Source organism: Thermobia domestica, chromosome 5 (assembly GCF_964235325.1).
Source record: "Thermobia domestica chromosome 5, izTheDome1.hap1.1, whole genome shotgun sequence".
NCBI lineage: Eukaryota > Metazoa > Arthropoda > Insecta > Zygentoma > Lepismatidae > Thermobia > Thermobia domestica.
This window is the reverse complement of record NC_137458.1, coordinates 171,642,036-171,786,214: the sequence shown is the minus strand read 5'-3', so window position 1 is coordinate 171,786,214 and position 144,179 is coordinate 171,642,036. Positions and strand designations below refer to the sequence as shown.

General features: G+C 36.3%; 2 protein-coding genes across 3 annotated transcripts in view; both read right to left on the bottom strand.

Annotated features, from left to right (window-relative positions):
* Positions 1-61,649, bottom strand: part of LOC145686279 (FRAS1-related extracellular matrix protein 1-like) — a gene marked incomplete at its 3' end in the record, with an annotated part of 157,231 nt that extends 95,582 nt beyond the window's left edge. The window contains 10 exon segments of the mRNA XM_081759410.1: positions 11,671-11,846; positions 23,493-24,209; positions 34,918-35,055; positions 38,511-38,677; positions 39,340-39,555; positions 39,990-40,134; positions 40,706-40,870; positions 44,426-44,587; positions 52,356-52,475; positions 61,600-61,649. Of these exon segments, the coding sequence (XP_081615536.1) occupies positions 11,671-11,846; positions 23,493-24,209; positions 34,918-35,055; positions 38,511-38,677; positions 39,340-39,555; positions 39,990-40,134; positions 40,706-40,870; positions 44,426-44,587; positions 52,356-52,460 (1,991 nt within the window).
* Positions 61,650-75,261: 13,612 nt separating this feature from the next.
* LOC145686278 (leukocyte elastase inhibitor-like) lies at positions 75,262-137,677 on the bottom strand. 2 transcript variants are annotated; one of them, XM_081759408.1, is made up of 2 exons: positions 137,446-137,677; positions 75,262-81,108 (listed from the first exon to the last, which is right to left on the bottom strand). In XM_081759408.1, exon 2 carries the CDS (start codon positions 81,106-81,108, stop codon positions 79,642-79,644), a length of 1,467 nt encoding a protein of 488 aa, XP_081615534.1. In that variant the 5' UTR covers positions 137,446-137,677; the 3' UTR covers positions 75,262-79,641. The 2 variants fall into 2 exon arrangements, with proteins under 2 accessions (XP_081615534.1, XP_081615535.1); XM_081759409.1 differs by lacking the exon at positions 137,446-137,677 and adding an exon at positions 117,164-117,382.
* Between the last annotated feature and the right edge of the window lie 6,502 nt (positions 137,678-144,179).

The window sequence follows — 144,179 nt, the reverse complement described above, 5'->3', positions numbered from 1 at the left end:
GTATATTTGTCATTGAAACTTAGTATGTAATCTCATGCGTAGAATATGAAACTTTACACTTATAATCAATATTAAATTTCTTTTTAAATGTTAATCTTAGATTTTCGTTTTCATTTTTGTAGTAACTCGTGACTAAGTATGCGTATTCTTAGGTTAGATTTTTTGAGTATATTTGTCTAGTAATATTCTAGTGAATATTTTAGCGTTTATGAATCGTAACTATAATGTGCATTTGTATGCTAATGTGTTGTAATGTTTTTTATTAATTTTGAGAAAGTTATATTTTAGTCACAGTATGTCCCAAAACTATTTGGAATTTAGTAGTAAAATTGTTATTGTTATGGAGGATTTTTAAAAAAAATCAACATGGCCAAAGGTTTTGGAATATAAATCTTTAGGTTTCAGCCATAACAAACAGTATGGAGGATTTCCTTCAGAAATCAACATGGCCAAAGATTTTGAAATACAAATCTTTAGGTTTCAGCCATACTACCATTGACGGATGATTTTCTTCAAAAATCGACATGGCCCATTATTTATGAGGTTTCAGCCGTCTCAGAAATATTGATATAGATCCCGAAAAATAAACTTATTTTCTTTCCAACAGCATGAAGCCATAATGATTTATGAAAATTATTTTCTGTCAATTATTTCGTATGCTCGATGACTTTGAATTTTAATGCGTTAATAATACCAGTTTAAATATTTTGTAGCGAAGATGCCTAAGGAAGTTTAACTGTCGTGGAGCGACATAACTGTTTTGTAGGGAATTTAATCTTGATGTTTCAGACCGACCAGAAAGTTGTAATGTCGTTGACTATATTCTTGTTTGTATCTCATGTTTTTCTTTTAATAGATCTCACGTGTTTTGTCTTATAGAGACATATCTTTACGATGCTACGAGAGCATTTGTATTTTGTGTGTTTACACATTTTTTCTAGGTGGAAGACGTATGTTATGTTCCAGGGAACATACGCGTAGTTTACTGAATATTAATGTTTATATTTCAGTTTTGTACAGAAACATTTTGTAAGTGCCTATGGTTACAGGCCTTCCCTCGTTTCTAATTTTTGCCTCGCAGGTGTCGATGGCATATTTCGTGTGTAAGTACGTGTAGTATTACACATTTTTTCCCACCTATGGTTTTGGTCAATTCATGGCGTAATGACCATTTATTTTCAGGTATGTTTGGACTAGTGAGTCAACTTCCTTGATTCAGACCTTCGAAAAACTTGAATCAATATTGAATAGTTTTCAACACTTTATTAATAAAATTTTTTGCAGATAGTAGCCACATTTTCTGGTAACCCTACAATGTTTACGTTTTTGGAAGTGAACAACGACCATTATTCTAGGCCTACGCTAATAATAACTTTGTTTCAGAACGAAACCATTTGTTGTAATGAGCATTATTGAATTAAAGTCTCGATTTTCACGATGAGCAGATGGCATTTGATCTTATGGCGTGCCGAATTTTCTTCATACATGTCAACGAAATCACAATCTTTTCTTTGATATGCAGAATCATGCTTGTTTCTTGGAATCACTATGAACGTCATTTTTGACACTTAAGTTTATTTTTTTATTTATTTATTTATTTATTTATTTATTTATTTATTTATTTTATTTTATTTTATTTTTTTTTTTTTTTTGAAAAACGATTTTTCGTTCTTTTCTGCCAAACAACACGAGGCACAATTAAAAAAAAAAAGGACATACAGGTGAAAATCTTATTTTGTTTGCATATTGTTAGTTTATTACGTGTTTACATTTTCATTCATTTTACTTTTCAATGATTTTCGTATTTTTCAAACATATTATAGTGATATCGAAACTTTAACAATAATTTTAATATTTTAGTACCTTTAACATGTTTTGCTATTTGCTTATTCATTCACATTTTAATATTTTAAATACAGATATCAGTATATTTACTAATTTTTATTGAGATATCTGATAATTCTTTAAGTCGATGTTTTCTTGAATAGTTATTGAGTGTGCATATTTACTTCATATTATACAAAATGTAGTGATCGAAACGGAACACTTAAAACATTTTACGAAAAGTATTTATGTGTAAAAAAAAAAAAAAAAAAGTAAGAATTAAATAGCCCTATAATATATTCACTCCATATTACACGAAATATAGTGATCGAAACGGAACACTTAAACATTGTACGAAAAGTATTTGTGTTTAAAAAAAAAATATTACTGTTTTAAAAAAAAAATAAGAATTTTAATAGCCCTACAAACGCTTTTTGCGCATTTTTAGTGAAGTTACCATACAGGTGTTTCAACCATACCTCGCTTCTCACACCAGTGTTAAAAAAAAAAAAAAAACTTCCCTTTTTCCCTCATCAACTCATCGTTGGAGAACCATGGAGGATACTCACACAGGAAGACAGCATGGTTTCAACATGTGAAGAAACGGAAGATAAGGAAACCCAACTGCACCAATTGTTCAAGAGGATCTTATTACTTCATGGAACACTTGGATTGGACATTTGCTCATGCAGGAACCTCATCACTTTGTAGTGAGTGGACAAGTTCTTTAACTATTTTAAATAGCCCTTTTTCAGGTGAAAAACCATTCATCGTTTATACACGTAAATCTCACACCATATGACAGTGTTGCCATCTAACTAATTTTAAATCTCAGGCGAAAAACCTAATTTTATTCATATTTCGCCATACGGCCAAGGGTTCTCAACCTGTCTACGTGTGCACTCGACAGGTCGTTCCACTTTCAGACACCATATATAACCGCTACCAGGTTATAGAAGGATTTTTGTGGACACACTGTATATTTCGTAAAGACAGTGATTATTATTTTCGATTTATACTTTATTCTACAACGCACATAAGTTCTTTATTTGGTGGGAATTGCTTCTTTCCCACACAATTGGACAAAGAAGTCTTTCATCGTTTTCTCATATATATATTTAAAACATTGCTTTTGCTGAGAACATTTCAGTTAGTGACTAACCATTTCAGTGTTTCTCCCTGACTTATTATATGCACAGTATATATTCTGCAGTTATTTGGAACTGAATTAAGTGCTTTCTTTAATCGCTTATGGAAACATTACAATAGATTAGAGAAATACGGGCTGACCAGATGTCCCAGTGGCCAAACTGGCACCAACTGCGTTGTTCTGCAGTCCGTTATCTGTACTTTCTCACGCCAGTGTTATCGCCGTGTCTAGTGCATTATAGGCAGTTGACTAAAATTAACATAAATTGTTTTCCGTATTCTGGTTGTATGTGCGTACAGGTGAGTTAACAGAGTGATTTTTGAAATGAACTGCCAACACTTTTCAGTTGACCATCGCAACCCGTACCTTGAGCTTGGGTGCTCGAGGAGTTTGACTCCAGGTCTGGAAGCCGTAACCCGCGCATGTCATGTCGAGCTTCAGATACGACTTTTTGTGAAGGGGTACAAGCTATTTAGCCGGTGAAGGACGATTTCTTACGGCTAGCCCCAACTAGTGAAATCCCAGGTCCGCAGACCTTGTGCGTTCAAAAAGTTATATACGCGCTCTCCAATATCAATATTCCACTGTGGAGATTTTCTTTTTTTAACTTGCTGAAGATTCACCTTTACGCTGCATGACTGTTCAGCGTAACAACTGGATTCATCGTGGGACGATCCCGACAACTTTTCCCCAGTGCTAATCCCCCAAGTGTGTCAATGGTGTGAGAGAAGAATTTGTAGTGATATCTGAATCATAATCATATATATATAAAGGGCTATATTGCCCGAAAAGGGCAAAGCGTGATTTCAGCGACTAAAATTGTTATACATCCTCAGTGTTCAGTGTTGTGTTCATTTCTCTTCGTTATTTTTTTTATTATTTTTTTTTATATACTAGTGCTCTAATAAATAAGTATAGTGTTATTTAATCCAGTGTGTTTTCGTTGCTTGTATGAGTGATGTTTGTGTGTGTTATGGTCTGGATGACCGTCTGATCGTCCGTGAGGTTTTCGAGACGAGACACCCGAACCTCTCGGCGCCTAATGCTCATCTCATTATTGAGACCGACGAGCTTTTTGGAAACAGTTTGTAACCTTTCTTGGAGAGGTCCTTCATCGTCCTGTCCAGGTAAGTTAAAGTATCAGGAGTATACTTATTGGTAGTACCACGAGCCACGGACAGCGAACAGAATACGGAGTGGTTACAAATAAATGTTCGCCCGAACTCAGGGCGATTACAAATAAATATTCGCCCGAACAGCGACTTGACACCCAGGCCGGTTACAATAGCATCATTCGGTCTAAGGCTTCAGTGTGATGGTATTTAAGAAGTTTTCTTACGAAGTTTTTACAGACAATAGGTCAACAAGACGTGAAAAGACTATTTACGAGCTTTGATGGATTGGAGTTTATTCTTTTGTTCATCGTTAAAGAAAAGGATGTCAGTCAGTCAGGAGTATCACGTGCTGTTAGCTGTGAGAGGTGAGTATTGTAATCTTTTTGTAGGTGCGGAATAAAGAAGTTAACTGTTCGTCTAAGGATTAATGTTCAAAATTCTTCTTGTAGGTAACCAGTAACAGAATCTGGACTTCCGTTCAGAAGAAAGCACTCGCATCTTAACTATAAGGTGATACTGTAGGCGCTCTTTGGACCTCGTCAATGGTTGCTGTTATGGCAGATCCAGTTCCAAGTAGTTTACATTTGTCTCGTTATCTCAAATACGCAATGAGTACTCCTGATCTCTGTCAAGCATGGTGTTGTACTGGTCAATGGACACTGTTACAGAAAATCTGAGTGTTTAACTGGCATTTCATTATTATCTTAGCCGCGGCAAGGAAAGGTTGGGTCTGGATCTTAATAAAATATCAAACTCGGCATACCACTTTGCCTACTAGCTGCGAACTGCCAATGTTGAGTTCAAAACACAGTAATAGTAATGTTTACACTCGAGACCAAATATACAGTGGTAGAAAAATTACAGTCAGAGCAGTGTTCCAAACTGAAATCAGAAAAGCACCAATAATCTTTACATCAGCTCTGAAGGGAACAAAATTGGACTTACCAAAAGTTGTAATTCATAAAATATTGCCGAGAACAATCACCTGAAGTGTGAAAAGAGATTTTACAAGGCAAGTACCTGGAATCCACATCCTACTACCAAGAGCTATTACCTCAACAGTGCAAAAAAGGAAAGAAGTTGGAAATCCCAGTCCATTACTTCAAACGTGAGTAAACGCGAGAGGTAAAAGACATCTGCAACTGAGTCTTAGGTATCATGTTCAATAAAGTATTCAAAGTAGCGGTTTATGACTATCATGTAGCAGGACGATGTCGAATATTGTGCGAAAGTATAAGCCGTATTAGTACATACTCAATTAAATGGTTAACTGGATTGGAATTTAAGGTTCTTTTTAGCATCGATACTGTATGTGACGTGGACTCATAGCTTAACGTGGAATCCAAACCTCATAAGTGTAGGTGGTATAAATAAACAATAAGTGTGTCGAAAATGTGCAATGGCAAAAAAGACTTGTTTAGAGTGCCACTGAATTTGTAAAAAAAGATAAATGAATAATTATTGATTTTATGGTTTGTTGTTTAATGGTTATGAAGTTGTGATATAAGATTATATAGTAAGTTGAATGTTTTTGTGGAAGAATCGAATATAGAAAGTGCCTAAAAGAATGTTAGAGTTCCATGCGTAAGTTGGTGTAAAGAATTGTACGAAAAGAGTATTGAATAAATGAGTGTAAATGAAATGAAATCTTTGAGTTTTACGTCCCACGATTATGCCGGTTAGGATAAAGGAGACGGTGATTATGAGAAATGAATGAAATGGTGGAATGAAGAGAGTGGGAGGAAACGGGAGAACCCCGAGAAAACCCACGCACACGGTGTTTGTCCACCACAAAGTTCACTTGGCGTGGGCTGGGATCGAACCCGGAACCCCAAGCACGAGAGGTGAACGCTCTACCACTGAGCCACCGCGCCCCCCCCCCCCCCAATAAATAAATGAGTGTGATTTAAAATAGTGTTTATTCTATAAATAAATGGTAACGGCGATACGTATGGAAGCCGTACACAACGTGTTGTAAGAGTTAAGGATATGAGATTAATTTCAGAAGTATAATCTGAACTAGAGTTTTTTCGGAAACGTAACGTAACCCATGTAAGTTGCATCAATAAGCATTCACTGGGAATCATGTTTAATGCAGTGTATGCTCGGCGGGAGTAACTTGCATTTTTGGATAGTTTTTGTTGATAAGTGTAAAGAGGACAAACAAGCCTCGCACCATGTGGTAGGTGAGGATGTCTATGCATCCCTTGTGCGTATCTAAAGGTCTCTGTGTGTATTGGCTCTCATACAAGAGAGAGAGAAAAAAGCTGGTTGGTTGTTTTGGAGTCTAATGTTCCGTCCGCACCGACGCTACATGAGATGTGGATTTACAGTTTAACATAGAACCCAAACCACATGAGCTCTCACTAGGAACTGACTCCAGCATGCCAACATTCGTATGTTATCACATAACAACAACAGAAGTCCACAATTTATATATACGAAATATAATTACGGAACAAACAAAAATTACGTATTATCAAAATACGAAATTATATGCTACATCTTACGTGTAAAGAATGTTTGTTTCTCGGCTTGTATCTTTTTTCTTTACACAAATCCACATCGTTGACCTAGAATGTTTCTAATTTGGCATACTTTTAGGTAATTGTATGGAAGAGCTCGTGGGCTATTTAGAATTTTTAAAATGCGCATTCCAAGGAGGAAGGGAGCAAAATTTATGCAAAAATAACAGTATCTGATGAACACTTCACGCAAGAAAGATGAAACTTGGCATATAAACTCATTATTAAAAATAAATGGACAAGTGTTTCAGAAAATTTGGTTTCTAAGGGAGGAAAGGGGTTAATTTTTATAATTTTTTTCCTAAATATATGAAAATAACATCAACCGTTTCTCTCCTCATTATCACGGGTAAATTGCTAAACCGTTTGAAATAAATTTTCGAGCATAGTTAGCACTGGGCTCAAGCCAGAATTTTATCATGATCTTTTATGAAAATGTGTATCCTAAGATGGAGGGAGTTTAAAATGTATGCTAAAAAATACAGTATTTCATGTGCCTCTTATATCTAAAGAATAAAACTTGGTTTATATAAACTCCTTATTAAAAAGCAGGTGGACGCGTGTTCCAGCGTTCTAGAAAATTCCGCTTCTGAGGGGAAAAGGGAGGAGTCTTTTTTAATATATAAAAGAAATCGATGAAATCTGTCTATCTTCATGGAAAAATAGATGAATCATTTGAAATTAATTTTTGAACATAGCACTTGGCTCGAGTTGGAATTTGATCATGTTATTTTCATTAAAATGCGCATTTCTAAGGAAGGGCTGGGTAGAAACTTTATGCCAAAAATAAATTATCTCACAAGCCATCCAGATCGGTGGCTCCTCTTGGGGTGGCAGTTTTCATATATATATATATATATATATATATATATATATATATATATCCTCATTCAAATCTATGTTATTTGTCTTATCATCACGGGTAAACAGCATAACCGTTTCAAATGAATTTTGGAATATAGCTAGCACTCGGCTTAGCTGTGTCTCTAAAGAAATTTTAAACATAGTTAGCACTTAGTTCGAGGCTGATTTTCATCATGTCCTTTTCATTAAAATTCGTATCCTAAGGAGAGAAGTAGGTTCAATATTTCACAAAAGAATAACGACTACTTCGGTACATGTAAATTGTTGAGCATAGTTAACTTTTGAAAGAGCTGGATTTTTATCATTTCATTTTCATTAAAAATATGTTTCCTTATGAGCAAAAGTGGGTTCAAATATACTTTTCAAGTGTTTTCTATAAACCTAACCTTCCCTGCAACGCCAGTACTGCAGCTAGTATACCTATAATGTAAGTTTATTGTTCCTTTGTCAATAAAACAAAACTTCATCAGAAAGAAAACATTAGAGAAAGGAACCCTCTTTCTTTCTTTCTTTCTTTCTTTCTTTCTCTCTCTCTCTCTCTCTCTCTCTCTATATATATATATATATATATATATATATATATATATATGGTGAGTCAAAAGTCCCTCACCACCCCTTATAAAATGAAAGTGAATGTAGATAGCCCTAATTGGTAATTGTATGGACACGTTAGGCCGAGTAGGAACCATTTTGGTGTGTGTCAGGTGAACGGTTGCCACCCTTGAATGGGAAGGGAATCATATAATATATGAAACAGGGCTAGAATTTTCAGAGAAACTCTGGTGTAATCAGATTTCACATAATTGTAATAACTTTGAAGTTATGCGTACATAAAACTTAGATTATCTCTTATAAAATGTGTTCAATGTGTTGGACGTGTCGCGCTATGGATGTGTGCCGACGTGTCTCCGAACCTGTACGAACACGGTGCAATGTCTCAGGTGTGATTTGTACACATACATTCTATGTATCTGTTGCTTCAAAAGACCCAGATTCCTAATTTTTTCGCCATATTCCATTGTTTTTAGGCGACTACATAGGTAAATGTCCAATGGTGATAAATCAGATGATTTGGCAGGCCATTCCACTGGCCCATGTTGCCCAATCATTCCATCGACAGATACTGACACTGAGGGAAAAGTAAGTTGTTTTAACATGTCCAGGTAACAGTCTGCAGTTAAGATGACAGGGATAACAAATGGGCCAATGATACATATCCCTCAGATCCCTGCCCACACCATAATTTTCCCTGCACCAATCTTTTACACGGAGCTATGCATCTGGAGTTTTCTGAAGACTAGTTCCAAAGATTTTGTTTGTTTACTTCTCCTGTAACGAAAAAGAAAATTGCTTCATCGTTATGTAAAATTTTCATTTCAAAGTTAGGGTCCTACTGCAATTGTTCCACTGCCCACTTACAAAATTGCACTTTCCGATGTGGCTCATCCTCAGAAAGATGATTCTGTAGCTGCAGCTTGTAAGGATGCCAGTTATGCATCTATAACACCCTGCAAATGAACGTTTGGTTGACGTTGCATTCCACAGTGTGTGATGCGCTGTGGAGACTTAACAACGATGAACAACGATGCGAGCACTGAAGTAGCGATAAATTTGAGTTTCATGTGCTTGTAATTTCGAAGTTATTACAATTGTGTTAAATCTGCTAATATCATTGAGTTTCTCTAAAAATTCTAGCTCCGTTTCATATATCATATTGCTCAATTCCCATTGAAAAGTTTTGAGCGAGATTCAAATGGCAGCCAGCAAGAAGGCGGCCGTTCATCTGACACGCACCATAAAGGTTCCTCTTCAGCCTAACGTGTCCCTGCAATTACCAATTCCGGCTATCTACACTCACTTTCATTTTATAAGGGCTGGTAAGGGCCTTCTGACTCACTCTGGATAAAAGAGAAGAAACATTTCCTTTAGAATTTATTTTTAGAAACCATTTGTAAATTTTTATCTTAACAGAGCTTGAAAATATAAGAGAAATAAAATCATTTCCTTATCTCTCTTTTCGTTACCAACAAAATAAATTCTACAGAAAGGTGTGTGAAATTTCACTTCAGACAATATAGAAAGCCATTTCAGAGAAAACATGCAGATTCCGCAACAAAAGAAAAAGAAAAAAGAAGAGTATGAATTTTCTGAACCTTAAACTTTATTATGTTTTTATTTTTATTTTGTTTACTTTCGTTTTAATTATTTATTTATTTAATTTTCTGAACTCTTGAACATAACGGCATGAAAACTAACTCAAGTCCTTTTGATACACAAAATAAGAATATATCATTCACATGTACGAATTTTCTAAATTCGAAATTCCACCCCACAGAGGAGGCGTTAAAGGGGAAAGTTTACAATTAGTAGTTTTTTTCTGAACTGCTGTACATAAAAGTACGGAATTTTGTATATGGGGCATTTTCCTTTAAGCCAGCGTTTCCCAACCGGTGTGCCGCGGCACACTGGTATGCCGCGAGGAAATCGAAACAAAGTTGTTAATTCTATAGGAATCAAATTGCAAGACAGGGAAAAATGTATATTTGTATTTCACATTACTGTAAACCTCTACTATACATCTACAAAAGTTTCATACTATGTTACTTTTCAGTACATTTTTAATATTAAGAAAAGTATTTGTTATCATTGTCATGACCATTATTGCTTCATTGTTGTTGCAGATTGTTTCGTAACTTGAAAGTTTAAAATATCATTCAATCCTTTTGACAAAGCAAACATGCATACAAATTACCTACATTTGTGTTTTAAAAGTACAAGAGATTTGTTTATTCGTTCGTTATTTAGTGATCTTCCTTTTTAATGAAAGGTTGGATATAGTTTTCGAAAGAGAAAGTGAATTTTTAAAGATCCGAGTCCTATATTTCAATGCAATTGTTTACTATTTTTAAATTAGAATGAAAAATAAGCATAATGATTTACCACAAAGGAAAACCAGTCATCGAGCTTTCTTCTCTGTGAGATCAGTAGGCCTAATCATAGAAAAAAATATCACGGTATTTCATATTTACAAATAATAATAATAATATATATGTATATATATATGAATGTGCCGCGAGAATTCAAGTTACACCTGTAGTGTGCCGCAAGTTGAAAAAGGTTGGGAAACGCTGCTTTAAGCAATACTAGTCATTCTTTTATATTCATAAACTAAATAAGGAAGATGGAATAGAAAGGAGCGCAACGGAAGGATAGGACGAAAAATGTATGCGGTATATGAAATTTGATGTATGAAGAATTTTTGCTTCAGAACAATCGATTATTTGCACAAATTTAATATAGAGAGAAGAGTTGTACGTAGTAACATGAGGGGCATTAGCTAATATTAATACAAAATACTTAAATGAGAGAGTATTAAATACCTAAACTAAAGTAGTCCAGTAATAATTATATATATATATTTAGGTCTCCACGTATGCAATGGTTAACACGGTTTTTTGGTAATCGAGGTCGTAGTAGTGCAGACACAGAATTTTCATTTTTAACCCAGCACCGCCAACTATTTAAATTATAAGAAAGAATTCCAGAAATAGTGACGATAATAAGTGATAAATCATCTACGTAGAAAGCTATTTGGGTGGCTAGGGCCATTCCCAAATTTTAAGCACGTGTACTTTATTTATAAATAAAATTTATTGACAAGTAGAAAATATTCCAGTGCACATAACTGATAGTGTATGTCGCTCCGCATTTAATTCCCAGTGCTTACACACAACTTTCGGTTTGAGCCTGTATTAGAAACTAGTTGTGGAACACTTAAATTAAGAGGTAGTAAAGCCAGAATTTATGGCTATAGAATCCGATGTGCTGATAACACATTTCCAACTAAGAGCCATCCAGCTTGCCACAATCCTTTGTAAAGAGACAGCAACGTAACTTTTTCTTTCTCTTTTTTCTTTTCTTTTTTTACAAACAAGAATTTATATACTACACATAAAAATATTCTTTTGATCATCTTGATCTAGTAATAAAATACGTTACATAGAAAATGAGTACATACATAAACGCTGAAGTTAAGATGTGAACGGTATGTAATGATGCAAAATATTGAAAAGTGATTGAAAAAAATAAGGTAATTCTTGATCATGGATAAATTTAGTCTAATTTTATACAATAAGACATGAATCTGAAAGAAATGAAAGCAATCTCTAAAGTAAATTACACTATGCTTTACCTAGGGGGCGACGTTACACTGTATATAAGGTCACTGTCCAAAGAATCAGAGTCAGTATAGTGAAGCATTTCTGGTGTGATAACAGCCATTTCATTTTCCTTCACTGTTAATGACAGAAGGCTTTCGAAATTTAAATGAGGAATTCCATCTCGCACAGGTTCAATATGAATCACTAGCTGAAATGAAATGTAAAATAAATTCATAAAACTTCCGTGTATTTGAGCAATTATTGCAAGAAGAAAATATATCAAATACATTATTTTAAAAATGATAATTTCAATACTCACCTTCCTACAGAGCACAACTAATTGATCAATTGCGTTCGATATTCACGAGTGCCTTGATACTCACGAGGTCAAAAGAATGAAGAGAAACTTTTTGGGAAAGGTAATTAAATGTATATGCCAACGTTCTAGCCGTATTGGAATACCGTTCCCTAAGAGATCAGTGAAGTCAAGCAATGCCAGGTCTGCCCAGAGGAAAGGTGGATGACAGTTCGTACCTACCGAATGGTGTTGGCATTCTGGTTTTCATCCGTTATGGTGAGGAAGATTGGGACGCTATATTTGAAAGGAAGAATTAGCGAACTCCAGTCTAGAAAGCCAACATAAACGGCGAGGGAAGCCTATGTTCTAACCACACACATCGTGAGTGTCACAAGCCGGCTAGCAACCTCCAAGGGCTGTTGCGCTATGAATTTAATATTAGTTTAATTAAATATATTTTGAACAATCCAAAGAAGGAAAGTGTCACTTTCTTCATGACTTCTTCTAATGAGCAGACATGTTTCCGAGATTTTCTTATGCTGTTAAACTGTATTTAAATTTTCGACGTGCTCACCTCATTCTTTTATTGCATTTTAATTAATATTGATAGGAAGAAAGAAATGTTTTACTACTCACGATGGAACATGTGAAGTCCTATATAGTATATTATTAAATGACATCGTATTCTTGTTGATTCTGTGTAATGTTTATTAACTCTGGAATATAAATTAATCGTGTAATGAATTATTTATTATTGTCGAATGAGTTTAGCTCTTCCTGATATTTATTGCTCTAAATTACTCTGCCTGTTACTTAATGACGTGATATGTTGCATTCAATTCTTTAAAAAAAAAAAAAAAAAAAAAAAAAAAAAAAAAAAAAAACTATTCACTAAAGCACTCTGTTGGCAGGTTGGCAAGAAGTGCCACAAAAGAGTGTACATACTGTAGTCTAAGGTTTATGTTAGATACTGTGATTGTCAAGATAAACAAGATTAGCAAGAAACAAGATGTAATGAAGATAAAATATATGTCGTAAGGACAAAGATTAAAAAGAATATAATAAATATGAATTTGTAAGATTCAAAGGATACTATTGTTAAGATGATTTAAAAACAAGGGTACGATTAAATTAAGAATAAAGAATCCAGATTTATGTAAGAGTGAATACATGAGTTTTGATTACTGTCGCAGTACAATTTCAGATAGTCTAAAATAATTATTATTTTAAAGTACCAACATTAGCCAAATATCCTTTAAGAAAGTAGCATCATTTCATTTTATAAAGTAACAAAGGGCACAAAGTGCTTGTTAAATGGACATTGACTGTTGCTAAGGAAAGTAGGTGATATTATGTGCAAAGATGATGGAAGATAAGATTTAGTTTTGACTGACGGATTCGATTTGTATTTCCAGATTGTAATATGAGTTGAGATGCTGAGATCCGGATTTTGTTGTGATTCGATAAATAATGATTAACGGATGTTCTATTTTAAGGAGTAAAGTTATCTTTGTCAGTGCAGATTAAGAATAAAGTGGCAAAATAAGATACAAGGTTTTGGTCTTAAGAAGTACGTAGTTACCTTTGATTTAGGATCTTACAGAATAGGTTAACATTTTTGGCGCAGTCTGTTTTTTATAAGTACCTATAGGCTTACATAATGTCTACGATTCCTAATTTTCCACCGTTTAATGCAGAAAGAGATCGGCTACAATTCTATTTGGATCGATTCGAACATTTGTGTATAGCGTCACAAATTTCAGAAGGAAGGAAAGTTTCTACATTACACCCTCCATTCCAAAAGAAACCGAACTTTTGAAAACAAATAGTACGTACCACTAGTGCCATCTGTTGTAATATTTTACCGGTAGATGGCGTAGTCCCTCATTGACAACTGGTATAAATGTCATGACATTTGGATGCACGGCAACAAAGTTATTGCGTTTCAACTGTCAGTGTGTTGTGTACATCGGTCGGAAAATGAGTTTCAAACAACGAGCTGCAATTGAGTTTTGTGTTAAACTGGGTAAAACTTTTAGTGAAACGCACCAAATGCTACAAAATGCATATGGTGATGAGTGTCTATCCCGTACGCAAGTTTACGAGTGGTTCAGGCGATTCAAATCGGGTAGAGAGACGCTGGATGATGACGAAAGTTCAGGCCGTCCCAGAACCGGATTATCGGAAGAAAACATCGAAAAAGTGCGTGAATTCATCAAACATAACAAAAAATCGTCGGTGTAAGTTATTGAAATAGAATTAGGCGTTCCTCAAACAACCGCATACCGCATTTTGACCGAAGTTTTGGGCCTTAAGAAGGTTAATTCGCGGTTTGTACCACACAAACTCACCGAAGACCAAAAAGTTGATCGAATTGCGCATTGCAAAGACATCGTTAAAAGTGTTCGGCAGGATCGAAACTTCTTGAAATCGATTGTAACTGGTGACGAGACGTGGTGTTTTGAATATGAGCCCGAAACAAAGCGGCAAAGTGCTGAATGGAGAGCGCCGGATGAAGGAACACCCAAAAAAAAGTCGCTTGGTGAAGTCAAAAGTTAAGGTGATGCTGATTTATTTTTACGATTCAAAAGGAATTATCCACAAAGAATTTGTTCAGCCCGGCCAGACAGTCACTGGAGAGTTTTACTTGGGCGTCATGAAGCGTTTACTGGCAAGAATTCGTCGTATTTGGCCCGAATATCGCGAAATCGGCAGTTGGACTCTTTTGGACGATAATGCACCATCACATCGTTTGCGACTTGTAACTGAATTTTTGGTCAAAAATCACATTATTCGGTTGCATCATCCGCCCTATTCACCAGATCTCGCTCCGTGCGACTTCTATCTGTTCCCGAAACTGCATTTGGCGATGAAAGGAAAGTGGCACGCATCGATTGATGCCATTGAGAAGGCGACGACCGCCGTCCTAAAGACCATTCCAATAAAGGACATGGAGAAGTCGTTTGACAACTTGTTGGAGCGTGCAAATATGTGTATCGATGCAGAAGGGGAATACATTGATTAATAAAAATGATTTGTTCCAAAATGTACATTGCTTTTTTGTTTTTTTAAAACGTTCGGTTTCTTTTGGAATGGAGGGTGTATTTACAATTATTGGTGCAGAAGCGTATGGACAATTATGTAACATCTGTTGGCCGGTCTCGCCCGCAGAAAAGTCATATGCTGAGATTAAAGAGGAAATGAAAAAATAGTATGATTTCTGAAAGGTATCAATTTCGTACGTTAAAGCAAAAACCATATCATTCTGTTACGAGTTTTCTTCTGGATTTAAAAAAAAAAAAAAAATCGTCCTTTTGTGATTAAAAGTGCTGTTTAGATGAACATTTCAGGGACCAGTTCGTTTTTGGAATTACTGATGAGTCAATTCGGAGGAAATTGTTAAATACCAAAGACTTAACTTTTCATAAAGCAATACAAATTGCGGTCAACATGGAATCAACAGAAAATCAATTAAGATTATACAAGCATAGTCAAGATAATGTAGTAAGTACAGTGCATCAGAATAGGAAACGATTCTCTACTGGTAAAGAAAGGAAGGTTTCAAGTGTAAGTACAAGTTCAGGTTCTCCACAAACAACACCACCGACTTCACCAAGTCGCAGTCTTTACTGTAACTTACATCACAGCGAAGGAGTTTGCCCAGCATGGGGAAAGCAATGTTTAAAGTGTGGTAGATTGAATCATTTTGCCTTAGCATGCTGATATGATAAAATACGCGCACTGGTTGTAGAAGATCAGACACAGAAGCAGAGAGATAATTCAGCACAACAGGAGCAGGAAGTTGTTCAATATGGTCAGCTTAATGAATTTGGATATGGGCGTTGATAGCATGGATAATAACCGGTCGTTCTCTGCCAAGGAATCTGAAGATGGATTTTCAGATATATTATATTATGATCAGCGGGACGATAAAAAACCTCACGATGCAGAAATTAACGATGAAGATTCAAATAAGATACCAGAATAAAACCAACAAGCATTCGGGTATTCTTATCCGGAATAGCAGTTTGGTAATTCCATGGGTATAGGCATAATAGAGGAAAGGAGAATGACTTCCCCGAAGAAAGTCAAAACTAGCTGGACGAATTGGTTTAATAGAAGAACAGATCGAGATTATACTCAAACTGGTATGAGGCGAAGGAAGTACAGAGATGGGGAGCAGACAAGTAGGGAGAAGACACAACAATTAGAGAAGCAAGATGAATTCATTCAGCGGCTGATTAGACAAGCATACATGCAAGAGCAAATTGACTTTCTGATGAATAGTTGGTACCGGATTAAACATCACAAAAAGCATAAGATTGGGAAGGAAAAGGAATTTAATTCCATCATTAGTTGGGTTCGGTTAATTTTTAAAGAGATTGATGTTCGTTTCGTTTTTTAGTTCGGATTGCATTACAGGTTCTGTTTTTGTACCGGGGGGGAATGTTGAAATATAAAAGGGCACAAAGTGCTTGTTAAATGGACACTGGCTGTTGCTAAGGAAAGTAGGTGATATTATGTGCAAAGATGATGGAAGATAAGATTTAGTTTTGACTGACGGATTCAATTTGTATTTCCAGATTGTAATATGAGTTGTAGATGCTGAGATCCGGATTTTGTTGTGATTCGATAAATAATGATTAACGGATGTTCTATTTTAAGGAGTAAAGTTATTTGTGTCAGTGCAGATTAAGAATAAAGTGGCAAAATAAGATACAAGGTTTTGGTGTTAAGAAGTACTTGGCTACCTTTGATTTAGGATCTTACAGAATAAGGTTAACACACTCATATAAGAATTCGATGCATACGGTTCAATGATTAATTGCTGTCATCCTCAGTGCTGCCTATATAACTACATATTCTGATCAGTTTCCTCCATTTGTAGAAACAGTGTCAATCGATCTTGAATTAATACCTTTAAATTTCCTTGTTCGGTAAAAGATGCGTGTGAATTATATATATATATATATATATATATATATATATATATATATATGTGCAATGTAACCGGTTCACTTTATATGAAAAACTGATATGGATATCTCACCGAATCAATGCTGGTTATTTCTTAAACCTGTACTGTTTGCCCATCTTACCTGAATTCAAAATTTCTTGTCACTTTAATGGAAGCCTTAACTTATATTTGTGGCCAGGATACTTGAAAATTTAATTAACTTCCTATGAAAAACCGGTACAAATATCCCATTGAATTACTTTAACGAAACTTTTAAAATCTGTATAATCCTTCATCTTACCTCCATCCTACTAAATTCTTTGAGCGTACCCCATATATAAACACGGTCTAGAAATAATATGCATTCAATCATAAGCGAACTACTTTGCAACGGATCGGCATCATTTTCTACGTAGTAAAGCACTTCTGGTGATAATCAGTGGTTTGGAAATTGAAATCCAACCGAAGATCTTTATACTATGCAACTTGCGTCGGACTGTCATAGCCGAAATGAGCTGTTCAAGGTGTTGATTGAGTCCCGCAATCATATTTGCTGCATTCACTCTATGGTCTTTGGTGACAATTCTCTTCAAGGCTAGGCCACTCCTGTCACTGAGAAGCGAACTCTTATTTTTTTTCTGTAAACTATTATTCCCATTGATGTTATGTTGTTTTGCCAAGAGTTCTGAAGGTCACCATCACCTTGGAAACTGTTCCTTGCGACATACCTAATACAGTAGTCACCAATAGATATACTTGTGCCAAATAACTGTGCGCCCCCATAATTTTGTCTCTTTGAAACTCGAAGTTTCCATTTTGCATCACTACAGTTTGCCCGCTTCAACACACTTCCGTTCTATCCAGTCTGAAGTACAACAGACGATCTTCTAACACAACACTAACGGCCAAAAGCTGCATACGCATCCTCAGTTTTACTTCCACATATATCTTGCGTGTTGTGACATACATGTTTCCATCCTATTTGTAATACAAAAACATGTCTGGGAGTCATGCTGACTCAGTGTTTGAGCACTTACCTCTATACTGGGTGTTTCAAAACAACACCGACAACGTTTGGTAGGTGATTCCTGACACCAAGATAAGGTGAAAATTACAGACCCATCTGGGTGCACAAATGTTTCTTTCGGAGTTACAAGCTGCCGAAAACATAAAAAAATGAAATTTAAAGGCCCACAGCTCCAATACTATAGGGCCTACAGAAGTCGGGTTAGACTTTATTTAGGAACTAATATGTGCCCTATCCAAATATTCATGTTTCAGAATCCTGAGGTACCTTCGCGAGAGTTTTTGTAGAGGTAGTTGGTGAGTACCTCAAATTATATGCCCATAGCCAAACTGTCTCTATAAAAATTGTTGCGTGAGCACTTTGGGATTCTGAAACATATATTTTTGGATAGCGCACATATTAGTTCCTAAGTGAAGTCTTGACCCGACTACGGTAGGTCCCATAGTATTGGAGTTATGGACCTTTAAAGTTCAGTTTTTCATGTTTTCGGCAGCCTATAACTCCGAAAGGAAGCATTTGTGGACCCAGATTGGTCTATACTTTTCATCTTATCTTGGTGTCAGGAATTACCTCCCAAACGTTGTTGGTGTTGTTTTGAAACACCCTGTATATGTGAAGTCTCTGGTCCGATTTCAGCTCATGACAAGCGGATTTTGTGGTGGAATATGCATGGATTTTCTCGGAATCTCCCATTTCCGCCCACTTTCTTCATTCCAGCATTATCATCCATCTCATTACACCGTCTTCCTTAGCGTCGGTATGTAATCTTGAGACGTTAAACTAAAATAAAAAAATGTCACTCTCTATGAAACGCAAATTCATATTAGTATACACTCAAGTTAATAGGTGTCGTTACTGCGCTACCTGCCTGCTGATGCAACAGATGCCGCTAGTATGCACACGATTTCCCGATTTAAAACTATTATGATGATGTAATTGCAACTTAAAAAAAAAAAAAATATTGTTTGCATTTAATTACTTCAAAATAGGACATGGGCCGTAACAATATTAAAATTTGAGCATTAACATTATGTATATTTCTTCAGTAATAAATTGTGATGATTTAATTGTAACTTAAACTGCATTGCTTCAATTTAAATATTTGAAAATGGATGATAATACTGAACATAAACGTGCTTTGCTGTTTATTCTTGGGACAAGGAAAGAAATAGTACGAAATTAAACATAATTTTAGCCTACAGTGTAGAGGGAGCCGACGGTTTGGGGGCCAACAATTAATTACTTTGATAATCATCAGTACCCGTATCTGATATATATAGTCCTGGAATCAAATTGTATACAACTATCCTCATTCCCTTTCCTACATCGATTTTGACCGATATTTACTTCTTATGTAAAAGGTTAAAAACAATGTAAGCTAAGAATCTTCCAGTAGAAGTTTCCAAATACAGCGCAGTGTTTTTGACTCGGAGTTCAGCGAGACATGAAACAAGTTCAAAATATCTAATATTCGAATTACCCAAAAATGTTCATCGGGTACCTGTTCAATGTACCCGAGCGAACAAAACGACTGAACCTACATGGAAAAAATAATAATAATATGCAGTCGATTTTATCTTTAAGGAAGCAATTATTTGTGTAAAATAATACCGCAAACAAACAAATGACATTTACTCATATACACTTTAAGTACAGTACCACATACACTAAATTAACACATGCAACCACATGCACGAGTAATAACCTTAATTGCCTATTCCCACTTCAACAAGTTCATGATCTTAGTATGATTTGAACTGATTGTTTTTATACTGGTAACAAAATTTTAAATTTTATTTGTTGAGTGTAATACGTTATTAATAACATTTGGTTACCATTCAATAGAATTTCAGTTGAGGCTGACACATGTTGTTTCTTTACGTCATCGCCGATCTCGTCTTCACCATCACCAGATAAATTGTGTTTTTGTATCATTCGTCGCTACGGATGTCTCTGGGTAACTGAAAACCAATTGTAACTGCACCCTTCTGTTTGTAATCTGTCTAACACTATAAGAATGCTTGTGCTGTATTACTTCGAATTATGCAAACAGACGGTTCAAAAGTTCGATTTACCCACGATTTTTTACCATTGGTTTAAATACAATTTTCGGGAATAGAATTTCGTTAGAATTATTGAAGTTCGAATTAACAAGAGTCCGCTGTGTCTCAAAGCAAATCAGCCACGGTACAGTTTGGGAAACCCTGACATATGGTGGAAACCTTTTATGAGAAAATCCCAATTTTCGATTTTTATCCTACAATAAACAATTCTTACTTTGGGGATGGAAAGAAAATTCGACAAATTTTCTGGAGAACTTTATAAAAACCTTAAGTTTAGAATTTGATACTGATACGTTGAATAATATGGTTTCTAAAGCGTATGAACATGCATAGGGACGAACGGGGAGAAAGACATTTAAAAAAATAGTTTTTCGGGTGAATGGACCATAAATCGTGTAAGTGGTTGAAATTTCGAATTTAATTTTCTCCTGACCACAACACTTTCTTCTCTCATTATTTCGAACAAAATATTTAATTTCATATCACTCGGTTATGTCCCTTAGACTAATGATGACGACAATAAATTTAAATGAATGGTAATAAAATAATTGGTGGATAATAAAACAAGGGAAATATTTCTAGAAAACAATTCTAAAAAAAAAAAATAAAAATAAAAATAAAGTAAAATCAATTGCTAAAAATAATTACGTAGAACAGGGTTCATAGTGGTCTAGTCTCTTGTAAATAGTTGACAAGTGACCAAAAACACACGAAAAAGTGACCAAAAAGTGACCAAAGCACAAGAAAAAGTGACCAAAAGCACACGAAAAAGTGACCAAAATCTCGCCACGCCCTTTTTTTTCCTTTGTCAATTTCTCCATCACATCTCTGTTTGTTGTTTTGTTTCATCTTCTCTTCTTTACTTCTTCTTTTTGAGCTTCCTCCTTTTTTAGGTTTTCTAAGTATGCTTTGTAGTTACGGTAAGCAGACTTAACAGATGTAAGAAGCTTCTGAGTAACTGGAACCAGTTCTGGCCTATTTCCGAATTTCTTCATCCCAGACATTATATTTAACTTAGCATTGAGAGTTCTCAAAGCCATGAAATATTCAAATTCATCACCTACTCCTGAGAAAAACATACAAGAAGTATAACACAAGACGAAAATGATTAACCACACACACACACAACGTTGAGCGGAGCGTTAACTATTACGAGAGAAAACTAAAAGACTATTATGATAGAAGAAAGAATAGGCACAGAAGAGTTCTCAACCCCACCTTGAGAGCTTAAGCATCCACCAACCATCCACTGTGTTTTAGAAAGAATAAAAGCTGAAGTGAGAATAAAGCTGTGTGTTCCACATGTGGCAGCAAGTACTGAAGCTTTCAGAAGAGTAATGAGTAACAAGTTTCTGCCTTTTTCCATTTATTTTTATATTTTTCTTAGAAAACTGCCAATACAAAATATAAATCACACGAAAAAGTCACTTTTAGTCACAAATTTGAAAAAAAAAAAACAAAAAGTAACTTTTAGGGACCAACTTGAAAAAAAGTAACTTTTAGTTAAAAAAGTGACTCGCTATGAGCCCTGCATAAAAGAATTGTAGTAAACTCCATTAGTATGGCTTTTTCTAGAAAAACCTATACACACGAAGCTTACCACGAATTTCATATGTAATTATTTTTTCGTAATTTGTTTTACTATATTTTTATTTTATTTCTTTTTTTTAACTATACATGACTTCTGGAAGGAATATCAATATTCTGGATCAAACACAAAAACACCATAGTGTATTTTGTTTTCTAATTTTATTGTATATCGTATAAAAGTTATTTAAACTTTTCTAATTTATCATATTCCTTTACCGATGTTTATCAACAACCCGAGGAATCCTGATATATGCGGATGAAAATATACATTACGTAACTAGGAACAATTAATTATGATCGACGAACATCATATCATAATAATCATAACATCATAATTATGATCGACGAAAGCCACAAATTTTTTGAACGGCCCCTAAATCGAGTTTTCGTATTTTCTACGGAATAAGCACATCATACTGAGTTAAGTGATAGTTTGGGTTTGGCTGCACTGTAAGTAGTTTTCCAGATATATGGCGTACAAAAAAATTTTTGATTGAAATATAATGGATCTTTTGATCTAATAAAATAAAGAAAATACAAATTCGACGTCAACATCAGTAAACTGATCAAATGTAAAATCATTAAGTATTGCTAATTTAAGCCCCATTTAATATTCCTTGATTGTGGAAGCTCTTTCTCTTAGAACTGATAACCATCAACTTTCGCGTACTACTGAGTCACAAGATTCAGACATTGCCTGGCTGCATAAAGACTACTGACCACTATTATGGCTATATCATAAAAGTAGTAAGAAAGTTGTGTTCATTTAAATTTTGTTTCAAATGATCAGTGCTATCCTTCTAGAATGCTGCCATTTCATAAAATTATATCTTTTCTTTTTAAATACATTCTAACATACTTTTGAGTTTAGCCTATGTAATGGAAGAGTTACAACAACTGGGCTTTCATCGTTACTCGAGATTACGTGGACTGTTCGGATAGTTCTAAGAATTGAATAGAAAGAAACACAATATCAGAGTAATTGATGTTTTATTTTTCAACCTATCCTCGAAGGTTATTACACTTCTGCCAACGGTTTTTCAATGCCCTGACATCAGCAGAATATGTCAATTCGTCCAGAGCAGGACAATAATCTGTTACTGTTAAAATTACTTCTTCATTAGACAGAAATTTCTTGTCACCACCCAGAATTTATGGTTGGGGAACAGGTGGAAATCACTGTGGGTCAGATCAGGCAATTACTAGGGGCGGGGTAGAACTTGAAAGCGAAGTTCGTCCAGTTTTCGTCTGTAACTAAGTTCGTGCAGCTTTGGCTGTGAGTGGCTGCGGCATCCCTCGCGACGAAAGTTTCCTCATACTCAATTCTAATGAGAATGTGCTGTGCTCACTTCCCTAAGATGCTCACTGCATGAGCTATATGACACACTTTCAATTGCTGGACAGCTAACACCATATCATGGACTTTATCGATTGTTCTTGGTGTGATGGCGGTTAGCGGGATTCTACTGCGGGGATTATCTTCAACACTGTCCGTCTAAGCTTGAACAGGTCGGCCACTTCCTAACAGTAGCAAATGATGATGCCTGGTCTCCCAACATTGTCCAATTACGCTTTGATGGGTGTCGCATTTAGTCTCTTTTACACCAGTCGTCATTCAACATACCAGACTTTCAGACGAGTGATGATGCACATTAAGGATAGATGTGATGTAATGCTCATGGTTTTGTTTCGATTACAACGCCATCCCTGAGGGATTTTTAGAACTTTCCGAACAGTCCACGTAAAATAAGTAGCCCACTCACATCAGCTAACTACTAGTCTTAGACATAAATCCAAACTCTGAGTCGCCAATTATTCAAAATGCTAGTGACACAGACATAGACAAATGTTGTCGCCAATGACACAAGTAAATGGAAATTGAGTTAAAAAAATTAAAAATGCATAATTCAAATACTAACCTTATACACAGGTGACTCATTTGGCGGTTCATGATTATCCTCCATGACAAACTCAAGTTCATCCACGCTTTCTGGTCCTCCATTATGCTTGTAATAAATCAATTCACGGTTAATATCATTTTGCATGAACTTCACAACTTCCACTCCTTCTCTATCCCAGGGAAATTTCTTTAAGATACGACCATATTTTGGGTTGTTAATTACATAATAAACAACATGACCCATTACAGACTCTTGATCTACTGCTGACAACACATCATTTGTTATAAGTTTGAAGGAACTCTGCATCACACTCAATCCGAGATTGATAATAAGTGCAGGCGGTGTATCATCATTAGGAATGATATTAATAGGAAACTTGCTATACACATTATGAATGCCGTTAGATATTCTAAAAAATACGTCATCCCTCGTTGAATCACTGTCATCATGCTCATATACAACCAATCCATTTGCAATATCATCCAGAGTGAAGGCAATGCATAAAGTTCCATTCTTTTTCAATCGACCATGCTTCAATCCACCAGCAATGAAAATTCTAATATCTGCTGAGGTCTGACCAACAACTTCTAAATTATGTGGCCAAATTCTGCGTGACTGTCCCTCTAAAAGCACAAGACCACTATTAATAGAAACATGTGGCGTTGAGGTCATCGAAGGTCGGAGGGCAATGTGCAGAGTAACTGGTTCACTTTCGTTGAATTCCGCATCAATTATCTGTCATAGTACGAAATAATAATAATAATAATAATAATAATAATAATAATAATAATAATAAAAAGAAAGAGGCAATTAGAAAATGTTCTCACAAATACATTATTGCATTACATATTGTTGGTTTAAAATTACAAGAAACAAATACTTATAACTTGATACTTTACAATGTATAACTTTTGTGTCTCCTATTTCGTTGCCACAAGAAATTTACAAAGACTTTAGCATATGAAAAGACCATAGCGTATGCAATGGAACTTCCAGGCAGCTATCTCTTATTGACTTTACTTACAGCTGATTGGTACTCCTTAACTTTAATGTCATATTATCTTACGAAAACACCATAAGCCTTTTTGTCTTTTTCGTTCTGTAATAGATGTCATATTATCCTGTGAATGTTAACAAATAGTAATAATTTTGCATTTCACGGTCTATAATTATAAAACCTTCCTAATAAAGTTTCTAGCGTAATTAAGATCACACTAGGTCTTATTCTAGTGATATTTGGAAGACCATTCTTGAATGTGCATTATTAAAGTATTTATTTTTATTTTTATTTATTCTCAAAATATATTTTTATTCCTCGTATATTAGTTTCTAATTCCGTTTTAGAAAAGTTAATAATTATATCACCATACCTAGGTATTTTTGCATACGTCGGTGTCGGAAAAAATATTCAACAATCCAGAAAGTAAAAAAATGAAATGAAATCTTTTGAGTTTTACGTCCCTTATGCTGGTTAGGCTAAAGGAGACGGTGATAATAAGAAAGGAATGAAATGGTGGAAAGAAGAAAGTGGGAGGAAAACCCACGAGCACGGTGTTGTCCACCACAAAGTCCACACGGCACGAGCTTGGATCGAACCGGGGACCCGAAGCACCGGAGACTCCAGAAAGTAATATCTCTCCTTGTTCAACTAGTGACTACTGCTTGTCCATTTAGTGAGCATGATTCCGGGTTCGATTTTCGCTGGGAGAGCACAAATATTTAACTTCACAATCATCCTCTTTTATTAATCATCTGTTTTCTTTAGCCTAAAGGTCATACCTATGAAGTATTAAACAAAAATTTCATCTTTCCCGTAAAGAGTCTGCAGGTCCAGTTATACACCAAATCGTTTCAAAATCAACAGTCTGCAGCCATAAAACCGATACTTATCGCTTGACTTCCACAGTAACCAATTTACATTACAAATTTTTAATTTTGTTCCTTAGATAACTAGTGATGCTGTTCACTGTCAAAACGAGCGATCCTCTCTCTTCTCTTTCACTAATTTCAATGTCAAGTTTATTTATCTCCAACAAAACATATGCCATGTTTGATAAAAGTGGGAGTATTTTTACGAAATCTTCACGGAACACAATCAGGAAATAAGATTCACTAAATCATTGTTGATCCATGTATACTTATTTAAAAAAAAAAAAAAAAAAAAAACGAAAGTTAATGTGTAACGTACTGTTTTAAGTCATAGGGGGAAGGGGTTGAAGCTTCCAACTCCGAATAGTGGCGACTGTATGAAACCCTCAATAAACATATAGTACACCATATTGCGAATTATTTTTATACCCATTCTCTCATTCTCGATTGATTTCTAATCCAAGTAGTGGGGGCTGATATTCTCAAAATAAAATACGCATCAAACTTCTTTATTTATTTATTTATTTATTTTACAGAAGTTATCACAGAACATATTTTCTAAATCAAAGGACGTAAACCACCCCACATTTGAGGGGATAGATTCACCGCTCATTCTTGACTGATTTTAACTCAAATAACTGGGAATTGTCGGAAAATCTTAAATATACATAACATTGTATCAAAATCGAATAATTTTTACGAAAGTTATTCTCAACTTTCTAATAAATATAAAAAAAAAAAAAAAAAAAGAGGGAGTAAACACATCTATTTATTTTTCATTGGTTTCACCTTCATGCAGAGGGAATTGAAAGATCTTTTCTAAAAAATGCACCACATTGCTTCAAAATCGAACATATTTTGTCTAACAAATAATATCGTGGAATACATTTTCTAAAGGGGAAAAGATAAATTCACCCTTTTCATTTGGGAAATTCTAACTCCCAGCTGCAGGGTTGCTCGAAATGTCCTGAAGAAACTATACATGATGTTTTGTCAAAATCGAACAATTTGTATGTGCGAGGGGCGGCCAAGTCATTACACAACCTTTTGTAAAAATAAAATAAAATATAAAGAAGAACGAATTTTATGAGGTGAAAATTGCGGTTATTTTTTCACATTACCCCCTGCCAGTTATAGTTATCTGGCAGCGTTTAATTGTCTGGAGGCTTAACCATAGAAAGATTTGTCAGTACGTCTGAACCATTATAGAACAGCCTGCTTCAGTTCGCCATCATTGTGGAAGTCGGCCTCCGAGAACTTTTCAAGGGTCCAAACAAGTGAAAATCACTTGGCGCTAAGTCTAAATTATAAAAGAGATGTGACAATTCCCAACCGAAAGCGGAAAACTGTTTTAAAACCCAGCTTGCAGTCACTTTTCGGAACAGCAAATAGTCATGAGTTTTTGTATTTACTGTTCCTAACGAAAGATTACAAACCACCTAATTTCAAGACAGGTCATGCGATGATTGTCGATGATAAGTTGTTCAACGTGCTGACTATTCCCAAGAATGACTTCTGTGGGCTGAGATACAATACGACCAGACTCGTCAGCAACGACCAGAAAGCCAGTAACAGCCTCTTTGAAGTGCTTGCAAAATTCAAATGTTTTACCGCGGCTGGGTATCTCATCATCGTTTTGTGATTGAAGTCTTCTGATAATTTATTGGGTTTTACCCTCTCCTTCATTAAAAACTTCATCTCACCACACTCTATTCCGTGTACACGTTAACACTTTTGACTGCCATCTTGAATAACGGTTTCTGAACTGCTGCGCAAAATGAGTGCCGTCTACCAGTAACACGACAGTTTCGAGTTCCTACTGCATACACTACATCACCCTGGAATTCGATTTTAAACCTGTGAGAAAGGTCTCGGATTGAGTTGAAAGTCTCTCACAGTTTATACTGCAAAGTTGTTTTCTTACATGTGCAATTTTTCAACATTGGATACCGACTTTTACAAAAATCGGATATATTTTACGAGGGATATCGTAAAAACAGATGGACATACACACAAATAGAAGTTTACTTAAGATTGCTTCTCTATTTTTTAAAGGTTCAATTAGCTTTACTGTATTATCAATTGGAAACATTAATTTCTTCGTCTGAACTTCCAAGAACAACTTCAATCTCCTCTTATACCTTCTAGCTTCCGAGTAGACAACGAGAAGTCCACACAATTCGACTCGATCTCTTGTACTTCTTGAAACTCTACGTTGTAATAACCGTTAGGAAAGAGACACAACACACATTGTCAATGCTACATGAACGCCAGTGTCATCTTTGTATTTTACGTTCGTTCGTTATACATTACTTTTACAAAGTTGAAAAAATAAACGATGTTTATATTTATAAGGCTTCAATCTGAGTTGAAATAACTTCTATGTTGAGATGTAATAGGTATCTTTTAATATTACGTTCATTAATTACTAGACTTCCAAACTACACTATGCATAAATGGGGAAGTCTTATAAACGGCTTTGTTCGTCCGCCCGTCTGTCGATAGGTATCAGACCAAAAACAGTAAGAGATATCAAGATGCTGTTTTTTACAATTGATCCAGTGTCCTAAAGATAGGTTTCATCTCCTCCGTTAACTCTCTGTTCAAAACAGAAGTGGTTCGAATTAGTCACTCCCCGTTTCAATGTTTATCGGCATAAAACGAAAACAATCAAGGCAATATACTATCAAAACCGGAAGTGGTTCAAATTTAATATTACTTCTGGTTTCAATATATATTTCCACAGAACAGAAACGATAAGAGATATCGAGATGCGGTTTTCTGGATCGAGTCACAGTTTCAAGAATAGGTTTCATCTTCTCCATTAATTCTCTATTCAAAACGGAAGTGGTTCAAATTAACCATTTCCGTTTTCAACATATATCGCCATAGAACAAAATGGTATTAGCGACAAGCTGTTGTCTGCGAACGATTGAAGGCGTCAAGAGAACATACCATCACAACCCGCAATACTGTACTAAAACCGGAAGTGGTTGAAATTCAAAACTGCTTCCGGTTTCAATACTGATTTCCATAGAGCAAAAAGTGTCAGAGATATCGAGATGTGGTTTTTTGCAATTGATTCAGTTTCACAAGGATATTTACCGCCTTCTCCATTAAACCTCTATTCAAAAGGAAGTGGTTCAAGTTTACCATTTTCAGTTTCAAAATTTATCACCATACAACTATAACGGTAATAGATGGTGACGAGTGGTTTTCTTCAATTGATTCAGGGTGTCAAGGAAACATACCATCAGAATCTGCTATACTCTACCAAAACTACTATCCATTTCATAAAGATAGACCCCTGACTTCGCGATGTTTCCGTGACGTCCAGTCAAAACTTATATTGCATTGTCGTACCTCGTTGGAATTGTCTTTTCAATACTTAAGACATAAAAATTTTCTTTGTACTATGTAGTGAGAAAAAATAAAAATTAATGAAAAAGTGCGTATTTTTTCGTACTTTTTTGGTAAATCAATATTTATAGGACTATATCTCGGAAAGGAGATAACATGAAATAATTTCCTGTGCACGATATGTAGATGCATGTATTACCTGTAAGTTCTGAAAATTTCATTACTCAACACGTAGTAATTTTCTTGTTATTCACTAATAAGTGAGACATCATTATCTCTGAATTGCTGCGGTGTATTAACAATCTGAAAAACCTTTTAGAAAGATCTTAAAGTAGCTTTTTCAACCAAACTGTTTTGATTTGTTTTAAAAAATAAACAATCATAAATATGACATTATGATCTTCTCTGCTTTGAACCCTTCGCTATCGCAGTTTATACGGACAGCTACGTTGCCACATTTTCCTGGCGCGTATACACTCTCAGCCGGACGGTAATTTAAACTTGTCACGCACACTGTCCGACACTTTTTAGAGATATTTTTAAAATTTAATGTCTCCACAAATTTTAAACCAATTTCTTAGAAATTAACAGGATATACAGTAAATGTGTTAAATGTTCAAATTTAGAAAAGTAAACTCTTATCTTGTTTGGATTTGCATGCGATGGTCCTCGAAAATTTGTTGCTTTTTGTGAGTTTTTCACTTACTGCACGCAGTACAAAATACATTTGCACAGAAACAAATACACGCACAACGTTTATTATATGATACAACCTTAGTTGATATGTAAAATTGAGTTTACACTTCACAGAAAATCTGTTTTCAGATCTAGGAGTCCCAGTACTTCTCTTTAGTGTTGTACATTTCGAAGCACTTTCCCACGCAAAGTCCAACTTTATATGTCAGACAATAAACCAGGGATGCAAATAAGCAACAAAAGTTTACTCGCCCAAGAAAAAAGTTACTAGCTCACATCACATAATAAAAATAATCTACTTAACTTCCGTATGATATTAAATACTCGCCCGCACCGATGAACACATGCCCCAGATGAGTGGTTATTTGCATCCCTGCAATAAACGCTAATATTTATTAAAAACTTCCTTTCACCGTGCGGATGCTACGCACTTTGCATCTCCTTTGTCCTACTCTGTTAGAATTTGCAGATATTGGGGGTAAACTCTCTATGAGTAATGGTCCCTTGCTACCAGCCTTCTACCGGGTGAAGGTCTCTGTACTTCAATGCCTGCTGAGTGTAGCAGTTTATCTGCTACATTCGCATAAAAAGTTCGAAGTGCAATATGTTTTCCTGCTTTCTTCCTGTACAGCATATGAGCATTGTCATGTGTGATAAGTCAAACAGCAGAAAAAACAGCTTCTTCCACCACTTGACAGTCATACTAATAGCTCTTGCATAGTTGATTTGTAAAAATCGCGTAAAGCTGGCTTCCGTACAAGGCATATGTGAATAATTAGTGTAAAAAGTTCCTTATTTTCAATTGAAGTAACACGCTTTCATTTAGAAAACAAAGATTTTTGTTTTTATATTTTTTCTTTTTCTCAATCTGCTGTTTTGTGTATTGATTCATTTCTTTTACTACTATTCCTGGCGGGAGCTAATGTAGTTTGGATTCCACGTTAATCAGTAGGTCCACGTCTCATATAGCCTCGCTGCTGAACAGGACGTTAAACTCAAAATCAATTCAACTTTTCTTTTTACTATAAAATTTCATTGGTAAAAACAGCTGAAACATTTTATATGCGGAATACTCTGTAAGCCCAGCACTTTGATCAATTCCCGGGACACCACTAAACAGGGGTTTTGCATTTACTTGAATTTTATCGCTCCAAGCTACATCAGAATCTGCCTTTGAATAGGAACGACGCGTTTTTTCTCTCTTTCCCGGCGCAGCCTCAGGTTTACTTGAAACAGAGTTACTATCTTGTTCACTCCTGGATACGCCACTGAGCACAGAATAATCTATGTCATTATTATTAATTACTAACTCATAACCGTCTGAGTCGGAGTCATTCATCAGTTCTGCAATTTCATCATCGCTAAAAATTTTGCCTCTTCTTTTTGTAATACTGCCGCTCGTAAAGGAATGTCCATATTTTCCTTTCAATCAGAAAGCACGAGATATAGCCCTACTCAGGAAAATATAAATGTCCATTCGTCCGTCTCATTGCAATGAACCCATATGATGTGAGTGCGTATGTAAGTTTTTGACGCCTACGAACTGAAGGAAAGTGTTGAAAACGTAATCAGTGTGACGTGATTAGACGCAAAAACAGTTCTCGTCACCTACACATTGCATAGTTTTCTTTCCTTGAAATAAAACAAAGGACCCATTCTGTGTTACTGTACATTCGGCAGGGGAATTGATCACAGAACTTGGGTGAACACGTGATTGCCAAGGCTACAATACATTTCTTTTTAACCTTTAACATGTTCGTAAGCTGGAAAGTGTGTATACTGATAGATCTTGAGGTAGAAATGGAGCCATTGTTAATGAGTATTCAGGAAGATAGCAGGAGCAGCGATGAGTCAACAAAGCCATGACGAAAGTGAATGAAGTAAATAAATAGATTAAGAGATGAGTTTTTGGATGTGTTACTTCAACGTTTTATTTCGATTAAATTGAGATGTGTACACTCATGTCCAAAATTATTGTCGCATATCTATAACTGTCCTGTAAGAATATAATTTGATAATGATTTTGCAGGATACTTTTAATACTGATACTATATGTAGAGTCGGGAAATGTATATTTGTGGTAAATTTCATAGGAAAAGAACTATAAATACGAAAATTAGCACGAGTAAAACAAAATGTTGCTAAATGGATAAGAACATTTTATTTTCGTTTTATTGTTCTTATTTACTGCTCTTTTGACATGAAATTTGCCACATACATGTCTTTGCCGATCATACACATACTAACATTATAGGAAATACCAGGCGAATTCGTTATTAAATTATATTCCTACAATAACATTTGTAGACATGCGACAATAATTTTGGACATGAGTGTACATGCATTATTATTATTTTTATGATGTTGTGAAAGGTTATGATAAATACTTTTTCCTAATACATTCTTATGAAGTAGGCTTCGCGCTACAAGCTTCCTGAACGCGACAACACTGCACGACAACATTGCCGCACTTCCAATTACTGTATGCTGTTTCTTCATATAAGCGCGGGGAATTTAAAGATTGGGCTGCAACATGGCTCACCGCTTAACGCAGAGAATATGTTGAAGTAAATATTTAAAAAATAATAATAATAATAATAAATACTCTAAAAACTAAACCCTTTTTTGTTAATAGTTCCAAATATTTGGAACACTAGACTTCCAAATTTTCGAACAGTGTTTTGTACGTTTCTCTACCTACCATGGTAAAGGAGATCAGAGCGTCGTGCATTTGTTTTAATTACACAAAAAATATCAAGTGATGAAAATTGAACTTTTCACAACTTACAGTTAATGGATGCATCTACATATTGTACACAGGAAATTATTTCACGTGATTTCTTTTCTGAAATATAGTAATATAAACATTGATTTACCAAAAAAGTACGAAAAAAGACGCACTTTTTCATTAATTTTTATTTTTTTTCTCACTACATAGTACAAAGAAAATTTTTATGTCTTAAATATTAAAAAGACAACATTCCAGCAATTCCAACGAGGTACGCCAATGCAATATAAGTTTTGACTGGACGTCACGGCAGCACCGCGAAGTCAGGGGCCTATCTTTATGAAATGGATAGTAGAAGTAGGTACTACTACTTCCGGTTTCAATACTGATTTTGGTAGATCTAAAACGGTAAGAGATACAAGATGCAGTTTTATGCATTCGATTCTGCTTCCCAAAAGAAGGTTCTATCTCCTCCTCAACCTCTTTTCAAGCCGAAAGTGGTTTAAATCGACGATTTCCGGTTTCAATCTTTATCACTATAGAATAAAAACAGTAAGGCATAGCGAGTAATGGCTTTCTGATATGGATTCAGCGTTTATGGAATAGGTTCTATCTTTGATCTTGTGGGGTCACTACCGTAACCAGTAGTTATAGATGTACTACTTTAAGTTGAATTCCCATAGTTTGGAAGTCTACAGTAGTTTCACACAGTGAAACGAAACTCATTGTTTGATTAATGTCACGCATACAATGCATGGTGTTTTCATCTAAACGAGAAACATACTTCGTATTCTATAGCAGTGTGTATAATTCTCATACCACGAAGTAGATACTCATCTTAAACAGATATACTGCATGTGACGGGAAGTATCTAACACTGTTCCGTTGACATTTTTAAAATAAAAATGACATCTGATTCTAGGCACGTGATCATACAACATTGACTCATAAAAATCATTTGAAGGGGTAATTTGGATAAGGGCGTATCGACCTATTTTCGGTGAAATGGGATATACATGTTTTCTGCAAGTTTGAGCATGTCCGTATGTGCCTAAGTGGTGTTGAGGTAATATCTCTGATCCGCAGCGAACGCCTGTCTCCAAAAATAGTGTATGAATACGTTCATTCATTGGATCAGGGTGTTTGTTTTTCTGCTCTCCTCAAAAATTGAAGAATTGCTAGTTACGTCCTTATCCAAATTTACCCCTCATTTGGAAGAGGGAACCGCTATATCTTTTTCTCTCCCGTGAGTGCTAGTGAAAATTTGAACTTGTGTAGAATTTAAAATAATATACAAGTAGATCAGTAAAAAGGCTCATTCTTCAGAATTATATTACCTTATGATCTAAATTTTAGTTTTATTTATTTATTTATTTAACAATAACCAGATACAGCTCAGAGGCCATTTTATACTGGATATCTAAGAACAACAGTAACAATGGAAAGGATTTGGGAAGGTATCGGCCAGGGCCTGTTTAGCATTTTTTTTTTTTTTCTTTTCAGTATTAATACTATGCTATTAATGTTATTTCTTACTTTGTCAAATAATTGCTGACAGATAATGTAATTATTCCTATTTGAGTTCTGTTCATATTTCAATTAAACTACCACACAGCTACTTGGAAGAAATGTTTCGGCTAATAGTAATAATACCGAATAAAACTAATGTGGCCATCAAGAAATTACATTTATTGCCAGAGCATATGTTTAAACAGGAGTATTTTGGTTCGTTCTCGGTAATTCTTCAATTGGCGGTTCATCCTAATACAACAGATAAGGTATGTTAGGTTCGATTAGTAAACCCTATTTAATGAGTTTCGCTAGATTACGTTTCAATCATTTCCATACTTTCCTTCTACTTTACATGTCCTATCTCTCATACTGAAGAATATCGGAAAGAAACTTTGCATCGGGCTGTAGCCACTGATGAAAAGTGGCTTGGTACAACAATTGTCAATGATCATTAGAGTGTTAGATGCTACTAAATGTTCCTGTTTGGGTACCGGTATGTAATGAAATCATTCATCTTCTGTAGACAAGACCAAACTACGATAGCTGTGCCGAATTGTGAGAAATAAACCACTAATTCCACCAGAAGCGGGCAGTATTGAAAGAAGTCATTGTCTTTCATGATAACATACGCTCCCATGTGACAACGAACTCATTTGACACCATGAATTTACAATCAAATTTGTTCTTACTCGCCATATTAATGAGATTGCCAAACTGATTACAGGCACTCATATCACTTGGACCACATTCTATTAGGTAAATGCTTTTAAAATGTCAAAGAGGTAATTAGATCGGTTAGAAATGGTTTCTTGAAGCTAAAACAATAATATTTCTCTCAGCCTGGAATTAAGCTTAAAGAACAATGCTAGCATCAGTGTATGTCGAAATCTGACTAGGCGAATACTGTCGAAAACATGTTCTTCACTCCCCAAACATTCCAAATACATCAATTACATAATCAAAAAATGAAGTTAGAGTTATTTGAAAGTAATCCATAACGGTTGATCTTGCAATTGGTCATGGAAACTATGAACAAATACCAGTAAATAAATGAATAAAATTTAATAGCGGGAAGAACATGAATATCCCATTTTTCAGGGAAGATCAATTTAAGACGACTTTCTGAAACGCTTCAAAACATATGGTAATAGTTTTCTTAGTATATCAGTAACTTTTTCTTTCTTTCTATTTTGAGATTATGAAAAATATACCAAACAAACATTATTTTACCATAACTCGTTATAGTTTACTTTCAACATTACCTTTATTTAATCTTACCTTCAATACAAGAGTGAACATCTGAGTTTCCGAAAAACTCATATTTGGCGGTTTATATGCAATGTTGTGACTCTCCAAGTCTGCCTGATGAAATGACAGAATAGGTTTTGTATGATCTGCTAAATGAACAATGTGGCCCTAAAGGAAGACAGTGAGTAATATTACTATTGTAGAATTGTTAACACGTGCCAAATACTACATTATCATAAATATACAAGACACATGTAATATATATAATATCTGATGCATATTTCTTAAAAATAACAACCCTTTACGTGTCCTTTGTTTTCTTTACTGGAATCATTTCAGCAACCAATTCTGTTACTATCTTCAGCCTGTTTTCAATTAAAGAATGTCGACTTCTAAACTGCTGTTATTTAACTTACAAGCAAACATTCTGGTGGGAACAAGAAAGAAAAAAAAAGAAAGAAAAAACTTTTTTTCTCTTTGATTGTATTTTGTATGTGAAAAATAAATGCTCGTAAAAATTTGGCAACTTACCGCAAATGACTTGACAGAAAAATGAATTTATCCCTTAAACTTCTAAGTGGAGTATAAGCACAAGATCGTTTTTATTGCACTTAATTGGGCATTTTCTAGGATACGCTGCGCTTGGACAGAACATAAAGAAAGTAAGTAATAGAAGGATATTTTGAAAATTTCCACGAAAATCCTCGTGTTCCTAATTTATTGCTCTATACGTATTACACAATTAATCAACCCTGAATTATAAACACAGTTTACATGAGATTCGTTTATTTATAAGAACAGTAAAATATACTTAGTTTTACTCAAATATACGAGCAATTCACACAATATCCGTCACAATCCTCAAGTGCTACTAGAGCTGTCAACACGAAACTTAAATGATATATTTGCGCCAAAGATATGCCTTAAATTCCTCTTCACGTCTCCCACAGTGATGCTTGCCAGGTACTTGTCAAACAAATTAAGAATATGGGGATTTACAAAATATCTTTCTATTACTACACTTCCATATGCTGTGCCCAAGTACAGCAATAATCAACGGAAAGTCCACATAACTGCAGTTCAAACGAGGTACATTTAGTATCATACTCAATGTAGAACGTGAAATGGTTACATGCATTTTTCGGCCAAACTAACTGCGGTCGAGTTGCCAATATTTGCATTAGTATTTACACTGACATCCTGAATACAATCAGAAAGGAAAAAATTTAAGTTCTTTTTTGCGTCCACCAGAACGCTTGGTAGTCTTCTCTCCTTAGAACATTAAAACCAAAGTCACTGTTTTTAATTTCTAGTAGTCACGTTTCTAAATTTTTGTTACAAAATTTAAAAATATATGTAACAAATTATACACAAATAAAACAATATATACAATATGTAACTGCGTACAAACACTTCAGAATTTAAAATCCGTCTTGTTCCGAATGTGTAATATTTTGTATATTATTTTCAAATTTTGAAACAAGAATTTAGAAATATAGCCACGAAAAAGTCATGGAAAGAGAACAAATTGAATAGTCTGTAAAACTTTTAGAATCCGACGTTCTTCAATTTACAACTAGCTGGAGATAGCAATAAAATGGGTGGCTGAATTTTTTGCAGTAAAAGAAACAAACTATCACGTAAACAAGCTAGTGACTCATATACTAGAGGGCTTATAATTGTTATACTAAAAAAATAATTTATCGGCTGATGGACAGATACGAAAGGAAGATTTACGAAAGTAATATATGGAAACAGATTGTTCTACGTTAATAAATGTAGTATCAGATCATAAGGACCACCCTCTACATCACTATGAAAAGCATGAAAGCAGGGGAGGACGCACAAAATAAAGATTGGTCGAAAAAATCACTCTTGAGATGATCGTACACTTTACAACGCTTGTTTCAATGTATCTCTTTCTCTCTTATATTTGCTTTCAGGTACTGTACATGATGACTCTGTGATGATTGGTAGAAAGTCGTATATTAATATTACCTTTCTTTCATTTATATTTTGCTTTAATACGATATTATGAATACATTTGTAGCGAAATTTTACACTAATTTACAAATTCAAATAATCTTTGCCTTCAGCCACGCCTGTATAGGTAGGTAAGTAGAACGATAATAATAATAATAATAATAATAATAATAATAATAATAATAATAATAATAATAATAATAATAATAATAATAATAATAATAATAATATATTGTGAAGATATTTAAAATTGATTATGATGGTATTGCTTCTGAATGAAAATAGAGAGTTCTTGAGATTTTTGAAGATCAGGATAAGTCTCAGGTCTCCTTGACAGCTTGACAGTTTGGAAAAATATTTCGATGGAATATAGGGAAAAGTCCGCTTCAACCTGCACATTTGTTCGAATAGGTACTAATACAAAAAGCATTATGGTACTCGTGGACGGACTACCTGAACCATTCATTAGTTGAAATGCATGGTGCGCAGGTTTGGTCTTATGAGGAAAGTATACACTCAGAAAGGGTACAAGAGAAGAATTAACAAACTTTAAGCGGTGGAGCGCCTCAAAAACTGAAATCTCTTCCAAAAATTAACTCACATATCATGCGTTCTTCAATAAACTTCGAGCACTCAGGGGATAAGGACGAATAACCCTCTTTACTGTTCATAAAATATGCAATTATTATATTGACTATTATGTCTTGATCAAACATTTAGCTGATTTTAAATCAATATCAACACTCATTTCGACTAACTTACAGAGACGGATGATAATGAGTGAATGATTACGAAAAATTAATTTTATTGTACTCTCCCACAGGAAATCGAACACAGAACCCCGTGGAATAAAGGCACACGCGCTAGCCACTACACCAGCCACTGCTTTAGTTTTCATGGAGTTAGATACGGCAGATAGCTTATGCAAACATACTAGATATTTGATACATTTACAGATGATCACCGGTTAAAGTATTAAATCTATACGATCCAGATGTAATGTATTTATTGGTTTGGGAAAAGTTCATGCGGATTTGCGTTTAATGGTAAATATATTCTTTTCAAAATGAGAGCTACATGTTAATACCCCTTTTTTCATACAGATATAGCATTAATAACGTTGTGTAGGGAACCTATAAGGATTCTATTCAAAGAATAGTAAATCACTTTACTCAGCAATATCAAAGATAAAATAAATATAAATCGGTAATCACTTTGCACCAGCATAACCTCAGAACAATAACAAAGTCAGTTTCGTAGTATTATATTCATATGAAATACTGAAATGCAGATTTAAAAAACCACAACAGCATGATAATTCTAACAGTAGATTTTCTCCTCTGTTGAGCAGAAAATTAGGACAATAGATGGTAAAAATTAAAGAAGTTTTATTTGTCATCTCTTTGTACCTATTAAAGTGAAAAAATCAAAAGAAACAAGTTTCCAATGTCTGCTGGCATCCTGAATTTGAAACAAAGGCATGTATTAAGATGCAGGTTCAAAAACGGTCCAAATTCAAACAAGAATGAAAAATTTAATTATTTTCCATTTCTATTTGCATGCACATAACTTTTAGTGAGATTTAAACATAAAATTAAAAATACAAAAACAGGGTTTAAAGAAAATGTCGAGTTCTTTACCTCATTGTCGCCGAGTTCTTTAACAATGCTAAATACAAGTAAAGGGTCGGAAGTTTCCTCGTCACGAGCAGCTATTTGACTCTCGGTGATTGGTGTCAGCACAAACTGATCAGCATCCAACAGAAGGCTACTCGAAAAAGCAACTTTTGGCGGAATATTTGGGAAACCTATTGAAACAAAAAAGACAATTTATACATCGAAATAATCAACATGTGCATATATGTGTTACATTCTAATTAGTTTTGTGACGAAATCTATTATTTACCACTCTCTTTACTTGCTTTTACCAATTTTGGCTATGAATTTCCAAGAAAAACAATTGTCAAAATCAAACAGCATATAATTATTTCAAGTAAATCAACATGTTCTGTGTTTTCACGTAATCTTTAATAAATTACTACAGGCCAAAAGAAAAACATGCAGTTTAAACTCAGATATTTAATTATTTACTTCAAATGTTCATAGCAATCAACTATAAGTTTAAAATAATATTTAGTATGACACCAAAGATAAGGGTGAAGAACTTTTCAAACAGTTTTATGTTATTACTCTAATTGTTTAAGTTATTAATTAAATCCTTTAATAATGAATTTACTAGCTGTAAAAGCAAGAAAGACGAAATTCAGGGAACATAATGACAAAACAGTTTTGATATGAGTATTATTTAAATGTTCCCATGAAATACTTTAATGAAATTTTTATCACTAAGTTTAATTATTTGATTAGTCTACACCATTAATCATTGTCTGTACTATCATTTTACGAACAGAGAAAAATAAGTATGGAGAGCTTGCATCATGCATATTCTTAAGCAATTTAATACTCTCACCTGGCTTTATTAAGACCGGTATCTGTACCCACTCTAGTATAACTTGATTATCCACAGATTTCTCAAAACTTTCTACTACAAGCAATATGAAATCCCTGTCTGGTGTTGGTGGTGTCATATGTTTGTAGCGCAGCCCCAAATGAATAAATTCTTCACAACTTCTTTTAATAGCATCCACAGGTCTCTTTTCCTCCCCAGCAACAAGCTGACCATAAGCTGAAATAATGTTTTTCATACAGATGTTTTACATTAGATCTATTGCGCTCTTTAAATAAATATTTTAATATATTATGTTTCGTTGCTACGTATAATGAATAAGGTTTTTTTACATATAATTATGACAAATAATACAAAGAAATATGATATAGTATATCGTTAAAACAACAGAATCGTAAGAGAATAATGTAATATGTTAATAATACTCATATTTCTTACCTTCACAAAATTTTGAGTTTGCGAAGGTTTTAACCGAAGATTCGAGTCGCTTCCTCGTAGTGTCTAAGAAAAAGTCTTTAAATTAAAATACAAAGAAAAAAGAAAAAATATGAGATAGTTAAGGAATTTTAAATCCTAAACTATCCATTTTTATATTCAGATATGATTATATATGTGAGATATACTAAATTATTTATATTGAAAACAAGGAGTACCTGGAAGTCGACTGCTGTACGGCGCAAAACGTACTTTACACATTCCAGTTCTATCACGGGAGTTGAATTCAATGGCATTTTCATCAAGTGGAAAAGATGTCCCATAAAATTCGTTCACTTCCAGTGGATTTTTCAATATAGTTACCTTGTAAGAAAAACAACAGTAGACACATTATCATTTGATTAAGTCATTTTAATTCCTTAAATTTATTCACGAAATCTGCACAAAAATTAAGTATATTAAAGACTACAGTGGCTTATATTTCCAATTGGTGAATTTTGTTCTGAATATATCCCTCGAACCCTTTTTGCATCAGGCGTGTTTTTAAAAAATCCACCAGATTTGACAGCATCATAGATTCAAGCAGGAAGTTGTATCAACATGATATAATATACATAACAATGATTACGCATTAAATTTTAACGACCACGTACAGCTGTTCAACGTCGCATTTCTAATTTTGTTCAAATGACGTCCAGATATTGGTATAAATACGTTTTCGGAATTCTAAAACTGCATGTTGGCAATCTATTTATGACACCTTTAAATCCATTGGAAACAATTTAGTTTAATTTAGAGGAGATTAAATATTAATTTGAGGAAAGAAGCCGATATTACACAGAAAATATTTTTGATGATATAAACAGATTTGGATTTATAATAGAACTCATTACAAGTAAACAACATATTCAGTGGTTAAATTTATTTTACTTACCAAATATGGAGTGTCTAGTATTGTGATCACTAACTTGAAGTTAGTTATAATAGTATCGTTGAAATCAAATCGATATGATCGGATGAATGCTAAATCTTCTGGTAACAAAGGAGATCCAAAATGGGTATATTTCACACTATCTTTCTTAAATATACAGTCAAAGACCTGTCAAGTTAGAAAAAAAAAAAGTATTTATTAACAAAGTGAATAAACTTAAATGGAAAAAAAAACACACAAAGAAGCTAACACAGAAATACAAACTGTACTAAAAGGAACCTACTGTCATATTTCATTGTTATTTCACATACGTTGAATTTTATAAATGTAAGATTTACGTAGGTGAACTTACCGGCGAAAACAAATAATAAATTAAGAGGCTTGCTTCCATTGACTATCTTCAGTTTTAATACGTTTCATGATGTTGAAAAGTTTAAGAAATTTCACTATATAAATTTCTAGGATCAACAAAAACTATTGAAATGAATTGAAATCTTTCAGTTTAACGTCCCACAATTATGCTCTTTAGGCTAAGGGAGACGATTAAAGCAAGTGAATGATGATAAAGAATTGGTGGAATAAGAAAGTGGGAGGAAACAGGAGTACCCCGACAAAACCCACGGAAACGATGTTATCCACTACAAACTTACTTGGCGGCTAAGGATCGAACCAAGGACCTCATACACAACAAATAAGCATTCTACCACTAAGCCACCTGCTCTCTAACAAAAACTACAATTACAACAATTGGTGTTTTCGAAGTGTAGTACAGTATTAAGAAAAATAACCTCCAATCCAATAGTAATGTCATAAATTCTGTCGGAAGTTCATAGCAACCTCGAAAATTCCAACGTATTTTACTTAAAGATGTTTTGGATAATCTAGAAAAATGTGAATTAAATTTGTAATATCAACCACAGATTTTGCGTTATTTCGTTGGAAGTTAACAATAATACTAAAAAAGAGCAACGATGCACTTCAGATACTTCGTCGAATGGTAAAGAGGATAGATATTCACTGAGTAATTAAAAATTTTAAAATACTTCTCATAGAAAAGAGATGGAAACGTGTTCACATTGTATAATTGATAGTGATTCAGCATAGCTTCTTCAGGCGTAAACAATTCTGTAAGGCAGAATGAAGGAATTTCTATGCAAGAAATTATACTCTAAAGACGAAATAAAAGGGCTCTACATGATCTTTACTAACCGAAGAAGAAATGCTGATTTTAAGCGAAATATGTATAAAAAAATAAAAACAAAAAACAAAAAGAAGAAGAAGAAGGAAAATTACAACTGAAATATAAATATTCCAGAACTTGTTTCCCAATGAAACGAGGCATAATATAAGATAGTACGGTATACAAAGACGAAAAAATCCCAAATGGAAGTTATTAATTCACTGCAAAGGAAATAACCACTTTCTGTTAACATTTTTTTAAAGAATCGTTGATGAATATCTACTGCATTGATGAATATTATCTCTCTCCACCTGAAAGTGTTTAAAAATGCCAAAAAACGGCATTTTTTCAGTTACAGTGATAATTAAAAATTGTCATAAAATGGTTGATGTGAACTAGAGACGTGGAACAAACACCATTGGAAAGCTTAAAGGTTGCTCTACAAGTTGTACTATATTGAAAAAACCTGTAAAATAAAAAAACAACACTTCAAAAATTCAAATTAAGATTTGAATTTTGAATTTCGCATAGAAAAGTCCCTCTGAATTTGTTCAAAATTGTCCAGATTGTAGTCTCATATGTATATTAAAACACCTCAAAGTTGTATTTTGGGCACTCAATGGGATCCGATTCAAAATTCTACATAACCAAGCATTGCACGATATTGACCATGTGAATATATGGGTTCAGATCGATAACTATTTGCCTGGAGCTATTTACCTGCAGCATCAAAGGAATTTATATTCAATTTCATTTGTTTCTTGATGTATTCACTTGAATTTACACAATTATCCACCTTTTGATCTATTTAGAGAGGTATTACATTTCCAAACAGTATTTAATACAGGTCATTATTCTTGTTAGTCAGTATGGATGTTTCTAAATTTATATTGGCTACAATGATACATGTTATTTTCATTCCTTTGTTTCAGAATTGCTATTACAGAACACGTTATGAAAGGGAGGGATATATTTTCCTTCCTTTCACAATATTTGTATCAAATGTGTTATGAAACACAGTGACACTGCTCACAATCACTTCACACACTTTCAGTCAATAACTTCTTTTTCCTATTTCAATTATCCACTTCCACAAATGAAATAATACTTGAACTAACAGTAATTTGTTCGTACAGATTACATTCGGGACAACAGACCGAGGGAAAATTGGCGCCTTGTAATAAATTTATCTGGTAAGGAATCTTAAATTATTGTATAATTGCAGGTGTCCTCCTCAGATTTCTCCAACTTTGTAACGAAGCTATAGACACTGAAGGCCTACGCAAACTTAACTAACATCTCTCATACACAGTACAATACAGCGGATGCCACTACACAGAGATTGGGAATAGATCTTAAAAGCACTATCGAATGCATCATCAATAAACGAGAAAAAAAGATGGACATAAAGTAAATAGTTTTTATTAGTAATATTTCTTTAAAGGGGAGAAAAGGACGATGATTTTTTCATGGGTTTTCTTATAAGTTTCGATTTAAATGAAAAAACAACAGTCACTGTTTACAAAAATTAATTAGGGCGTTCTGAATATAAAACTGAAAAATCTTCGATAATAAATGAAAATATTCATTCCACAGAAAAAAAAAAGAAAAAAAAACATAGACTCGGTGATTCTCCACCTCCAACGAATTGTTTGTTAGTTCGTAACTCAAAAAGTTGAGAAATATATATATATATATATATATATATATATATATATAAAAATCAATCTAAAGGATAATAGGAACGTTAACCATGGGAAGAAATCTGAAAGTGTAATGATGGTATTATGTACTACTCAATTATCATTTTTTTAATCTAAAAATGAACTTCAGTTTAACATGCTACAAACATGAAAGTCACATTTTATGGGAAAACATAGACAGAAATGTATTTGTTCCGAATTTAGATATTTTAAAATGCGAGAAGGAACACATTTTTGCCATTACTAAGGTTTCTATCTCATTTAACTAATTGATTAATTGAAGACGAACGTATCGTTTCAGCACCAAAGCTCAATAAGACAGAATCCTCTCTTTAAAGTGAGCAGGCTTTTATCCATAGATAATACCACAGCTGCGCATTAGTAACTTGATCATGAAGAGTTATGTTCTATTTTAAAGTATTTGCAGGAAACAGTTTTTCAAATTACAATCATGTACGTTTGCGCCAATGTTCCTTGAAGATGGAGGAACTTAAACACAGTTTGATAAGTTCTCCAATATACTGCCACTGCTTAATTTTCTACCTATAACACCAATTCAACAGGACATGAAAAGACAAATTAATTAGTGGTATGCCAACCTATCATTGTGGAAATCTTAGCAGCACATCCCTATCATGGTGAGGGGTAAGAAATTTCTGCCTTCTCTCGTATGTGTTACTTTGTAAGTTTTAATTGTATTATGCTTTACTTTATATGTTTACTTCTAAATTCTGCCTTTTTTACTTGAAGAAAGTATCCTGGAGCCATACAAAATATAGTAACAAAACGATTAATAAGATATTTTATTCTCAGTACACAATAAGTGTACAGCGAACTTACCGGAGGTTCAAAAATTCCAACTCTTTGAGTAACTGGTTCATTTAAAAGTTCCATGCGGCAAATTACATTTTTGTACGCTTCGGGAAATCCAAATTGATCAGGCGAAAGGAACACAGATCTTCCTTTTTCAACTGTCACCTCTACTGTCTTCCATATCTCGTGCTATTAAATTGAAAAATAAATAAAAAAATAATATAAGCATATATTTTAGCAAAAAAATGAATAAAATTAAAAATTGTTAACAATAAATACAAATTAACTTATATAAAAGTCACTTACAAACAACTGTATCCTATTTACTATGTAATCAATATAAAGCATATTGTACAAGAGGCCGCACAGTAAGGAAAAGACAATAAAATTATTTTTTTCCTCAGATTTTTTAAAAATATTTTTAGCTATACTCAAAACGGCGGTTTTGAAACCGGCTGCAGGGAGAGAGAGAACCAGTCTCTACCTCAACAAAGATGTAGCCAGTAGAATAGGTAGAGCGCAAAACTCATAAGGCTATTGTGTGAAATACAGGGTGTTCAGAAAGTAACTATGCAGTGCATAACTTGCCGTATTTTATCTTCCATAAATCACTTTAAACAACTAAAATTAACTCGAAGCTAAACTTTAAGGTCATAGAAGTCATAAGAGATGCTGGAAGTGATCCCCTTGCACTTGAAGACAGTTGCACAAGTTTCTGCATGTTCTTGAAGACAGTTGCACACGTTTCTGCATGTTCTTGAAGACGTTGTGCAGAACATCGGGAGTGATGTTCCGAATGTGACGTGTCAGTGCACCTTGAGTTCTTGTATGGTGTGCGGATTGTCTTCATAGGCCTTTCCCTTCAACGTACCCCATAGAAAGTAATCCGGTGGATTGAAGTCGGGTGAACGCGGAGGCCAAAGTCCTCGAGAAATGATGTGATCACCGAAAATGTCCTGTAAAAAGCTCATCGCCTTGTGGGCGGTATGTGCAGTTGCCCCATCCTGTTGGAACCAGGCATTCTCAATTTCGTCCTCATTCAGTTCACCTAGGATGGGCTCCAGAATGCAGGTGCAATGCCGTTCTGCATTTATGGTGTCCTGAAAGAAGGTGAGCCTAATGATGCGTTTACAAGTCACGCCGCACCAAACACCAACCTTTTGATCATGCAGTGGGGACACATGCAATTCATGCGGATTTTCCGTACTCCACACACGATTATTCAGGTTATTCACGTAACCGGAGAGGTGAAACCATGCCTCATCCGTGAAAAACATTTTGTCAAGAATCCCCTCACCACTGTCTTGCGGAAGGACAGGAACCAGTTGCAAAAGTTCACGATCGATGTCTCTCAGTTCATGCACGATCGAAATTTTTTACGGATACATGGAGAGCGACTTCCGGAGAATCTTCTGAGCAGAACCCACGGACACGTGGGCCTGTTAAGCTAGTCGTTTAACCGATTTCTTTGGACTGTGCAGCATCACGTCTTGCACCTCCGCCACCTTCTCTGCGGATGTGACTGTGGATGGCCCACCTGATTTTCGAGCATTATGAACGCTTCCGGTCTTTTGAAACTTGGTGTTGAGGTTCCGTACAGCGTTGCGGTTAGGCATCTTCACTCCTGGGAACTTTGCTGCAAATGCAGCTTCTACTGCTAAGGTAAACTTGTCTCCATTGCGGAACACATGCTCCACAAGAAACTCTCTTCGTTCAATCGTCAGCATGATGACCTGGATCCCAATGATGTCACACAAGACAATGATCTTCAATCAAACCGGACCTGTGAACAAATACAAATACCTGCTCAAATATGGTTCAAATATGTTAAACAATGGAAAATGTTGTATTACTAATTGACAATCATATCAATCATCACTTAGCACACCACAACATGGCACTGCGTAGTTACTTTTTGAACACCCGGTAGATACATAGGGTGTAAGTTTATAATGAACATGGGAATAATACTCAACAATCAAATTTACAGGGTATGCAGAGGATAGGTGACTAGATCAACATGAGGTTGTGAAAAGATTGCAAGGGCTGCCTGTTACTTGCCGAGTTACGGCGTTACTTCATTCGCTCCAGGTATACGTCACGAACCGTCTCTCAAACCACAAACTACAACGTAGAGATCAAGGTGCAGATGTTGTAAGCCCAAGTCTCGATCTCGGGACATCAGGGTCGCTTACTACTGGACGACAGGCTCCTTGTTCAACTTTACTTCCTTGCTCTTCTTTGACCCTCGGCCGGCCGGCTTGACATTGGGCTCTATACAACGGAAGTCAAGTGACCATCATCCAGAACCATAAGCAGCGAAAACGATGGTCACCAACAGTGTCTGTCCAGACCAGAGACAAATAACAACAGCTACAAGGCAAATAGTCAATTAACGAAAGAAAGCCCAAAAGACTTCTTGATCTTTGTTACCTATGACGATTCTGTGGGCGTCATGACAGAATGATACTGATAGCTCCTGCCAAAGCGTTTTCTTTCTGGTGAAGACGAAGTGTCAGGCCATGCTGATAGTGAGAAAATTTGGAATGGGATTGAGAAAGTGACAACTTATAGAAAGTTGATTTATGTTATTTCGACGGTACGTGGACAGAAAAGGAAGATTTCTGTCGACTTTATTATATTTCAATCAAGTTAGATAAGCTTATGTAATGTAAATTCTCCGACTAAAGAAATGGCTTACGTCACTGATGGGATGTTAAACATTCCTCCTTCGCTATCTGGGGCGACATTCTGCCGGGTCACAGATTCGATAACCGATGTCAATCAGTCCCTTTACAATATATGTTGGCTACCAGCTGGGGCCATCAGAATTCGAGTTTCAGTACGCTATGTTGATTGCAAGACTGTTACTAAAAATTAGAGAAAATTATAAAATATTTAGTAAATTTTCATGTAAGGAGAAAAAAAAAAAACTATTATTTTCTTGAGTTGAGTATGAGTTGGAATGTTTTGGTCTTGTCAATGTATAATATTTGAAGTGAGAATTTTTTAAAACATTTAAAAATTAGAAATAATAAGAAAAAACTCAGAAGTAAAAAATTGCGGAGTTTATGAGTTACAGGATTTCCATTAAGTTTTTCTTCCTCTTTGTGTCTTGCTTATTCCAAAGTTATTACCTTCAGATGTGCATAAAGAGCCTCTACCGTGAATAGCATGCAAACTTGCACATTTTGAACCCAGAACGCGAAATATCCTGCAAACATGAGCTAGCTCGTCCACGTTCTCGCTATGTGACTAATTAAGTGGAGTTGGGAATGAATTCCTATGCACCATTTTTCCTGAGATGTGCATAACAATGCATCAGTTGAAGCTGACGATGATAACGCCGAAGATTTGGTAGATGATGTCGACGAAATAACTTGAGCTGGGCTTGATCCCATGGAGATTCATTAGTACTAAGTATTTTGGTAGATATGTACACATTTTTATAATAATAGTTTTGATAACATCGCTTTAGTTTCATAATATATTTCGTCACCTTATTTTTTTTTATTTTTATTTGTTTTATTTCTTTTAAAAAAAAAAAATATTGCTTTAATCGATGCAGAAATGGTCAATTCAACTAAGCGCCAAAAAGTAGGCACGTATGTTCCATTGTCGTAAAGACATTAATTAATCATCTCTGAGTAGATATTTACGACATTTTAAAAGAGAAGTGTATATATATATATTTTTTTTTTCGTTTTTAACATTCGCATATCAAATAATATTTATTCTGTTACGAAGATATTTTTCCAAAAAGAAAAAAAAAGTTTTGCTAGTCAGGCATTTTCCAATTCTAATATACATATATTGGAGGCGTTACAATACCGAAAATGTTAATTTTGAAATAAAAGTCGACTTTCATTCTTTCCACACTTTTGTATTATTTTTTCAACTTTTTAATATGATCAAACTGGCTGGCCGACAAAATCATTAACCCTCTGTGTGAGATTAATAAGTGTACCAATTTTTAAGTTTCCAGCTCAGTTTTTGAGTTTTGAGCACTTCTTCGCGATTTTGCCCCATTGTGGGCCGTAAAGAAGTTGCACACATATAGATTTTCAAAAGGTGAATAAAATTAAACCTCTTTGGAAGCTGGTCAATCATTCAAACACATCATTGGCTATACTCGAACGCGTTCTTTTAATGGAAAATGAACGTGAACATTACACATTTCAGTTTTAAACGGAACTTTCCCAAGAACAATAATTTATATATCCATCAAGAAAAATAATCTCACAGTGTACGTTAAAGATAATAAAGTACTTAAAAAAAAAAAAAAAAAATCTGACATCAGTATAGAACTGTAACATAATTTCAGCTTACAGTGGTCCCTCGGGTTATGACCTCGATTCATTCTGTAACACTGAGTCGTAAACCGAAAATATTTTTCCCATTGAAATTAATAAATACAATTAATCCATACGGTACTAGTAATAGGTGCGTGAAATTGTCGATATAAGTGTGTGTTCGCGTTCGTGTCCCGAAATATTGGTTGTAAGCAGAGAGAAAAATTATTCACAAAGATTGTTCATAAAACCGGCCGGAGTTCATTGTATATTAAACGTACTAACACGAAACATGAGTAGGTTATAACACAAGATTCAAATTATGAAATCTGTTGGGAATAATAATAATAATAATAATAATAATAATAATAATAATAATAATAATAATAATAATAATAATAATAATAATAATAATAATAATAATAATAATAATAAAGTAATATAGCAGTAGTAGAAACATACTACTATTAATGAAAAATGACAGGAAATGCATCCAAACTCATATCATTTGTACAGCAGGATATGGCATACGAATTATTAGAATTACAGTGAGATCGGTATTTATGGGTCCTGACGCAGAATCACAACGTGTCAGACTACAATCTGTTTATGAACACCGTCGCTAGTGTGCAGGGTAGCAATGGTATGTATCCGGACAAGTCCTGCTTCAATTTATCGCATTAGATGCTATCTTGGTGAGCCGATGTTATAGAGTGCACAGTCGAGCGTGACAGCAGCCAAAACACTAGTGTAACGGTGATATTGAATACAAAATGCGATCTCAGATGCTGCTACATATTGAAGGCAACCTCACAAGTGACATTAGAAATTTTCCATAGACTGCGGTCATACCTTTCTTTTAGATAACTACTTCCGTATTACACTAAGATGAAGTCCGGGCAAATGTATTCCGGACTGTGCAAGCATTCTCCCAGAAACGATGTATATCGCTGCTTCTATAATCTGCACAGTCGCCTGATACCGCCTCTCAAACTATGTGGAATATGATTGGTCGGCACCTTACACATAACGGTCCTCCAGCAGACAATGGCAATCTCTTGTACACTCGCATGCAAACAGTGTAACAGACAATACTTCAAGAACCACGTCCAATACTTGTTTGATACGATGCCACGTCGTTCAGAGCCCAAATTACAGCACGTGAGAGCTTCATGCTATACATATTTCCCACTTTTATAGGTGTTGTACAGTCCTAAAATTATACTCATTTCTATATAGTTATGTAACAAACTTGTGGGATCAATTTCATTTCACCACACGTGCTTCTCTTGGTGTTACAATTTTCACATATAGCAATCGTAGTGATATAGTAGTAGCAGGAAAAGGAGGAGGTGAGGTTGTGCTGATGGTTTCTCTGCTAATTATTATCTTCAAGCCATATTTCCCTCTTTTAAATGGTTTCAATTTTCATTATAAATAGTGTCGAATTCTATATCGAGACCTCTTTTTACTTTCTTGTTTGTTGAGTTCAGTCGAGTAAACCTTACCGATTCGCTAGTTCCACTCGGTCTGCAACGGCTGTAACATCAACTATCGTCACAAGCATTTAGGCAAATTGAAATGATGTACAGATCCACCTGCGAACATTCAAATGAAAATCCAACATTTCATGTGGCATAACATACTATATTGTACCACATAAATTAAACTTTCGTAAAGTCAATGCGCAAAGAGTGCTGAAGATTCTGAAAAGATTAGAATGCCAGAAAACAGTATCGTTTTTGTACAACTTGATATGTTACGCTCACGACTTTCTGGAACGAATAATGACTCCAGCTTGTTTCTTTGTATCCTGAAAACAAAACAACCCAGTATGGTATGGAAACATTCCCACTGTTCACCCCGCAAAAGATTTAGTCACACACGCTTCTTTAAGTTTTATTAACATTTAAGGTGCTTCCTTGGTGGAATTCAGTCCGCCTGGGTCAACTATGTCACTCACACTAACATATAGCAAAGTTACGTCGTACTCTTTGTGATAGACAACTCAACAGATATACTTTAAACAAAAGACTGCTTCTATTTTCATTTCTGGCCCTTTGAAACGAATTATGGGCGGCCGACGATTCGATTCCGTTACAGAAATATAATCTGTTGTTGGCAGGTTTCTGATAAAATACACACTCAGAAAATGAACTTGCACGAACTTGCAGGTATACTATAACTTCTGTCACGAATGTTTCGAGCACCATAGTTCTTAAACTGAATTATAGAAAAGACTTATGGTTTCCTATGCATGTTTAAGTGTCTCGGTTCTTAAATTGAAAAATAGAAAGGATTTATAGTTTCATGCGCATGTTTACTTTACAATCTTTCTTTATATTAAATCCACTATAGCTTCACTATTCACGATCAATAAACGCACAGCTAGTGGATGGGCTTCTCATATTAAACGATAATGAACAACAATTTGAATTGCGTAAGTTCTACTTTTTTTTTTTTTTTTTTTTTTTTTTTTTTTTTTTTTTTTTATTGCTTTGTTATGTAATTGAAGGCGTTTGAATTCAACGATATTGTGATATGTTCCACTTTCAGCAATTCAGTTAACGAGCGAAATAAAATGATTTTCTTAAATATCTGATTTCTTTATTTAATTATTTTATTTTGTTTGTGGTATTCTTAAATGTCAGAAATCACATAGAAATAACCTTATTTTGAATTCTTAATACATATAGTTTTGAGTCGCAGTAGCGTAGTCCGTAAGACGTTTATCTGACACCTGCTGAGCGGCCCGAATTCGATTCTGTGGGGACGTTCCAGTGGATTCTGAGGTTCATACAACCTCTTTGAAATGGATACCTCGCTCAGATCATGGTGATGAATACATCACCTTCATATGTGCCGAAGTAAAGGAAATGTAAAGCCTTCACTTCCATATACAGTCTGGATTTCATGGCATGCACCGAAAAGGGAAGGGGGAATCTTTACTTTTAATGGGTGTATTTTACTAACAATATACTGTATTTTCTTTTATTTTGAAGTTTCTACAATAAATAAGCGCCTGTGTAACAAATTGCTTTTGTTTATCGACTCTGTACTGCTTGTGTAATTGTCTAATTTTTCAACTGACTCATAGATTTCAATAATGACAATAAGCTCCTCTATTCCATACTCATAGATTTCAATAATGACAATAAGCTCCTCTATTCCATAAAGTACCATTTTCTGTGTAAGAAGCTACTTACACTAACACAATAGCCAAGTTACGTCGTACTCTTCGTGATAAACATCTCAACAGACATTTTTCTTTAAATAAAAGATTTAGGTATGTATTTTTGTTTTTAGGTATTTTCCTAGTCCTAGATTTTGTTAACAGATAATAATACGACAATATAAATTAATGTTGATTTTAATTAATTTAATCAAAGTTACGAAAAACTTTAAAAAATATTTCGTAAAAAGAAAGAACTGAAAATGTGTGAGTGGATATTCTCTAGTAACACATACAGACCTTACAAGATGGTTTTCTTTTACTTGATTAAACATTACAATTACTTAAACTGGTATAAAAATAAATACAAGTCGCTGAGATTATAGCTAGTTAGTGAACTAGCTATTCGAGCAGCTTCGAAAGCTATGCTTTGTATATGGTATTTACAAACCCCGTGACAGTAGTAAAGACTTAAATGTTATTCGATGCTTACCTCTACTGGAGAAATATGTTCAAATACATCTTCCTCACACATGGCATTTGAGAATAAGATAAGTAAATATAGAAGTCCAAATGCAGTTATTTGTGAACACATCATTAAAACTTTCTTTTCCTATTAAAAAGAAAGAAAAATGTCGTAACAGCTACACATAAATATCTCAACACTAAATAATAGAATACGTAACATAAAATAATTACTTCAAAATCTATCGTCTAAACAGTAGATATGCGTATATTGCTAAATTAAACAAAAAACATTACTTTATTCAGGGCTTTTACTACACCCTTCCCCACTTCTTTGAATTTTAGTGAATAGCTTAAAATTCTACATTATTATTAACGTTTAAAGAAGAAAAAGAAGAAGAAAAATGTCCAAAGATGAGACACGTAACAATCGATAAATTTCGTCAAGCTGAACAAAATGATATAAGTAAGTGTAGAACTCCATGAGTAATTTTCAAGATGGAGGAAAATGAACTTCTTTGCAAACCTAAAATGTGGTGCTGTACGAGAATCATCCTAGTTATTGACGTGAAACTGATACTGCCAAAAAGTTCGTGCAATTATCTAAAAGGTGACGAACTACGAACCCCCTCGCACATGCATTTTATAGTTAGGTCCTTGTATGATAACCATGTAAATTCTGGACTCGTTAAAACAACTGTTTCTTTCTTTTCCTTGCAGGTGAATCACTGAAGTTGTGATGATTGACAAGCATGAGGCACGGAACGTCATTAAGTTCCTCCATCTTCAGGGATAATCAGCAAAGCAAATCCACGAAGAGATGAAAGAAACCTATGGGGATGTAAGTTCATCCTATCAGATAGTATCCAAGTGGAAACGGTAATTCCAGACTGGACACATGACCACCGCGGATACCTCTAGATCTGAACGTCTATCTTTCACTGATGATGCCTCCTTGACGGAGAGAGTTGAAAAGATTGAAGACAAGAGGACAATCATTGAAAGTGTTATGTGTGCAATAGGTATGAGTTATGGGTCTGCCTGGAATATCATTTACAACCAGCAGCATCTTCAAAAAATATCAGCACGGTAGGTGTCACGACTGCTCATACCTTTCTAGAAGAGAAATAGCGAGGACGCTGGAAGAGAAATGTTGCATCGCTGTGAGGTGAATGAAGAGGACCTTTTCCGCAGACTAGTGACATTGGATGAAAGTTGGGTTTATATTTATGACCCAGAAACAAAAGAAATGAGGAAACAATGAAAACACCCTCCTCCCTCTAAAAATGCACGAGTACAAAATTCTGCCGCCAAAATGACGCTTTCCGTTTTCTAGGACTGTGAAGGGTTCATCATGACAGATTATCTAACACAGGGGCAATCTATTACTAATACCGTAATGAGAAACAAGCAAAAACGCTAATATTCACCGCATATATAACGCTAATATTCACCGCATATATAACGCTAATATTCACCGCATCAGTTTTCTTCTACATGTAACAAGTAGCGCTTTCGGAAGACCTTTCCTACTTCGGAAGGTTAAGAAAGAAAAAAAAAAAAAAAGTTAAAAGAATTAAGGAATGTAAAAACAAATCTTCTGTCAAAAATTAAACACATTGGAATAGGCACTTACTGTCATTGTCACTGTCACTCACTGTATTCATTGTGTTTAATTTTTGACAGAAGGTTTGTTTCCTACATTTCTTAATCCTTTTAACCTTTCCATATTCTCCTTCATATTTTAAGTCCTTTTTGAATTTTAAGCAAGTCGATGAAGGAAAAATGTTCTTCCGAAAGCGCTACTTGTTACATGTAGAAAAAAACTTTAATATATTTTTTTCGGTGAGTATTAGCCTTTTTGCTTGTTTCTCATTCAATATCATCACCGCTCGCAACATTGTAATATTACTAATACCTATTATTTCCATCTCCTGACTAAGTTATAAGAAGAACTGAAGACAAAAAAGGAGTGATGCTGTTGATAGACAGACAAAGCACCAGCTCATCCGTTCATGCATCCATGATGAAGGCAGTGGAATTACGATATGAAAAACTACCCCACTCCCATATTCATAGGAAATCACCATATGTGACTTCTTTCTCTTCCTAGAAATGAAGCGTCCACCCAGAGGACGCCATTTTGCCAGTAAGGATGACTTCATTTCTGAGGTTGAACTGTGGTTTCAAAGCCGAACTACAGACTTTTACAAAAAGGCTTACGGAAAGTGAAGAAACGCCGGCAAAAATGTGTCGCTAGGCACGGCGACTACGTAGAGAAGGACTAATACCATCAATATGTAAGAATTCTTCAGGGTGCATTTCTTCTAGGTGACTGCACGAAATTTTTGATACTCCTTCGTAGTATGGAGTTAATAAAATATCATGTTAATATGGTTAATAAAATATATTCTTAAAATATCATTAACTCCTAAATTTTAATATCTGTCTAACTAAAATATCGTCCAAAGGTATAAAGAAATATCAGTCGATAGCTCACATTGAGTTGCTTCAGTGAGAGTAATTTCTCACGTCTAGCTTTTAAGAATTTCGAATAAAATCGAACTTTTTTAATGCTAAAAATTATGCCGTTCGTTGCCAATACTAACTGACAGTTTTTATTTTGCTGGAAGGAATTTTTCAATTGTTTATGTACTGTATACATAACAAAGTACACTTAACTAGCATATTGTATCTATTATTGTCCTTCTTTGCCTAGCGGTGAAGTATATGCTCCTCTACACACATACTACCTGTAAGTAATTCAGATAATCAGCATAAGAAAGTGGGAAAGCGTGGTGAAGACTCTCACAAAAGAAAAAATAACATGCTCACGACAGGACTTCTACTCTAGACATAACTCATTACTTAGAAAACTCACTTCGCCTGTAATGAAATATTTTTTTTTCCTATTTTCATATAAATTGTTGATAAAAGTTTCATTGTGGTTTGCATATGTGTCACGTAGAGATAATGGAACAATGTATTTTAGTAAAGTTCATCCAAAATTCATATACACTAAAGTTAATTGTGCATATAAACGGGCGAAATATATTCAGTGATGTAAACAGATCAACATCGCTCGAAGTTTTGCTTTTCAGCTTTTCGTGCTTTAATGGATGTCCAACCTGGGAATCGCATTAAATTTACGTGTGGAATATATTCAATATAGAACCAAAAATCTGTGCAATTTATACACAGAATTCATCAGAAAATGCATATACATCTTATATATATATATATATATATATATATATATATATATATATATATAGATAGATAGATAGATAGATAGATAAATATATATTTCTACATATACCATTATCCGCAAGTGCCGCGATTTTTTTTTTTTTTTTTTTTTTTTTACCCTACTATACAAATAAGTTCTACAACATAAAAATAAATTGCATTGTAAAAATCAATATTTCCAACAATAGTGCACGTTTCGAAGTGCAACTCTAGTCTAATAAGCAGAAGCCGAATGTTGTAAGGCAGGGCAGGATCCAGGATTGTCTGAGGAGAAGTGCACCAATAACTACCAAAATTCCAATCATACTGAATCTCTTCAAACGTGACAATGTTCTTTACCCCTGACAACACTGTTGCATAGAACGGAGGAAAGTATTTTAAAGAGGGTCGCAAGTGTTATGCAGGAAAAAATGTTCTTCTCTCCTGGCTTTTGTTTTGTTCCCTATTTGACAAATGCTATATTGTTTTGCTTGGTGAATCCTTCTTTTTAGTCTTATTAGACCTCTCAAAGGTATCTGACCTTGTACAATCCGCGGCAAAAAACCTGCAACATGAGCATATAAGTTTATTGTGAAATGACGAAGTCTTTTGCTCCAAAATAAGTGTGCACGGGAGGAGGCCGAGGTTTATCCTGGCGTGATTCGTTCCACTTAGATGTTATGTTCATTTCCTGTGCTGTTAGGCGTAGTTTCACAATAAACTTACATCCTCATGTTGCAGGTTTTTTGCCGCGGATTGTACAGCATGATTTTCTCTTAACAAAAATGAAATACTATAACTTTTCAGTAACGGCTCGAATCCTATCTACATAAGAGAAAACAACAAGTTACTTTACGTAGTTCCTCTCATTATAAAATTTCTGAAGCTGCTGTTCTTGATAGAGATGTTCCACAAGGCTCAATTTTAGGGCCAGTTTTGTTTACCTTATACACTGCAGATCTGGTATCTGTTGTACAGCATTCAAAGATGTACTGTTACGCAGACGACACTCAATTGTTTATAAAAGCCTTGCCTCAGGACTTACCACAAGTTGTTCGACTCCTTAACCAAGAACTTAAGGCTATCAGTAACTGGTGTATTGATAACGGTCTTGTTATTAATCCCTTAAAATGTACTTATACTGTTCTAGGTTCCGCTAATCAACTTAATAAAATTGTTTCTGACAAATTACAATTACAAATAATGGACTCAAACATTAGCTATTCACCTTGTGTAAAAAGTCTTGGAATACAAATTGATGATAAACTTCCTATGAATAATCACGTCTCTACTCACGTGTTCAAAAGCTCTAGGAATACTAAGAAACTTGTACAAAATACGAGACTGTCTGTCCATAGATACCAAGCTACTCCTGACACAAACGCTGATACTGTCTTTGTTTGATTATTGTGATGTTGTGTATGGCCCGCTTCTAACAAAAAGCAATGCCATACTGATCCAAAAGGTACAAAATTCATGCATCCGCTTCTGTTACAACATACGAAAATTCGATCATATTTTGCCTATTCTGAACAGCAATAGCATGCTGACAATGTCCAGATGATGACATTTGCATTATTGCTCTCTCATTTGTAAAATTCTTAAAACAACACGTCCCGCGTATTTATACAAGAAACTCACTGCTAGGTCAACTATTCACACTCACTTAACACGCAAAAGAAATACGTTTGATACTCCACACCATAGACTCAAGGAAACCACTGTGGCATTTTCAGTATTAGCACCAAGGTCATGGAATGCTGTACCAAATATAGTAAAAGAAACTAAAACATTTGATTCTTTCAAGAAAATGTTAAAAATTTATATGCTCAGCCACCAAAATTTAAGTTCAGGTACTCATAATTTGTATTCTATCACTTGAACCACGTAAATGAAATCAGACTTGACTTGGTACATATTCTTTATTAAATAATCATGCATTTAAAAATACTTCATCACCCTCCTCCCTGCATTGTGAATCACAAGCATAACTTATTTTGTCTCTATGTTATTGATCGGTTTGTGTTTGTTTTCATGTTTGTATTTGTATCCTTTTTTTATTATTATTATTTCTTCACTTGTAGTATTTGTGCGTGTGAATGTGTTTTGTTAAAAGTACCACTTTTTTATTTTCTTTTTTTATCATCTTAATGTATACCTGTATTTTTGTTGTATATAACCGTATCTTTTGACTCAATTGATTGTATGTTTTTTGTATAATTCAATGTACTTCCTTGACAAGGGTTAGTTGGTAGAGCAGCAATATGCTGAACCTCACCCGCTTGAATAAAGCCTTTTTCAATTCAATTCAATTCCTTCAACCTTCTGAAAATCGACTTAAACTATTGCTTTTGCAAAGCTCTGCTTTCTTTTAAGTCACAAACGAAAACATGATGGCAGAAAATTTCGGAATGTGTTGGTATTTTCACTGCTAGCTTCTCATTTAGATAGTGTATATTTACAACGAAGGAGTGCACGTACACCTTTGTACCCCCCCCCCTTCCAAATCCGACCATGTTGTAAGGTATGAAAAAGGAAAGTGGAACGGGATTTGCACAGTAGTATATTACAGTCATTGTTCACTGCGGAGTACGAGTCCGCAGGCGGCTACTAGAGAGTTAATTACGAACATCAAAGAAAAAAAAAAAATCCAAGCCAACAACCGGGAAAATAAATAAGCCCCACAGTGGAAGGTCGAAAATTACTGACAGGTTTATTATGCATCGTAATGTTATAGGCCTTCTCGGAATTTATGGATGAGTGGCAGGCCCTTTCTCTTTTGTTTTGGTATACAGCAAATTTAGAGTGTCTCGTGCTTCTACTCTGAAAATTTCAACTTAAAATACCGAAAATTGCACCCTGTAGTGTTTTGTATTTATTTATTTGCATCCTTTTGATTACACAGAGTATAATATAGGACTTGTCATGAAGTCGGAAGTGTGTGGTACACACAGACAAACGGACAAATGTACCGGTAGATCGAGTCATCCCAGGAGCCTCACCTCAGTGACGTTCGCCAAATATGAACACAAAATAGATTGATTTAAAACAAAGATATAATTCATGTTCTATAAAATAAAAGTTTCAAATTGTCTTATATGAAATTACACCTTTAACTGATTATGATGTAATACTACGTCATGGCATATGTACTGTCGAAACGGCTATGACGTAGTACTACGTCTGGACTAAAATGTCGCTAATGTTCAGTGGCAATGACGAAGATCTGTCTTGAAAACTTTTCTTCTTACATTTAAATCGGAAAAAGATCAGTAGATAGATCTGAATGCTTATAATGCGCAAACGACATTGGCTTTTGGAATAACAGACGGCACATTGTTGCTCAAAAGAAGGACATTGCTGCTACTGTAATAAAAGAAACAGAAACTGCATTTCAAAACAGTAGCAAACGTCTTGGTGAGGCGGGGAATCTATGTAACTTTTTTGTATATTGTTGTGTGCTATTGTTGTTTGTATGAAACATGCATCATTGTTTCATAGTCGTACGATTTTAGTGTAGTACTACGTCTGCCACCTTAAAGTACACACTTCCAGAACATTGTGCCAGTTAAAGGGTTAAATACCTTTTACCGTAAAATAAATATTTTTATTGTCTAAGTATTCACTTCCGATGCTTTGTGCGTTTAATTACGGGAATTTCCCGAGCACTCGGATTGATATAGAATAAGATTAGAAACAGGCTTCGGGTAGAAAAAGCTGTGATATTGGTTAAGGTATATAGGATCAGGAAGTAAGGGAGATACAGAGTGGTGATTCTCTCACATCGTGCAAAATTGAACTTAGTGACTGTAGACTAGATAATCATTTGAAACTAAACTAGAAAATATCTTTCAAGTTTTAGTTTTTCAATGTTTTGTAATCTTTTCATCTTCAATGACATTTGTATAGAATGGAAAACCTAGCCATATCTCATACTAATTTCTACATTCTAGGTGACTATATTCTCAAATTTTATTATCGCATTTTGTTTTACAGTATTTTATAATATAAAATTGCATATTTTACTTCTAATAGGAAAAAAATGAAATCTTTGAGTTTTACGTCCCACGGGTATGCCGGTTAGGCTAAAGGAGACGGTGATTATGAGAAATGAATGAAATGGTGGAATGAAGAAAGTGGGAGGAAACGGGAGAACCCCGAGAAAACCCACGCACACGGTGTTTGTTTACCACAAAGTTCACTTGGCGGGAGCAGGGTTTGAACCCGGGACCCCATGCACCAGAGGTGAACGCTCTACCACTGAGCCACCGCGGCCCCCTACTTCTAATAGGCTATAAGCATAATCCATACATTAATTTGTTCTATAATTATCTCAAGCTAAAGTAAGTTTTTTTTTTAATTCATTCAGAATATTCAGAACTTTATAAAGGCCTTAAAAAAGACTTGGTTTGTTGAATTTTTTGTATACCTTAACGTGAAAGCATCTAATTCGCCGAAGTAAAGTCCAACATCTGGTATTATTATTTAAAAAAAAAAAAAAAACTTTCAATTTGATCGCCTTAGCTGTACCAATAATATACAAACAAAAATCTCAGGTGGGTTTCCCCTGGTGAGTCCAATCCGAAAAAAACAACGGTTTTTATCGGGGTGGGACCACTTCGGCAAACCATGGGTAAAGTGGAGGAGGTAAGAAAGGATTAACTGAACGAAAGGTTATTCTAGCACGGTACATTTGCTATTGGTCGTTGCTGGCAACCCAAACATAACTTTCTCTGTCTGTCAATAGTTGATGCCTTCATGGGCTATGACCGTAAGGAGGTCCTCTTGTCATTCTTCTAGCACACAAGGCAATAATGCAACCTGTCTCAACTGCAAGGAGCCACGTTGGATAGTATGGATGTCTGAGAAACCCTGATGACGTGGCTCTTCTCCACACCTAGTTTCTCGTAGCTATGTGGATATCGTACGCCTCTTTGGTGTGGGAGACCCGGGTTCGATTTCCGGCGGGGGCTTATTTGGTTTGGATCCCACGTTAAGCTGTAGGCTGAAGTCTCATATAGCTCACTGCTGAACGGGACGCTAAACTCAAATCAAATCCTCTCTACATCCACATTCCAGACTCTCTTCTGAGGCAATGAACTTAGCCGATGTTCTCATAGGCACCTCTGCCAAACCTTGGATGGCAGTCCTATGGTCATTTTACTTGGCTATTCGGACCACCTCACTTCACATTCCCTTAGAATCCATCGTCCTCCTTGGTTTTGTTTCTCTTCCCAGGTCAGTGCCCTTCCGTTCATTGATTCTTGATGACGTTTGATCGAAAAGTACTGTGCAAGAAAGTTGCGTCACACACACGCGTGAGTTTACGAATGCGACAGCATAGGTAGTTTGTCTGCTGCTTTATTTCCATTCATTTACAAGAAAAGGAGAATAACTTTACATATTCTTATAATTCTTCCATGTCTCAACGTCTAAATACACTATGAGCGTTTCCATGATTTTAATGTCCCTTTATTATATATCTTCACAGAAATGTAGCCGGAAAACATGTAAGCCATCTGTGAACACAGAAACAGCATAAACAAGTGTCGTTCATTCGTTGTATACAATTGTAATGCAAAGCTAGCTTGTAGTGACCATATGCTATTCCTTTGCGACCATATCAAACTTAGTTAACGCGCCTGCTCTTAGGACGCGCCCCTGTGCAGTCTCTCTAGCCTCACCCCGCCTTGAACCGCAGCAGATCCACAACTGCTTTGTAGTGACCACCTAGGACAAATCCGTACGTGAATTTCCCGATTCTCTCTTTTTTTGTGTGTATATTCATCATTGCTGGGCCCCCTCTACATCATCTGTAGAAAATGAATTCGCTCACTGCAAATATTTTGCAGAAGCATAAGAAGGCAATATGGGAAAGAATTTTACAGTAGCCTTTACAATACAAGCTTCAGCTTCACATTGACAAGTAGAACCGCTCTAAAAGTCTACTATCTGGGTAAGGATACCATATAAAGCAGGAATTGTAAAGTTCACCTGAATTTGAATTTTAAAGAATTACTTCTGGTGGTCCCTCTCATATTCACCTGTGCCAAGTCCAATATTGCTGTAGTGCCCGTTCTAAAAAATATATTATACTATTACCAATATTTTGCAGAAGCACGAGATAATCAGTGAAAGAATTAATTTTTTCAAATAATTATTTCGGGCAGTATTCTTAAAGGTAATCGACGCAAAAATAAATAAATAAATAAATAAAATAAAGAAGTTTTCCGCTTACAGATTATTCATACTATAAAATGAGACATTTTTTCTTTGACAGGAACGACAAATCCCTAGTAATTTATTCTTAATTTGATTAAAATAAAATAAAATGATTGATCACTTGAATTAATAACTACTATATGATTATAAATAAAATTTTCATAACGTTAATACTGCGCGGTGTACTTTTATTTTTTCATACACGAGATAGGCGTGACCCCAAATATAAATCATAGACTTCTATATGCATACATAAGCAGACAAGATCATAAAGTATATACGTACCTACACTCGCATAATTTTAAAGCAAATGTATAACTTCCTTACATTGACTTTCTTTCGATTTTAAAATATATAAGCCAATTATAAAATATTTTTGTCTTCGTTATCGCTTAACAGACGAAATGTGCATCACAACTGTTTTTACCGCTGGGCAGTGTTGCCAGATGTTGTTCTGTATTGTAGATGCTCAGTTGTAGATCGGAACGAATAATGGTGTTCGCGTTTAGCTCGTCAACAGATATTAATAGAACTCCTAATTGGTTTCGAGATTAACATTCCTTGCCATCACGGAAACTTACATGAGATATATTTACAGCTTAACGTGAAACTTGATCCTACCAGAGTCTTCCGCTGTATTCATAAACCGAATATTGCGTTTTTAATGGCGGCATTAGAATCGTAGGGAGAAAGAGTGGAGGCGAACACACTAGTTTTGCTTTCAATATTATTATTATCGGTTGTACATATTATTATACACCGGTTGTACATAGAAAAATGGGAGCCGGAGGAGGGGGGACCGGAAAAAATATTGGGTGGCGGTTGCCCCTCCTCGCCCCCTGTATGCCGCCACTGCAGTTTTATATACACATTTGCATACAGATTGTTATGAATTTAATAGAAACACTTGAAAAAGGTGCAACTGACCAGATTATTATAACGTTGGACCTCCTTTCGCCCTCAGAACAGCTTTAATGTAACATGGAACGGAGTTATAGAGATCGTGAATGATAGAAGCGCCGGATTCATGTCTCCAAGAGGACCACACGTTTTCAATTAGGACTATATTCAAGTCCGGAGATTAGGTGGATCAGGGTAATTTTTCAACTTCATCACAATGTTCCTCAAACCATCTCCAACTGTATTAGTGGGCTCATTATCATCATGGAATGTGGCGTAACTACGCGAAAACATCATTTGGACCATGAAATTCGCGTGGTCCCTTCAATAACAACATAATCACGGGCAATGATGCGGCCAGTAATCGTTAGCATAGGACTCACTGAAAACCAGAATATTGCGACCCACAGCATCAAAGATCCGTCATTATGTTTGACGGCTGGGTGGATACGCTGCAGTTCATACGCTTCTTTGGGTATCCGCCACACAAACTCGATCCGTGGTTTGAAATAAGGTAAACGATGAATTCTCTGACCACATGACGCAGTTTCAGTCGTCAGCCGTGTATGTTGTATATTCTCCGAGCCATTGGCATTGTGCTGCTAAATCGTTATGTTCCCTTACCAGCGGTTTCATTCAAGCAACCCGACCCTGTCCATATCATTTAACTCGCAGCGGACTGGTTCTTGACACGAGCTGTGGAAGCAAGAGCGTCATTTCAGATTTTGTTTGGGGGCAAGACCCCTTGATATAAATAAAATTTCGCGTTTTTCACTGATTCACTACTATTCTATTGATAGAACCTATATAAATCCCAAACTCAGTGGAGAAAATGCCCCTCCCTGCCCCCTAAATGACGCTCCTGTGTGCCAGGTGTGACAACCCGTTTTAATTCTCAGCGGAACTTATCAGTGAAGGCATTCGGAAGGTGGTGTTCATTCTCACCCATGTCGTTTTGCCGAGAGTTTTGTAGGCCGTCGTCATCTTGGTTACTGTGTCTCGTGACTCACCCGGCATACTTGGCCATTTTCGTCACACTCGCACCACATAACTGAGCACCAACACTTTGCTCTCTTTGGAAATCTAAGAGATCGCCAGGTCACCCATTTTACACTATTACTGTGTATCCATTACATTAAACACTACTATTCCACTGTTCATCACGTAGTGCGGAGTTTGCTCTAAGATACCACCACCAATAGCCCGGCGCTATGGTCTCCGTCTGATTGTTGCTAACAGAGACATTTGACGTGTTTTCAACTCCAGATGTTTCCATTAAATTGATACGTATCTGTATATCAAGATATCTGACCAAACTTGAATTGCCAGACGTCCTGTATAGACCGCTTGAATGCCAAGTAGCATAGCTTTTTTTTTTTTTTTTTTTTTAATGGACCAATGCTGGCATTGACTTCTATACATGGGAACGTTTTGAGGGGATTTTAATAGACATTAAATTAAAAATCCATAAACTACATAGTTACGGTTTCTGGTTGCCTATATAACAGAAATATGAATTGGTCATGAGGTGTTGAACTTTAAAGTTCACTTCTGGAAAATTTCGGTTTTGGAATTAAGCAACTTGGGGTCCAAGCGTTCTATATTTAGGATTGTCCTATATTTTACAATCTTTTTTTCAACCTTCTATAAAGGTTGCATATGAAGCAAAGTTATATATGTGTGTTTACTAGTGGACAGTTGAAATTTCCGGGTCTTACAAAATTTATAAAGTAATTATCTAATAATCAAAATGGTTGAGTAATTACGTGTACTTTTAAAAATAATAACTCAATCTATTTTTAAATCCCAAAATAACGTACGTATTGCATGTACAGTTTAGTTACCTGCTTTTGATTTTCTTTCTTGTTTAATAACACGCGTCCTGTAAAAACAGAGGAAAATTATGGCAATTATAAATCTAACAGTAGATGAAGTATACTTCCTTCATCAATGTTTTGATTAATCTATTTGATATGGGACACCTCCTTCAGGTAACGTATTAATTTACTTCAAATATATTTAGTTCTTGCTGATAGCATAATAGTTTTACACAGCGGCGCAAATCTGACTTTAACATTGGGGTGGACGGGTAAAACCGTTCCCATATTTTTTTTTAAGTGATGTCCAAAATATTTATGAAGTTCAAAAACAATGTTGTGGAGAATCAGGTGAGTAGAGTTGTCTTCAACGTTGCGAGGTGGGCAGATTTGAGGCTTATTCTGTGATACCAATTTCATCTCACGTTTCTTTGTGGCAATCGGACAAAAGTCATTACATTTCTCCCCAAAAACACATTTCAAATCGAATTATTGGGGGAACGTTCCCTCACAGTTCCAAGATTGGAGGGGACATGTCCCCCTCAACACCCCTGGATTTGCGCCAGTGGTTTTACATACAGGGTGTCCAATATACAATGCAACTCGGAGAGTAGAACTTTTGAACCTGAAGTGATTAACAAATAATGATTATACCAAAATGAAACCTTGTTCATGCATATATTTTTAAACTAGGAAGCAATGATTGAAGTACACTAGAAACCACACAGTGTTGCCAGATGGAACCGAAGGTATAAATTAATTTTCTTGCAAAACATGTAAATTGACTCATAACTAATAGTATGGATGTTCTGTCGTCAATTTTCAGTTTGTTTAGTTGGAGTAGCTTGGAAACTATGGAGCAGAAAAAAATATTTTTCATTTCCACCGATAACTAATCGGATGAGGCCTCTGTAAGGCGGAACTAGGGAAATAGTAGTTTCCATAAATTAACACTCTGAATTGGCAACCCTGCTGATGTTTCAGTGCATCAAAAGGTGTGTTAAGGATCTGTCTACATTATGCAATTCCTGAAAACAATGAGAAACAAACTTTGAAATTATCATGATAAAATTTTTACTCACATGCACACAGCAACACTGCTGTTCATTTCTATGGGGCCATTTAAAGCAGGAGGTATACAAAAACAATTCTTGAACTATTCAACACCTTGGAAACGAACATTCGCAGTATCATTCAGAACATTAACACGTCTAATCTTTGTAAAGTTGCTGCGAACCTGATGCAGGCACGTAGCCAGGATTTCGAAATAGGGGGGGTCCGTGACGAAATACTCTGGTTATCACACCAGGGGCTCGATCATTCTAAACTATTTTAGTGGCAACATATATTCGTTCGTTTATCCAGGATTTCGTAATCGGGGGGGGGGGAGGCGTGACATGAAATACTGTGGTTAGACACCAGGGGATCGACCAATCTAAACTATTTTACTGGCAACATACCCATATCGGTCTTTTAGGACAACAAAATTAGGATATGTTAGTAAGTGTTTTAATAAGAAAAACTATGAAGTAATCTTGAGTAAAAGAAAATAAAAAAAAAGTATTGAAAAAGATATAGTCTTCCGAGGTCATTCGAACTCGGTTCTACTTGTCTTCTTTCTTCTTCTTTTTCTTATCTTCGTTTAATGCCATCAAGGATAGCAACGAGATACTCTTTCGGGAGTAAAGACATTCTATAAAATGGATTAGAGGTGCCGCGAAATTCAAAATGGCTCATATTATTGGTGATTCTGGGCATTTCTTAAGTTCTACCTGAGAGTCTATGTTATCCATGCAGATAGATGGAATTCGGAATGCTTCGTTACAATAATACCCATTTTCAACTCCTCCCTCCCCCTCTCCGGTTTCATCCACACAAAAAGCTCCTCATAAGAAAGAGTAACCAAACACTTGCTGTAGCTTTATATTTTTGACGCTGATTCATCTGTTTCTTGTTTCTTTTTGTTTCTTCCTTCCTTAATATTTTTCATTTCTGGATCCGAAGGGGGGGGTCCGGACCCCCCGGACCCACCCCTTGGCTACGTGCCTGCCTGATGAAACGTGTGAACCAGTGAATGAAAACAGGGGATACTCCCAGCATCTGCTGTAGAACTGGCAACTCATTTCTGATAGTAGCAGTGTTGCCGGGTGCATGTAAGTAAACGTTTTATCATGATAATTTCAAAATTTGTTATTCATTGTTTTCAGCAACTGCATAATGTAGACAGATCCTTAACACACCTTTTGATGCACTGAACCATTAAGCAAAGTTGCCAATTCAGAGTGTTAATTTATGAAAACTACGATTTCCCTTGTTCCTCCTTACAGAGGCCTCATCCGATTAGTTGTCGGTGGAAATGAAAAATTCTTTTTTCTGCTCCATAGTTTCCAAGTTACTGCAACTAAACAAACTGAAAATTAACGACAGAACATCCATACGTATGAGTTATGAGTCAATTTACATGTTTTGCAATATATATATATATATATATATATATATATATATATATATATATATATATATATATATATATAATTTACACCTTCGGTTCCATCTGGCAACACTGTGTGGTTCCTAGTGTACTTCAATCGTTGCTTCCTAGTTTAAAAATATATGCATGAACAAGGTTTCATTTTGGCATAACCATTATTTGGTTTCACTTCAGGTTCAAAAGTTCTACTATCCCAAACTCCGGGTTGCGTTGTATATTGAACACCCTGTAGATCAATGAAGTAATAATTGTCAATTTTAATCAACGACCACTTCTAAAATTGATGGATTTTGTGTAAAGCAGTTATTAGTGTGTGCACATTAGAGACAACCCATTTCAGCATGGAGCAATATATATATCGGGTGTTGCAAAATAAGTATTACAACTCTTGGGAGATGAATCCTGCCACTGAGACAAGAAAAAAGGTTCTCTTGAACTTTCGGCTATCGGACATAGTTTCAGATCTACAAGGTGCCGAAAGCGTGACTTTCGGACGCCAATAGTTCGGAAATTATCCAACGTAAAGAGAGCGGGTAAAAAAATCACTGAAGAAGTCATACCTGCTGTATTGAATTTTGCATGTTTCACAATCCTACCATGCACGCGCAAGGCATTCCCCAAAGAAACGTAGGGAGTCCCGAATAATCTGCTAAATGAAAGTTGGTCTAAATGGATATGAATGGATGGGATTTCTACCAGGTAACAATAATTCGTTTGTATTAGGTCGATATCTGGAACAAATACAAAATGGCGGACACTTTCATGCTCATTGTGTGTGGTTGCATAATCGCAAGGTACGGATGCTGGCCAACAGTGAAGTTCTGAGTATTAAGTGTAGCGAATTTGTACTCAGATGCTCTAGAAAGACATCTGGAGTGTCGGTAGAGCGCAACAGATGAAGCAGGGTGATTCACATGTGTGAAACACGTAACGAAAACTGCCCAGAAATGCACTCATACTCAGTAAACGTGAGTTCAAAGCGTCGGAAATGTAAGGATTAGCGTCAAGAACATGAAAACCAATTCACCAATGATATTCCCTCAAACCGACGCAATATGATGTGCACGGTTGCATACCAATAAGGATGCAACAACTGAGGCCAAGTTGAAATTGTGCAAAGGGACTCACTAAAAAACTGGTTAAACTAAATGAATGTCTCTAGTGGGATCGCATGATCGATATTGAAATGTGGCCAATGTGTGTGTTGATATCGACATGTAGCTAATGGACAAATGTCAACATATTCCACTACTTAAGGGACACCGTCTCACATGCGAAAACTAGGAAAATAATGTTGTACATTCTGCTATTACATCTGGTGTACTTTTTGGTAGAACGTAACTAGAACACGATTGTATCAATGTCCCACTTTGTTTGGGACATTGTCCCACAGTCGACACATTTGAAAAGAAATCTCTTAATCCATGGTTCAAATTGTGATAGAGCGTGAAAATAACAAACTTGTATCATGTCTCACGTCCTCTGGGACGTATGACGTACTCGATATGATAATACCTCCAGAAATATGTATTTTACACACAGTACACATGCCAAGACAAAGAGGAAAATGAACCAATTTGGCACATGTAACACTACAGCTGGAACACCATACATATGGAAAATAAAACGACATGAGAAATAGGAAGAAACGTCTTAAAGCTTTGATTGTACACAACTGTGCAGTAGGAGTAACAAATTGTAACACACAAGCATTTCGGGCGGCTGTACAAGAGCGCTTGCCAAAGTGGGTACTCATCAAAGAAATGTATACAGAGAAAGTCAAGCTCCCTCGAGCCTCAGGGCTAGAGCGCTCGCGTGGTCACAGTTTCCAATCCTACTGGGAGCACACGGCCTCAGATTCAAGACCCGAGTAGTTATTTTCCTAGTTTTCCCACTTGGGACGGTGTCCCAGCAGAAGTGGGCCATATTGACATTTGTCCATTAGCTACATATTGATATCAACACACACATTGGCCACATTTCAATATCGATCATGCGATCCCACTAGTGACATTCATTTAGCCTACCCAGTTTCTTTGTGAGTCCCTTTGCATTATTTCAACTTGGCCTCAGTTGTTGCATCCGTATTGGTATGCAACCGTGCACATCATATTGCGTCGGTTTGAGGGAATATTATTGTTGAATAGACTTTCATGTTCTTGACGCTAATCCTTACATTTCTGTCGCTTTGAACTCACGTTTACTGAGTATGAGTGCATTTCTGGGCAGTTTTCGTTACGTGTTTCCACACATGTGAATCACCCTGCTCCATCTGTTGTGCTCTACCGACACTCCAGATGTCTTTCTAGAGTATTTGAGTACAAATTCGCTACACATAATACTCAGGACTTCACTGTTGGCCAGCATCCGTACCTTGCGATTATGCAACCACACACAACGAGCATGAAAGTGTCCGCCATTTTGTATTTGTTCCAGATATCGACCTAATACAAACGAATTATTGTTACCTGGTAGAAACCCCATCCATTCATATCCATTTAGACCAACTTTCATTTAGCAGATTATTCGGGACTCCCTACGTTTCTTTGGGGAATTACTTGCGCGTGCATGGTAAGATTGTGAAACATGCAAACTTCAATACAGCAGGTATGACTCCTTCAGTGAATTTTTTACCCGCCCTCTTTACGTTGGATAGTTTCCGATCTATTGGCGTCCGAAAGTCATTTTTCCACGCTTTCGGTACCTTGTAGATCTGAAACTATGTCCGATAGCCGAAAGTTCAAGAGAACTTTTTTTCTTGTCTCAGTGGCAGGATTCACCTCCCAAGTGTTGTAACACTTATTTTGCAACACCCGATATATATATATATATATATATATATATATATATATATATATATATATATATATATAGGATGGTTGTAATGTCAGTACCTTTTTGTAACAATGAACATTTCAAAAAGTAAACAACTTATCACAGTTTTATTTCCATTGAATTCATTATAGGGTGTACCATTTAGTTATTTGTTTACATTTCAATGTATGCAGCCGCATTTTCCACACACTTCTGATATATTTTAGAAACAGAATTCACGGCTCTTCATAGCATCTCAACTGGAACATTTGCAAACACTTCATGGATATTTTGTACAAGACTGTTAATATCCCTTGGTTTTAACTTGTACACTTGTTCCTTAGCCCAACCCCAAAGGAAGAAGTCCATGGGGTTAGGTCGGGGCTGCCTGACTGTCCCCGCCAGAGAAATTGTCATCAAGCATGCCCTCACTGGAATTGCGTAGAGGGGCAGAGTTCCATCTTGCATGAACGGTAATTTCCTTCCATTTTCCTATTCTTGAATCACGGAAGACCCTGAAAAAAGTTCCCTGCAATCAGACAACTGCCCATGAGTGGACAGGTTCCACTTGTTTCAATTCACCTATGTGACTGCTGAAGTCATTAATGCTCCACTGGAAAACCACCACATTGAGAAAGATCGACGTTTAAGGCGAATCTTCCTTGTGAGCTATTTACCGCTGCTTGCTATCGGAAAATGAAATAGAGTCCAAAATTATTGTGGCTTTTTGACATGGAAGTAATTCTATTGAGTCTCCATGTCATTTGGAGTTTTATAAGCAGTGACTTCTTTTCGGAAACCTATCGATACAGTCCTGCACTATGAAAGTAATGCTGGATAGTTCGTGATGATCTGTCAACTTGAACTAAGACGTCATTGGCAGATTTGGATAGCTGGGCATTTTACTTCACTCCAGACAATCGCAAGTTTCAGATAAGATGTTGGTCCTGATCTGACCGATCTTGGGTCTACTTGTCTCTTTCCGTCGCGCTTAACCTGCATTACAGAGGCTGTTCCTTGTATATTTGACCCAATTGTACTTAACAAATAGTTGAGCAAATTCATGGCTTTAGGTGCGGCAGTGCTCGACGTGTCTCATGTAGTTTCCAGAGAAGGAACTACGAGGGAATCTTGTTCCATTCCTCTTTAATAGCTTTCCAGAGTCCACTCACTCTTGTCACATAGTTCTTGCCCGAAACCCCTTTAATCAGTCCAAATCCATAAACATCTATTGGACTTGCATCTGGAGACTTCATATATATCTCGTTGAAAGGTAAGGCCTGTATTCTAGTAGCCACTTCATATCCTAGTAGAATGCGAGAGACGATATTGAGGCTTGTGATGAAGCTTTGCCTTTTGAGATTGGGACCATGTTGATCTCGTTTCCGAATATTCCTGGTAGCTTCAGCTCTTAGGTTGGCTTTAGGGTCTCTTCCTGACAGTATTGCAAGTTGATTTTCCAGTTCTTCGTCATTCTTCGAATCTTCAGTTTGCCTTGGTGACGGTAACCACCATGAAAGCCTTTCGGGATAGCCTCTTTGAATACCCGAATTCGTTTTATGAAGACCTTCGTGTCTTTGTCTCTGTATATTGTGGTTCTTGGTTTTCTGCAGTCAGAGAGGTACACTACATCTCATCCAATGTAGCGACATACCGCCATCATTGTTTTGATAGTTGCTGCTCGTACAACTACCGAGGTTACACTTGCATTTCCGTCAGTGAGTATTAGTAAGGTAATGACCGATAGCCTTAAATGCCTTTTCAGGATTCAGTTATCCCAAAGTGCAGTTGCCAGTTCTCAAAGAGAGATTTGACTATTTACCATCTGTCTTTGGGTTGGGAAATTCTCTTACACTTCTGTGAAGTTTCGTCTGCATGCTCTCATTCCTTTTGTTGGAGAACCGAACGCTATGGACATGGAATCCTTAGACTTGCCAATCACATTCTTGATTAAAGTCAAGCTAATGTCACACCTATTGCTGTTACACTGCTTGCTGCTCATTGCTACACCAAAATTTTCTCCGAACATAACTCTCCTGAATGCAATCCAGTTTTAATTGCATATTTGGCCCAGAGAGAAAAGAAAATACAAATATTAGGAAAAGTTATACAACTATTCCTCTCGAAAGCGGGTTGGTTTTGGTGGGATTTTATACTCAGCGAGAAAATACAACATTGACAGATGCGCCTGAACGAAGTCGGGCAAGTTCATTCTGCGCGTGGAAGGAAGGGAACGAAGGAATCGCTGTGGTGAAACATACGCGGAACAGCCTTCTGTATAACCCTGTTAACACTTTCAAACTGTATATGTAGCACAGCAAACACCTATCACAAAAATTAGAATGCAGATGTTTCTAATATTTGTCGATACATATAATGATCAAGTCTCCTCAAAAATAAAAATTTCGTCATTATCTTCATCAATATGAGCGAAAAAAGTTTGATAATTGTGTCTATTAACTTGTATATCATCGACTACATTGTAAATACACAAAATAACATCTTTATTACCTAGAAGAGAATTTATTTTGATAATTTAAAAAAAAATCTTATGAGAAACGTGGATACTTATATAACACCAAATCCTATAAAAGATGCAAAATTCCATGCAGACTTCAAGTTCATACCACACAAAACATCCAAAACAAGTTCCTATTCCAGTGGCGAAGCTCCGTAGTCATCACAGGCACATATCAACAAACAACTACACGAGACTTTGAAATCTTTCAAATCCTACACAAGAGAAGTGGGCGAGTATCGATATCGGTTGATACTTCATTGGACATAAGCAAGAAACATGCTTTATCTAGGAATCTTCGCTTTCTTCCTACTTTTTTTTTTATTTACTTCCGCCTATTTGCCTTTTGATTTTTAGTTTTATCTGTTACTGGTATTTTGTAATATTGCAATAAGAATTGAGATCCTGAACTATGAGTTCCATGTGTGAATTATCGTAGGAAAGATAATCACCACACATCTACACTCGTTACGTTCAAGGTACGAATGTAATGGAGCGTACACGGTATTTAAACACCTTTAAAATTTATAGTCCAGGATATACTTATCTTAAATTTACGAAAGAATGAGAGTATATGAGAATATATGCTGTATTTGTGAAATCGGTCAAATGTATAGGGTCCATCTACCAAAAATCCTAACCTTATATCACTCTTTCAAGGTCATATTATATATATAGAATTACACGTCACTAAAAAAATGTTTAATATTTTCTACACTTTCCTCTGTAGCAGAGATTTTACCAAGATTTCTGTATAAACTCATTGATAATGAATAAAAGCCATGGATTTTGCGGCGAACATGTGTGTCGGGTTGCTCCCTTTTCCACCAACTATCGTACCACCGTTTCTTCCATTATCATTCACTTGCTTATCACCCGTCATCTTTGACTTACAGAATCAGACCTAAAGATTTTTTTTTTTTTTTTGATAACGAACATACGTCCGTTACGTATAAAACAAAACAGAAAAGTTTCGCTGATGAACTTACAACTACTCAACACAGTTCATTTAAGTAAGTACCATTATCATATCAATTGTCAGGTCTGTGTACTAATAGTGTAACTTCCACTTCCTACTTAAACACGCGTACAACAAAGAGCGAATTGTGTGTATAAAGAGTTTCGAAATAATAACATCTACAGTATATAGAAATGTGGAAACATCACTGTATTAATACAAGGTCATCGAAAAGCCACTCAATCAATGAAGATACTCCAAAAACTGTTGAAAATGCCTATTACCTGCTTCATACGTGTACACTTTTTGATCATGTTCCTGAACACGTTCTAAAATGTTGCACGTGAAATGCTGTACATAATTCATTGCAATAGCTCTGCAGTTCTTACAAAATACGCGAATGAATTGTGTAAGCTGCTTACTTCAGATATCCTGATAAGAAAAATCCTTGTGGAGTGAGATCGGAAGACCGGGCTGGAAACAATAACTTCGAAACGATATATCTTAGTAACATAGGGCCTTATGCAGAGGCGTTTTGACGTACGATTAGCGTCATACTAAAAGCCGAACTACTGCAGGAAACATATGTTAGTCGAACTCTTTAGTATGGTACTAATCACGTCAGAACGACTCTGCATAAGGCCCATAGATTCAAAATCAGTGACGATGCTAGAGGGGGACACCGCCTCCTTCCCCGGAAGAAATTAAAGCTGGTTTTGTCACTGTTCGAAATACTCACAGGATCATACGTAGCGACGAAAAGATGATTAAATATTTGCGCAATAGATTGGGTGACTTTTTGGGCACTCTATATTAAAACGAATCTCCAGACACAGTCACAGAAACTAAGTAAAAAAAAAAAAAAAAAAAAAAACTAGGTAAAGAGGAGAAAAATGTTTACAATAAATAAATAACCTTTCTCCTGTGTGTAAGACAGAGAAGTTTGCCTTGAAAGTCAATGAAAATCACGTTTCTTTTTTGTCCCACATGTTTTTTCGGTTTAGCAGTAATAAGAAAACCGATGGTTTCAGTTGGACTGAAGAGGATAGAAAACAAGAGGACACTAGCATGATAATATCGTGCTTTAAAAAAAACTGACTTTACTTAATATTTGAATAGTTAAATATTGAATATAAAACAATTGTTAATAAAGATGTTAAACAAGATTGGCATAAATTAAATTGATTTGTTATAAGCTATTTTTAAGACTTATTACAGCTAAGATCATTAGCTGCATGAATAATTTCAACATATTTTTGATAGATTGTTTGCTTTTTACGTATACGAGAAAAGCTAGTTTTCTCAGGAAAGAAAAAGTTAACGATTACGAAGACTGAAACATTCCAAGGAAAGACTAGTTACATTGAACTTTGCCTGATGTAAAAACCATTTGATGATTTTGAGACCTATAATTTAAAACGCGCGTATTTTTAACCGTAGGTAAAAGAAATGTAAAATACATTTTGTAACTATTGTAAACGCATTAATAGTTTTGACGCTCTATTCCCCCTGTTATCTACCTTTGACAAATATTTGACGTATGTTATTAACTTTCAAAGCATTTTAAAAAATATTTTCGTCAGTCTATCATATTAGACATGATGATTGCATGTTGGTTGCTCAAACACGAGGTGTTGTGTGGCTTTTAAAACAGTGACTCCCAATCTTGTTTATCTGGCGTCCCCTTTGTAAGTGCTACATACTTCACGCAGCCCCCTCTTAGCTATGACAAAGACACCATATCACACGGGCATGTAGTGTCTGTGAAGTTTGTTTGTCTAAATTGGAAATGGTCATTACAAGTGCTGCTTTATTCGTAATTTCACAGCTTATTTCTGTGAATAGCTTGCACTCTCATGCACATTCTAAAATGCCCCAGCAAAGCGTGCCCCCAGGTTGGAAACCACCGCTTTAGAAGTAGTTATGTTAAACTGTCATTGTAGTTAAGGTAAAGGTACATTATGGACCAAAAAAGAACATAGAGGCTTTTTTTTCTTTTTAAAAAATTTAATATGTAAATTCTTCAGCAAAAAAGAAAAATGTATAAATAGTACAAACGATAACATTTCTCTTTAAGAAAAATAAAACTTATTGGTCCTATTCCATCATACATATATTGCATTTGTCATTTAAAATTAAGGACATTATTTGTTCAAATTTCTAACCGAACTTAAAATAATAATTAATTACAATTCAGCAAAATATCAGTTTGTTCGTGAACTATATAAAGCTTTCTTGCCTTATATTTCTTAACATGCAATACAATACAGATATAAATACAAATTAATAAACTGACATCGCATGAAATTCTGGAAAGAAAGAACACAAAATTTAATCAGAACTCAACTGCTGTGTACTGTACTATTATACGCCATAATTTTTAAAGTATTCATACCCAACATTAGGAGAACCTTTTTTTTTTTTTTTTTTTTTTTTTTTTTTAAGAAATTCAGCATACGCCATAATTTTAAAAGTATTCATACCCAACATTAGGAAAACCATTTTTAAAAGAAATTCAACAAACAATTAGAAAGGAAATTTGAAATCCTGATCTATATGGTGGTAGTACGTGTATACAAATAATGCATACAAGCAGATCCGTATTTAGATATTTTTGCTCTAGGCCCAAGAAAAGTTGGTATCCTCCCCACAGGACCTAAGAAAATTTTACCCCCTTCTATTTATTTGATCGTATTTAGTAAACAATACGAACGCGACCACTTATAGTTTGAGTTACTAACAACGGGACAGTACAGAACCAAATTAAAGAATTACGATGACAGCTAATAAACAATATCCCTGGCTAATTCTACCGCCAGTAGCTTCGTAACGAGAAAACTCAGTCGCGCTGCGGTAATAACATTGTTCTCAGTATATATTTTATATCTCCCTTATATTTCTCTCGTGGACAGTCTTTTCCGCATACCATACTTCAATCTCGATTTTTTTAAAATTATTTCGTTCCTGGAAATTCGCCCCTGTGGCCTATGCATAAATACGGGCCTGTATACAATACATAGGTGGATATTAAAACTTGTATGACAACTACAATGATTGGAGTGGAACTTAAAATTCTTATTAACGACTTCGTAAGATTTAATGTACCCAGTAATAAGAATCACTAGGCTTTTTGTTGAGTTGTATTCGAACAAATGCGTTCCCCAGCAATAAATGTAAGCATACATCTCATACCAATTTGTAATTAATGTTGGATTAATCCAGTAGCGTATATTGTAGGCTACCAGGGATACTGGCAGTAGCTCTACAACATTATAAAAGAAGTTAATATAACTTAAGTTTATAGAAGACAAATTTTCGTGAACGTGAATATGTACTAAGATACAACCATTTATCAGCTTTTAATCTGGTCCGTCTAGTTTTCTTTTGATATTCGACACGTGGCAACAACGTAGAAACTTCTGGCTGGTCTCCGCAGCAAAAATTGTATCAGTTGTACGTATTCACCTTTGTTCCGTCGAAACAGTGTATTAACAGGGTGGGCTCGCTGGCAGGTCTACTCCCGGCTCCCACCCGGGTCCCTTGCATCAAAGATACATACACTAATTGTATAGCCGGGAGGGAGTTCTGTTTTAAAGAATTATAGTGGTGAGTTTGTGATAAAAGTTACGCAGAATAGGCATTGCGAAACGCGAAATTTGTGTCATTTACATCATATCGCAAAATCAGTATGTTATATCGATTGGCGCAATCCAGAACGAACGAAATTTGGCGTGCTGTTAACCAAACCGCTACCGTATGAGGCCCACAATCGGAGATTTTATAAGTGTTGCAAAGTAATTTATAAAAAGTTGTTGATTTGTTTCACCACGGGAAAAATCTTGCATGATACGTCAACAAGAACGGCAACTGTCGAGAGAAGTCACGTTGGCAAAATTTAACATTTTATCGTTACAAGACAGAACAAGTTAACTGCACAGAGGAATAATGACGCTTGAGTTATGGCGATAAACATTAATGGTTTCCACGATGATAAAGCGCTTACGTCTGCTGTGTAGGTGCCTGGTTCGATTCCATCTTCCTCTAAGTGAGCTTTATGGTCAACAAATATCATGTGCGAGCCTTCTCTGGGTTATCCCATTTCCTTCCAATTTCGTCATTCCACTATTATTATCCATCTCATCATCATCGTCTTCTTTAGACTCAGTGCATAATCGCAGAATGTTAAGGAAAATAGTAATAATGGTCTGAAAGTAAAGTTTAACATTGTCAATCATTATTTCTTCACTGTTACATATATATATTTTGTTTTGTTATCATTATTATTATTATATTATTACAACAACTACTACTACAAATAATAATAATAATAATAATAATAATAATAATATTAATGTATTATTAAGATCAGTAGTAACCCAAGCTGTCAAACCAATATACGCTACTGGGTATTTAATGACAGTTCAGCACAAGGCAAAAATACATTTATCAGGCAGGTTATAATATTTGTTCTTATAAGAAAGTTACGTGACATAACATTTATTAAATATTCTATAGTAACAAGCTATTACAATAAGCCTCAATAAAGCTTACAATAATAGGATTATTAACCGAAATGACATAATTACGTGATATTATTTCTTTCGTAGTACCCCCTTTTATGTTCTAAAGCAAAAATAGAAGTATACAGTTAAAAGAATAATTCATCTAACTTTTGTTTTATGGCGTACACACAACAGTCCACAAATAGACAGTATTGTACTCCAAATTGACAGTAATAAATTGTATTACTAGTATTCCAATCATATATAAGTAACATATACGTAACTTGAGAATAAATTCGATGAATCGTTTCATATTACATATACAGTATTAACTGTAAGCATTATCATTTACATTTGTAATCTGTGTAAGTTATCCGCATAATCATTACTCTTGCTTCAACATTGTCTGTCGTTTTCTTACCAAGAATTATTTCGTGTCATAAAGGTTATTATAAATTGGTTAAATCAAATACAACAACTGGATAATTCATTAGGTACTTTAGCAACTTTAAAGTAGAAAGAACAGGAAAGAATCTGTTTTTATATATCTTGAAATATATAAAAACAAAATTCTATCATCGAAAGATGTCCTTTAAAATCTATGCAGTTCCTTGAGGAAGAAAAGCATGTTTGTACCTTAAATCCTCAACTACAAGTTTTAAGTAGCTAAATAAACTGGCTATTAAGTTTCCAAAACACCGCATTATATATATGCATTATATCACTGCATTTATATGAACTGGTTTGGAGCCAGTATAAACTATTATTAACATAAGAGTTAAATTCAGCACGGTGTACCAGGGGTAAGTTTATGTTTCAGGCAGAAAACTGAAATTCATGAGATCCTCATTCTAGGTTAGAAAGCCATGTCTAACACAGATGAGTTCAATGCTGCTAATGATTTGTTTGCAGTGCCAATTGTGCAGTTTTCCAATTCTTTATGTTGATTCTCATTTATTCGTTTTCTTTTATGTTTTTAGTATTATTTGGTTACATGTTGATTCCCTTGATTGTTCTTACGAAGACATGTAACATTAACAAACACGACAGATAATTCCTGCACTTTGATTACAGTTGAAATTCGCACCTCGGTTACAATTCAAATTACAATAATTTTACATTCTGTCTAACATTATAAATTACCAAATTAAATCATAAAATTAAATATTATTCAGCTTTTTAAAAACAAGAAAAAAAATACATTGCAAATAATAAATTTAGGATCTTAAACAATAATAATAATAAATATATCTTCGTTTGGTTAATATTTGTCGTCTTTGGCTTGACAAACTTCCTTAGCGGACCTACGCTTCATAGACGGCAGAAAATTCCATGATTAAATATTTGGGTAGTTCAATATAGTAGGAACTTCCACACAAATTCAAAATACAATAGTTCCGGAAAAAGAGAACAGTTCAAAACAAATGTAACAAACTCATCTTTGGCATCCTAATGAAGTACTAATATCGTATTTGCGAACCACTGCGCAGAATATTTGTCTTTTTTTCAATCCACTGCTAAAATGACTTGAGGAAAACTCACCATCACTTCACTAACAAAAATAGGAATATTGTCCCTTTTAAAATGGCATCATCGGAGGCAGGTAAGTAAAACTTGAGTCTTTGACACCACTGTTACTTACTTTGTACTTAACGGTCTCACATTACATTCTGTTCCAACAATATACGGAGTTCCCAAAAATTCGTTTCAGCGAAGCTTCTAAACTAAATGGTGCGCAAATAAATTTATCCAAATTATATATTTATTGGATAGATCTTCAATGGAAACTTTAGTGCTGAGTGAATTTTCTTTATCATTTTGTAAATATATCTACTCGTAAAATGTTAAGTTCACAAATGAAAGACTATCTCATTAAAAGACTCCGTTGTTTACGAAAAGAATAATTCTTCACTGGTGTAGACGGCCTTGGTCTGACTACGGATCCCCAGAAAAGAATGAGCTTGCTAGGTTCATGTCGGATGAAAAAGAAAAACGGTCTATCAACTCGGAAAGATAAATAAGAACCATCTCGTGAAATTGAAACAGCAGTAGCAGCAGCTGCAACTGTACCTGTTTCAGTAATATCTATTTCCACTTTATGAACTACATCATCTGCATATAATCCACCAGCTGGGGATATTCCCGTAAGATTAGATGATAAAGGGTTGAACAACGTTGTCAGCCCAAGCTGTTGTAAAGTGTTTCTTAAATGTAGCACACTTTCCAGTCTCATACGAGGAAGACTTACAATCACCGGCAACACACGAGCAGAGTTTGCAAGTGAATCTAAAACATGGACAGACAATTTCGATTCAAGTTCTTTTAAACCAGCCTCTCCTGGTCGGTCTGGGAGGATCAGATACATAGTAGCAGCTTCGTGTTCATAAGGAAGACCAACAAGTCGGCAGCCGATATCTCGTCTGTCAACGTAAGGGATTTCTACGTTATTACCCATCATCATCACTTCTAATTTCTCGGTATCACTTACATGAAAGAGTCTCTTTTGTGTAATCTCTCCAGGGAATGGATACTTCCAAGCACCATTAAAATATAAAGCACTAGCAATTATAACACGAGTTGTTGGAGCTGGGGGTCTTTGCAAGATAACTTTAATTTTACCATTTGTACGATTAAAGACCCAATTGTTTACTGCTTGTCTTGCTTCCCAGCTGCGGTTCAGGAAATTGACATTAACAATATCGCTGTGATATACATTCATTGAGGTCCTTGCAAACTCTGGACGCACTGGAAAATTGTCTTGAACAAATAAACCACTGGCAGCTGTCAAACTGAAACCAGGGTGATTAGTAGAATTAAAACGGTCCAGAAGAAATCCAAACTGTTCATGAACAAGCTTGCTGTTGCCAGCAATTTCCACACCAGAAGCTAACCCCATGACTTTAGCTACTTCATCGTAAGTCTGACCACCAGAACCAAGCAACACCAACGCCAAGGCTGACGCAATACTTATTGGCGAAAACACAACATTATCACCAGTTCCTGCAATTTCTCGTTGGACACTGTCTACTTGAAGAGCCAATTGAAGAACCCCTCGTGATATGACACCATCTACCCTCTTTTGCCACGCACTAGAGTTATCCACTTGGAAAGTAATGCCATCAGAACCTGATCTATGAGGTGAAATTCCCCAGCCTTCATTAGAAGAACGTGGAGGTGAATTTCCTAAAGGTATCAGCCTATGTGTAGGTTCTATATCGTCTGGACTAGAAGGCCCTTTCTGCCATTTGGATGGAAAATAGCCTGGGAACCAAACTGTCGCTGCTGTTAACTGGATGATCGTTGTAAGAAGAAATATAGTTGAGGCCTCCATCTGCAAAATAAAATAGAACTCAAATAAGGTCACAGAAGGAACTCCTAGATCTATGATTACATATACAGTAGACCTATATATGACAATATTTAAAGATGAATTGTCTAGTGCGACAAGGAAACTTAACAGCAATAACCCTAGCGATCAGCTTTTATTATTATTGTCACGAACTATGTTCAACTCATTTATTAAACTTTTGTTCTTGATTGTGCTTTTAGTTCAGTACTCTTCATTATGATTTGCAAAAGACATTGAAAGGAAGCTTTGAATATTTCAAAACTCAATTATGATTAACTTAAGGACTGCTTTGTAATTTAGTCTTTGAATTTGTTTCCAAGTACCAAAGTCAACTATCTTACATAAGTCATCGTGTAGGTTCATGCATTGACAAACTGATAATAGAAGTATATTCTTGTAAGTACACGTACGTACTAACATTTATTTCACCACGAGTACAGTAAGCACAAGACCTGAGCACTACTGGAAGAAACGACTTGGATTCTTTAAGTCGTGGCATTGCGACGATAGTTATACTAGAAGCAAGACTCTGTATCACACCAGAGAGACGTCTGAATACTGAAGTGTAGGGGAGACCGGGGACAATTGTAACGCGGGTCAATTGTAACATTGGCCATTACTTTTAGAAGTGAGTTTCGAAATATCATTTGTACATGTCATTGGGGTCACTCATACAAGGAGTATGTGGGAATAAAAAAGGAGCGTCGTTAGTAAAGTGCGGAAGACTGGACAAGGAGAAATATAATTTTGACAAAAGTAAGTAAATTTTTAATTGGCTTGTTTTTATTGTCTCTTGTTACATATGAGTTTACTGTAAACAAATACCCTGTGCGTGTGTAATCTATGTTCTTTCCTTGACAGCGTGGATATTGTGTTTGAAGCTTTGACTCAATGTAATTATGAGAAATCGTTATATTTATCACTGACCGTTGAACGGGTTCAAATGTAACATGGCGATCGGGAACGATTGTAACACGTTACAATCGTCCCAGAAAAAGTTGTACTGAACCATTATGAAAATAAACTACATATGACCGAAGATAATACAGTTGATGTAATTAATAAAATAATGCACGTATTAAGGATGCTTTTAGTACAAGTACGTAGGGGAGAACCCGACCCCCAAAACAATCCTTGGTGGCCTTAGTGTATAATATATTGTAAGGCTCCCCACATAACGACAAAAGCACATGTCAACATAACACGTGCTATTGATTGTAAACAACGTAGCAGACAAGAAGCCGACACGAAAGACACCGAGGAACGTCGAAAGAAGACGGACCTCACGAAAGAACCCGAAAAGGACAGATAAAAGCCCGACAACCGAGGGACCTGGCATCAGTCGACCAACTGATCAAATAACCAACACCTGCCCTCAGGTCGCATTGGATTTGGGGTACACTTATCCTTACCCGAGGTCGCATTGGACTAGGGATCGTTACTACAACCAAGCCTCGCTAAGCTGCCTTGGGCTGAGGGGACTATCCTTCAAGACTCACCAGAATCAGCAGGTGCCTTGGAGACTGCCTTGAGTGAAGGGGCACCGTGCAAAACACCTATTTCCTCTCATCTGGTCAATAACAAGATAAACACTATTTTACTCTTTGTAATCATATACATTTGTATTTAACAATTTTTATAATAAATTGGTGAAGGGGAAAAGACTAGCCCGGACCGTCATTTAGCTTCTACCTATAAAATCATTACATGGTGATAGGCACCGGAGTTTTGTACGGACGCTCTTTTTATTAATTTCTTAGCAGGCAAGGTCAGTATCAAAATCAATCTAAGTTTCACTATTCCTCCCTTCTTTTTCTTTCGCCTTCTTCGAGTGCGATTTATGCCGGAAACTAGATCAGGTAAACAAACATACAGATCAGGAGAGAATAACACAAATATGACAGAGGGTGCATCTAATATATCCTTTAACATGCCACATTTGACGAAGTATTCGAGACACGTGCACGAGGACCCGGACAGGTTTTTCATGCTGTTTGATTATATGGCAACCATGCAATCATGGTCACTAGCTAAGAAGAAGGAAATTTTACCGATATATCTACAAGACACAGCACTAGATCTCGTGTTAGAGATTAAAAACCAAAATCAATTTGGTACGATGTCCTATGAAGCTTTAAAATCTAAATTAGTAGCATTAAGTAGGCAGAAGGTCCCATCGTGTAAACCGGAACAGGAGTTATTTGAAGTCCAACAAGGAATAGAAGAGTCTATAGTTTCATATTTTTTACGTAAACTCCGAGCAATCAGGCAGTTACTACCGGAAGCGACAGAGGAACAAAAGATCCATCATTTATCCTTAGGATAAAAGAGAATTTCCTTAACAAGATAGCGTTAGAAAGGTTTGCAACAGTAGACGCCCTACAGACTAAATTAAACACATTGGAAGCCGCCAATGACCTTTTAAGAAAAAAAGAGCATGCAGAGCTATCACAAAAACTGCACATGCTATACGGCCAAAATCATATACCTAACCCGCAGAATACATCCTATGGCTTGCCAACCGAATCGAAGATAATGTATTCTGTACAACAGTTATATCGCCATACCTATCCTGTACAAACGCAACCTGTCACACAACCAATGCACAGTTATGTACCTACATATCAACAACAATTTAATCCTTCTATGGCGACTTCTCATCCTAACCCTCAAGAATATGACCACAAATCAAGAACCAAAGACCGTTCCCCACCACGAGCATAATCCTCCACAAAATGACCTGTCTACCTTGGCCAACAAAATTGAAGAATTATCGCTGGTGATAGCCCAGACAAGTTACAGAAACCAACCGAAGAACAAAACTCAGGGAAACAGAAAGAGAAATAACAATAATAACGAAAAAAAAAAGGGAAGAAGCCCAGAGCAGTCAGAAGGCTACACCCACGGAAGATCAAATTTTGGTATGCGCGATATGCCGGAAGCGGGGACACGGTGCATCCATTTGTTATATCATTACAATATCATTATGGTTACTATAGGGAAACAAAAGACTTTCACCCTATATTTCATTATGGGACCTCCCTAACTTCTTTATATACCCTCACAAACGTTTGTGATTGGCTGCGGACTACTGCTTTTCGATGTTGTATCATAATAGATTAATGTTTCAATATGCTCCTTCCTTGTGATGTCTTTAAATAGCCTATAAGTTTTTAAAGACTTGTTTGTGAAGTACGCTCCCTTTCTGATTCATCAGAAATAATAAACAATATAACTTTTCACTTGTTTCACTTAATCTCTCTCGCACATTAGCGCATTCTCTGTTCTCTTCGTTGTGTGAGGGATGTGTAGGGGTTACAAATGAAGTGTGGGTGTCCATTAGTACAATATCATTAGGACTTGAATCAGTGGCATAATAATAGGGTATGCAGGGTAGGCATTGCCTAGGAGCACAGTGTGCTTGGGTATATTAGGAGGGTATGGGAGCGCCACTTCGGATTTTGCCTAGGAACGCCAAACGCCACTGTTACGTTACGGACATGAATTTTTATGTTACGTCATATTTTAATCTTGCTTTGTTTGTCCATGTTTAAGTTAGGCCAAAGAAAAGTTATTTTGAGCTAATGTGGCACGGTATCAGTAACAAGTAACTCATCATTCATGCATGATGTTGACGCGTGGAAATTGTATATTTTTATATAGGTCTACCTTTTAATTTGAGGATGTAGTCTATACTCTTAGTTTATTGTCCCCATCCATTGTTAAACCTATCAGTCATTATTATTAACATCAGTATTATTTAACCATATATATTGTTTTAACATGCCATATTATATACTATGTGATCAAAAGTACCCGGACACCCCCAAAAACATACGCTTTTCATATTAGGTGCATTGTGCTGCCACCTACTGTCAGGTACTCATTATCAGAGACCTCAGTAGTCATTAGACATCGTGAGAAAGCAGAATGGGGCGGAACCCACGGACTTCGAACGTGGTCAGGTGATTGGGTGTCACTTGTGTCAGAAGTATGTACGCGAGATTTCCACACTCCTAAACATCTCTAGATCCGCTGTGTCTGATATGATAGTGAAGTGGAAACGTGAAGGAACACGTACAATACAAAAGCGTACAGGACGACCTCGTCTGTTGACAGAGAGACCGCCGACAGTTGAAGAGGATAGTAAAGTGTAATAGGCAGACATCTATCTAGGCCATCACACAGGAATTCCAAACTGCATCAGGATCCACTCCAAGTACTATGACAGTTAGGCATGAGGCGAGAAAACTTGGATTTCATAGTCGAGCGGCTGCTCATAAGCCACATATCACGCAGGTAAATGCCAAACGACGCCTCGCTTGGTGTAAGGAGCGTAAACATTGGACGATTGAACAGTGGAAAAACGTTGTGTGAGGAATCACGGTACACAATGTGGCGATCCGATGGCAGGCTGTGGGTATGGAGAATGCCCGGTGAACGTCATCTGTTAGCGTGTGTAGTGCCAACAATAAAATTCGGAGGTGGAGGTGTTATGGTGTGGTAGTGTTTTTCTTGTAGGGAGCTTGTACCCCTTGTTGTTTTGCGTGGCACTCTCACAGCGCAGGCCTACATTGATATTTTAAGCACCTTCTTGCTTACCACTGTTGAAGAGCAATTCGGGGATGCCGATTGCATCTTTCTACACGATCGAGCATCTGTTCATACTGCACGGCCTGTGACGGAGTAGTTACACGACCATAACATCCCTGTAATGGACTGGCCTGCACAGAGTCCTGACTTGAATCCTATAGAACATCTTTGGGATGTTTTGGAACGCCGACTTCGTGCCAGGCCTCACCGACCTACATCGATATCTCTCCTCCAGTTCAGCACTCCGTGAAGAATGGGCTGCCATTCCCTAAGAAACCTTCCAGCACCTGACTGAAAAGACGGGAGTGGAACCAAGCCTGCAAGAGTGGAAGCTATCATCAAGGCTAAGGGTGGTCCAACAACATATTGAATTCCAGCAGTACCGATAGAGGGCACCACGTATTTGTAAGTCATTTTCAGCTAGGTGTCCGGATACTTTTTATCACATAGTATATATATATATATATATATATATATATATATATATATATATATTGCAATTTTCATTAAAAACATCATGTTACAATTGATCCCGAGCTCTGTTACAATTGACCCGGACACGGGGACATTTGTAAAAACACAGATGCTGTCATAAAATGCTTCGTAACTTTCTATATTAGAAGTTGTCATGTATGAAGAAAAAAAAAAATTGAATGGAGCAACAAAGCTTCACTTAAGATATTGTATAATTTTCAAACTTATTGAAGCATAAACACGTGAGAAAAAAATAAAATGTAAAATTTGTTACAATTGTCCCCCGGTCTCCCCTATCATCTACAGACCAATAAGTCTAAACTGTCATGGTACAGTACTTGGAACAAATCTATAGACACAAACAAACTTAAATTACAGGCATTAAAATAATTCCCTCAAAATTATATTCTTTTGCATTTCATTATGGACAGAATGTTCATGAATATTGGTGTAGAAATATCGATATTAAGATTTCTAAGAAAAAGTTGGTTATTGCTGTGACTACAATACTGCTCGCGTACGTCCCGTAATATGTTAATCATAGGTAACTTGTAGCATAAACGCATTATGAATTTCCTACTTTACAAATAAAATGTTATGAACTCACATTACAGAATCACATGGTTTGTCATTGTTTCAAGAAAGTCTGTTTACAGAACCAAGAGGTTATATATGATGCTAAAGATAAAACAAAACAGTTTGACAACAGTCAGACGGCAGCGCAGCACCAGGTTGTTGGTATATTTTTGGGGTAAAACTCCGTTCTACACGAGAAGTTGAAAGCCAGTGCTCAGTGAAGTAGATGAACAGTAGTAATGTAAAATGAGGACATCTCTGACTTCCAAAGGAGAGCTAAATGTTGGCACTCGGTTATGTGGTGTGAGTGTGGCGAAAGCAGTGTTCGTAGTTTGAGGGAAATTTTAATAATCTAGGGAAATTTCGTAGATAAATTTGGCAAGAAGGGGAAAAGGGAATTTTCTGATAAAACGTGAAAATCCAGGGAAATTTTCGCTTTGACTGATTGACCAATATAAATGCTTAAATTTTTGTTCTTCAGAAATAAACCAATACAATACCAATAGTTTGTGTCTGGGTGGGTAGGTGGGGATGTCTGTTTAAAGTAGTATAATTTGCACCCATTGTTGACTGGATATATTTGCGTGTATTTTTTGTAAAAAAAAAAAAAATGAAAGAAACTTAAAAGAAGAAGAAACAAAAAGCAAATGAATAAAGCAAACATGATTGACACTTCCTTTAACACAGCTAAGTTAATCCTATCACATAATTTCTATTATAGGAATTTAGACACTCAATAAACTAGGGAAAATTTCATACGAAAAGGGAAAATTTTGAGTCAGTTGAGGGAAATTTTCTTAAGGAAATCTACTGACACTGGGCGAAAGTGATAAGAGCGTTCATTGTGTTGCGAGGGGCAGTGTCTAAGGTGATGATGGCTTACATTTTAGAAATTAATTGAAAACTTTTAGTAAATGAGTCACAGCACCGTTCTCTTAAAAATGTACGCGGAAGATTAGTTTCTGAAGTGCCTTTGCTTGAAAATCATGGAACCTAGGTCAAAAGTTCTCAAAAATTATAGACAAACTAGTTAAAATTCTGTTGCAAGTCGTACCAGAGTTGAGCAACTACTAAAAATTCCTCTGACATCTAGCCTAAGACAAGTCTTATAGCTTAAAGATTACGCAAATGCATGATCAATCAGCTGCTAACATATGATCTTGAAACACTGCAAATTTAGATTGCCATAAGCGAGTTGTGTATACAAAAGAGATTCGTATCTTACTTTGTTTAATGTTGCAACATCTTAAAGATGAACTTGAGTTGTTACTGACTGAAATATATCGAAAAAAAAAAAAAAAACCGCAATGCCATTTTGCGGTTTCCTGGTTAAAAACAGTTACGTCAGTAAGCGTACTTGGGAAAATATAAACAAAACTTTAAAATACATGTAGTTTCTATGAGCTTTACTAATAAATCAGCAAAGGTGAAGATCTCCGAAGCAAGTGAAGTAGTAGCTTAATGGATATTTGTTGTCGATTATAAAAGCAAGCGAGAAAACTGGTTTCCATTGCCTTTGTAATGACTTAAAAATTTATTCGCTTTTTTCTTCCATGGCTGGTGCAAAAAAATGAGCGCGATCCCATGCGTGAACATGGGTTTCCTTGAGATTCTCTAGTTTCATCCCGCTCTTTTCATTTCATTAGTAATGATGTGTTCTGCCTCCACTTGCTTGTATTTACCGCAGGAGTATTCATAAGGGAAATCCATGACGCAAAATGCGCTACTGCATTTTTATGCGATTGAAAAATGAGAATTTAAAGCCGGTTAGCAATTAAACGTTTCTATACAAGATCCATAATTTATACAAGAGCAACATTTTTAATCAAGGTCGCACGACAAAAGAGAGGGAGAAGATATTGAAGACATTTTTAAACCTTCCAAAAATTTGAAAGTAAATGTTGCTTTTGTAGGACCCATGTCACAAGAATTTACGGAGGGTACATCGTGGACTTTCGGAGGGAAACTGGCAATGGGCACCCGTACTTATCGTCCATCTATCGTTCAGTCATTGAATGTTAACTCGACCATTGATCTTCCGCCATATTGGATTCGACTTCCAGTTTTTCAAATGGGAATAGGTGCAAGTCATACATCAAATTCATGTACAATTTTCTCGGAAACTCACTGATGTAGAGGATTTTACTGTAGCTTGTACCGTTTGCAAAGTATTGAATGTTAAACCCTTCTACGCACTTCGCGAATAGACATTGCAGAGTAATATCAGTTACGCATATGTTTTTGATGTTGACAAATCAAAACAATTTCTAACTGGAAATATACTGTAGGTATAAACAAACTCTTTACAAATTGGTGTTATAATCTTATTACATATCTGTGAGTGGTTGTTTTTACTTCCGTGTTACACTATAACAACGAAGTATTGTGCGAAATGAAATCTTTTAGTTTTACGTCCCACGTTATGCCAGCTAGGCTAAAAGAGACGGTGATGATGAGAAATGAATGAAATGGTGGAATGAAGAAATTGGAAGGAAACAGGAGAACCCCAAGGAAACCCACGCACACTATGTTTGTCCACCTCAAAGTTCACTTGGGGGAAGACCTACCATTTTCGCATTGACGTCTGTATGTATGTATGTATGTATGTATGTTCAGTTCGTCAACGATAAATCACGTAAAACATTAGATATACACTCACGGGACCCTGCACAGCTTTCTATTTGATTCAATATTTGTGTAGTGCCTGACTTTTAACATGCCATAGCTACGGTAAAACTCTCTACATTATTGAATTTCCGAGAAAATTGTACATAAATTTGATGTATCATTTGCACCCATTCCCATTTGAAAAACCGAAAGTTGAATCCAATGTGGTGAATCCAAGATGGTAGAGAGAAGCAGTACTTGATTCAATTTGTTTTGCATGTGCCCAATTCATGTCCAGTTACATCTAAAGAACATCTAACATCTAAAGAATTTTGTGTTCGAGCGTTACACTAGTGTATGATTGAATTCCGGATATATGAAGGTCCATAAATATGCAAATTACCGATATGGGCCGCTAAAATTAGTACAATATACATTGTGATGAGGACAACTTTGCATTTGAATCAATTTTACACGAATCCCGAGGGGACATTTCGCGAATGTACCTAGTAAGAGTAATAGTATGCATTTAATGCCATGTGTGGAATTATAAATTAAGTGATTCATTAATATCCAGTTTCAATATAACTTTTGCATAACAACCCTCAATATTCATTACTATGATTAATATTATCCTTTCTATTTATTTATTTATTTTAAAATTTTATTATAAAATAATCTGATCACATAATTTTCCAGACAGAATTTTAAGATGTTCATGAGCAAAGACTCAAATCTCTTCTTACACCTTCGTTGTTTAAGAGTACAAAGGGCTAGTACCTACTTCCGTTACTCTTGTCAATTTACTTAAGGAAACATGAAATACGATATATGCTACCTATTAGTTATACAATCTTTCGTCAAACAAAGTGTTAGAAACAAGCAGGGAAACTAGGATTGGTATACAAATATTCAGATCATGCCTTGCCCCCCCCTTCCCCACTTTTAACGTCCAATTGCCGCCATTGACTTCAGGAATACTGACATTTAAATCAGGCTATAGAATAATATTACGTAATCAAGTTTATACTGTGGGAGAAGTGTCTTTGCTACTGACAGTTTCGTAACAACTTACAAAGCCCATTTAGCAACGGAACAGAATCATATTTCACATACACAGAATCATGCACCAGTCAAAAACTTCTCACATTCAGTACTTCTTCCAAGCATACTTGCGGACGAGGGGGAGGTTCTCCTTCCCGGAGCTAAGATAAATTAATTGTAATTACATATTACTCTTGTACAAGGCACGTTCTTTAGCAAATACTGTTCCAGTGATTTACTCTGACATTTTGATTCACCTAGAACAAAATATGATGAAAGAAAAGCTGCCCATGTGGAGCAAGCTAGATTTATCACCTCATTTACCCCACGAAAAATGAACTGAAAGTACCAACGAAATATCCTCTACAGTATAACTTCTAGACATCTCCAAACAAACTAGGCATAAAAGATTGCTGGTTTTCAAAGTAAACGATATCGAAGCGCCGTTGATATGTTCATTCCCAGAGTGCGCTCATGCATCTCGGATATTTTAAGGTAGCTTCAACATGCAACGTCCAACCTTGTTTCGAGATTATGTAACTGATGTCGACTTATTTGCAACTTTACCATTTCTTTCCTGTAAGACTTCTAAGGGGAACCCTGACCTCGTTTAGATCATTGTATTCTACAATTCAAGTGACCTCGGTGAGCGCTTACAAGAAGTAGAAACCTAAAGCAATAACTAGACAAGTTAGGTAAGAATGACAATTGACAGTGAAGCACCGAGAATATTGTTCGTTTACAATAAACAGCGAATGTTATTGTTGCTTGACATCACTCTGCTTTTACTCGTAAGTTCATTAAAGATCCTGTAGTTGTCCCAGATTTACTGAACATGTTTCCAGAATCTCAGAGAAAACACATTGCAAAATAAAAGCTCGTCCACAGATCGTCTCCTACCGCGTCTCAAAAGTTTAATTACAAATTTGGAAATAACATAGTAAAAGACATTTGAAAATGTACTTTTTCTTTCTAAGCAGGTCTTTGAAAGTTGGATTGTGCAAGATTTTAAGTAAAGAGGGAGACGAAAGTTCATCTCTCCACCCCATACCGTCTACCTTCGTAATGTGAATTTGATTTCGTATTCCAGGTAAGACAAATTAAAACAAAAAAAAGGTGGTTCTCTACAAAATAGTGGAGTATCAAAACCAATGACTTTCAAAGGTCAAGTAATAATTGCAAACTGAAAATTGCAACATGTTTTCGACATACACTATAATAATTAATGTTGTCTACAAGAGACGAGACGAGAAATAAGATTTTCTCGTCTAGGGTTTTTTTTTTTTTTTTTTTTTTTTTTTTTTTTTTTACAACTAGCGTCTCGTTACGATTATCGGAAAGCTTTCCTCGTCTTGTTTTTATACAAAATTTACTCCTGACTCTTTCTTAATTTAATCTAGAAGTTATTGAATCCTTCCACATTACGAGAAGTTCACGAAGGGCGTGATATAAGTTGCATTCTTTAAACGCTAACAAATTTTCATTATATTTGTACAATCACTTTACTAATTAATACTTTTTATACTATGAATCATTTAATATTAAAACAACGTTCAAGATCTAAGGTTTGAATAAACTAGTGTTGCCCATGAGACTTCAGAAATTTCTTGTCTCGTCTCGAATTTAAAAATGTACTTGTCTCCATTCGTCTCGTGAGCAACACTATACTAGTAATCATTTATAGTATAATATAAAAACTAGCAGGAATCATTCGTACGGTCACCAGCAAAAAACAGGTACTTATAAACGTCTTGGATGTTTTTTTGACTACAGGCAGCTAATTTTCAACTAATTTTCATTCAGTTTACTATGATTTAAAGAGAGCATAATTCTCTGTACATACAATACTGAAAAATGTATTCCTGTTATTCAATTTGTTTGAAACTCGGTGACAAAAGAAGAGGTAGGCTGCAGTTGCAAGAGGAATGGCGGGAGGTGATATTTAGCTATGACAGTAGTTTCTGTCTCGGATGGGGAGAGACAACCCATATGTCCTGTCCATAGATGTACAATGGCCAGGTAAAATACAGCTATATTCACACTCGCTACGAAGGAGTCACGCCTATCATTATGGTATGGAAGAGAGTCAATAAGGAACACATCGCGTTTGTCTTTGGTCTTCATTCGGGGGAGTATGACCAGTATGTTGTGCATTCGTGACTTCGTTAACTCGTCTTCCCACTTCGTCTGGACACTTTGAGGAAACCCATCTTCCAACAGGATAACACACTACCAGGGGAAACCCACCAACATTTCCTACAAAGTATGCATCTTCTTTCCTATTGTGTAACATCTCCAGACATAAAAATCTATGAAGCACGTATATGACAAAGCAACGCCAATTTTTGTATAACTTTAGGCGAGCTTGTTTACACATATATATCGGGTATTGCAAAATAAGTGTTACAACTCTTGCGAGGTGACTCCTGCCACTGAGATAAGAAAAAAGTTCTCTTGAACTTTTGGCTATCGGACATAGTTTCAGACCTACAAGGTGCCTAAAGCTTGGGAAAATTACTTTCGGACGCCAATACTTCCGAAACTATCCAACGTAAAGAGGGCGGGTAAAAAATTCACTGAAGAAGTCATACCTGCTGTATTGAATTTCGCATGTTACACAATCCTACCATGCACGCGCAAGGGATTTCCCAAAGGAACGTAGGGAGTTCTGGATAATCTGCCAAATGAACATTGGTTTAAATGGATATGAATTGATAGGGTTTCTACCAGGTAACAATAATTCGTTGGTATTAAGTCGATATCTCGAACAAATACAAAATGGCGGACACCTTCATGCCCGTTGTGTGTGGATGCATAATCGCCAGTTACGGATGCTGGCAAACAGTAACGTTCTGAGTATTAAGTGTAGCGAATTTGTTCTCAAATGCTCTAAAAAGACATCTGGAGTGTCGGTAGAGCACAACGGGTTTAAGCAGGGTGATTCACATGTGTGGAGACACTTAAGAAAAATGCTCAGAAATGCACTCATACTAAGTAAACGTGAGTTCAAAGCGTCGGAAATGTAAGGATTAGCGTCAAGAACATGAAAGCCATTGCCGATTCACCAATAATATTCCCTCAATCCGATACAACATGATGTGCATGGCTGCATACCAATAAGGATGCAACAACTGAAGCCAAGTTGAAATTGTGCAAGGGGATTCACAAAGAAACTGGGTAAACTAAATGAATGTCACTAGTGGGATCGCATGATCGATATTGAAATGTGGCCAATGTTTGTGTTGATATCAACATGTAGCTAATGAACAAATGTCAACATGTCCCACTACTGCTGGGGCACCGTCCCACGTGCGAAAAATAGGAAAATAACTACTCGGGTCTTGAATCTGAGGACGTGAGCTACAAAGTAGGACTGGAAATTGTGACCACGCGAGCGAAAGCGAGCGCTCTAGCCCTGAGGCTTGGAGGGAGCCACACTTTCTCTGCATTCTTTCTTTGAGAAGTACCCACTGTACAGTGCATACATATACCTATTTTACATATCAACTTTTTGCCCTATTTGCATATGGGATATTTAAATTTTCGTGTTATATTTACATTTAATTTTTAAAATAAAGGATTAGGTGTGGAATCATTAATCAGATTTAAATTTGTTTATATATATTATTATGTTATTTATCGTGAGGTGAAGCATCTAATTATGTATATTCAGTGTTCATTTAAATATTAATCGTAAGTATCATGTATTTTGAAGAGAATCCAAGCTTCAGTATCTCGTTCTGGAAGAACGTAGAGTAAAAAAAAAAAAAAAAAAAAAAAAGAATAGTTTCAAAGCAGAGTCTTTGTGTGGACGCAAAAGCTAGGTGGTCTGGAAGAGGACAGTAAAGCATAGTAGCCATCTAACTTTTCTGTTTATAGACATACCTAGACACATGGAGTATATGTCAAGATATGGATTCTTATATTTAGTCTTTTATACGTGAGGAAGTAACATTTCCGTTCGGTGCCGGAGTGCCCGAAAAATCTATTGTTACATGAAGGAGCTGGAACCTAGCATGTACATGTCGAAACAGAGAATACAAAGACGTGTGACTTTTGCAAACCACGCCCACAAGTCGCACATATTAGTATGCAGGCGTCTGTATACAAACGGACGTCTCTTGTTGGCGCAGCGAGCACCTAATTTCAAACTATACTTGAGAAGCTATGATTCGGTGCTGTTCCTGTTAACAGCCTTCACCCCTTTTGTGTAGAGATGTTCCACACATAATTCTTTATTTATATGTTTAAAGTTCTCTTGATGTATTCGATATGATTTTTGTTTACTAATCTAGGTCGTAGCTAGGTTTAGCATTAGTAGCAATGAAATCAAGGCTTATATCGAAAAGGGTGGCAACTCTCACAGTACTTGAATGGGAAATTGGATACAAGGAAGAGCCATACCGCCATTTTTATAGCAGAAGCTTTCCTGCTGGGGACCAGGATGATTGATAGGGGGAATTTTCATATATAATATATTAAATATCACATGACAGCACAAGGTGTTTAAAACATAGGTATATTGTAACATATAGATGTATTTTGTATTGAATTTTAAGAAGTATTATGCTGCAAAACTTCAACAAGAAAAAAAAAAGCATAGCTAGGAGAACCTCCCTCACCCCTCTCATACAGGTGGAAACTTTTCGAATTCACTCACCAGGTGTCTCCCTGGGATGGACACAAGACAGGGTGAGAGAGGCAATTTTTTTAAAAAATGTTTAATGTTTACACAATGTTTTTACATTAAAATCTCACAGCAAATACAAAGTGTAACATATCATTGGAAAGACACATTTTCATACTGTTTAGTGATAGCAGCAGGGCATTAATTAGACATTGCAGTGAACTATAATTAAAGTAAAAAGGAGCAAAAATGTAATTTTGCTATAGTAAATAGGTCACAGGGGTAGGTAACACACCGGACTGATCCCCTCTCACTGCACTCTTCCCCGCCATAAGAAAACATGCTATATGTAGCGCGAGCCTATAATTTGGGCTAGAAATGGCAAAGAATAAAAACAATTCCAAGGGGGAGTGAAGGAGAGTTGACATTGGGACGCGAAGCAAGAAGGTAGTGCTCTTGCTCGGATCAGTTTGTTTTACTGTGCTAACTTCAAGTGATGGTTACTTTGATAACCATGAAGTGCCTTACTTGTGACAGTTAAGATTCAAGGCAAGGTTATGACTCTCACATAGTTTTTTTTTTTTAATTGAAACATTCAAAATTATTAGGCTCTGTTTGCGAGTACTTGCCTACGAGAAAAAAAAAAACAATTTAAATTTTTTTGAAATCTTAGATGTGTCTGAGAAGTAGTATTTTCTGCGTTCGATCAGACAACCGAATTGTCTTCGTTAGATCGACCATGGGCACAGTCTTTCGCTCCATCGTGTAAATACTTATATATATTCATATCTACGTTTAATTTGAAGTGTTATATCTTTTTAGTGATTTGTAATATGTGTGTGAGACGCAGTGCATAAACCTTTCGTCCAACCAAGCGCAACAGCGGACTCATCAACGCACAAAATAATGGTGCAACTAGTATTAGTGTTGTGAAGCAATACAAGAGCCGGTCAACAGCCAGGCCGTTTATGACTGTCACCTAGAGACATCCAGACTCGGCAACAACGAAGGCTTCTAAATCTTCGAGACTCGCAGACACCATCCCAAACACGAAGCTGCAGGTCCAGTGAGGGATTGGAGTATCAATTAGAGGACTTCTTCAATCAACCCAGCATACCATAAGGGAAGAGGTATGTCTACGTGGGATGCTACTCTTCAGGAACGCCCAAGGATGATGATGGCGGACTGCACGGAACTCTAGAAATATGTGCACAAACTTGAACAATCTCTTATAAAAAACGTAAAAGGCCTAAAGAAAGTTAAATTCAAAAAGGTTCAAAATTGATATATCTTATCGTCATAATTCTATTAGTGTCAGTGCTTCAATTGTACAGTGTCTATTTTCGTGTGCTGCTGAATTAAATGATTTCACTAAGGAACCCTGTCGTCTTTCTTGGACTTCTTCATCAGGAGAACGTAAGGTATGTGCAAAAGATTGTTAAATGTAGCCTGTTTCTCTTTCAGCTGCTGGGAGTATGCGAAGCCCATAAGGCATGAAAACCGGTAACTTTCATGTTGTGTGGGTAATCTGTTTGGAAATTCACCTGGAGTTAAAACTGCAGGAAGCCCTGAAAGCTAGAGTCTCCTGTTCACCAAAATTTAACTTATTATTTTTTGTTTGTTTGGCTAATCACTTTATCCTTTTGTTTACTTTTAATTATTTTCTTTGCTCTACCGAATCAGGGGAATGTGAGAAGTATATAAATTTGGGCCTTCAGTCATCTCATTAATATTAATTAGTCATTATTATCTCCACCTTTACTCCTCATATTCATTCTCACATACCCGCACTCTACAAAACGTGGCTTTCCCGGCGCGTGGGGCCCGTTCACTCCAGGTGAAATTTTATTCCCCTTTGTATCTTTGTTTTGCTAAGAAGCTTGGTGGCGTGTAAAAGTAACTTCATTTTGTTTTTCTTTCTATGAATATTGCTTTAAATGAAGCCACAAGCAACCAAAGGGATTACCCACAATGTTCATGCCGTCAATATAAGCCTTCCGCGGATCAGTTTAATTTTATTTACATTTTTGACGCGCAGAGACATCAAGAGAATTTAATGTGTTTATTTTGTTGTTTTTTTTTTCTTGCATTTATTGTTTTTTGTGTGTGATTTAGAGATATATCTGATTTGTTTATAATTTTGAAGGGGGATCCAATTCAATTATTTAGAGCAGTTAGGACACTTAGAGTTTCGAAATCTTTGTTTGTGTTTTGATGGTATTGACGCGAAGTCAAACTAGAAAAATGGAAGAGTTCGCGGGTGAAAATTTTAACCAGTTAGGAGAGTTTGGCGAAAATTTAGAATCACGTTCTGGAGATCGCGTTGGCACTGCCCAGACTTCTCCAGGGCAGGAAGTAGAAGCAGTAGTTTTACACACTGAGAACGATGTTAGGATCACTGAACCGGAGCATGTAAGGGAACCTGTTCCGAGTACCTCCGCGCAAGTCACAGGTAACACGACCGACCCGTGTCTCATGTCATTAATGACAATGTTGAAGGGAATTTCAGAGAAGTTAGAAAGTCAGGAGAAGAAACAAGAAAAAGCTATGCAGGAGATCTCGGGAAAATATGAGGAAATTACAGGCCAATTAGGCAATCAGGAACGAAGACAAGAGGAGATAGCTAGGAAATTGGAGCAACAGGAACAGAGGCAGGAGCAGGCTAGCCAGAAACTATTAGACAGATTAGAAACCGTAGAAAAGGAAATAACAGTTAGTATAAGGCAAGAGTTAATGCAAAATGTCCAGGAACTCGAGGCTAAGATTACTTCTACTGCGGGCAACCTGGACACGAGAATCACTGCGTCCTGTCAAGAGCTGAAGGATTCGATTCAGGAGACGGATGAACGAGTTCGTCAGTTAGAGATAAATGCGGGAAATAGGATTGAAGAAGTGACTGAAGCTCTTAGTTCAGACCTCGCGAAGGTAGATCGCGAAGTAAACTATTTGAATAGTGAAGTAGAGAAAGTAGGTGAAAACGTCACTGAAGTAAACAATCAAGTGCAGGGCGTAAAAGAACATGTTGGAAATTTGACAGGCAGACTAGATGGGGTGGAGAGCTCTGTAGGCCAGCTGCAGTCCAAGCTGAGACGGGCCGAGTTACGCTGGGAAGAACAGTTAGAACTGTTGCGTGATTCTGTCAGGGAGAGAAGTAGTGACGAGAATGTCTCAGCCTCTGTCTCGAATACGAGAGCCGAGTCTCCTGTAGCCGGTCCAAGTAACGCGAGACAGACGTCGGAAATTTCGAGACAGGAGAGCTCAAGTGAACACACTGCCTTCCCAACGAACCCAGCACCACAGCCGTGCCAGATTGCGTCAGCTTTAGGGTTTCTCCACCGAGATTTGTCTCTTCCAACGTTTGATGGTACTGAGACCGAGGTCCAGACGCATAACTTCCTGTTAGAATTAGACAGTTATTTTGAACTCACTGGCGTACCAGAAGAGCGACGTTTAGCCTTCACCACAAGGTGTTTCAAGGGCATCTCGCGTAGATGGTATCAGGTGACGTCAGTGAAGTGCAGAACTTACCAAGAACTAGTTACTCAATTTCGGGAGACCTACCTTAGCGAGGAGAAACTAGCTAACCTTCGTGCTTCAATATTGACATCGCGTTTCGAGACACGAGGAAACAAAAAACCGACCGAGTATTTGCTAGAGCTGCTCCATACGAACAGCATATTGGACCCACCCTTACCACAACAGGTTTTACTTAAAGTCCTTCCACGGCAGCTTCCATTTTCCATTTACCGCTGCATTGTATCCTCGAAGCCACGTACTATTGAGGAGTTACTGGGAATCGTTGGTGAACTCCAGAGTACGTATCAGCCCCCGAGTAGCAACAGCAGGAGGGGAATTAACATGTTGGCAGTTGAAGAAGGGGAGAGAAGGCAGTCACCCCCTCCTCCGAGAAACAATAGGCCGAGTAATCCCTCACGAGTAAACAGAAGGCAACATAGGAATAATGGGCCTTATCAACAGAGGGGTAGTAGAGGCACACCGCGTAATGCTGACAATAATGAGAGAGAAGGAGAAAATTGGCAACAGCGCGGCAGCGGTATGCAGCGTCGAGACAGCAGGGCGTCTAGGGGAGCTAACGGTGGTCGTAGAGGTCAGAGGCGTGGCCGGAATGTAGGTCGGAACTACAACAACAACACAGGAAATAGAAGTGACTATGCACAGGAGATCAATGAACTGCATGTACAAGAGCAAAGGGCTGGTCAGCAGTTGAGATCTCAGCCGTCTCGTGGCCATTCGAGATCTAACAGCCCGAACAATGCGAGAAACTGAGGTTCCCTCGCACCTCTTCAGAAAAGCGTTAGGGAAGAGTATTGTCTGAATATTCATTCTGAGCTTGCAAATGTAAATTCTGAGGATGTGCGTAATAGAAATAGATTATGTGACACACATAGCGAAAACTGTGAAACAACAGTTAAGGAAGCTGAAAATAATGTAGAAATTGTAGGGATTGATAATTGTAAGAAGTGTGACGAAATAATTAGTAAAAAACACTTTGCCCATGAAGAAAATACCGACGTTCGCCAAACTGAAATTTGTTTATTGTTAAAAGATGGGAAAAGAATAAGTTTGGATAGAAAGAAATTTGATGAGACGAACGCGATATTTCGTGATCTCCTTGACTCTAGTACTGGGAATTTACCCTCAAACAATGTAATTATTTTGCCAGAAGTAGAGATTGTTTTGTTTGGGGAGAAGATAATGGGGTTACTTGATACTGGAGCGACCATAAGTGCTTTGTCGCAGTCTTTTTGGGAACGCGTGAAGGAGCGCAAGCCCCCACCAGCTTTCATTAAGTCCACCAATATTAGGGTTACTTCAGCTTTTGGTAAATCAGTAGCCTCGATTCTGGGACAAGTGATGTTGGAGATAGAGATCGATGGTAGAGATTATTATACAACTGGAATAATCGTGAAAGGGCTGAACAGAGATCTAATTTTGGGCTCACAATTCTTTTCAGAAAGTAGAGCAATTTTAAATTATGAAGAGAATATGTTGCAGCTTAACCATCCCCACAGAACAGAGGTTTCTTTTCGAGATATTCAAATTGAAGAAGATGAATTGATAATAAGAAAATTAACCTGGGAGTTCGATGACGAGACGGTAGATTTATATAATCCCGGTCTAAGTAGTATGTGCGTGTCGAGTCGAGGACCGCATACTAACGTTCAGCTGGAATTGCTTAATGCAGGAGAATGTCGCCAGATGGAGTCGACAACACTGCGCACGAGGTTGGATGATGGAAGATTCCCAACCACCGCTGAACTCGCGAATGTAGTATACTCGCCCCAAGAGTGGAAGAAAGTTCGAACCCAGGCTACACCATCAGAGATTCGTGAGCATGTCGAAAAGTATACCGAATTGACTGGGGATGAGAAAAGACAGTTATACGAAGTGCTCTACAAGCATAGAGAGATATTTAACGAAAAACCCGGATGCATTAAGAACTACGAACACACCATCGAGGTCACAGATGACAGGCCCCTAAAAGCTAGGATGTATCCATATGCACTGAAGCATAAGACCCAGGTGACCAACACCATAAATCGGTGGGTGGCGTGGAATATAGTGAAGAAATTTCCTACTTCATATACTAACCCGTTGGTAGTAGTGCCAAAGAAGGATGGCAAATTACGCATATGTATTGATGCGAGAAAATTGTCAGAGATCACGCGTAGTCAATACGACCAGCCTATACCAGCACTTTGTACGCTCCAAGATTTATGTGATAGACGTTACTTCACATCGATGGACGCAGTAGAAAGTTTTACACAGATACCAGTACATAGAGATAGCCAAAAGTACCTAGGTTTTCTTCATGAGGGCATTACATATGTGTTTGTTAAACTTCCTTTCGGAACAAAGCAAAGTCTAGCTTCATGTGTTCGTGCGATCGATTCGATCCTAGGAGATGAATGTAAGGAGTTCAGCGGCCACTACGTGGATGACGTAATAGTTGCCAGCTTTTCGTACGAAGAACACATGCGCCACCTAGATAAGGTGCTAGGAAATTTACGCGCGGGTGGGATAACCCTGCGGCTGAAAAAGTGTCAATTCGCTAGACAGAGAATTAGTGTGTTAGGTTATGAAATTTCGCCTGAGGGCATAGAAAAGTCGCCTGAGAAAATGGAAAAAGTAATGTCATTCAGAAGACCACGTAACGTACGTGAATTACGTAGTTTCATTGGCTATTGCCAATTTTATAGGATATTTAGCACGCAATATTCAGAAATACTCTTTCCGCTTTTCCAACTACTAAAGAAGGGAGTGAAGTTTCAATGGCTTCCGTGCCATGAGGAAGCATTCAACCATATCAGGGAAGTATTCCAGCAGAAAGTAGTTTTGAAAAAACCACTCCCCGACAGGCAGCTAATATTGGAATGCGATGCATCCGATGTGAGCTGTTCGTCGCATTTATATCAATTAGATGAAGATGGAAACATTCGTGTGATTGGTATGACGTCACGAGTCTTCAACTCCGCGGAACGTCATTACGGAATCACTGAGCGTGAGTGTGCAGCGGTGATTGATGGGGTGAACAAGTTCAAGCATTATTTGGTGGGTAACTTCTTTAAAATCCGTTCAGACCATCAATCACTTCGTTTCTTGTCGCTTTGCAGACTCACCTCACAGAGGCTAGTAAGATGGGTACTCGCACTCAGCGTACTTTCTTTCGAATTTGAGTACGTCCCATCGAAAGAAAATCTGAGCGATTACATGTCGAGATACCCACCCAACACTGGGAAGAAATTCGATGAAAACAAGAAGTTCGTAATAAACGAGTCCTTACTGACCATACTAACTCAGATCCCCGGAAAACTTAGGGAACTGGTAGCCATCTTACCGGAAATGCAGTCATCGGACCCAGTGTTTGGGGAAATAAAGAAGAAATTACAAGAGCACGACAAGTCAGGAAATATAGAAAGCAGCAACCACCAGTATTTGATCTCCAATGGACGGTTATGCAAGCGTGACCGTGATGGTTTACGTATTTGCATACCGGAAGTGCTTGTGCAGCCATTATTGGAATATTATCATGACGAACGTGGACATCTGTCCGCCAGCAAACTGGTGCCAATGCTATCTGAGTATTTTGTATGGCCAAAGATGCGAAATGCAATCAGGAAGTTTACAGCTTCATGTGGCACGTGTCAGAAAGCATCCCCCCCACATGTTTATCAGCCGGGACCACTGAATCCTGTATTAGTCAACAGACACAGCTACATGACCTGTCTCGATTGGCTAGGGCCACTTCCGGTCGGGGTAGGTAATGTCAGCTACGTTCTCGTCTGTGTGGATGCTTTCTCGAAGCTGATTGGTCTGTTTCCTTGCAGAAAAGCCACCACAAATTCTGCAATCAGAAAATTGAAGGAATTCCTTAAACTGTGCCCGTCAGTGGAGGTAGTTCTGACGGATAATGGGACACAGTTCACCAGTGCCAGGTGGAAGAAAGAACTCATGGAGTTAGGCCTAAAACCCATCTATAGTACACCATATTATCCGCAAGGGAATATGGCGGAAGTAGGGGTACGATCGACAGTGAGAATGTTACGTAAACTGTGCCATGACAAGCAGCGTGAATGGCCAAAACATCTAGAGAAAATAGAGAAATGCTTAAACGCTTCTGTACATCTGTCGACTGGCCTAAGTCCGTATGAAGTGCATTTCGGACAGTCACCATCAAAAGAAATCGCTAAACTATTTGAAGTTCCAGAGTTAGAGAAGCACAAGAGCCTACAATACTATTCAGAGATAGCGGCCCGGAACTTAAAGAAATCTGCACAAGAGAGAAAGAAACACTTCGATAAACGTCACCAAACTGTGCATTTCGAAGTTGACGACTTAGTGTTGGTGCGCTGTTTTCCAAAGTCAGATGCTTTCTCTGGTGTAACCAAGAAGCTCTTATTTTTATACTCGGGACCCTATTCTGTCTTATCCAAGACAGATAAGAATGTATACTCGCTGGGAGATCCGGCCACTAAAGAGTATATCATGAAGAGAAACGCCTTCCACCTTAAGAAGTATGTGGAACGTGGAAGAACAACACAGCAGGGTGTTGTAGGCCAGCCTGAGTAAGAAAAAAAAAACAGTCAGCTGTTTACCTGAAAGGAACTTCCTTCTTCCTCTCGAGCGTGCACCTCAGAAAAGGTGACCGAGAGAAAGATCATTATCTTTGTGTATATATATATCTATATTGTTAGGTAGTGCTGTATTTTTGCTTCTCTTTTCGTGTATTTAGATTTTCAGTGTTTGTTTATATCTAGTGTTTATGTTTTTATGCATTAATATTATGTCGAACTATTCACTCCTTTAAGAATCTGCAACGTTTATATAAATAACTTTGCATCTTCTCTGAAGGGGGATAGTATGTACAGTGCATACATATACCTATTTTACATATCAACTTTTTGCCCTATTTGCATATGGGATATTTAAATTTTCGTGTTATATTTACATTTAATTTTTAAAATAAAGGATTAGGTGTGGAATCATTAATCAGATTTAAATTTGTTTATATATATTATTATGTTATTTATCGTGAGGTGAAGCATCTAATTATGTATATTCAGTGTTCATTTAAATATTAATCGTAAGTATCATGTATTTTGAAGAGAATCCAAGCTTCAGTATCTCGTTCTGGAAGAACGTAGAGTAAAAAAAAAAAAAAAAAAAGAATAGTTTCAAAGCAGAGTCTTTGTGTGGACGCAAAAGCTAGGTGGTCTGGAAGAGGACAGTAAAGCATAGTAGCCATCTAACTTTTCTGTTTATAGACATACCTAGACACATGGAGTATATGTCAAGATATGGATTCTTATATTTAGTCTTTTATACGTGAGGAAGTAACATTTCCGTTCGGTGCCGGAGTGCCCGAAAAATCTATTGTTACATGAAGGAGCTGGAACCTAGCATGTACATGTCGAAACAGAGAATACAAAGACGTGTGACTTTTGCAAACCACGCCCACAAGTCGCACATATTAGTATGCAGGCGTCTGTATACAAACGGACGTCTCTTGTTGGCGCAGCGAGCACCTAATTTCAAACTATACTTGAGAAGCTATGATTCGGTGCTGTTCCTGTTAACAGCCTTCACCCCTTTTGTGTAGAGATGTTCCACACATAATTCTTTATTTATATGTTTAAAGTTCTCTTGATGTATTCGATATGATTTTTGTTTACTAATCTAGGTCGTAGCTAGGTTTAGCATTAGTAGCAATGAAATCAAGGCTTATATCGAAAAGGGTGGCAACTCTCACAGTACTTGAATGGGAAATTGGATACAAGGAAGAGCCATACCGCCATTTTTATAGCAGAAGCTTTCCTGCTGGGGACCAGGATGATTGATAGGGGGAATTTTCATATATAATATATTAAATATCACATGACAGCACAAGGTGTTTAAAACATAGGTATATTGTAACATATAGATGTATTTTGTATTGAATTTTAAGAAGTATTATGCTGCAAAACTTCAACAAGAAAAAAAAAGCATAGCTAGGAGAACCTCCCTCACCCCTCTCATACAGGTGGAAACTTTTCGAATTCACTCACCAGGTGTCTCCCTGGGATGGACACAAGACAGGGTGAGAGAGGCAATTTTTTTAAAAAATGTTTAATGTTTACACAATGTTTTTACATTAAAATCTCACAGCAAATACAAAGTGTAACATATCATTGGAAAGACACATTTTCATACTGTTTAGTGATAGCAGCAGGGCATTAATTAGACATTGCAGTGAACTATAATTAAAGTAAAAAGGAGCAAAAATGTAATTTTGCTATAGTAAATAGGTCACAGGGGTAGGTAACACACCGGACTGATCCCCTCTCACTGCACTCTTCCCCGCCATAAGAAAACATGCTATATGTAGCGCGAGCCTATAATTTGGGCTAGAAATGGCAAAGAATAAAAACAATTCCAAGGGGGAGTGAAGGAGAGTTGACATTGGGACGCGAAGCAAGAAGGTAGTGCTCTTGCTCGGATCAGTTTGTTTTACTGTGCTAACTTCAAGTGATGGTTACTTTGATAACCATGAAGTGCCTTACTTGTGACAGTTAAGATTCAAGGCAAGGTTATGACTCTCACATAGTTTTTTTTTTTAATTGAAACATTCAAAATTATTAGGCTCTGTTTGCGAGTACTTGCCTACGAGAAAAAAAAAAACAATTTAAATTTTTTTGAAATCTTAGATGTGTCTGAGAAGTAGTATTTTCTGCGTTCGATCAGACAACCGAATTGTCTTCGTTAGATCGACCATGGGCACAGTCTTTCGCTCCATCGTGTAAATACTTATATATATTCATATCTACGTTTAATTTGAAGTGTTATATCTTTTTAGTGATTTGTAATATGTGTGTGAGACGCAGTGCATAAACCTTTCGTCCAACCAAGCGCAACAGCGGACTCATCAACGCACAAAATAATGGTGCAACTAGTATTAGTGTTGTGAAGCAATACAAGAGCCGGTCAACAGCCAGGCCGTTTATGACTGTCACCTAGAGACATCCAGACTCGGCAACAACGAAGGCTTCTAAATCTTCGAGACTCGCAGACACCATCCCAAACACGAAGCTGCAGGTCCAGTGAGGGATTGGAGTATCAATTAGAGGACTTCTTCAATCAACCCAGCATACCATAAGGGAAGAGGTATGTCTACGTGGGATGCTACTCTTCAGGAACGCCCAAGGATGATGATGGCGGACTGCACGGAACTCTAGAAATATGTGCACAAACTTGAACAATCTCTTATAAAAAACGTAAAAGGCCTAAAGAAAGTTAAATTCAAAAAGGTTCAAAATTGATATATCTTATCGTCATAATTCTATTAGTGTCAGTGCTTCAATTGTACAGTGTCTATTTTCGTGTGCTGCTGAATTAAATGATTTCACTAAGGAACCCTGTCGTCTTTCTTGGACTTCTTCATCAGGAGAACGTAAGGTATGTGCAAAAGATTGTTAAATGTAGCCTGTTTCTCTTTCAGCTGCTGGGAGTATGCGAAGCCCATAAGGCATGAAAACCGGTAACTTTCATGTTGTGTGGGTAATCTGTTTGGAAATTCACCTGGAGTTAAAACTGCAGGAAGCCCTGAAAGCTAGAGTCTCCTGTTCACCAAAATTTAACTTATTATTTTTTGTTTGTTTGGCTAATCACTTTATCCTTTTTGTTTACTTTTAATTATTTTCTTTGCTCTACCGAATCAGGGGAATGTGAGAAGTATATAAATTTGGGCCTTCAGTCATCTCATTAATATTAATTAGTCATTATTATCTCCACCTTTACTCCTCATATTCATTCTCACATACCCGCACTCTACACCACTTTGTTTGGCAAGCGCTCTTGTACAGCCTCCCGACATGCTTGTGTGTTTCATTTTGTTACTCCTACTGCACAGTTGTAAACAATCAGAGCTTTAAGACGTTTCTTCCTATTTCTCATGTCGTTTTATTTTCCATATGTATGGTGTTCCAGCGGTAGCGTTACATGTGCCAAATTGGTTCATTTTCGCCTTTGTCTTGGTATGTACACTGTGTGTAAGAAACGAATTTCTGGAGGTATTTTCCTATATTTCGAGTACATGTTCCAGAAGACGTGGGACATGATACAAGTTTATTTTCACGCTCTATCACAATTTGAACCATGGATTAAGAGATTTCTTTTCATATGTGTCGACTGTGGGACATTGACACAATCGTGTTCTAGTTACGTTCTACCAAAAAGTGCACCAGATGTAATAGCAGAATGTACAACGTTATTTTCCTAGTTTTCGCACTTGGGACGGTGTCCTAGCAGTAGTGGGACATGTTGACATTTGTCCATTAGCTACATATTGATATCAACACACACATCGGCCACATTTCAATATCGATCATGCAATCCCACTAGTGACATTCATTTAGTTTACCCAGTTTCTTTGTGAGTCCCCTTGCACAATTTCAACTTGGCCTCAGTTCAGGGTGGCCACTCATTTGGAATTTCAAAATTCCCTGACTTTTCCAGAAATTTTCCCGGTTTTCCGGAAAATTTCTGGAGAGATCTAAAATTGGTACATATAGGAACCTTGGGCAACTCAGGGACACGAACCCCTAAATTCCAGTAAAATTATTGCTTTTAATTATTCTTTTGTGATTCCAGGCCCCCGGGCATTTGTCCCCTATTCCCCCTCCCCTGTCGCCGGCCCTGCAAACCAGTAAACCATTATTAAACACAAATCATGTGAGTTATACGGCAAAGAAGTCCATGTGTTAAGAAAAAGAATTACTCGAAAACATGGTATTTTGATCCAGGCCCATAGCTAGGAAATGGCCAATGGAGGTGGAGCCCGCACCCTGCGATAATCCTCAACTCCCTTGACTGAAATTTTCATTTCTTTTTTAAACAAATATATGTTTAAAAAATAAGTAGTCAATAATTCTTAAATTTATTTTCTTGGAAAAACACCATTACAGAATTTACATAAAATCGGTTTAAAATTGCAAAATTCAAATCAAGAAACTGTTCTATTCATTATCTACTTATTATTCGTTAATTTGCAATCAAATATTTCTCCGGATTTAACAACAAATATACAATACCTTCACCAGGTGTGCTTATTAGCAACCTCTGTCATATTGCAGTACAAGGTTATGCTATCGTTCTTTGACGTCACAAATGAATGAAGAGGACAATTATGGAGCTACTTGTATTAAGAAGTAGCGGACTTCGGTCTATAAAGCCGTTATTAACAACTTTAGGTAGGCCCGGGTCCCAAAGGTTTTGTCGTGCCAGCAGTGGCGTGCAGTGGTAATGCAAACGGGGAACAGGTCGACATAGATGGGAAATATTGTGTAACAAAACAACGGAACTGAAGTAAATGAGCACTATTAAAATGTGCCTTTAAGAAATCAGAAAAATTTGTTTGAAGCTGATTTTTTTTTTAGAACAATAGTACATGCAGTAGCGGAATTGGGTGTAAAAACTAGGGGGAGGGGAATGCCATTACTTCAAATTGGTGGTCAAAAGGTCAAATATCTGTAAAAAAGCATAACCAATTAATCGTGTGGCGCAAAAAGTACTGCCGCCACTGAGTACAAATGCATGTGGAATCCACACAGTTTTTGATTCCACATAGAAATACACGCATTAACCAAAATTCCACACATTTTGTGGAATTCGACACACATTCGGAACTCTTCCGGTAGAAATACTCAACTATCGTTCAGCCTTTATATTAATCACGTGACCACCAAAACGGGATGCAGGGGCGCAGCCCCGAGCGAATTCTGGAAATCAAGCAGCCATCGAACTAAACAAGTGTGTTAATTACAAAATGGTCCCGATTTCGCTCCAGCTCAATTCATGGGCAGCACTAAATGACAAAAGAATATGAAGAAAGTATGCGCAGCCCAAACCAGCAGAGCTAGATAAACGAAACCTGGAAGGAAGGAGAAATCTGGGGGCGAAGCCCCCAGCGACCAAAGCTATTTTGTATATAAATAAACCAGCTAAATGGCTAGGAATACAGCAGAACGTAAATTTTCTCCCGAGTAAAAATTCCATGTTTTTCATCAAAATTCCCTGACTTTTCCCGGTTTTCCCGGTGAGTGGCCACATTGCAATTGTTGCATCCTTATTGGTTTGCAGCCGTTCATATCATGTTGTATCGGATTGAGGGAATATTATTGGTGAATCGGCAATGCCTTTCATGTTCTTGATGCTATTCCTTACATTTCCGACGCTTTGAACTCACGTTTACTTAGTATGAGTGCATTTCTGGGCATTTTTCTTAAGTGTCTCCACACATGTGAATCACTCTGCTCCATCTGTTGTGCTCTACCGACACTCCAGATGTCTTTTTAGAGCATTTGAGAACAAATTCGCTACACTTAATACTCAGAACGTCACTGTTTGCCAGCATCCGTACCTGGTGATTATGCAACCACACACAACGGGCATGAAGGTGTCCGCCATTTTGTATTTGTTCGAGATATCGACTTAATACCAAGGAATTATTGTTACCTGGTAGAAACCCTATCAATTCATATCCATTTAAACCAATGTTCATTTGGCAGATTATCCGGAACTCCCTACGTTCCTTTGGGAAATCCCTTGCGCGTGCATGGTAGGATTGTGTAACATGCGAAATTCAATACAGCAGGTATGACTTCTTCAGTGAATTTTTTATCCGCCCTCTTTACGTTGGATAGTTTCGGAAGTATTGGCGTCCGAAAGTAATTTTCCCAAGCTTTAGGCACCTTGTAGATCCGAAACTATGTCCGATAGCCGAAAGTTCAAGAGAAATTTTTTCTTATCTCAGTGGCAGGAGTCACCTCGCAAGAGTTGTAACACTTATTTTGCAACACCCGATATATATATAAAGTTCAATATTTCTCGATTATACCCTTTAGGCTAAAGAAGACGAATAGTTAATGAAAGTGAATGATCCTTAAATTAAATTTTTGTGCTCTCCCACCAGAAATCGAACCCGGGACAGCGTACACCAAATGCGCATGCACTAGCCACTAGACCGAGTTCGTTCAGGTGTGTTTTGTTATGAAATATTCAAGTAAAGATCCAAGCAAATATATACAAATAGTGGAAGGCCCAAGAGAACTTCGAGGTGGGGGTCTTGGCCAGGGGATCGGCGCCCGTGGTATGACATTTTGGGTCAACGGCTCACTAGTAATGACTATAGCCTGACAGACATTCAGCATCTGTACGACCGACGATCTGCCCGGACAGCTATTTGGGTAGGAGTTCGGGATGGTTATAAGTGCTATTAAAGTAAGCACCCTGTATGATGTGTTTGGGATTTGCACACGTGTTTGTGTTATCTTGAGATCACTAATATCTACTGTGATGTTCATCTTGTGTGACAAGTATGAGCCAGATTCATGATAATTCATGCTGGGTTTCTTAAAAGCGTTTCTATCAGTGAATTTTACATTTTCATATCCGAATAGGCCTACATAAAGTCCTGCAAATATATTCTGAAGCTCCAAAATGCATTAAAGTTCTATGCAAGCGTTTGAAATGCTATACAAATATTTTGCTAATATTATTCCGTACGTCCTTACTTAACAAAATGATGTGTGTGTGCCCATTTGTTATAAACTTTTCGGATAGAAAAGAACCACCTAGTGCTACCAAATTTGGTATACAAATAGATCTTCGCTAGACCAGATCAGCCTTTTCGATTTTTCTGATCTAGAGGCGGGAGGTCGGGGAGATAAATAAAGGTTCTGCAAGTTTCTTGGGTTATTTATAAGAATGCCTTCTCTGTATGCAACCCACTTTACACCTGTGTTATGTGGGTTTGCCTAACTGAGGATGATTACACGGGCAATAAAGTGGTTGTGGAGAAATTCTTCAAGGACATTCTTTTCACTCTCTTTTTATTAATATTCAGAATTAAGACTGGGAACGACGGGTGCTCAAAGTTAATAGATCATAAATTTAAACAACTTGATATTAGGTATATATTAGGCCGACGAAGAGAACAATTAAATGAGTGAAATGTACGAAGTCATAAAAGTAACATTACCTATTGTTTCGAAATTTTCCTACGATGTTTGAAAGAAGACTCTACTTGCAAAAAAGCAAGCTAAGAAGTCTTTGTGAAGAAAGATAGTGTGAATTGAGTTCATTGGTTGAGCCTAGTTTCGTAACGATGGAAAAATAAACTTCGAGATCACATAGAACACGGTAATTCTACAAAATTAACGGAAAGAAAAATCCAAAGACGGGACACACATCAATAGATAGACCACGCGGTACAAATCTTTTTACTCAGAATTAAAAACTATTTTGGCTTTCCTTCACATAATATTTGCCTTAGATTTGTAAGTAAAATCACATCGAAAATGATGTACGAGTGAAATTTTGAAATACTCTTTGTAATAGTTCGGACAAATTAGATCATTCTGCTTTCCATGAGCGTGGCCCTGAATTAAATTCTGAGTAGTGCACATTCAATTCTATGATAAGCAGCATCTCATACACAATTTCGATACTGAAAAGGACAATCGATCTCCAATCATTCAGCACTAGAGCAATATACTCGAAGTAAAAGTGCTTACATACTTACCCTTTCTCTCTATAAAAGGAAAATATACACATTTATATTACACAAACTGACTCGAGTCCTATCATCAATTTAAAAAAAAAAAATTGTATTGGAATGATGTGTTTAGTGTGTATTTTAAATATTATGTCAGTATTAGTGTTACGATGAAGGAAAAACAAAGTCGATACATGCAAAAAATATTCGGACCTATTTTATTTTTTCACTCAGGATTCACAAGTTACGTCGGCAAACATTAGGTCCCCTAATTTAGATTTAGTTCTCTCCCTCTTAGTTTGGATATAGTTTTTTCTTCTCTTCCTGGACAATTACTGTTTGAATACCTCTTCCATTTTCCAATACCAAGGCTATATGAAACGTGTACTTCCGGCTTAAAGTGGGTTCGGAACCATATGCGTACCCACCAGGAATCGAACCTATACGTTTCCCTCGCCGAAGATGGTCAGTATAACCATCTTATATTAACTAGGTAGGCATGGATGTTGGATGTATCCGAGTTCACATCACATCTTTTACATTAAAATCCTTCGCGGGGAGGGGGAACGATGCTCATCTTTGGTGTAAAGAATCTCTGGTTCTGTCCAAGAAGATAATATGCGCTTGTGGTGAACAACATAGTGTCCATGATTTTTGGGGATATGTCGTTTCCTCCCACACCCTCATTCCACCAATTCGTTCATTATCATTTGCTTTTGTTAGCTTAAGCCTAAAGAGCATACGTGGAATGTAAAACTAGAAATTTCATTTCATTTCATTACCTTCCTCCCTAAGGATCCAGTAAGTGTCTTTTACTAAATAAAAATTTATATTTTACTTACTTATTAGGAAGAACAAACAGAATGATCTTACCCGTAAACCATTCAATCGCAAAATGAAGTATACCGAACACAGATTTTTAAAAAATCAGAAGAAAAAGTTCAGAAAGGAAGGAACCAGGCCGGTAGCCAACCCCAAAATGTAGGGGGGGGGGTAGAATTTAGGGGGGGTGATCCAACCATCTTATAGTTCATCACTATATGATAGTTCATTTGCAGGCCTACCGTGAAAAATTTAGGGGGGGCAGTAAAAATTTAAGGGGTCCCGAACCCCCCTAGACCACTCTGGATACGGGCCTGGAAGGAACAACAAAGTAAATGTACTTTACTGTCAAATTTCTCTCTTCTATTGCTGTTAACAGCTTCGTGATCTTCCTCTTTTCGTTCAAAAGTTGACGAAACTCATCATTTATATTAAAAACCATTTCCAAACAACAATCAGAAGAACTGAACAATCGAAGACAGTTGTTTATTCTGCTCCCCTTTACTTCCTATACAAGAGTAGCCCTAAAAGCATGGTTGTCATCGACTGCTAGTGACATCTGCATTGTATTTATGGTCTATTCAGCAACTGCATGAAAAAGAGATTTCTCTGTTCTTTAGGCCTCACTGTAGCGTAAACAAACGGGATGTCATTATTTCTGTTGAACATTTTGCACAACGGAAGTCAAATAACATAGATGCCGTTGTCTTCTTTGCTTCAGTTCAAACAGCGCCATTGTTATCAAGACCGGAAGCTTCTGAGAGGAAGTTGTAAAACATTGACAGTATGCTCAACTGTACCACAACTATCAATTCTAGATTCAGCATTATCATTCCCATGTATTATAAGTTTTCCAGTATCTCTTAACATTCTCCATGATATTTTTTAGTTGATTCAGGAATATATTTGATAATTTTTTCAACGATGAAAACCAATATCATAGTTTAGAAAATTCTTTCAAATTCAAGAAACAAAGTAAGTTTGTATGTGTATTGACAGTGTTGAATTCATATTAGCGATGTTGAAATTTGCATAAACATTAATCTTCGTTCAAATAAATGAACCTAACAATAACTTAAATAACGATTTTTTTTTTAACATAATATTAACTGCATTAATTGAGACTTTTAATGGAGAATCCAAAGGGACATTCTAAACATAAAGAGCCTCGGTTTAGGTGTTAAGACAAGAGGACCAAACCATGGAAACGAAGCAGGAACACGCACGAGAATTGATCGAATTCGAATTGTCTAGTCTCGAAAATGTGTCGTGAAAGTGAGTCTCGTCTCGAAAATATGTTTTTATGGGAAGAATTCTGTCTCGTCTCGAATGACGTTACTGAAAGTTGTTTCATCTCGTGCGCAACCCTAAACAAAAGCGACAACCCATAAATTAACGCTGCGCAATTTGAATTGTATGAACAAAAATGAATGAAATATTTAGTTTAATGTTCTACGGCTGTATCCTTTAGGTTAGGCTAAAGAAGACCGAGTGAATGATTAGTGGTGCAATTTATCGAATGAGAATTACGATAAAATGGAAGAATAGCTTGCATTTCTCGAAAATGTAAACGGAGGGGCAGATGATTTTTTTTGGGGGGGGAGATAGCTATTATTTTATACACCAAAAAAGATGATTTTATATTACTTATGATCTACATTGCAATGCAACATGTCTGGAGGTCGATGGATAGTTCCCCTTGCTTCTCTTGAGTCGTCATTGCGAATGAACTCTGAAAACACCACCAGAGCATGTATATGATGTTATTCAGAATATCCGCTACAAGTTCACGTGACTAGGGATCGAACCACGGATCTATCGCGCCAGACGTGAGGACTATCACTGTACCTACATAGCTTCAAACTATATATTTTAGATTTTTAAAAATGTAAGAAATGTTGAAATAAGTCAGTTAAGATAAATTAAAGCAAAACATTGCATAACTTCGATTTTTCATCACATTCTTATTAGATTTTGAACTAGCTGATTCACCATCTGTAGGAGTTGAGTTGATTTTAACGTCCCGTTCAGCAGCGAGGGTGTATTAGACGTGGACCTACTGATTAACGTGGAATCCGAACCACATGAGCTCCCGCCGGGAATCGAACCCGGGTTTCCCACGCCAAAGGCGCGTATGCTAACCGCTTAGCCACAAATGAGCTCACAATCTGTAGGAGGATAGGCTAATAGTGCTTGTAATCGTCCATATTGTTCTGGTAATCTGTTGCCAGATCCCAGTTATTTCTTCTTTGTTCTTCTCCCACCTCCGAAACATAAATTGAAAAGCTACTCATATTTGCAACATTTGGTTACATTATTTTCTCATGACAGTTTATTTGTGTGTGTTAATTAACAATCACCAGATACAGCATAGAGGCCTGTTCACTATTCTGTCATTAAGGAATTATGTTTTAAAAGTTGAATTTTGAAGAAAAGTTTCGAAAACGTTGTCACTTTCATCCCCAATTGTTTAGAATACACACTGATTTATAATTAGAGCTTAACTTATTTTATCAGGAGCGAAGCGTGAATTTAATTATTAAACAATGATCACTGCATACCACTGGCAGATTTCCATTCTCAACCATCTATACATGATGTTATAATAATTCATCTAATCAGAAACTACTCAAACGATAAGCAATAGGTGTTACACAGTATTATTAAACCGTTTGTATAATAAGTAGTTTCAAAGATTAGAAATTCAGATTTTTTTTTTAATAGAAAATTTAAATTGAGTACTTGAATAAAAATCCTTAACTGAGAAGTTAGAAATCGAAGTATTTTCATCTTTAGCAGTAAACACTTCTCATTAATTTTATATTCGGCCGAAAAACTGCTTTTTATGTATTCAAGTATTTTATTTGTTTCTTAGGGATACGAGAAGAATTACATTAAGTGCAATAACTCATACATCAAACAGTTAGTTGGTTGGTTTAGTCCTTGGTAGATTGTACTTTAACGTCCCTTTGTACATTTCGGAAAATAATTCCAGATTTACGAAGAATTCTTGGATAACATGCTTTCTAATGGGAAACCATGCTAAAACTGGCGTTCAGCGTTTTCAGACGGTAATGTTGATCATATTACGAGTGAAATACCCCATTTAATGTGGTGACGCACATCAGCACCTGAAGAAAAATATGTGGACTACAAAGAGTGTTATTCAAGAATTCCCCATCAATATAGAATTATTTCTTAATGTAGCACCGAGGCTATATAAGAAGCTCCTACAGCTTAAAATGGAATCAGGTTTGTATCAGAAACAAATACCCCCACTGGAAATTGAATCCAGCACCACCTGCGTTCTGTTAACCACTTGGCCAATATATTATTTCTGAGAAACATGTACGCATTTCTTTATGCTCTATGGCTCATAAAGAAATTTATTTCAGTTTTTTTTTTTTCTTTTCAGTGCATGCATGATTAGTTTAGAAAGTTTTTCATAGTAAGACTATCCATGGCTTTGGATTGATTATTTTAACAAAAGAAACACTGACCAAAGCTTAAAACAAATAAAGTGTGTTTTAAGCTTTGGTCAGTGTTTCTTTTGTTAGAAAGTTTTTTATATTCGGCGTTTCTGGAATTTATGGCAATGTTTTGTCAGTGAAACATTACGCGTACGTAATTATACGTAGAATATTTAAACCAGAAATCACTAAAATACACAAACTAATTTACAAATAACAGTAGTAAATTTACCCACATTCCGCTACACTTAATATTTTGCGCACTTTTCCCTGAGATTTGCGTATTATAATGAATCGTGTAATAGCATGCTTATAGCATTTTCATTTGGCCAAATATGATAATACTCCGTTATGGAAGTTATCTGATGCCTATTTGAGCAAAGTAGGTGAGAAAGAACTATACAAGCGAAATTAAAAAAAAAAAAAAAAAAAAAAAAAAAAACGTGATTCCTTTGAAAGAAAGTGAAAATATTCTGAGTGAAACTCCCTACCAAATTTCACTCCGTTAGTCCAGCAGTTAAATAAATAAATAAAATAAAATAAGGGGACAATAATACAGAAATGTTCCATTTACGCATCCCTTTTCTCAGGTCAAAACCTCCCTACGACAAGACATATTACCATGCATTCATAGAAGTTTCAAGTAGTTAGCGAGCGCACCTTTTTCGAATGAAGTTCCAGGTTCGATTTCCTCTGCACAACATCATTGAATAATTTAAGGTGGCCCGGATTCCATTGTAAGTCCATGTTTCGCATAGCCTTGATGCTAAAAAGAAACGCTAAACTTCAATAGAAGCAACCAACCAACCATGAAAATCTGTGAAGTTCAATGGCTCCTCTTGAGAGAAGTCCTTTCAGTAAAATTAAATCATTAATGTTTCGAATTAACATTCAAATTCTTATGCACAAGAGTAGTACATTAGCTAAGTTTTCTTTCCTCAGCTTCAAGCAATAATAATTTGATCTTTGCCGATGTGACTTCCCTCAAGAACAACCACCACTGGTGAAGTTATTGTGTGACGCTTGTTAAATAATTGTGTAGTAGGTGCTATTAGGGTTTTAGTATGCACTGTATTCAACCTTCTTATGGAAATGATTTATGCTTAGGTTTCCTCCTTATAACCTCTGGGGGAAAACTTTCCAAACGTAAGGTCACTAACAAGGTTAAAAATTAAAGAAACGTACTAATATATTCTTAATGTTACCCTTTTAAACCCTCATTAGGAACCGGCTTTCTTCTAGAAAATTTTGTCCAGAGGCCAAAATCAAAATGTGAGGGGGAACCCTGTGGTACAGGACGTGCCTTGAACAAGAGTGACATCTAATTTAATATTATCTTAGGTCCGGATGGCCGGTTGGCCAACTCCCGGGAGGCCAAACCCCTACAGAAGAATATTTGGAAGAAACACTGCTTTTGGAGTTGATTATTTTAAAAGTTTTATCTTAGCGTGCTTCTAGGACTTTTGAACAACAATAACAATTCCCACTGATCCAATGGTTAATGCATGTGCCTTTGGTGTACGTGCTCCCGGGTTCGATTCCCGGGAGAGCATATAAACTTTAATTTCACATTCATTCATTTAATGATTTGCCTGCTTTAACATAAAGAGCATAACCCCGGAACTTACACTTTGAAAAGATTATTTTTATGTTTTAAAAATAAGAAACCAATTCCATATTACTCTGGCAAATGGTTCCAAAGAAACGAGTCAGTAGTGTTTAGCATTTATATACTGTATTTATAGATAATAAAATTTTGTTATTATAGCTTACCTTCAATATTATTTTTATAACGCGAACTTTTTCTTCACTATAGTCTATTAAGTGTCAAAAAAAAAAAAATCACATGACTACGTTTTATCTGCACATTCATTCATCTTGCGTTAATTTGTCCATCCAAAATTGTTCAAGGAAACTAGAAAGCGATCGCACGATGCACTGTGAACTTGTATCACTGACATGAGCCTCTGTTTGAACTTCAGGTCACCCGTTGATGGGGAAAACCAACAAGAACGCTAAAAGTAGTTAACACTAGCTATGTATGAGGGAGTGAATAGTTTGGAAAACCCAACTAAAAGAGGATGACCCTTATTTCTTTCAGAAGAGAAACAGGATATAGACTTTTTTCTTCCTTTTCAATCTCTGAAATACGTACAAAACAACATATGCACATATTTCATCGCTCAGGATGGTTCGGCCGTGTTGGTTAGAGGTTTTATTAGAACAGCGTTTTCAAAATAATATGTATTTCAAAATAATATGTTTAAAAAAGAAGACGTCAAGTTAACCACGATCGAAGTGAGTGTTAGCGAAACTTCTATTTTCGTATTGATTGGCATTTATGTATGTGTCTCTGTTCCATGATAACTCTCGTAAATCTGATTCGAATTTGATAAAACTTCGTATGTGTCTTCCTTTCACTAACAGAAATGACATTTTTGGTGGTTGCAATCCGACACTTATAAGTAGTAAAATGAGATAAAACCCACCCCATGTTGCAACTTTACCCATGCAGGCAAGGCAATTTTTCAATATGAACCCCGTTAAAAAAAAAAAAAAAAAAAAAAAAAAAAAAAAAAAAAAAAACTCGAATAGGACAAAACCTAATGCGCATTTTCTTTATGTCATTAGTAAAATCCAAGAATCATACTGTGAATTCACTCATAGAAAATATGCCTGATGGGAAACTTCTGTTTAGAAAGTTCGATTTTGAAGTAATATGTTGTACATTTTCTTTGAGGTCTTCCAAATATCCCCTCTGCTGGGAGTTAAAATCAGTAAGGAAAAAAGTTCAGTTAAAATCAGTACTGGATTACCCTCTTATCTCCCCCCAATTTATTTCAGGAAAAAATGAAATTAAATCTTACAGTTTAACGTCCCATGTTTATATCTTTTAGGTTAAGGGAAAAGCATCATTAATGCAAGTGAGTGATGATGGAAGAACCCGTTTCCGATGTGGGAGGAAACGAGAGTACCTTCGCAAAAACTCAAGGACACAATGTTGTCCACCACAAACTTACTTGGCCAGGATCGAACCATGGATCCCACACACTAGAGGTAAGAGCTCTACCACTGGACCACCGTGCCTCTCGATTTCTTTTCGAGTTCCATTATATATTTCCTAAAATCATTCGGTTTTGATTCAATATAATGTCCATTTTCTTTTACTCTTTTCCGTAATACCCAGTACTTTGGATGAAAATCAGTGAAGAATGAAATGTGAATTTAGTAACTTCATCTGGGATACATTACCTTTCTAATTTTAAAAAAATATGAACGACGATAATTTCCGTTACAACTGTTTGATTTTTGTGTAATGTGTAGTACATTTTCTTTACGTCTTCACAGTTATTCACTCTACATAGGGCTGAAATCAGTAAAGAATAAAGTAGTGGTATTACTCTCCCACCTGATAGTATACAGTATATATTTCGTACAGTATGATATAGTTTTTAAGACTTCCCACTACTTGGACTTAAATCAATCGAGAACGAGGTGACCCCTCCCCCCAAAGTTTAAGAACCACATAGTCGATGATAACTTTGTAAATATTATTCGATTTTAACACAATATGATATATGTATTTATTGAGGTTTTTACATAATTGTCATTATTGCAGTTGTAGTCGGTCAAATATCGGGACTCACTTACTCTCCTCCCGTGAAGATTTTTTTTTTAATTATATGATAATTTTTATTAACATACTTAGATTTCTATAGAACATTATGTGTGTGTGTGTGTGTGTGTGTTTTGTCGGAGTTGATTCTTCTTTCTCACCTTAACCATAGGTTGGTGGGCAATATGGAACTTGAAAACTTCTTCTGACTGCATCTAGATATTCTATCCTTAGTCTTCCTCTTCCTGGTTTTCCTTCTGCCTTTCCCTCTTTCAATACGGTGATCCAATCGGAGTGGCCAAACATGCTGTTTCTTCTTTTTTTTTCTATTATCTTCATGATCTGTGTCCTTCATTAGCTTCCTTTAGTAACTCTTCATTACTTTTCCTTTCGGTCCATGATATACACAGCATTCTGCGCCAATACTACATTTCAAATGCTTCCAGCCTGGATATTTCAGCATTTCTCAATGTCCACGTCTCCAATCCGTAAAGCGCCACGCTCCATATCAGGGTCTTGATAAATCGTTTTCGAACGTCCAACGACACATTTCTTGATGCTAACAGTCCTCTATTCCTATTGAATGCCTGTTTAGCCTGTGCTATTCTAAAACTTCCGTCCGAAGATTAGAAACTTGAAATTAGTGAGAGGGAGGATCGGTCAGTTCAACAATGTACAGCATCACTATAGTGCAGGGGGCGCACCCACGGGGGAAGGTTCACCGGGTTCGGATTCCCCCAAAATTTCTTAACTTTCATTTGCACACTTTCCCAATAAAACTATAGGCCTACTTGTTTAAGAGGAAAACGATTGATGAGCATGAAAATTTGATCTTACATTTCATCTATACTCTTTCTCCTATAAAATAAATCTAGTTCTACCATTTTTTTCTGAAAAAATAGGTGGAAGAAGTATTTTACAATTACTTATCATCTTTTCGGATGCAGAATAATATCCATTCAATACTACATAGATCCCTCTCAACAAAAATTTCTGCGTGCGCGCCTGCTATAGTGTTTCAATGTCAGCAAACTCTTCAAAAGGCAACTATAGGTATAATGGTACCAAAAGCACAAATAATGAAATGACATACACCTTTTCTGACTTTCTCAAACAGTTATTGGGATTTATCTCAAGTTAGTCCTAACTTACGAATTCACAATAAACCATGCATACAAATGTGTTTTAACATACGGATTTTGTAACACTATAACGAGTTTTATCGCTCCGATTATTCGTTTGGAAAGAATCCTATTACATAGTTAGTAGCGAATATCAAGAGCTCCCTCGTGGTTACATGATTAGCGTACGCGTCTTTGGCGCGGGAGGCTCTGGTTCGATTCCCAGCGAGAGTTCATGTGGTTTGGATCCCACGTTACGCAATACGTCCATGTTTCATATAGCCTCGCTGGTGAACGGAACATTAAGCTCGAATCAACAAACAAATATATAAACAAACAATATGGCTATCAAAAAATGTGTATGTATAGGATGTTCCAATGAAAAGGATAATACTGAATTGAAGGAAACATAACTATAGAGCGAGTACTTTGCTAATATTACATTTTCATTCGGCAGTAATCTCGGAATGAATAAACTTCTCTGAATAGTCTTCAGGACGACGCAGAAAATCATACGTTGTTCCTACGTAAATAAAACCACATTTAGATTGATTTGACAGTTCTAAACTTGTCGGCATAACACTAAATTATATACACAAAAACTATACAGTGTGATCTGCGAAAAACCTTTAATTTAATCCATAGTTTCCGAAAATATTGTCCGGAACGTAGTCTCTCACTCTTAGCCGCCCTCTTCTTAGCCTTTTTACCTTACTTGTAGCCATTCTACCAGAAAATTTGTTTGGGTTGGAACAGTGGCGTAGGGAAGGGGGGCCCAGAGGGGCCGCCCCCCCCCCAAAGAGGTCCGACAATGTACTTTCGTACTTTGATGTTTGTAATTTTTTATATATTTTTATGTTTATATATTTTTTTGTTTGTAATTTTTCTATATGTACCTATAACAGCACTTGGCCCCCCCCCCCCAAACACACATCCTGGCTACCCTACTGGGTTGGAAGGACAAAATATTCGTGTGTGCGCATGTTGAAAATTTGTGAATGCGAAGTTCAGTACAGTTGGCCGAAACACGGATATATATATATATATATATATATATATATATATAGGTGTTCTCTTGATATTACGTGCTAAAGGTCATGGAAGGCGGTTGTTTAACTCTGGATCATAGCTTCCCCTCCGAAAGTATATCTGGAAGAAACACTGCCTAACTGTTGACCGAAAATAAGATATTTTTAAAAACCTTCACCGGAAAAGAACTGTGACTCTACATGGTAAGTTATCCAAAGGCGCCAATGAATGAATGAAGGTTATGAAGCAAAGTGAGTCGTTGAAATATTAGGATGAATGAAGGAGAATTTTGGAACTAATGATAAAAGTGTACAATTAAGTGATTTATAATTGTAGACCTGTAAAATTTGTACAAGATCAGTATGCTCTAATCAATGGTATAATTGGAAAAAGCGATAATTCTGAAGTTCAAAACCATTACATTCGAGACCACTTATATATATATATATATATATATATATATATATATATATATATATATATATATATATATATATATATATATATATATATATATATATATACAGGGTGGGCCATTTTAATTAATCCACGGAAATATCTGAAAAATGATAAAACATAGAAGAAATGTTTCAAGTACACGTTATATATTGCTAAGGGGGAAACCCAATTCCGCCAAAAGTACCCCTCCGCCCCCCATAAATGGGGGTAACGGGGGGTAACTTTGAAATGTCAAATGGGAACATGGGTCGAGTAATGCCTCGTTTGAAAGGTCTTGGAAAACTAAGTAACGTTGTACCAAAAGATGTTCCATATTGTGCACCGGTTTCAAAATGGCCGCCATAATATGGTTCGGAAACTCCAGTACCCGTAGTGTGAAAACCATGGAAGGTAAATGAATGGAACAAAATTGAAATACGTAAATATCATAGGGCATATCGAACGGTGTGGTCCCTGTGATCCCAGTGGCCTCCCTAAAGGGGACTTGGGGGCTAACTTCAAAATTTCAAATAGTAACATGAGTCGAGTGGTACCTCATTCGATAAATCTTGCAAAATCTAACATATTTCAGGAGAAAACGATTGATGTGAAATGGCAGTGTTCTCAAAAGGCCGCCGAAACATAGTATCCGTATCAGAGAAAATGTTTAGTATCCGTAGTATGAAAGCGATTGGAGATAAATCAACAAAAGAAAAACTGGAATAGCTAACTGACGTAAGGCACATCGAGAGGTGTTGTCGGGGTGACTCCAAGGGCCAACTGAAAGGTATCCGGGGCCAACTTGAAAATTTCAAATAGCAGCTTGAAGCGAGTAACATCATGTTACATAGACAAATTAATATCAAACAGCTTCTGGAAGAAAATTTTCGACATGAGACACCGTTTTCAAAATGATCGCAAAGACATGGTGACTGTGTCTAAGAAAACGTCTAGTGCCCATAGTATGAATACGGTTAGAGATAAATGAAAATAACGAAAATTAAATAGAAAACCACGGAGGCGTTCCAAGGCTCGAGAATAATACAACAGAGATAAAAATATTAGAGTAAAATTGCCATAATGTATAGAGAGAAATCCAAGTCCTGCAAAATAATCTCTCCCTGCGCTCTGTATGTGAGTGGGGTGGAAAGTAAAGTGAAAGTTCAAACGAGAACTCTACTTTAGTTCGTAAATTAAGGCTAACCTTACAAATAGTGGTTGAAACATTTGTTTGTAAGGATGACGCTGTAGTGACTAAAAAAAGAGACTTTTATGCAATGCGTGCTGGTTATTCAGAAAGCATTTCGGGGATATACGTACGCACCGTTTCGTCCCTCAAGCTCACAATATGACATGAATGCTAATAATTAATCAAAATGTAACTGTGGCCATCCGCGTTAACTTAGTGCACCAATTCTCTATGCATGAAGTCTGCCTTCCAAACAGCATTGGGTAGGTCAAGAGTACGCCCGAACCGTTGTCCGGTCGGACATTGAAATTTTGAAGTTAGCCCACAAGACCCCTTCAGGGAGGCCACTGGGATCACAGGGATTACATCATTCGATATGCCCTATGATATTTACATATTTTAATTTTGTTCCATTCATTTACCTTCCATGGTTTTCATACTACGGGTACTGGAGTTTCCGAACCATATCATGGCGGCCATTTTGAAACTGGTGCACAATATGAAACATCTTTTGGTACAGCGTTACTTAGTTTTCCAAGACCTTTCGAACAAGGTATTACTCGACCCATGTTCCCATTTGACATTTCAAAGTTACCCCCGTTACCCCCATTTATGGGGGGCGGGGAGGGGTACTTTTGGCAGAATTGGTTTTCCCCCTTAGCAATATATAAGGTGTACTTCAAAAATTTCTTCTATGTTTTATCATTTTTCAGATATTTCCGTGGATTAATTAAAATGGCCCACCCTGTATATATATATATATATATATATATATATATATATATATATATATATATATATATATATATATATATATGTGTGATAGAATGAAGAATTTAAGGGTATGTCATGGTCCAAGGAGAGAGTGGGCACCCCTAAGTTATCAGCCTTAAGAAAGGATTTTTTCTTCACATTTACCACAGCTTTCTTCTAAATTCCAAAATATTTTTAAAATCTGGACATTTACCAAATCTGGAGAAGGGGAAAGTAATCGACGAATTTCCATGTCACAGCAGAAAATCGAAGCAAGAAGAAAAACTGTTTTTATGTTGTGATGTGACATTGAGACAATCGTCTCCTGGAGGAATCACGAACGCCTTTGCTCAAAAAGCCGTGCTCCGTGCAGTGTTGCCGGTTTCTTCTCAAGGTCGTCATCGCATCGGTTGCCCAGCAGGCATCAGATGAGCGAACAGATACGTAGTGGCTATACGTGTCAAGGTTGCCCACCTTGAGAAACGTCAAGTTCACTGGAGCACGGCATTTAAATTTATTTACTTTTTCTTTTCTCACAACTACTACTGTTAAAACATCACATCACTAAAGGAGTGGAAGTGATGATGATTCTGTAAAACTGGTGTTTTATGTTACGTAAATGCTTAGTCATCTACTAACTTAGATTTTATTATAGGCATGCATTAGTAGCTGAAGTGCATGATTTTACAGCCTAATCGATTGGAGAGAGACCATGTATGTCTGAGATATTTTATCTTTCAAAAATTCAGGGGAAATGATAGTGCAGAAAATTAACCTCTGTTTCAAGTAAACTGTTATGTGTAGTACAGTAGCTTGACAGAGACAGTCGATGCAATTTACTAAAGTCTTCAATAAACACAATGCTGCTTTTTAATACTACACGTTTCATACACTACTTTGATTTACATTGAAACATGTTACAAACATATACTACTTATCAGAAATAAATGTTTCTACCCATAAAGTGGAGCAGTCCCGGGTTCGATTCCCGGGAGGGACATTGAGACGAAAAAGTGTGCAAGCTTTATCAGACCAGCCATCCCGAGTAAAGGTTTTCTGGGCTTTCCTCATTCACACCATGTAAATGCAAGGATGGTACCTAATATACAGGTATCAGATCACTTCCTTCCTTCCCTTTCCTCTGATAGTGTGATCGCCGAGGAACATCATCCCTCATACGTGATGGGCTAACATGGACATAGATGCCAACAGCCCAGAAATTTAATTTCTAATCCTAATCCTTCTCCTCAAACTTCTTTACTTTTTAATTCTTTGTGCATAGATTAGGATGATCAAATTCAGCAAAGAAAATTCCCGTACGATCCTCCCATTTCTCAAGCTGATTGCACATCCTCACAGAATAAAATCACACACAAGAAAATTATAAGTATCTGAATTTATTGCAACAAAAATTAATATACGCCTAGTTAGAGCATCACCTATTATCTCAACTTCACAGGTGATAATAGATAATCCATATTTTCCTCTGTTAGTAACTTCACTTTCGGCTAAATCTGTATATATACGGTCTCTTCTGCCTTTGGATTGCAGCTTGCAAATGAGCCTAATCAAATAGAAAATGTGAATAGGGATGTGACGGTGTATTAATCGTTATTAGTGTGTATAATGGAGAATCCAGTGTTTAAAAAGAAACAGTTCTTTATGATCCACTATTACATACAATATTACGTCCGGGTGAAATAAGAATGTGCTGAAGAACAGGAGTACTCGGGAAAATCCACCAACACCATATTGTCAAAACATACTCACATGTCCTGGAATTCAACCAGAGTCACTTTCACCAGAGATGAACGCTCTACCACTGAACACTGAACGCTCTACAACTGTTTAAAAAATGACCAGCACAAACTGTGAGCTGTTAGATATTCAAATGAAATGTCCAATGGATATAAATCATAACAGGTGAAGGTAAAAAGATGAAACAAAAAACTGAGATAGGGAAAATGTCAGATGGTGCACAGAATTAAGTGCTCTGTTTGTCGCTCGGAGGTAACCCGAAACTTTTAAATAGTAAGACGAGTAATCTTTCATACCATTGAAAAGAATATGGAAAAATAGCTTTTGTAAGAAAAAATGTCTTATGTGGGTCACAGTTTACGAATTCGTTTCCATTTAGCTTAAGTTTTATCTGACTATGCAAACTTGCCAGTGAAATAGTGATCACGATGTAAACGATGTCCCACACGAAAAACTTCTTCCTACAGAAGTTGTTTATTTTCCATGTTCTTTTCAATGGAATAAATTGTTTTATACATTACTACTTAAAATATCAGGGTGACCACTCGGCCCAATGATAGAGGTCCTACGGGACAAGTAGAGTATTCCGTTTTATGTGCCGTCTGATCTTTTCCTAGTTCTCTTTTTGTTTTATACTTCCTATTTTTGGCCGCTATTATCTATTTCCATTGAAAGTTTTGTCTACACGTGCAAGAATTCAAAAATTAAGTATGACCATTTTGTCAACGGTAACTCACACGAAAAACTACTACTTACAAAAGTTGTTTCTTTTTCCGCTCATTTTGTTCATCTCACTTTCGGTTTTACTATCTTATTTGCAGTCGTTTATAATTTATAAGTACTGGATGTTTTATTTGAAACACCCAGTACAGTTCTGTGAGCTTCTATTTCAATTGTGAAACTCACTAGGGAAGGTCGCACTTCGAATTGGCACTTCAAACAGATCGCTCAGCGCCAGAGCGGCTGACCGCGGAACTATCGTGAGCAGTACTCCGAACCTTGTCGCCCTATGTTTTTGTATTGCTGAAGACGTTGTTTCAATACATCATGTATTTTTTTTTTTTTTTTAAGCCAATTGAAATGCCAATTATGGGAAAATATTGGTCAAATTCAAGGAATAATTTGAAGATATTCAGTGAAAAAATAGGACGAAAACTTTTTAAAAATGATTAGAAATGTACGTTCAAAGCTGTGAACAAGGTGGTTTTCATTCTAGAGAAAACCGATCACATCATCGCTAGCAGTTTATATATATATATCACCGAATATCGTAAAACATTCCCTAAAGTTTGGGCACTATTTTCCAACAATCCCTATTTAAATCAGTTGATTTTTTTTTTTTTTTAAATGCTAGTGATGAAATATTGAAACACCGTCTTTCACAATGTATAAGCAGAGGGCGACTGGTTTCGGAGTCTCGTTCACGTTAGTTCCGCGGCCAAGCGTTTCGGAGACAAATGTCATTGTTCAATTAGAAGCAGAAGCGTAATTTCAGACTTCGCTTGAAGGGGACAAGAGCACCACCGACATAAGACTTTCACGTTTTGTACTAGTATATTAGCAGACAATCGATTCAAGTATATGATTCCCTGAAATTCTTGGGGGGAGAGCAATTGCTCCTCCTGTCTCCCTAAATGACGCTCCTCATTTGAAAAAAAAAAAAAAATGAAATGAAATATTTGAGTTTTACGTTGCACGGTTAACTCCCCATTTGAAGGTGGCCATACAGGAAAGTGACATTTGAATGACAATACAGTCGAATAGTGTTGGAAAATACATTCTATCAGCCTATCGACTCAGTGTGCCATACAGAAACAATTTGCAAGTTGTAAAACGCTATTACCCTTCACCTCCTTTGTAATAAGTCACCTTGTCTTGCAAAGTACGTACGCTTTGACTTCACCATTGTGCTGGGCACCCATGAACCCCCCCCCCGATACCAAAAATTAAGAGTGTCTAAAAATAGTTCTTTTAAACTTTTTGCAAAATCTGTTCAATTTTGAACTTTCAACGCTCGTAATTCAAACACGCTTGCGATCAAGGATTTCTCCGTTTGTGTAACTGTTTCATATGTAAAAACGATTCGATTGAGCATAGTATCGATATGAAGTCAGAGTAACACCCCGCAACCTTCCCTAGTTAGTAACGTAGTCAGGGCTTGAGTTCTGCAAAAGTTGAAGGAGAGGCACGATGCAGGACGATCGAGGTGCTTGAAGATTTTTTCTTTATTTTGATTTAATTACAATTCAATATTTTGAGACTTAAATACTAGGTCATAATAGTTTTAATATGTATTATACATTTTCTTTAGTTCCTAGCTAAAGATTTGAAATTGTTGTCTTTTTAAAAAAACAAGAACTTTTGCATTATACACTGTGTTTCTTTCCGGTTAAGGCCGCGAATGCACCGCAAAAACATCGGCAAGTGATACCACAGTTGACTGCAAGCGCAAATAGGTTCGGAAAGCGCATAGGTAATACACCAAAGTAAATAGTGTTTATCATTCCTGGTTTCCTTAATTTAATAACATTTTTTTAGATAATATTCCATCTTGGGATTAGAAGTAGAATGCATAATTTTTTAATAATAATAATAATGTACAGTAATTGAAATTATAATTAAAATTAAATGAAAATCAAAAGTCTTATTTTCTTCTCCTGTTGACCGAGAGAAACGACCCATTATTATCGACAATTAGTGCACTTAACTCGTGGAAATGCGATAAGAATATATTCGCAGCCTCTGATTGAAGTACGCAGTGTAAGTATGAAATGCGATACGTTTCTCAATGATTCACGTATTGTTACTCTTCTTTCCAACGCAATTGCGATGTGTATATTACTTCCGAATATAATCTCAGTGCAGGTATTGTTCAGTGTATAAATTCATTAACTTTAATTTTAAAAGAGAGAGACACAGGGGCGGATCCAGGACCGACTTCTGAGGGGGGCGGTGGGTTGTCATACTGCTACTTAGAGCTACTATTAAGAGCTTCAAACTCTGGGATGGTTTTTATTTATATATGTAAAATAAGAAAGTTTCCTCCAGGGGGGGCAATCGCCCCGATCGCCCCCCTTGGATTCGCCACTGGAAAGACAATTTATGAGTTCCAGTTCTAGTTAAAATGTATTTTTGCAATTTCAACCGGCTTGCGGCCCACGCTCTTGGCCTCAAGCAGAAAGAAACACACTGTATTAACCTTATTAAAGAAAATAACTTTGTTGCTACCAGTAAGTGATTATTTGAGAGAATGTTCAGGAGTTGTGTCTCAGATTATTGCTAGTATTGTTTCAGTATTACTTTTCACCATTGTAAATTGAAAATCCGACCGATACAAATATTTAAAATCGTCACTGCTATTACTTTATCTACAAGTTTCGGTCTACATAAAATTATATTGTTTAAAAAATAGGAGAAAAAAGAAAACTTACAGCAGTTTATATCCTGCTTGTAACTAACTTTGTAGGCGTCTGAGGTATATCAAGTTTTTTTATTTTTATTTTATTTTTTTAATAGTCCCAAAGGATATTTAATTGATCACTGTTCACCTTCGACTTGCTGTGTTGTAAAGAAACACGAAAAGAAAAGCTGTTTCATACAATGTTCTGAGAACAGTATTGGGTGAGGGTTAGAGATGCAAGAAAACCGGCTTAAAAGAAAGAAAAAACGGTGATTTTCGCCTTTTTAATAAATATTAAACAAGTATACCAACCTAAACGACGTAGCGACGATATTTCTGTGAATATCGAATAATTTTTGAAATCTCCTGATCTCTCGCGAACCTGCTGATTATAGGCACCTGGGAGAAGCAAGGAGAAGTGGCCCGGGCCCCTTCCTCAATGTTAGTTTGGGCACTTTACGATATGGATATTTTTACTTGGACCTTTGCATGGATATCTGACAACGAAACACATACTTGAACGGACCTCACACAAGGTATGAAGAAATCGGCGCTGCTGCCGTTGATGAGCAATTATCACAGATAGTTGCGATTTTAAGACAGTTTAGAAAAAAAAAAAAAAAACCGGCAACACTGCTCGAGATCTAATTGCTTTCGAAAAAATCTATGCAACACGCTATTATTACTAATCTTTAATAATAATAAAATAATATCATTAGATTTTCGCATATAAAGTAGCAACGTAGAACCACGAAATTTAATACACAGACAGACAAATCTAGTCGCGTAGGAAGCAGTTTTGTTTCGATTTTCGGCTCGGGAGATGACATACTGTACATGTATAAAAGTAAATGATTTGGGACATCGGATATTAATGTCAAATTGATAGTTTTCGGGGTTGCTAAGATGAATAGTAATACCCCCTACGCAGTTTAAGTCCTACTTTAGCCCCCATCGTCACACGGGAGATGGGGATGGAAAATGACATCTCAAAATGATCGATATAATGTCGAATCCATAGTTTTCAGAATCGCTAAGCTGATTGGTGAAAGTCCTGATGACATTTAAGCTTATGCTTAGGCAAAAATGGATGTGTCTGCTGGCCAAGGAAATGGCAGAGCAGGCGCTTCTCTTCGTTATTTATTTATTTATTCCATTTATAATGACAGGAGCAACGCCGTTATTGATATAATTTACTCATATTGACAGGGGCAACACCGAAGACGTTACTCTATTTATTCATTTAACCTCTTTCTTTACTCATTTTTTGTTTTAATTTTCGGCTTGGGGTATTTGCGGAGGGTCAAAATGTAAATAGGAAAGGATAAAAGGAAAGGATACATGTTCAGAATGTCAAATCTATAGGTTTATTTATCGCTGAGATGAATGGTGACACTCGAAGCGCCATTCAAATCGAAGTATAACCCTACAGTTATGAAAGGGAGGATGGAAATTTCAAAAATGGCATGTCAGCAAGTTTGTAAATTGATAGGGGCCGCCAAAGGTGTTACTCTTCGTAATTTCACTCATACTGACAAGAACAACCCCAAAGGCATTGCTCTTCGTTATTAATATATTTGACCAATATTGATAGTTGCAGCGCAGAAGGTATTGCTCTACCTTAATTACTTATTTCCCTAATATCTTTAGTTCTAATATTTTGCATAAATCCTATACTCCCCGTGCGAAGAACGAACCTTTCTGTCAATAATAATAATAATAATAATAATAATAATAATAATAATAATAATAATAATAATAATAATATGAAGAATAATAATAGTTAATTGATTCATTTGAAATTTAGCGTCCCTTTCAGCAGCGAGGGTATAGGAGAGACTGATCTACAGCATACTGTGGGACCTACGTAAGCTCTCACTGGGATCAAACTCGGGAAGAATAGTAAAAAAGAAAAAAAGAACGTTGTATGAATAAATTTTGCACGTAAAAGTGTATTGAAATAGGAAACCATTGCAAAATCTGTCAAAATCCTAAATTTTTAATCTGCATAAACGATGCCTAAAAGGCGAAGTGATGGCTTAAAGTTCAGAGAAGTCGAGAGAAAAGTAACTCCAATTACTTCGAAACTAAAATCTACATAAAAGATCATACAAGAACGATAGTTTAAAGCCTTTACCAGGACAAAGGAGGGTTATTTGAGTCAGAAGCATTGAGTAAATAAATAAATAATATATATAATAGCAATAGGACTTACACTACAACTTGGCTTTCGAGACCTGAGAGTTTTTAGAGCTAACTACTGGAAAAAATACATTTTTGAATCACTGTAATATATAAATTATTGTATAAAAAATTGAATGTAACTATGTGTGCCTGATCATCACAGTCAAATTGCAAAGTCAAATGAAATTACTTTTGGTATATAGTTAGGCCTTAATCCAAATTGGGATGTTATATTGCTTTTATTATCATGCATAATATCCTAAGGAGGTAGTGAGGATCCGAATTTTTGCGTTAAAAAAATGAGTATCTCGCAAGTCGTTAAACTTACAGAGTTGAAATTCAGTGTAGCGGAAAAATGGTAGTGAATTGGTTTGTAAAAATAATCGAAAACGACCGATATTAGTTGAGAAACAGACTCAGAAACAATTATTAATTGAGATACAAAAAATACAGTGCTTCGCTTCATATATCCATTGCTTTCTACTATAATAATTGCTTAAGCTTATATGTATTATATGGAGCGCTTACAGCACAGGGCAATCAACCCATAAAGTTGTGAGAAAAATAGGCATAAAATTTGTACTGTAAGCTTAATTACGCGGAAATTTGAAGTTTGGATTGTACGCATAATTGTATGGAAAATTTTACACTTTTTTCCCTTTACGTTGATCTACTTCCCTTTATTTGGAACTTCGAAATTTCATCCTTTTTTCCACTGAAAAGTATTGGTAATTCGACAAGGAAATAATTATACTATGATAATTTAATTGAAATTCATCGTAATTTGGCACACGGCAAACAGCAGTGTGGTAATTGAAGGGGAAGAAAGAGGGAAATTCCCATTCACCTCTGAACACTTTCCAGGAACCTCGTTCCCTTTCGCTTTCTAAACGGGGGAGGGAACTTTGTAATAGTATTAAACCTTCATGTGTTATTACAAAAATTAAATTTATAAACAAATAAGAAATCATCAGTTTATCAGGCTTTCACAAGATTCCCTATCAAAGGCGTGGTAGATGAAGTTTCTGTTCTACATGGGTCGACATTACCAACTGACATGGTCGATATGGGAAAGATGTTGTATGGTGATAGAGAGATGATACTTCTTGCTGAGTATTTCAAACCTGACCAAGAAAAATCGTTATCAGACTTAAGTCTAACAAGTAGATTGTCGATGAGAAGTTGAAGAAATCGGGTAGAAGTATTATCGATTTCGACGGCAAGAGTGCGAACGGGGATTTCCCCTTATGAATTTACAGATGACTGATATTAGAAATAGACTAAGTGCTCAAACATTGTCTAACTTGTTGCTCATTAATGTTAATGGCCCACCGCTAGACAAGCTCAAAGTAGACGAGCTAGTTATTTCTTGGCTGAAGGATGGACATCATTTCACTGCGGATGATTTACCGCCAAAAAGTTACCAACAGGAAATAAATCCGATTTCAGATTTGTTTCAAGGTGGAAAATTACGAGTTACGGAAAATGTATACTTGTATTACTAAAGGCTTATTTGTGTTATCAACTTTGTACCTAATTTTTAGTAAGTCTCTTCTTTGCTTTAGGTAAACTACTTTGAATAAATATTCATAACAATTGCAATTATGCAAATTTGTAACTTAAATTTAACGTGGTGTTTTAGTGATCACACAAATTACAATAATTATTATGAACATACTTTATGGATATGCTCTCACATAGGGTACCCGAGCACCTTTATACCATATGAACAACTGATTTTCAAGTCTTTTGTGAGAAAAAATACTGTGAACTGAGAAACCATAACCTTTTCCATATTGTACAGGGGTATTTTCCTGCGGAAAGAAGTTTCTTGTGGAATGCGTTCAGAAATTAACACTTGCAAGAATACTCTCTTAGTACAAGTATATTTTAAGCACACACTAATTTCCCCCACCTCGAACTTTTTCAATTTCCTCACTGACAAACACTTTACCATTTTATATCTTAAAGGTCAGATCCACCGTCATTGTAACAGAGTGGGGCTTGAGCGATTGACTAGAAATTCAAACTCCCATTAGTGACAATTTCACAGTCTTGTTTTATTACAAGTGTAAACTCTTTAGTCAGTTCAGAAGAGGCCGTGGATCGTGTTCAGAGTTGATGACGATGGATTTAGGTGAGTCAGAGTAGGTCACCGTGGGTGGTGGGTCAGAGTGGGTCACCGTGGGTGGTGGGTCAGAGTGGGTCACCGTGGGTGGTGAGTCAGAGTGGTCGTGGGTCACGGTGGGTGGTGGGTCAGTGGGTCAAGTTTTCATTGACCCACGCCAACTCTGGCCAAGGTGGAGGGGAGACTTTTTATCAGAACAAATCTGGGCTAAAATAGGTGACAGCTAGAGTTGAGCGCTATCGTACACCTTGTATAAACGCTCATGTCTATGAGTGCTTTATATTTACCGAATTTAACTACTTCTAAATCACCAGATCACACAAGTCGATCATCGCGAAACCTAAAACTACCTTAATATTTCAAATGCTTGAGACTGAAACAAATTATTACTTTACTTGGGATAAATCTTAGTTGAATACAGTAGTATTGCAGATGAACTATTAACACATTCTTCCAAATACTTAAAATTGTATGTTACTTATATCATTGAAATGAACTTTTGAACGCAGTTCGCATTGTTCTCGAGTTGTATTTTGGTGACATTTTGATTAAAATGCGTATCCTAAAGGAGCAAAAGAGAATTTGAAAATGCTTTCAAAAAAACTGAATATCTTATGAGCCCCTCAAGTTAGGGATATGTATCTCGGTACATAAACTCCTCATTAGAAATAAGTGAGTACGTGTTTCAGTTACAGAAAATACCGATTCTAACGAGGTGCGGAAGGAGGGAGCAATATCTATATTATAAGTTTCTATTCTGTGTGTGGAAATGGCTGAATCGTTTGAAATGACTTTTTGAATATAGCACTTGGCTGAGATCGCGTTTTCATTATTTTCATCGAAATGCGTAAGGCTTACCCTATGGCATGTAAAGAGGGTGGATTATTATTTACTGTGAAGCTGGGGCTTTATCATTTCACTTTGATCAAAATATGCATCCTAAGAGAGGAAAAGGAGGCTAAATTTACCTTTCAAATATTTTACGTAAGTCTCATTCTTCTTGTGCGAAGAACATATAAAAGTACTTTGCCTGCACATTTTCTTTCTTAGTTTAACGTAACATGGTTATGTTCCGAGGCTGAGAGAGACGGTGATGATGATAAACGAAATGGTGGAATGAAGAAAGTGGATTCATAAATACACTAGGGGGCCCACATGAGCTTTGGGGAGACCCGGGCCTCCCGGCCCCCAGGATCGGCGCCCTTGCGCTTAAGTCCTACACAAACTGATTGACTTAGATATTTGTAATGTTGTTCTTACAGATAAATATAAATATGATATATAGCATGAGAAATCTGATTTCAATATGGTTAGCCTATATTGTAGCCAGCAAAATTTCGTAATTCTAAGTAGCATTATTCTTCCAAAATCTGCAGAATGGATGGACTGATTACGTTCCGTTTGATGTAAATTAACCCACAACATTAATTAGATCAAATTCGATTACATAAATATCACTTCAAATTTATTTGTATCGATTCTAAAATTTTGAAGCAAAAGAAGGTACGCTATGAGTATTACAGACTCTCGCTGCTGAATGTAACATTGCTGACACAACCAATCTAAATTTACTGACAAATCTTTTTTAAAAATGTAGACTCGATTTACACAATTTATTAGTGGCTTCTGATACTAATGTTTTATATTTGTAGACACTTGGGAAAGTATACGAAGATATTTGATAGCGTCTCAAGATCTAGCACATGGTTCTACATAAAATGCACCAACTGGAATTCCCCACATACATAACTTTCTGCTGTTTTGCCTTGATCAAGGACCACGTGGGAAGGGGAATGCCTATCATGTCGGTCGGAGAATAAGGAAGACGTTATCTTCCGAGTGTTTTCCTGAAGGACATAGCTGAATTTGTCATTCTCTTAATCCTTTTCCTTGCTTTTGTCTACATTTACATAATAGGCACGGTATACAGTACACGCAATAGGTAAAGCTGAACATTATGACTGATGCGGATGATAAGCGCAACTCCAGCATTGTTGAACAAAACAAAGTAATTATTTCATTTTAAGTAATACCATATTTTATCAAAGCTAATTTTAAAAGAACACTTGAAAGGGCAAAGGAAGCTCCTCTTAGGTAAAAAAAAAAAAAAAAAAAAAAAAAAAAAAAAAAAAAACCCTGACTGAAACTGGATTTCTTTTTTGTAATTGAAGTATAAGTTTAAAGAATAAATTTCATTTTCCAAATCCAAAATTGTCACGTAAACATACTTTTGTTCATCTGTTTCGATCATTCTAAAGACGTGGCAGTGACTGGTAAATACAATAAAATGATTAATGCCGATTTCAGTTTCTCATTTATAGCAAAATTAAGCTTACTAGCGAATGTCTACGGATATACAGAATACAGGTGCTAATGCAGGTGCTAGTGCTAATGCTTCCCATAAATGGGTCTGAAAAGAGATACTTTAGACTTAGACCTGTCATACAGAATTTTGAAGGGGTCTTTTTTTTTTTTTTTTTTTTTTTTTTTTAATTTTAATTTTCCAGAGTTAGCAACCTTATATTATAAAAGCTTCAGTTGAAGAAAGACATGCCTTATAGCTGAACTTGGTCCACATACACATTCACACTATAAATAATCTTCAGTATCGTAACACAAAAACTTTTTTTTTTTTTAATCAAGGCATAGGTATATACGCTTGCGTCAGACATGGTACAGCGCAGCTAGCGACTTTGAACTATTAAGAATTAATGTGATTGACAGATTGTAACGCCCTGCGTTTATAATAATGGTTAGGTATATCTAAATATTTTCGCCTAGATGTTTAGGCAACTTAAATTCTTAAATATTTTGAAGTTTCATATTAGCATTACTCACAGATTGAGATGTTTTTATATTAAAAAAATAGAATTATTATTATTATCATTGAGTAAATTTTCCAATGTCCCTCTGCAGTTGATATCCTTACACAGAACGAGAAATTAACACTCGCTTAATTTTAACAAAATGAATCCAAATTTCCCAAAGCTAAGTCGATTCGACTTTCTTACTCTCTTAAAGCGGTCCTACTTCCCGATGCACAGATGGATCATGTATTGAAACGTTTATCCTTATTTTTTTTTTATTACATGATCATTGGTAATATAAACGTTAGTGAAATCAATATAGATCGGACCCGAAGGTTAGAAATAGGTAGGAAATAATGATTTAAAATTTAATGCATACATGAAATGAATCATTTGTGCACACTTTAAAAAAAAAAAGGTCCGATTCTAACAGCATACCTTGGGCAATGGTTTCCAACCTTTCTTGAATGGTGACACACTTTAAATGAAGTTCCACATCATGACACGTTTGTTTGATTTTCTATTAACAGTACTACACTATTTAACATATACTTAACATATACATAATAACATGTTACTTAACATAAACTATAACATTGTAAGCTTTTAAGTTTAAATAAAGTACTGATTGTATGTAGTACCACGGTAGGACTGCGCATTGTTGGATTAAATGTTTCTTAAGTTTACCATTTTAAAATTTCGTGAATTTCGTATAATACATTGATTGGGAATAGCGCCAAATGAACTTTGTGGTGGACAAACACAGTGTGCGTTAGGTTTTCTCGCGGTTCTCCAGTTTCCTCCCACTTTGTTCATCATTCCATTTCCTTCATTTCTCATCATCACTGTCTCCTTTATCCTTGCCGGCATAAGCGTGGGACATAAAAATTAAAGATCGCATTTCATTTCCCTGATTGGAAATCACTGCGTGGGTAGATTGCAATATAATGGGGGTATGTTTAGTACAAGGGGTCCAGAAGCACGTAAAAAACACAAAATTTACAGGAGAAATGAGTGATGCAAGTACTTAGACGTAACATAACATAACCAAATCTAACCTAACTTAACATAAACTAACGTAAGCTAACCTGAACTAACCTAAACTAACGTAATATTAGTAGAAATAAGAGAAATTCTATGATTTTTTGGAAAATTATGCAGGACTCCTACACTAATATAACATAAACTAAACTAACCTAACGTAACCTAAACTACCCTAACCTAACTTAAACTAACCAACCCTACCCTAAACTAACCGAATGTGAACAGAAATTACTAGAATTGTAACATTTTTTAGAGAAAAGATCTGGACCCCTTCTGCTAAACATAGGCCACATGTTTTCTTAAATTACATCAAGAACAATTGTCGTAATTTACATAGCTACGTCAGTTTCGTTCAATATCAACAAAGGATTTATAAAAAAAAAAAAAAAAAAAAAAAAAAAAAAAAAAAAAAGCTTGTTAGGTAGGTTGTAATTTCGAAAGCTGTATCGCAACTTACAAAGAATCTTAAACTGAATTAAAATTAACAAAAAGAGAATTATTTAAACGAAATAAATAAGCAGATAAATTGGAAGTATGAATCGAATATATGAGCTGATAGAAATAATGCAATTTGGCTAATACACTCACCTTAATTTTTGGTTGGTACTGAGTAAATGAGTCAATGAATTCTTTGCTGCGACCCTGAATTCATATACACACACGCCTTCCAATACAGGTGCAAATACACAAACACACACTTCAACCGCCTGTCTTGCACGCTTCTCACTTCTCGCTCCACACTACTTCACTCTGAACACTACCGTGAGCGGCGCTGACTTGAAGCTTATTAATGGTTGGTGCGGGAACATGCTAACCTTCTTCGTCCACTGAACGGGTATTCTGACGTCACACAAGCTTCCGATGATGTGTGACGGGAAATATGATCATTCAGAAATCCCTGGTTGTATAGTGATTGTGTGGGAGGCCATACAAACACAGATGACAGTCAATTATTTTTGCATAATTATGTTTTTCCTGAAAGAAAAGGGGGAGAAAAAAGGACAAAGCAAATGTCTGCTTTGAAGTGCAATAAAAAATTTGCATTTTCATTTTCCGTGCAATTCATTCAGTAACATCACATTCATTATTAGTTCCAAGAAAGATTTAATCTCAAAAACTGATACACGAAGTGAAAATGAAAAATTTTGTTCACACAAAGGGAATGGAATGAATGGTTTGTAATAATCCCACAATGAACGAGAGTACTCAGATGGTACGGAACTATATGAGAAGATCGGGGAAATGGACTAATACGTTTCCCTGAATAAATGATTAGATCTTTTATTTCCTGATTTCGACAACTTGGCTGATAAAAAAGAGACTAATAATGCGTAGTTAATTTATCTACAAATATTACGTGCTTTTATATTTTTCTGAAAACGATGCTATTTTCCCAAGAAACCATTTCTTCACTTGGCTTCGAGTGACCAAGGGAACCAGGGGAATCCTCGTCAGAATTAGTTGAAGCGAGATTTATCATTCGACTCAACCGGGATATGTACAGTATGTCTGCCATCTATTTATCTGTCTGTCTGTTTCACGACAAGTCTCTTAAAATTTATCCGATTTAAATTAATCTTGGTATGTGCGTTCTGCCAACCTTCGAAAATAAGCCTTTTGTCAGCGGTTGAAATCCGTCAAGAATAAGAGCACAAAGTCTATCATATGTTGCAAGTTTGCACATATACATAATATAATAACAAAAGAACTATCCAATGTAACCTACGTAAAAGTGATTAGATTTTAATTAAATATAGTGTACATCTTCCCGATCACTCCTATTACTGGCGGTTGAAACCGATCAATGTTAAGAAGGTGTTAAAGAGGTAACTTGCCCTGAACTACAAAGTTTCATAAATTAAATAATACAAGCAAATAATTTTCCCTAATAACGCTCAGCAAAAATATTCGCATTTGATACAATATAATGTAGGGTATATATTACTTTGAGGCTTTCCAATCATTTTATCAACTTACTAGGGAAGTACATGAAATGGTATGCGGGGATATGCATGTGCTATATATCGTTGGAAAGGTCACACCGAGTATACTTCACATGAGAAATACTCGCTTGAATAGGGCCTGTAGGGGGCGTGGCGACCATTTAAAGATCAGAACAAGGCTCGCTCCGAAACACCAATAAACGTGGATAAAATAAGAAGCTATGACGTAATTATTTTGAGATGTAGTATGAATAGGTTTGAAAGGTAGCTGAATACGAATCTGACACCAAATGTTTACAAATCAAAATGGCGGATCCAACATGGCGGACAAAAACTACAAAAAAAAAAACATGCTATGAATCTGAAATCAGGTATATGGAGATATTCGACGTCACTGTGTATGAATCAGATGCTAAGAGTGTAAAATTCAAAATGGCGGACAAAACGTAAAACACTGCTGGAACTGAAAGCAGGTAAGTACAGGATAAGTAGGGGTTTAGGGTTGTGAACGGCTCGAGCGACTCGGCTCACAGATCATTCATTATCGATCGGAACCGAGAAGTGAGCCTAGCTAGCAGCTCACCCAACCGAGCCGGCTTGAGCCGATGGCTCACCCGAACTGAACGAACCGAGCTGATAGTTCACTCCAACCAAGCCGGTTCGAGCCATCGCCTCAGTTGAGCCGAGTCGAACCGAGCCGGTTGACTACTTTCAACGGAGCTGACTCGAGTCGATGACTCATCTGAGACGATTCGGTGGCTCATCCCAACCGAGCCGACTCGAGCCGATGACTCATCTGAGCAGTGTCGATGGCTCTTCTCAAGCGAGCCGGCTTACACCATCGGCTTACTTGAGCCGATCCGATGACTCATCTCAACCGAGCCGGCTCGAGCTATTCGCTCAATTGAACCGAGCGGAGCCGGTTGAGATTACTACTCGGGTTGGGCTTCTGCTTCGGCTCAAAAATTCGATCGTACAAGTCTCAACCTTGGTTCGATGGTAAAAACTACAATATATATATACTTGTATTGATGCTCACGTCATTTGAGGCTGTCTCGTTATGTGAATCTATTGTCTTGTTATCGAGACTTGACGAGATGAGTGGGGCCGCGGTGGCTCAGTGGTAGAGCGTTCACCTCTGGTGCTTGGGGTCCCGGGTTCGATCCCAGCCCCCGCCAAGTGAACTTTGTGGTGGACAAACACCGTGTGCGTGGGTTTTCTCGGGGTTCTCCCGTTTCCTCCCACTTTCTTCATTCCACCATTTCATTCATCACTCATCATCACCGTCTCCTTTAGCCTAACCGGCATAACCGTGGGACGTAAAACTTAAAGATTTCATTTCATTGTCGAGATGAGAGTAGTGTCCCTTGTCGTGAGCAACACTAGAAGTATTCCACATTACTGCTTATACATTTCTCATGGCTTTCGCTTCCCAGTCTAATCAGGCCATGATTTCGAAACGAGTTAAAACGAACTAAACGAGCAAGCCATTTATCAAACTCGACTCGATTCGAAACTCGACCTCAAAACACTGACTCGGCTCGGAACTCGACTCGAGAAAACTGCCTTTGATTTGACTCATGCCCATCCCTAACTATGAACTGGAAATAAAGGGTTTACTCCAGGGTAAATTCAGTTTTTTTAAACAAATTGGTTTATATCTCCTTTATGTTATAGTCCTAGCTCGTTTTATGTTTATCTTTTCTTTCTTATTTTTTAGTCTTCATTATTTAGGGTGGTAGAAGAAGCAGACGGAAAGAGTTGTTCTCCCTACAGCACTCTATGAAAATCTTCGGCTCTATATTCTTTTTGAAAAGGACTGCGATGGCTAAGTGGTAGAGCGTTCACCTCTGGTGCATGGGGTCCTTTGTTTGATACCGGCTCGCGCCAAATGAACTTTGTGGTGGACACACAACTTGTGCGTGGGTTTCCACGGGATTCTCCCACTTTCTTCATTTCAGCATTTCATTCATTTCTTATCCTCACCATCATTTTTAGCCTAGTTGGCATAAGCATGGAGCGTAAAACTCAAAGATTTAATTTATTTTTTAAAAACAACATTTTCACATACTCCTAGACTTATTTACTGACGATATTCTCGCCAATACCTCTCCTTTATTTCCTTATGTCTAATTTCATTAATTGAAAGAAATACAGTACAATAAGAATGTAGAGGAAAAGGGCAAGTGATAGCAGGCTAAAATTCAAAATTATTTTCCTCTTGTATAATTTCAAAGAGGAACGCCACTTCCATCAAATTAAATAAATAAATAAATAAATAAATAATAGCTGAATTAGTATTACTTTATTACTTTATGTGTAGACGTTATCACATCCATGAGACAAGGAACCGTATTCTACTCATGTTTAGTCGGCAATATTTTCGAAGTCCACTTTTAATTCAGTAGATCTACTTCAGAACAGATAAATGAAAGTAGAAGGTATATACAATTCGCATCAGAACAGTGCAACAGCTAACGCTGTGCAGCTAGGCCAAACAATGTACACCTTCTTATCCCATATTTGTGGCTGGTAAAGAGACTCCACTCTCTCTCCTTTCCTCTCTCCGATACTAAAGTGAGCGAACAACATGAGCGTAATTCTAATTTAAACCAATGGATGTCTGTTACACACAGATTCGAAGTGAGATAGAGAGAGAATTAGGAAGAGAAGAAGAAGAAAAGGAAAGGGGAACAAATAAAAATATTGAATTAAACGTATAAGAAAAGAACCTAACATTATAAAATTCCGTTTTCAGAAATCCAACAGTAGTATAGACGTATCTTTTTTTTTTTTTTTTTTTTAATTTTTTCAGAGCTATACGAATATATAGAAGATGTTTAAAAATTCATTAAGTCACTTTCAAAATGAATAGCAAACTTGGAGAACAACTTAAACACTCAATTTCCAGTGGAACTGTAGAGCTCCGGGACACATCTAGGATAATGTCAAAAGTTTCACACACATGCTTTGTTTCCGCGTGGTTCGGTTCCAAATTTGGTACTGTTCATTGGACGTACTGGTCCGAAATATATTCTAATTAACCTAGTAAGTAGCGTAAGTCGTACCTTCCATTCCAGACTACGAAAACAGAAGAGAAAAGAAAGAAAGAAAGAAAAAGAAAAATGAAAGAGCTCCAGTTTACTGCTAAATTTCTAACAGAAAAAAACTTATCATAACGAGAATTTACAAATGTTCGAAAGGCAAATTTGATGTTCTTTATTATTATTATAAGCGTACTCCTGAACTTGCACAGCGAAATTACTGGATAATATGTTATTATTGTTGCATTTTCACTGGATTGTATATGTTATTTCGTTTATTAGTTTCCACTAATTTGTCTCCAGGTAGTCGAATAAATTAATTTCTGCGTGTACTTTGTTGTGAATAACTTTACAGGAAGAAGCCGGTTTGTTCCAAAGATCAGGGTTGAGCTTAGTAATATTTACTTTATAGTTTTAGGTATCATGATAGTGCATGAGTAATGTTCTGGACTTACGAGTAGCAAAGCTACCCAACATAGGTAAAATCTTGTTCAAACTATTTTTTTTTCTTTTTTTAATAAAATGATAGTGAGGAATCAACTTCTCGTACTAGACGAGCAATCCTTGAAAATATGGAAGCAGACACCTGTATCATGATGGAGACGATTTACGAAGTTGGTTGGGAAAGAGCAAATAATATCTATGGGAATTACCAGAACAATTCGAAACACTCCATCGATCTGAAGTATCCACTTTTCGTGTTATTGTTCTCAGAAAGAAACACTAGACCATTTGTTAAACAAATTTTAGGTAGAACAATCGGTAGAGTATTGGTATCATATTAGACTTCCAAATGGGAAATCTCGGTTTGATTCTTATTTAGGTAGTATTTTTCGCATAAATAATGACTGCAAAGAGAGATTCAACTGCGGTTGGAGAACTTACAAGGCATCGCTGGCGAGAATCAGATAGAAACAGTATGGGTGTTCTTCATCATACACCGTAACTATAAGTAGGTTTCATATTTATATTCGTCTCTCTGTGAATGTCTTTCTTGACGTTCCCTTATCATGTCTTTTATCTTTCTCTCCTCTCTTCCTCTCTCTCACGCACACAGTTTGTGTGTGTGTGCGTTTTAGAGTTAAATCCAAGCCAGTTTTGATGGCCTGGTGAATAGCCCGTTCGACACAGTCTGGAAAATCTAATATACTGGGAATTTCGGCTTCGTGTTTTTCATGCCCTGAAGATAACATTTCCAGTCTTGGTCACTTGTTAAAAGAAATTCTGTTTAAAAACAAGGAAATATGTAAAATCTCTTTTTTTTTTTTTATCTTTCGGGTTATCGAGTCTCAATCGAATCACCAGGTCACTACGGGCTCGAATCCTTGACCAAGTGGTGATCAATAAGCCAATCCACATCACCCAACTGATGAGATGACTATTTCAATTCTAGCGTGTTCATCCTATCTGTGTGAATTACAACGTTATATCCACAATAGATGAAATTGAGACTGAGTGTTCGGAACAAATAAATCTTCAGAGATGACTAGAAAATGCCCCCCTTTGGTTATTTCAAAATGAGATTTTATTTATACTTCGACATAAAATTTGTTTTCATCCTATAATTCAACGTGTTTTATTCACGTTTGAAATGTGAAACATGAAAGGTCTGCTACATCTATAAAGAACATCAAATTTGCCTTTCGAACATTTGTAAATTCTCATTATGATAAGTTTTTTCTGTTAGAAATTTAGCAGTAAACTGGAGCTCTTTCATTTTTCTTTTTCTTTCTTTCTTTTCTTTTCTGTTTTCGTAGTCTGGAATGGAAGGTATGACTTACGCTACTTACTAGGTTTATTAAAATATACTTCTGATCAGTACGTCCAATGAACAGTACCAAATTTGGAACCGAACCACGCGGAAACAAAGCATGTGAGTGAAACTTTTGACATTATCTTAGATGTGTCTCGGAGCTCTACAGTTCCACAAGTTGTTCTCCAAGTTTGTTATTCATTTTGAAAGTGACTTAATGAATTTTTAAACATCTTCTATATATTCGTATAGCCCTGAAAAAAAATACTTTAAAAAAACAAACGATACGTCTATACTACTGTTAGATTTCTGGAAACGAAACTTTATAATGTTCGGTTATTTTCTTACTACGTTTAATTCAATATTTTTATTTGTTCTCCCCTTTCCTTTTCTTCTTCTTCTTTTTCTCTTCCTAATTTTCTCTCTCTGTCTCACTTCGAATCTGTGTGTAACAGACATCCATTGGTTTCAATTTTTCATTGTGTGTATGTGTCTCGGAGCTGTACAGTTCCACAAGTTGTTCTCCAAGTTTGTTATTCATTTTGAAAGTGACTTAATGAATTTTCCCTCCCCTACATCAAA

What these genes read in the sequence shown, in the direction of transcription:
- LOC145686278 (XM_081759408.1), bottom strand. Translation starts at nt 81,108, where the DNA reads ATGGAGGCCTCAACTATATTTCTTCTTACAACGATCATCCAGTTAACA.